The 144,179-nt window shown below is 31.3% G+C and overlaps 9 protein-coding genes across 10 annotated transcripts; 5 read left to right on the top strand and 4 right to left on the bottom strand.

The window, feature by feature from the left end:
- The first annotated feature begins 34,517 nt into the window (after nucleotides 1-34,517).
- LOC123228208 (dirigent protein 22-like) lies at nucleotides 34,518-35,521 on the top strand. Its single transcript, XM_044653514.1, has one exon. It carries the CDS (start codon nucleotides 34,596-34,598, stop codon nucleotides 35,172-35,174), a length of 579 nt encoding a protein of 192 aa, XP_044509449.1. The 5' UTR covers nucleotides 34,518-34,595; the 3' UTR covers nucleotides 35,175-35,521.
- A 4,638-nt stretch (nucleotides 35,522-40,159) lies between these two features.
- Nucleotides 40,160-42,014, top strand: LOC123226869 (60S ribosomal protein L21-1). Its single transcript, XM_044651408.1, has 2 exons — nucleotides 40,160-40,481; nucleotides 41,557-42,014. Exons 1-2 carry the CDS (start codon nucleotides 40,245-40,247, stop codon nucleotides 41,812-41,814), a joined length of 495 nt encoding a protein of 164 aa, XP_044507343.1. The 5' UTR covers nucleotides 40,160-40,244; the 3' UTR covers nucleotides 41,815-42,014.
- Nucleotides 42,015-48,154: 6,140 nt separating this feature from the next.
- Nucleotides 48,155-55,951, top strand: LOC123227960 (carbon catabolite repressor protein 4 homolog 1-like). Its single transcript, XM_044653121.1, has 12 exons — nucleotides 48,155-48,866; nucleotides 51,364-52,117; nucleotides 52,458-52,544; nucleotides 52,628-52,711; nucleotides 52,800-52,886; nucleotides 52,972-53,058; nucleotides 54,388-54,441; nucleotides 54,551-54,642; nucleotides 54,758-54,872; nucleotides 55,050-55,197; nucleotides 55,312-55,468; nucleotides 55,559-55,951. Exons 1-11 carry the CDS (start codon nucleotides 48,709-48,711, stop codon nucleotides 55,455-55,457), a joined length of 1,812 nt encoding a protein of 603 aa, XP_044509056.1. The 5' UTR covers nucleotides 48,155-48,708; the 3' UTR covers nucleotides 55,458-55,468; nucleotides 55,559-55,951.
- A 6,399-nt stretch (nucleotides 55,952-62,350) lies between these two features.
- LOC123227165 (F-box protein At3g58530) lies at nucleotides 62,351-66,700 on the bottom strand. Its single transcript, XM_044651850.1, has 12 exons — nucleotides 66,435-66,700; nucleotides 66,281-66,340; nucleotides 65,245-65,328; nucleotides 64,702-64,832; nucleotides 64,516-64,591; nucleotides 64,236-64,306; nucleotides 63,813-63,899; nucleotides 63,628-63,700; nucleotides 63,480-63,547; nucleotides 63,330-63,398; nucleotides 62,825-62,930; nucleotides 62,351-62,641 (listed from the first exon to the last, which is right to left on the bottom strand). Exons 1-12 carry the CDS (start codon nucleotides 66,597-66,599, stop codon nucleotides 62,576-62,578), a joined length of 1,056 nt encoding a protein of 351 aa, XP_044507785.1. The 5' UTR covers nucleotides 66,600-66,700; the 3' UTR covers nucleotides 62,351-62,575.
- An 8,437-nt stretch (nucleotides 66,701-75,137) lies between these two features.
- On the bottom strand, nucleotides 75,138-79,426 carry LOC123227967 (DEAD-box ATP-dependent RNA helicase 11-like). Its single transcript, XM_044653136.1, has 7 exons — nucleotides 79,297-79,426; nucleotides 78,140-78,996; nucleotides 77,954-78,037; nucleotides 76,892-77,134; nucleotides 76,398-76,565; nucleotides 76,065-76,178; nucleotides 75,138-75,848 (listed from the first exon to the last, which is right to left on the bottom strand). Exons 2-7 carry the CDS (start codon nucleotides 78,926-78,928, stop codon nucleotides 75,357-75,359), a joined length of 1,890 nt encoding a protein of 629 aa, XP_044509071.1. The 5' UTR covers nucleotides 78,929-78,996; nucleotides 79,297-79,426; the 3' UTR covers nucleotides 75,138-75,356.
- A 6,549-nt stretch (nucleotides 79,427-85,975) lies between these two features.
- LOC123227190 (serine/threonine-protein phosphatase PP2A-4 catalytic subunit) lies at nucleotides 85,976-91,757 on the top strand. 2 transcript variants are annotated; one of them, XM_044651887.1, is made up of 11 exons: nucleotides 85,976-86,213; nucleotides 87,038-87,094; nucleotides 87,424-87,507; nucleotides 88,052-88,123; nucleotides 88,997-89,068; nucleotides 89,434-89,474; nucleotides 90,026-90,092; nucleotides 90,556-90,747; nucleotides 90,870-90,959; nucleotides 91,055-91,162; nucleotides 91,375-91,757. In XM_044651887.1, the coding sequence occupies exons 1-11, from the start codon at nucleotides 86,121-86,123 to the stop codon at nucleotides 91,438-91,440; spliced, it is 942 nt and encodes a 313-aa protein (XP_044507822.1). In that variant the 5' UTR covers nucleotides 85,976-86,120; the 3' UTR covers nucleotides 91,441-91,757. The 2 variants fall into 2 exon arrangements, with proteins under 2 accessions (XP_044507822.1, XP_044507823.1); XM_044651888.1 differs by having other exon boundaries at nucleotides 86,128-86,218; nucleotides 87,045-87,094.
- A 372-nt stretch (nucleotides 91,758-92,129) lies between these two features.
- LOC123227189 (lipid phosphate phosphatase delta) lies at nucleotides 92,130-101,144 on the bottom strand. The gene is made up of 9 exons (XM_044651886.1): nucleotides 101,012-101,144; nucleotides 100,735-100,915; nucleotides 100,505-100,600; nucleotides 100,337-100,411; nucleotides 100,086-100,216; nucleotides 99,500-99,603; nucleotides 99,286-99,414; nucleotides 93,221-93,336; nucleotides 92,130-92,795 (listed from the first exon to the last, which is right to left on the bottom strand). The coding sequence occupies exons 2-9, from the start codon at nucleotides 100,897-100,899 to the stop codon at nucleotides 92,385-92,387; spliced, it is 1,227 nt and encodes a 408-aa protein (XP_044507821.1). The 5' UTR covers nucleotides 100,900-100,915; nucleotides 101,012-101,144; the 3' UTR covers nucleotides 92,130-92,384.
- An 11,975-nt stretch (nucleotides 101,145-113,119) lies between these two features.
- LOC123227169 (uricase-2-like) lies at nucleotides 113,120-119,088 on the top strand. Its single transcript, XM_044651855.1, has 8 exons — nucleotides 113,120-113,499; nucleotides 116,671-116,763; nucleotides 117,293-117,368; nucleotides 117,512-117,621; nucleotides 117,819-117,910; nucleotides 118,029-118,202; nucleotides 118,352-118,445; nucleotides 118,825-119,088. The coding sequence occupies exons 1-8, from the start codon at nucleotides 113,290-113,292 to the stop codon at nucleotides 118,906-118,908; spliced, it is 933 nt and encodes a 310-aa protein (XP_044507790.1). The 5' UTR covers nucleotides 113,120-113,289; the 3' UTR covers nucleotides 118,909-119,088.
- Nucleotides 119,089-126,504: 7,416 nt separating this feature from the next.
- On the bottom strand, nucleotides 126,505-129,690 carry LOC123227033. Its single transcript, XM_044651646.1, has 3 exons — nucleotides 129,349-129,690; nucleotides 128,356-128,706; nucleotides 126,505-127,212 (listed from the first exon to the last, which is right to left on the bottom strand). The coding sequence occupies exons 1-3, from the start codon at nucleotides 129,586-129,588 to the stop codon at nucleotides 126,673-126,675; spliced, it is 1,131 nt and encodes a 376-aa protein (XP_044507581.1). The 5' UTR covers nucleotides 129,589-129,690; the 3' UTR covers nucleotides 126,505-126,672.
- Nucleotides 129,691-144,179: the final 14,489 nt, after the last annotated feature.

Here is a 144,179-nt window from a genome sequence, read left to right as displayed (position 1 = left end):
ACATTATATCTCTAACATTGAGATATTTGTAAAACAATTTTAAATGTAGTAAGAAATTTTAATAATGCAACTTCTATTTTAAGTGGGGTTTATTATCCCACTTATCATTTATTTTTAAATGAAGTCATTAATATTATTGGGGTTTTACAAGAAGCCGAACAAGATATTATTTTACAAGAATCTATTTTTTTAATAAAAACAAAATAGTTAATTTACTATAAAACAATTCCAGAAATTTTTCTTGTTGCTTATTTTTTTTATCCTAGATTTAAATTAGATAGTGTCACAAATTATTTGACATTATATTATGAATATTTACAAATAGATTGTGAGGATAAAGTTAATATTTCATTAACTATAACTAACATTATAAATTTAATAAAAGAAATTTATGTTGAATATTCATTAATTTATGGTAACCAAGGTGGTTCTTCTTCTTTTCTACCACCTATTGCCCTATCATCAACCAAAAATATGAGTTATGGTGATCATATTATGATGTAAAGGGGTAAAAGACTAAGAGGAACATTAGACTCCACCTCGGAGCTTGATATTTATTTAACTACTATTTTTGAGTTTAGTGACAACAATATAGGTAAAAACTTTCTAGTTCTAGAATAGTGGAGTCAACTTGCATCAACTTTTCCAATATTAGCAACTATTGCTAAACAAGTCCTGACAGCATCAGTATCAACTATCATATTAGAACAAGCTTTTAGTCAAATGAGTAATATATTGGATGAGCGGCGATCAAGTTTGGCTCTCAAATCTATTGAAGCCCAAGTATGCGTGAACGATTGGACAAAAGCTAAATTACACCAACAAGATATAAAAGTGGACTTCAATGAAGAATCACTTGATTTAACTACGGATAGTTCGATGATGAGAAATAATAGTCAAGATAGCAGAGGTGAATGATAAAGTAAGGGGGTACTGTCGGCTATTGGGTATGCAAAGGTAAGAGAACTACGTAGGCTTTGATTCTTCTAGACCCCAAGAAGATACGTAGGAAGTTTAATTGAAAAATTAAGTCTAAGCCTCTCTTTTAATTTTCAATTATTGTAATTAATAATTTAAATAATAAATAAAGGTTGTGTATTATAATTGATGGTTCAATATCGGTTTTGAACTGAGGTCATGAACCAAAACTGTCGGTTCTGAACCAGTTCCGAACCGTCTTATTATGGTTTTGGTTCAGGGTTCTTATTTTTTTTAACCATGAATCGGCGGTTTCGAACCAAAATCATCAGTTCATGAATAGTGGCCAAGACTATGTGTGTGTATGTAATAAACATCCAATACATAAATAAACATCATCCAAAGAAGTATCTCAAATACACCTATCTAAATTAAAACATCAGCACATATAATTAGTACCTTTCATGCCTCTATGCTCACCGGCAAATCACCACACAGCCACCAAATGATCGATCACTTGCAAAACATAAATGGAAGGAATGCGTTAAAATCACTTAATAAGTAAGAGTCTCTAGTCCTATATTCTAATTACTTGTTCCTTTCCACGTCTAATCTCACATACCTAATTGTTTTCTCTCTTTAGTCATATAAGTACACTAGACCCACACTTTAATGACATAGAATGTAAATGCATGTAAAACATCTTTTTCAAAATCGTCGATAAAAGCAATTTTCAAAATCGATTTTTTAAACTCATTAAAAATCTCTAGATCAATCGAATTAAGTTGAGGTAATGATTTGACATATTGGTTATGTGACTCTATTTAGGAAACTATTATCATCTGTTCATCTTGGCTAGACTAAATCATGGTAACTACAAAATCAACATAAACTAGACTTCATCTTACTCTAATCACCAATCATAGCAATTAAAGCAACATCAGGCTAACTTGGTCTTCTGGCAAGATGTATTTGTGGCTGCTTTCTACTTTTATCTTCACTTGAAAACACTTCAAGTTCGTCGAGAATTGTTCTAGTCATCGAAATCATATGTGTGTGTGTATATACGAACAAACGTGCACTCAACACACATAATCGTTTGCCCTTTAAAATCCCCATACGTGATACATTATTTAGTTATCCTATGATGTACTATGTGAACCTTCATGCACAATCGTTCATTGTCTTAAGAACTCACTTCCAATGCTTAGCCACATTCTTATCAGAAGCAACATTCAATATTGACCTCAAATAACTATCCAAAGATAGAAGTAGCCTTACATCATTGCTACACTGATATAACTTACTTATGTTAAAAGACTAGTTTTGGAAAAGCCTTTGGAAACAGTGAGAAAAACTTTGCAAGTTATTCATGTATGACTTTCAATGTAGAAAATTCAAACTATTATGTTTTGTCATTGAAGTTAATTGTTAACTGAATGATTAAGACAATATTATGACAATGCAAAATCCACGTTCCACCTGAACCACCAGGTCTTGTATATCCGCGTTCCTCGGAGATCTACCGCTATAAGCACCATTTTGGCAATCCTTTCTTTAATATAGAACCACCTCGCTAGGCCACTGGCACCATTTTGGCAATCCTTTTTTTAATATAGAAATTAGAAATACACCGTAAGATGCAGCTACACCTACTACCATATATGTTTGTATTCAATTCGAAATCTAGCAGTGCGATAATAATGACAAACTCTGGATATTACTGATCAGAAATATTTAGCCGATGAGAGTTAAAATAGATAACGTGTATTATTTTAATTAAGTTGTTAATGTTGCTAAGACTCTTAAGTTAAATTACACAGGATATAGAGTTCGTTGGCAATTGAATTTCAAGGTGATACTATATGATAGAGCCGAAAAATTATGACTTTACAAACTAGCAATACATTCTTTAGAATATCACAAAACGAAGACTTTTCTCTTTTGTATTATCCCAGTACTGCAGCACCATTTAATCTTCTATTTAATGAGAAATGCACCGTTTTTGTTGATTTCTTAAAGGATCTCAGATTAACAATTCATTTCCTTTACATTTCCTTATTTTCTACAAACCCAGGCAGTAATTCTTAACCCAAAACGCAACAATTCATTATGTTTACATACCAGCAAACCTTTTATTGAAAGAGACAAAACAAGCTTCCTTACGGATAACTATAATGATTTTAACAAGTTGCGTAACTTTATTTAATTCTTTCAACCACCTCCACATCCTCCTCCACATCCCCCTCCACATCCTCCTCCACATCCCCCTCCACCAGATCGACTACGTTTACCGGAGTCGGAGTTGCTACCACCACCAGCGCAAGCGAATATGACCATCGAAATCATTGAGACTGATGCAACAACCATGCAAAGCAAAAGGAGTCCCTCAAAACTGCTTCCTGCAGGGCCACTACCATCTACAACCAACAACTCTCTCACCATTTTACTAGGTTATGTGTATACACCTTTTCTTCTACTTTTGAGCCAATATATAGATGAACATGCAAGGACCACTTGTCCTGCTACTTTTCTAACAACGTTGTCTACGTGTGGACTGTAAATTTCGATATCATGCTGCCTAAGGAGCTTTGTCGACTTCATATGAAACTTCAAAAGTATTGGCTGCGGATAATAGTCGACAAGTCAAACTGGCAGGGCAATTGGTGAGAATGATGCGGAATGACGCTGGGACGATGACATACTGACATCAGTCCACAAAAATATCTACCTTGTTGCGTATGTAAATGGCTTTCCACAAAATCAGCCTACTTAATACGAATTCATTTTAGTCATGGTGGGTAAATTAATTATGATAGAATGTGCTGGAGGATGAAAATCTTGGTGAGGATAGAAAATAGAAAATAGAAAAAGAGCATTAATGCTCTTTATGGGATTAAGTTAAATCGTGTAAATATCTTAGAGAAGATAGTGAAATTTTTTTGTGAAAATATCCCCCTCATCTCTCACACTTAATAGAGACCCCCTTCTCTTACTAATAAGAAAGCTTACTCACTCTCTCAATTAGTAGTTTTTGTTTCTTTTCTCGTATTATCAAATAATTTCAACTACATAAATCTTTCATCTTATCATTTGTAGTTATAAATTATTTCAATTATATTAATAATAAGTTATTAGCACGATCCGCTCATATATATCATAATATTAGTAATCTTTCAATTATGTCGTTATTTTGTTTGTATATAACAAATACAGATATCCTGATTATAATATTGTTCTATTTATAAAATATAAACTATAGACATTTTAATTTATGTTATTCTTCTGTTTAATTTTTCATTTATAACTGTATCAATTTGCAACCCAAAATTTGTAAAATCATGAATATGAATCTAAAATCTTAAATATCATTAGACTATTTATTTCTATCATAGTAATTATATCCGATCTGTAACTTGAAGTTTACAAAATTATGAAAATATATATAGGCCTAAAGTCCTAAGTTTCACCAAAATATTTATTATAACTATATCTTATATGTAACCTAAAGTTTGCATAAGTTATAAAAAGAATTAAATTAAAGTCTGAAATATTATTTAAGTTTTATACACTATAATACTGTGAATATTAATTATAAAATCAGAAATTTTGTGAATATGAGATAAATATGAACCTGAAGTTCTAACATAATTTTTCTTCATTATATCACTAATTTTTATTACTTTCATCAACTTGTAGTTGGTGAAAATAGCAAACCTCATAAAACTTCAATATGTTGCCCTTCGATTGGATGGAGAAAATTACATTGAATGGGTCTTGGACACGGTTCTCCATTTATAATCTATAAGTCTTAGAAAAATAATAAAAGAAGAAAATAATACCCTAGTAGGATAAATCTAAGGTTACTATTTTCCTTTGTCACCACATCCACGAAAGATTACTAGCAGAATATGTGGATATTATAAATCCACTAGGATTATGGAGAAATCTAAAAGAAAGATTTGATCATCAAAAGTCAATAACACTGCCAATGGCACAATATGAATAGACTCATTTACGCTTACAAGATTTAAATTTGTAAGTAAATATAAGTTTTCAATGTTCATAATAGTCTCCCATATAAGATTATATGGGAAAAAAATTCAAAGAAAACATATTAAGGAAAACTTTCTTCACATTTCAACATGTTAGAGAAAACTTTCTCCACATTTTATCTCTCAAATATGCTCTTGTAGCAACAATATAAGGAAAAAAACTTTAAAAAAATATTCTAAATTAATATCTTGTTTGTTGGTGGCTGAAAAACAATGAATTGTTATTCAAAAACCATCAGACACACCCCGCTGGCACTGTATCGTTCCCTGTAGTAAACACAACTACCAGTAGTTATCATGGGCACAGATGAGATCCTAAACGAAATAAGTTTCAATCCAAAAGTGGTCATAACAAAAAATCTCTCTCAACTCATTCTCTGATTTTGTAGCTTCCATATCTTTTCTCATTTTATCAAACAATCTCAAATACATAAATCTTTCATCTTGTCATTTGTAGTTATAAATTATTCCAATTATATTTATAACATACCTATATATATATATATATATATATATATATATATATATATATATATATATATATATATATATATATATATATATATATATATATATATATATATATATATATATATATATATATATATATATAAAATAAAACTATCTATATACTTTAAATATACAAATGGATAAACACATATATATCATCATATGATTAAGTAATTTTAAATTAAAAATAGAGTAATACTCATCATGTGATGATATATACAAGTGTATACATATTTGTACACTCAAAATGAGTACAGATAGCATTGTTCAATAATATATATGCATGGGTTTTACTACATTTTTAGCATTTTAGTAATGAATAAATATAAAATTTGTAAAATTATAATGTATAACTCTTAAATCTTCGAAAATGCATTTATAAAAATAATTAATTAAATAAACTCAATTAAGGGGCTTTATACCGGGAAATTAATTAAAATTGACAGTCAATTTGCCACGTAAACCTTTTTCGACAAGAATTCTTACATTTTACCTTTTTAAGCAAATCATATTTTTCATTCCAAAAATACCCCTCATCTAATTTCTTAGTGTTTACCATAACTTTTTGTCGATTAATTTTTTACATTTCAGACAATACGTAGCTTAAATTTTTCTGTAACAAATAAGATTTACATATGAAAATAAAATTAATGATGGATATATTTGGTGTTTTCTGAAAACGGTGCGTTTTCTCAAACACGGGTGCGAAAATGTGTGTGGGTTGGTTCATGAAAGGGTGATGCTGAAGGGTTACAAGAACACAAATGAGTATGTGAAGGGGTGCGGGAATTGACTAAGGGATGCGGGTGCGTGAATTTACTAAAGGGTGCGGGAATTGGTGCAAGTGCGTGAAGGGGTGCGGGAATTGACTAAAGGGTGCGGGAATGGGTACGGGAATTTACTAAAGGGTGCGAGTGCTTGAAATAGTGTGTGAAAGGGTGCAAGAATTTACTAAAGGGTGCGAAAATGGGTACGGGTGTGTGAAAAGGTGTGGGAATTGGTGCAGGTGCATGAAGGGGTGCGGGAATTTACTAAAGGGTGCGGGAATGGGTGTGGGTGCTTGACGAGGTGCAGGAATTTACTAAAGGGTGCGAGAATGGGTGCAGGTGCTTGATAAGGTGCGGGAATTTACTAAAGGGTACGGGAAATTGCACCTCTCCATGCACCCTTTTATATTATATAAAGGGGTGTGGGAAATGCGTAAAGGGTACAAGAAATTGCACCCTTCCACGCACCCCTTTATAATATAAAGGGGTGCGAGAAATGCCCGCACCCCTTCACGCACCCTTTTATATATGAAAGGGTGCAGAAAATGAATATATAATATATATATATATTATATTATATTAATAATATATATTTTTTATATTCCATCCACCCGCATCCTTTAGTAAATTCCCACACCTCTTCACACACCCGCATCCTTTCACTCACTCCCTCCCTTCTCGTACCCTTCCCGCACCCTTTAGTAAATTCCCGCACCCCTTCACGCACTCGCACCAATTCCGGCACCTATCACACATTTGTACCCTTTCATGCACTTGCACCCTTTCCCGCACCCCTTCACGCACCTGCACCCGCACCCTTTAGTAAATTTTCGCACCCTCTCAGAAATTGCTACACTCTTCGATGCACCCTTTCAGCAATTGTTGCACTCTTCCACGCACCTGTAACGCTTGCCACACCCTTTCAGCAATTGCTGCACCTTCCACACACCTTTTCAGTTACACCCTTCACTACACCCTTTCAGTAATTGTCGCACCTTCCACGTACCCACAATGCTTGTCACACCCTTCCCGTACCCCTTTCCAAATTCCCGCACCCATTTTCACACCCTTTTTCAAATTTATGCACCTCTTAACGCATACATTCCCTTCCTGCAACCCTTCACGCAACCTATTTGAGAAGAAAACGCACTGTTTTAAGAAAAACACACCATTTTGAGAAAAATGATCGATATATCCATTATTTTTAATACATAACAATCAATTATTTTATAAAAAATTAATCTGTTTTTCAATTTATAAATTTTATTCATTATAGATAATTTAATCTTAATGCTTTTCGTGAAAGGTAGGCAATTAATCGGCGAAATGCTACAATAAGGTTGAGAAATTAAACGAGAGATATTTTTTGAATAAAAAAAACAATTTGCTTAAAAAGGTAAAACGTCAAATTTGTTGTCGAAAAAGGTTTAGGCGGGAAAATGGCTGCCTATTTTAATTAATATCCCCTTTATAACTAATTGATTATCTCTTTAGTAATTATACTTATATGATCAAAACCTAAAGTTAAATACCAAAATACTCTTTTTCTTTTGACATATAAATCCTAATATTTTCTACAAACCAACATCATAATCAACCCCCCACTAAGTTTAAAGATTCTCATTTTCATACTTTTATCCAAATTATAACATTATAATTTCGAAATCAAGAAAGGAAATTCATTACATTTAGGTATTTATATAAACATTAACTATAAATTTCATCTATTTGATGGTTGTGTTTTTTCTTATTATGTGTGTTGAATTGATTTGATAAGTTTGAAGTATATTTCTAAATCATGAATGATAGAAAGAGCTAATATGATAAAATTTTGTTAGAAAAATGTTGTGGCATTAGCGAATATTTTACTATGTAGAGATTATTTGATATTTTACCATACAAGGGTAAATTGATCGTTTCCACCATACATACCAAATACACAGTATGCTAGAAATTTATGGTTAAATGGGAATTTTTCAAACAATTGTGTTTTTCAAGATTACACTTGTTAAATAATTTATTTACAAAATTATATATTACCATTTTAAGATTGATCAACATGTCCACTTTTGTTATTGTTTTGGATTGATACAAAAAGAAATGAAGGAGGACAAACAATAACATATTGGAATACGTTGAAGGTAAAGAGAAAATATATATAAACACGATGTATAAGGGATTAGTTTGGTTAACAAGTAAACGTTTCCATAGCAACCATAAGTAGAACCGTATTTGTAATACCCATCTCTGGAATTCTTACCCTCCAAAGAGAAATGGTACTTTCACTTGACTGTAGTTGCATGATAAAGAAATTTAAAAATTCAAAAATGTCCAAATAATCATAATACTGAAAATACCATTTATTAAAATAAAAAGTAGCAAAAAGGTCAAAAAAATGTCACATGATCCATGAAGTTTTGTGTGTGTGTGTGTGTGTGTGTGTAATAAACATCATCAAAAGAAGTATCTCAAATACATCAATCTAAAATAAAACATCATCACATATAATCAATCCCTTTTCATGCCTATACGCTTGCTGACATATTGCCACGTAACCGTCAAATGCCCTACAAAACATAAATGCAAAGGAGTAAGTAAAAATCACTCAGTCAATAGGAGTCTCTAGTCTTACATTCTATTCTCATGTTCCTTTTCACATATCCAATATCACATTCCTAATTGTTTTCTCTCTCTAGTAATTTAGGGCAATGTTTTTATAACCATATATGATATCAACCCAATGGAAAGGACGATCTGATTCAACTAGTGGTCAAATCAATCAATCAATGGTTAGACTGGTTAATTATTCAAAAATAATATTTTAAAAAATATTGTATAATTTATCATTAATTATATAATTTGACTTATTTTTTATTAAAATAAGCTTAGTTTAATGATATATATATTCAAATTGGATTAATAAGATCTTGTGCTCAAGTTTTCATAATGAATTTTTGAAAAAAAATTAATTTTTTATGTTGATCGAGTCAAACTTGGTTTTATACACAATCTAACCAAATAGGTCAAACGATTTAATCTAGTTTGATTGCAGAATCAGTTTTCAAGTGAATTGAAATTGGTTCAGCTAGCAATTGATAGTTCAACAGATTAAAACAATCGATCTAATCTAATTTTTAAAATCATGATCTAAGGTACTTCTTTATTCTCTAACTTTGATAACATGGAATGCTTGTTTAACCATCTGTCTAAGGATGATAGGTTGTACTAAATGATTATCTAGTAACCAGAGATCTTTGGAAACTTCTCCAAAATACAGATAAGAAATGCATATCCCTAACTGACACAATAGTCTTTAGTACTCTATGAATTCTCACTACATCCCTAACATATATCTACCTTAACTGGTATGTATATAAGTTATGTCCTTGACTGGTAGAAAATGCACTGACTTTGCTAACTAGTACATAATTATCCACAAGTGTGTTGTATCTCTTTTGTATTCCTAGGAGCCCCAACAATGAATTTTGTGGAGATGTGCTCTCATTTCCACTCTGAAGTGCTAAATGGTTGTAACATGCTAGACAGTCTCTGGTGCTCGACTTAACTTGCTAGAAGGTAAGACACTTAGCCATAAAATCGCTCAATGCTTTTAATCAACAGCATCAATATTTATTGGAGTAGCCCTGTGATGAATCGAATCTTGATGGCCTACACTACACTCAATTCCCTAACTTCGATCCACCCTTGACTGGACTTCTCTCAATATTGTCTTTTTAATGCAATTCTGGATCATTCGTCAAAACATCATCCATGTCATCCCCTCGATTGAATGCACCTCATATCAATAAATAATGCTTTTGAAGATAAACCCATTCCTTAGTGGTGGCATACAAGTCTACACCATCTTCAAAATCTTCATTATTAACACCATCCTTTATATTACCACTTTCATATTGTTCCATGTCACGTTGTGGTCGTGCCTCAAAATTAGTAGACTCCAAAAAGTCAACCTTGTTCACTAGCATGGATAAGTCCTTTATATGTTGTTCCTTAGGATACTTTTCTTAACAGTGGATTCTTCTTTCTTTATGACTCATCGTCACATTAAGAAATGTTGTTTGTCTTTTTCTTTCACTCAATAATGTCATTAGACATTGAACATCATGATCATCTCGAACCTCATAAGGCAACCTATAATTCTTCATAATTAGTTTTTACATCAATTATTAACAATTTTTTATTCTCACATTCATATCTCCTACTGTTATCAACTCCAGAAATCCACTACTTTCCATATCTAACAGTAATACTATCTCAACCAATTTCAACAATGAAATGAAAAATTCCTAAGATTACAAAAAGACAATTGGTTAAAACAACATTTCTCAGTAATGAAACTATTCCAGATATCCACTAGGCGACATGAGATTTTTCTAAATTATCATAAGAACCTGCCAATATTCTTGTATATTTCAAAATATACCAAAAAGTTTTAAAAATCACATTTTCAAATTTCCTGCCTACTTGCGGCTACCTGCATACCTTTCCCAAAATAATGCAGTCGTATGTATTCCATGATTTAGATCACAACAACTTAGCTTAGTTTTAATCAAATGTAAGTTTCACGCATTCATATTACTAAATGAAGTTTCAAAATAACAAGAAAAACAATAACATATAGATTTATAGAAATAGATTAATCACTGCATAAAGCTAATAAGGAAAACTTGAATATTTCAACTTCGAATGTTTAAGCAAAATAACAAACAATACAAAAAAAAAAAAAACTTACTTGAATGATTTCAATGCAGGATATGTTGGAATTTGAATTGGTTTTTTTTTTTTTTTTTTTTGAGAATATGGAGGAATTTTGGTGAAGGGCTAGGGTGGGGCTCTTAGGTTTAGTGAAGAGGGCAAAACGGAAATTAAGTTGGGGTCTCAGCTATGTCCGCATAATGAATAAAAACAGGGTTAAAATGTATAGCATGATTTTAAAAAAACTATTTTAGTTAATTTGTCTTATTTTTATTTAACTTATTTAAAGGTAAAGAAAATTGCTTTGTAAAATTTTGCAAATTAAATAAATGTGGATTACTGCCAAGTTAAATATAATTTTGATTAATAATAATTTAGATTTAATATTTAATTATTAAATAAACAAAATTCTTTTAATATTTATTTAAACAATACAACAATTCAATCATTAATAGTTGAATTAATTCTTTTACCAGGTCAATGCTTAGTTCGAGTTTGAAAACATTGTTATTGAGTATTCACATCTTATCACACATAATATAATTGTTAGGGTGAATGAAAATGAGAATAAGAATGTGTTTTATTTTATAGAAAAAATTCTAAAAATCCAACCAATCAAATGTAAAGAAATATTATGTATTTAATATATAACTCTAGCTAATAAATATGTGGTGGTCATATTTTGCCTTTTTAAACATGTTTCATCATATTTTTGGATCGAAAATGTATAAAATATATATTTTATATGATTTTTATATTAATCTCATATTAAATAATCGTATAATATATTGTATTTTCAAATTTTTATTTGACAAGGGACAAAAGTGATGTTCAAAACAACATTGTTTTTAAAAAAAATGATTTTGTTTTACATCAAGTAAATAAAATCTGACCCAAGCAATGGAAAGTTGTATTTCATTTTCTTCCAAAATTGAAAATCTCTATCACATTTTTTGTCAGATTTCTATTTCTTACAATAAACCCATCCCTTCATTGTTCAATTTGTTGATGTAGAGAAACAACAATTCAAACTGGTGACCCAGTAAAGGTAAAAAACTTATTAATTTGTTAGTTTTTATATATAAAAATATTGTATTGGTAGATTTTGGTTTTCATTATTTTGATGCCAAAAAACATTTTTATCCCCCCCCCCCCCCCCTTTTTTTTTTCGGCTATCATCCGTCATTAAAATCCAATCTTAATTTATTTCTATTAAAATAGACAAGTATGATTAATAATATTTTATAGCATAATCTATTATATTATGACTAAAGGACAGTTAAATATTCTATATTCAAAATACTATATTGATTTTAATTAAATAATCCATAAAAATTATTAAAATTAAGATTACTATTATCATATTTTTTAAAATATATTATTAATAATATATTATATTAAACTCGTATATAAATTATCTGTCATTTTTCTAGTATCTAAATTTTATGATTATAATTTTACAAAACCAGTTTTAATCCTTTGTTGTACCTTTTATTCCGTTCCCACATTTACTTATATAGCTACGTTAAGGATTCATGATTAGTATTCTTAATTATCTGTAAAAAATTATATATAAATAGTTAAAAAATTTATCTAAATAAAAAATTCCAGAAGAGCTTCTTCTTCTCTTTTTTCACTATCCTCTTTCCCTGTTCGGCAAGCAAAACAAGATTGAAAATAATTCATATGTTTGCCTTAGATGTAGACAGATAACAAGAAGAAAACTAACAGAATTCAATGCTATCCAACGCCAGGTTTCTGGTTCGATACTAATTGTATAGCATTAATGAATCAGAGAAACCCTGAATAATCTCAGTGAGGACCAACAATAACTCCTACCCCACATGACTTCACACAAAAGGGTTCATTTTGCCATTATTTTGAGGAGATTATGGAAGCAAAGCTTAAGAAAGTCGAGCTTTAATTAAAATGTCAGATGGTGAAAAGAGTTTTCCAATTTTGAACGGTAGAGAATAATCACAAGTCTCTTCCTGAACCAAAACCAGCGAAGTTGTTCTAAAGGAAGGAAGTTTGATAAGAACAATCTCTCTTTTCTTACAGGTCACAAAAAAGAGGAGGAAAATAGTAAGTATTGAAAGACAGATCGATCAGATATCCTTTTATTCAACGAATTGCCCGATTGTGACAGCTTTTCGAGGAAAATAGTAAGTAAATAATTCATAAATCAAAATTATTGCATGTATGCTATGTCATGGGAATATAGTTACTTGTTATAACTTAATTTATGGTTTTCAAAACCAAACAAACTCGTCAATTAAACCGACTCAATCAAGACTTGATGGCCAATCTAGTTCATGTAAAGGGTCCAATAGAGGTAAGTATTAAATCGGCTTGTACAGTGAAAGAATTGGGTTAACCACAGTTCAATAACTGTTTTTACCATAATTCAAATTTTTTTGCAAAAGTTTGGATTTGAACCAAGTTACCACCGCGACACATGATAACTACAATTGGGTCCATATCTCTCCGTATACAAATTTCCATAATCATTTTTGCCTCTTTTATTATGTTCTTGCTTGTAACCGTAAAAAATTTTAAACTCACAAGAGCCACGTACTTAAGCCACTTTTGGGCAATTTCTTAGTTGACTATGTGACTTAAATTTGTATTATTATTTTACGCTATTTTATATTATTTCCATGTTAAAAAAATAAAATAAGAATTAAAATACATTAATTAAAAAACATGAGAAAATAGAGTGTCCCAAGTACCTTGATGTTATGTTTTTTTTTAATTGAAAAAACTAAAGAACCAAAACATTTTATTATGATAAGAGAATTAAAATAACTTTAAAATATTTAAAAGAAAAATCGCAGAAAAAATACCAAAAAGCTTCTAGTAGAGGATATAAAATAGTATGAATAATTCAGTATTTGAGTTGAGTCTCCCAAATTACAAATTTTTGAGTTCATTGCCTTGGTTTAATTTCCGGGAAATTAATTAAATTACCCTAAAATTAAGGCAGTAAAACGAAATTACCCCTAGATTTTACTGTTAAACAAAAATGCCTCAAAATTTGGACGAGACGAAAATGCCCCTCAGAGACGAATGGACGTTAACCACGCGCATTCGGCCAAACACACGAAAATAGCATTTTCGAATTCCCGTTTCGTGCACTCGGCAACATCGATTCTCTCCGGCCATTTTTTGCGACGTTTCCGGCAACGAAGATGGATAAAAAGCTTAGTAAAACAACCCTTGTCATCTCTTTATGCATTTTGGTTAATGATTTGAGCGATTTGATGTGAAATTACCCAGTTTAGCATTAGGGTTCCGATTTGGTATGATTGACGAAAATGCTTGATTTCTTTGTGATTTGGATGAATATTGTTAGGGTTTTTGTGTTATATTAGGTGTAGATTTGATTTTTGTTGAAATCTAGTTTGAAAAACGAAGTTTGGAGCGTGAAATGTGGCCATACGAATTTGGCGGTCACCATGTGAATGGCGCAGTGACCACACGAATTCATGTGGTGAGAATTGTTGAAGACGGGGTTGTTTTTTGCACTTTTCAAACTTCGTGGACTACACGTAATCGTGTGGTTGGGGGTGAAACTACGCATTTTCATTGTGTGGTGGGGCATAGTATAAATTTGAAAACTTTGTGGATTCGTATAATTACGGTCAACCCCTCAAATTCGCGTGGTTGACGCGCGAATTCACGTGGTGGGGTAAATTGCGGTTTTCTAGAGTTATCTAGCATGTGTTTCTCTATGTATAGAATCAGGGGGCGGAATGTGATTATATTAAATTTTAGGGCTTTTTTGATAATTTGCATATGGGATCAAATTGAAATTTATCCATCTTAAGGTTTTTTGACGTGTAGAATTCGAATTTGATATCTGTTTTTTCGAATAAGGCCTCTATGTATAGAATTGAATAATTTATTCCCTAAAATTTATATAAATTTAATATAATTGTAATTTAATTTTCATACAGGGAGCTGTACAAAAGAGAAAAAGAGACGAAAGTAGAGATGAACTATTATTTCCTCTCGAAAAACACTTCAAGGCTCAAGTTACTACACGTGGATATAGAGATGTGGGAGCCGTGATCAAAATATTATTAATAGAGAGGCAATTACAAATGTTTCAACGTACCTATTTCGAACACTTCCTAAACTTGAAGAATAGTCGATTTAGTAGGGTCTTAATACATTCCTTCATCCTTCGAGTGGTAAATAAGGTGATATCAGGAGAGAAGTTATGGTTTCGGGTTAATGACGTGGATGTCAGATTCAGTGCATATGAGTTTGCTATTATGACAGGCCTTTAATTCAGTCATCTGATAGATATCGACCTCTACATTCCATCGAAGGCCATAGATCGGATCCTCCAGAAATATTTTCACAGGTGTAAATCAGTTACATATGTTAATCTGAGCCGTGTTTTCCAGCAAAGACCGTGGAGGGAGGATGACACTGATGCAGTAAAGTTAGCACTACTGTTTTATCTTCACATGGGGTTGTTAGGGAGTGACTTGAGAAAAACAATTCCCCATAAGATATTACAATTAGCTTATCATCTTGATGGGTTTAATGCATACACGTGGGGAGTACGAGTGTGACAGATGACATATCGCTCTATATGCAATAACATCTATGGATTTCGGCCTGAAAAAGAAAAACAAAAACCAGCTTAAGTAGTATGGCATCATGGGATTTTCACTAGCATTTCAGGTAATTATGGTATTTATTAATTCAAACAAAAAATTAATGTTTAAAATGAAATTAGTTTAATATGATTGTAAATATATACAATAACCGATTTATATTGATATTGCAGTTTTGGATTTATGAGATGCTGGACTCGTTATTTCAATGGGTAGATATGTTGTCGTTTGTAAGAGCCGCCCAGATGTTGAGATAACACACGAAAGACATTCCGGGTGGGATTCTATCTCAGTTATCTTCACTGGAGATACAGTAAGTATTAATTTATTAAGCATTAACATATACTCTAGATATAACAATAATGAATACTGAAAATAAATATTTTGTAGGATGATGTTAATTTTTCATTAGATTTATCTTGGGTTGAGAGAGATACGGAGTGGTATGAGGATATCGTTCGATATACAGAGGTGTCGGATAGTCGATCTTCTTCGGCATCAGGAGAAGCACCATCGAGTCCTCGTGACATTAGTTCTCCGATCATTGCTCTTCTTCCTGTTGATGCTTGTGTTCAGCCCCCTCCCACATGCCCAATTAGCAACCCTATCGAAGAGCTTATATCACTAGATCCTGTGCCTAGGCCCCCTACCACTGAGCACATATAATTGGATCTAGTGCCTAGGCCCCCTACCACCAAGCACATATCATCCGATCCCATGCCTATGCCCCCTACCACTAAGCAGATATCAGATGATCCTCCTATCACTGGACCAGATTTCTTCATTCATCACTTCAAAGTTGTATTGGCTCGATGGGAAAATCTTATCTTAGCTTGACTTACTGGGTTAGAAGCTAGGATAGAGGATAGGTTTAGTTGCATTGAGGGTAGGATGACTCTTATGGAGAATAGATTGAGTCATATAATGGATACGACGACTCGTACAGAGGTCGGACGCTCTCATCACCATACAGATACTGTCGACAGGTAAAAAAGTTAATACCTTACAAGATATTTCATCTATTTATATACGCAATCATCTGTAACCTTATAATAATTGTACATGATATTACAGCCTTTTCAGGACGATGGTGACAGACTATCGATAGGGGGTTTCATGTTCCCGTCTCCACCTGTTGTCGATGTGAGTGCTAACTACTTCGAGTATTTTAAGAATGTCACTTTTGAAATAAATTTTAATATGTTAAAATTATTACAGCGTCAATTGTTTGATGAGAGACCATCCCGAGAAGATATGATATTGACTATTGATATTGGCGATTATATATCATCGCATGAGGTCTTCTCGATGGCACCTTCTACGATGGTTCATGTTATATTTGAATTCTTTGGTTTCGAGCGATGGGCACGAGCATATTTTCCAGGGCACAAGTGGATGCAGATTACCTACCTGAGTTGCATTTACAACCTTGGTATCGACCAGATGTTATTAGATGCACCTCCAAGTTTGAAGACTTTTGTACACGTTTTATGATTTTATCTTTAACCCAAGGTGTGACTAGGCTGGTACAAACATCTGTAAATCATATAAATATAAACAAATTTGGTTAGTAATCAAATAAAGTTTAGTAACACGTAATTATAACATATTATAATATTGAATATGAACTTACTGGCATGATTTCTTCTTTCATAAAACCATCACTGCAATGTACCTCTGATAAACTCGATTAGCATCGTAATAGGTAAGCCTCAAACGTGTCTGACCACGGCATTAAACGACTCAACAATATTGGTAGTTATTACATTGTACCTATGCCCTGGAAAATATACTCGTGCCCATCGCTCGAAACCAACCTCGCACAGGTATGCAGCTGCCTCAGGGTGCATACGCACCAGTGACTTCAATACTTGCTAGAATTCATACTCTGTGTATGCCTTAGCTGAATTCCAATACATCCATACAACTTTGGCATTTTTCTTGTACTTGGACCACATGTTACAATAAAAGTGGTGACAACAATAACCCTGGTGCACACTAAGGAATACTTCAGCCATTGCAAAAAATATGCTGACATATCAATTTGAAATGATGGCTAAATGAGATACCTCACCAATACAATCTCTCAGCTTTGTTAAAAACCAGCACCATGTGTCATGATCTTCCCTGGGACCAATCCCAAAAGCAATTAGATATATCTTATTATTCCCATCCAATGCAACAGTAATAAATAGTTGACATAGATATCTACCCTTTAAAAAAGCAACATCAATACAAATAATCGATCGAATATATTGCTGAAATGCACAGATACTACAACTGAATGCCATGTAAAAGTATTTAAATCGATCATGCTCATCCGTTAATGTATGTGTCACCGTCCTCGGATTACAACATTCTAAATTGAGGCAATACTCCGACAGCAACATAAATGACTCTTTTGGTATCCCTCTCAATGATTGAAGCACCCAATTTCTTGTCCACCATGCTTGTGCGTATGATATATCAATTTTATATCAGTCGGCGATATCAGCAATGATCTCCTTCGATCGATAAACACGATCAACTAAAATGAATTTGGTTCTCAAAATTTGTCCCAAAGCTTGGGCACCTACTTGCCTATGATTAGGTAATATCTTATCTCTACAACATGTGTGACAGTTATCCATACGACGTAATTCAAAGCTATCACTTTGTCCTAGCCTAACTGCCCATGCACGTCATTTACATTCTTCATTGCGACAAGAGATGCACCATCTAAGCGTGTCGGATTTGTCCACAAAAAATTGATATCCCCTACGAAGCGCATCTTGACGTATCGCATCAATGACATGTTGTTTACTAGGAAATAATGTACCAACTTTTAGAGAATCAGTATCGGTCGATACTTTAGAGTTTCTAGATGTAGATGGTTGATCAGGAAAAGGTGGTAACCAATAAAATGCATCAGTACGAACATTCTCACCAGTAGGATTTGTTTTTGGAAAATAACTTGTACGTCCAATATCATTATTAACATAGGTCTTCTCTTCAACCTCTGGTTCTTCAATTGGAATATTATGTACAACTTTTCCATTAAATTCACTCCACTCTAGAAAAGTTGTTTCGTCCCCATTAAGAAATTCTTCTGTGCAATACAATGCATCAACATTAACTTTATTTATATATGCAAAATCTTCCTCTAAGAATTCTTGTTTCGGATTGATCTCGATATTTTGAATCTCTTCTACATCAATAGTTTGATTTTCTGGATAACTGCTCGGCTCACCACCTTGAAAATCTTCATCTGCTTGTTGATCCTCATAACTATCATCAGTAATTGTAGTTATAACAAAAACTGGAACACATTATTTGAAGAGGTTAGATAGACCGTTAAAAACCTCAACATCCTCATCATTCGAAATTTCTGTCGAAACACCGTCGTCGAGATGCCTCAGTTTCATGCGTAACTGAATGTTAAATATCTGTCGATCTATATTACACTTGTCGCTCACTATTTTGATTAATTCTTCGAATGATGTGTGTTCTGGAATTTTAATCAATTTTCTATTACCTCCAACATATTTTATAACATCGTCACCCTTTTCTATCCAATTTCCCCCATATCTAATTGAAGTATATCCAGCCATTTAGATTAATCCTACAATAAAATATATAATCAACATAAATAATACGACTGAAAATACTATTTACATATGTCTATTGCACAATTATACTTATTTCATAATTCAATTATATATTGTGACTACTTAAATATATCATGTTTTAGTATTACCCTTTAAAAAATAATAATTTAATTTAAAAGGGTAGTTTTGGTATTTAAGGGGATATTTGGGGCATTTTTGTTTAAATATTTTAATATAAGGGTATTTTTGCTTAAATCCAAAATTTGGGGGTAAATTTGTATATTTTGCCTAAATAAAATATATAATCAAAATAAATAATACGACTGAAAATATTATTTATAGATGTCTATTATACAATTATACCTATTTCATAATTCAATTTGATAGAATAATATTATTAAACATAGCCTACTAATTTTTATTATTTTACTTATTACACACAACTATAATTTATTATATAAAATATCACATATAATTACATTATTAATAAAATAATAACGATTGAAGTAATATCATGTTATCTTATACTACTATAATATTTAAAACATAACCTATCTAATTTTTATTATTTTACATATTACACACAACTATAATTTATTATATAAACTATCACATATAATTGCATTATTAATAAAATAATAACTATTAAAGTAATATTATATTATCTTATACTACTATAATATTTAAAACATAACCTATCTAATTTTTATTATTTTACATATTACACACAACTATAATTTATTATATAAAATATCACATATAATTGCATTATTAATAAAATAATAACGATTAAAGTAATGACAGGGATAAATACCGTGAAATGACGAACTTTTCTCTTCACGCCCGAAATCTTAAACACGAACTTATTTTCTCTCTTCAGAAATCTCTCTCAGATATGTTAAAAATGAAGAAAGATATGTGATTTATATAGAAATAGAGGAAGGGTAGTTTTGATATTATTTTGGGATATTTTTGTTTAAATGTTTTAGGCTAGGGGTATTTTTGTTTAAACCCCAATATTAGGGGTAAATTTGTTTATTACCCTTAAATAAAATAGTAATTTAAATTAGAAGGGTAGTTTTGGTATTTAAGGAGATATTTGGGGCATTTTTGTTTAAATACTTTAATTTAAGGGTATTTTTCTTTAACTCCAAAATTTAGGGTAAATTTTTATTACCCCAATAAAAAGGGCATTTATTTTAATTTCCTTTACTTTCTTCCAATCGATAAGTTAGAGAGAAGTGTTGTCTTCTTCTTTTTTATTTTTATTTTAGTTGTACTTATATTCAACAATCAATTTCAATTTACGGAATTTAATTGAAATTGCCACATGCATAAATTTAATTATTAGTTCCTTATGTGGAAAAAAAATATTCTTTGATATGATTATTATTCTTGAATATCAATAATAGTTTCATTCTATTTGTTACCAAAAAAAGAAACCCAATTCGATAACATGAGAATTGTAATGATCACATATATCTTATATAATAAGCAGGTAATAAATAGTTACCAAATTATCTTTGCATCCTTTTATTATTTTAGAAATCCAATGAAAAATTTTTTGTTGGGTAACGGGTAAAGGTCATTATCTCATTTTAATAAGAACAATATGTCATTTTTATTGCCGAATGACACTAGTCTTGTGAGTGGGAACTTAATTTTAAGTAATTTACAATATGGAAAAGGGAAATTGAAATTTTTACCACTCTTAGGATCTATTTATATAAATTTATCAAACATTTTTTTAACAAAACATTTATATCACAAAGTCTAATATAATATCTAAATATTCTTGTCTTCAACCTTAAAAATATAAGGAATTGCCAACCTTTGAATACTAAAATCAAATATTTTTCAAAAAGCTTGTAGAAAACTCATCCTAATCTAGGTCATTGTTGATCCATATCGCTTATCATATGTATTTTTTTGTTTAATAATTAAAAACCAAATAACATATATTAGACAAACTAGGTGATTTATGGGAAATGTTAATTTATATCTCAATATTGTCATTTGTTAGTTAAACCACATTTAAGATTCGTTTCAGAGGGCAATAGATTATAAGTGATGACTAGACCTGGCCATGGTTCATGAATCAAAACCGCCGGTTCACGGTTCAAAAAAATAAGGACCCTGAACCGAAACCGTAATAAGACGGTTCGAAACCGACGGGTTCCGGTTCATGACCCCGGTTCGGAACCAACGATTTCAGTTCGAAACTGACATTGAACAGTCAATTCTAATACATGATCTTGATTTATTTTTTAAATTATTAATTACAATAATTGAAAATTAAAAGAAAGGTTTGGACTTAATTTTTCAATTAAGCTTCCTACGTATCTTCTTAGGGTTTAGAAGAATCAAAGCTTACGTAGTTCTCTTACCTTTGCATATCTAATAGATGGCAGTACCCCTTTACCTTATCATTCACCTCCACTATCTTGAGTATTATTTCCCGTCATCGAACTATTCGTAGTTAAATCAAGCGATTCTTCATTGAAGTCCACTTTTATTTCTTGTTGGCGTAATTCGGCTCTTGTCCAATCGTCCACGCATACTTGGGCTTCAATAGATTCGATAGCCAAACTTGATCGCCTCTCATCCAATATATTACTCTCTTGACTAAAAGCTTATTCTACTGTAACAGTTGATATTGGTGCTGTCAGAACTTATTTAGCAATAGCTGCTAATGTTGGAAAAGTTGATGTATGTCGACTCCACCATTCTAGAACTGGAAAGTCTTTACCTATATTGTTGTCACCAAACTCAAAAATAGTAGTTAAATAAATATCAAGCTCCGAGGTGGAGCCTAATGTTCCTTTTGGTCTTTTGCCCATTTGCATCATAATACGATCACCATAACTCATATTTTAGGCTGATGATGGGGCAATAGGTGGTAGAGAGGAAAAAGAACCACCTTGGTTACCATAAATTAATGAATATTCAGCATAAATTTCTTTAATTAAATTCATAATATTAGTTATAGTTAATGGAATATTAACTTCATCTAATTGCAAACATTCATAATATAATGTCAAATAATCTGTGACACTATCTAATTAATGAATTGTTTTATAGTAACTTAACCATTTTGTTTTCATTAAAAAAAATAGCTTCTTATAGAATAATATCTTGTGTGGCTTCTTGTAAAGTCCTAATAATATTAACAGCTTCATTTAAAAACAAATGAGAAGTGGGATAATAAACGCCACTTAAAGTATATGTTGCATTATTAAAATTTCTTAATACATTTAAAATTGTTTTACAAATATCCTAATGTTGGGGATATAATGTAACTTGTGACACATGTTGTGAAATAAATGAGCATAATAAATCCCTATAATCAAAAGACTCGTTGAGTAATTCATATGTTGAATTCCAACGAGTCGGCACGTCTTTAGCAAATCTTTTTGGTCTTCTATTATATTGTTTACAAAATCTGCCCAATTCTTTCATAGTTTGGGGATGTGTCTATAAAAATGAAATTATTGTTTTTATTAGACCAATATAATTATTAAGACAATGTAAATCATCTTGTACACATAAATTTAATACATGACATGCACATCTAATATGAAAAAATCTATTATCTAAATTAGGTTTGTAAATATTAATTAAATCATTTACTAAGGCAGTATTTGAACGTACATTATCAAATGAAATTGAAAAAATTTTATAAAGTAATTTATATTCTTCTAATATTCTTTTAATTATTCTATAAATATTATTGGTCGTATGTCGTTTATCAAACACCCTAAATGCTAAAATTTTTTTTTGTAATAGAAAATTGTCATATATCCAATGACAAGTTATACCCATATAAGAGTGAACTTACCAATGGCCACTCCAAATATCACTACATATAGATACACACCCATTAAAATTTGTAAAAAATTGAATTAATTCTTTTTTTTGTTTTTTATATAAACTAAATAGTGTTCTCTTTAATGTGTTTCTTGGAATAGTTTTATGTGCAAGATTTAATGCAGTTTTACAATAATTATTAAAACCTAAATTTTCACCAAAACTAAATGTTAAATAATCTATTGCTACCATTTTTGCAAATTCTTCTTTACTTTTATTATCACTATACATAAATAACGATTTGTGTGTTGAATCATACCCAGTTATTTGTGTTTGGCCTGGGCTTTGCCCCATTTTTTTCGGATGTTTTGACTCCAAGTGCCTTTTGAACGTCCCGTATCTACCTCTTTGTTTGAATTTATAAATTTGCCTACAATAATTGCAAGCAACATCGAAATTACTATCTTCCTTTTGTATTTTCTTGAAATGAATCTTGAAAATATCGGATGTAGAAATTTTTTGATAATGTTGTTCCATCTCCATCTGTTGTTGTTGCTCCACCTCTACATATTGGCTTTCACTTTCTTATTTTGAAAAATCATCTATAAATTGATTTTCATTCACATTTGATATATATGAATATTGACCAAATCTCCTATTACCGGAAGAATTTTCACTACTCGCCATTTTTTTATAATAAATAAAATAAATTATATGATTAATTATGAAAGATAATAAATAAATAATAAATAAAATTAATTATAGAAATAAATTCTATAATTAATTATGAATTGTATAATAAAAATAGAAATTGGAATTAAGAAAGAATTTAATTGAATTTAAGAGAATTTGATTGAATTGAAAGATTGAGAGAGTATTAAGAGTTGAAAGAATGAGAATGAGAGTTTGAAGGATTGAGTGAGAGAGTGGAGAGATTGAAATTTGAGAGATTGAAATAAAAGAGGGTATATCTATAGGAAAACAAATTTTTGAAAAAAATTCAAAAATAAGGGGGTGAAATGTGATTTTAGAAATTGCAGGGGACCAACGGTCCCCTGCAAAAGCTCTGAAAATTGCAGGGGAGCCAACGGTTCCCTGCGCAGGGAACCGTTGGCTCTTTAATAAATTTAAAAAAAATTCAAATTTTTTCGGTTCAGCACAGTAAACTGCCGGTTTACATGTCGGTTCTTAAATAGGGTGTGAATAGGCGGTTTCACGATTCAAAATTAGATAAACCGAAACCAAACTGCTAAAATCTGGTTTCGATTTCGGTTCAGTCCGGTTTCGGGTTTGTCAATTCTGGTTTCGGTTTTATCTGGGTCAGTTTTGGTTGGATTCATAGGCCAAACCGGCCCGTGGCCAGGTCTGACAATGTAATGAAATATATTACTGGGAATAAGAGAGTGATCTACATTGACAAGGAGTTGTGGTGAAAATATGTCATTGTTTTATAATTGATCGAAATCAATCAAATGTGTATATATTTATCATAAACGATACATCGGTGGATGGAAAGTCATATGAGATTCGAGATGATGATGATCTTGAGAATGTAATGGTAGTAGCAAAAAGTATACAAGAATCAACAAAACTTTATGTTACCAAAAGTCGTATTGAAGAAAAAGACAATTTACAAGACGAGAAGGTTCATGAGGAAGAAAAAAAGGATTACTTGACATATAATTGGACACAGCCACAAAGTTTCCAAAAGTATTATGTGAATCATAGTGACGATGATGATGTTGAGGGTAATGATGATGATAATAATGATGATGATGATGAATTTGTAGTGTTTGATGATATTGACGACATGTACGATGTACCGATCCAAAACCCTGAGATGTCCAATGTACGAGCAGATGTTGAGAGAAGTCCAACCAATGCTCGTCATGACAAGGCTGATTGTAGCACGAGATATCATGGTTTCAGTCTCTAAAGATATGAATCCTCAAGTGTTTCCATTCGGCACATTAATAAGGATTGAAGTTGTTACGTCTTTTTATGCATCATCGTTGCCTATTGGTCAAGGAGCTGATGCATCTGACTACTAATCATGAAGGTGTGCTGCGAGAAGAGCTACTGTATATTGTCCTCCAAGACACCGTTGTAAGCATTACCATGAAATGAGTGCTTTACGGGGGAAGCCCTATGAGACTCTCAAAGGTGGGAGGCATAGGAGTTGGACATCTGTGGGGGCCACACCAGTACATGGGCGAGGCATAGGTGATTAGGGGTTGGGAGCCTGATGAGGTAAACACCTATACATAGGTGGAGGCGCTAGAAAGCTAGGGGTTGGCCACCTGTACAGGGGACACTTGAGTTGAGGCTTGGCATAAGGAGTTGTAGGCTTTGAATCCCTGGAATAGATGATCGAGAAAACCCTATGAATGGTGACTAAAAAGCAAGATGACATGTTGAATAAACATCCTTATCATCATCATATTTCGTCACCTCATCATCTCATGAGGTAGCTGGTGTCTCTTCTCCCTTAAACTCTAATGCCCATATGTACCAATCCTAGGAAGATTACAAAATAGGTAGTATAAAACATCTCTCATTAGGTCACCATTAGTTTGTCATTTATAATGTTCACTATTCTATCTTCATACGAAGCATCATTTGCACTCGAAATGTGAAGGCCTCGTGAAACCTGTAAGCCCTCTCCTGGTAATTGATTTTGAATTCCTTAAAAAAAAAAAAAGGAAAAATGCATCAATTATTACTCTGAATCTCGAATCTCAAATCCTACAAAAATATAAGTGAGGTAAACATTACATATAGGCAAACTAGCCTACTGTAAGCGAGGTCGCCTTGTGTAGGCAACCTTGCCTATCTGTTCTTCACATCACACCATCTTCAAATCATCAAATCAACCACATCACAACCAATATGAAGCATAAACCTATATATTTGTTTTTGACTAATATTTACAATAAAAAAAATTTCTAACTTTTCATATACTCAAACCCTAAATCCAAAATGAAAAAATGCAGTGATAATCAATCAACAATCCATTTATGTTTGTTCAAACAAAAAGAAATACTCACCTAGTCGGCCATTGCCATCCGAGTGCACCTATTTATGGGTGGAGACAATTATGTTGACATCAGTTTTTCTAGGTGCAATCGAGTGCATTGGCTTTAGTAGGTGGAGAGTCAGCGTCGATACAGTAGTTCAAATCATCAACGTCCGGCTAACAATACCTCCTCACGAGTCCCCAACTATGTGTACTTTGTGTGACTAAAATTGATTGAAGCAACGGCCCCTCACGCGTAAAGAAAAGAAGAAAACCTCGTTTGCCCTGTTCTATCATGTGTGAACAGTACCTGTTATATGGATTCATATGTCTGGTCAAATTCAAGGGTATTTTAGAGAGTTTACAGTTTTTGTGTTATAAATATTTTAAGATTAAAAATGATCGTATATTTAAGCTGGATCCAATTATGACGAAAATTTCAATTTCCGTATGGAAAATCTAATCATTTCCAACTTCTAGACTTACGAGGGCTTCTATTCAAGAGGTCCACCACCTAGTACCTTAATTTCTTCAAGTGGGCACTTTCAAGATGTTTTCATTTGCTGTAAATAAAATTCAAAAAAAAAAAATTAGAGCCGTGACATCCACTGCTAGAAAAACTGGATCGCAAAATTGACAAGAAGAGTCTTTATTAAGGATTTACGATGAAAAAATTTCTTCAAGAGTTCTTTCTCAGTAACGGAGGAATGTCTGTTTCCGAAAAAATAACCTCACACAGATCTTTACACGAAGTTTTTTTTAACTCAATCAAACAACCACAGTATAAAATAAAATAAATATTTCACCGAATTTTCGTAAAAAAAGATGAAAAAACCACATAACTATGTTAAACAAAGTTCACAACAAAAAAATTCTTTAACAAGTTAGATTCCTAATAACATCATCAACTATATAAAATAAATATAACAAGAACATAAATAGAGAAAATTATTTTTTTTTTGTCAGACAATCCGATCCTTGTTTGCTATGTCTCATTTGGGGAGTATTTTTTTAAACTTCCAATTCAAAACTATTGAAGAGAAAATAAACTCACCATCACCACTAAGGTTGAACAGAAAAGAAATACTTAACACACTCACAATATAGGTATAAGATTACGAGCAATGTTATGTACATAAATTCTTAATTATATAATTGGATATTTAAATAATATGTTATTATGTGATTAGATATTATTTTATCTTTTGTTTAAAATTACTTAATCATATAATGATATATTATTTATGTATTTGATTATATACTAAAAAATATCTACATATAGTTTTTATTACAAGAATAAATATGCGAGGGAAAAATCTTCCTTGGCTAATTCAGCCAAAAATCCTCTTTCTTTTCACATATAATTTTTTCTTGCTTTCTATAAGTTAGTATGTTTTGTCTAATATTTTTCTTAGAGTTGGCAGTTCATGTCATCGAATCTTGTTCATGTCATGTCAGTTTAAGTTTCATATCAGAGACCTTCAACTCTAACTCAATCCAAATTAGGATCATATCAAAAAAATTTAACCCTAAATCAACTCCTTAATATTTGAGTTGACCCAAATTGACTCAAAATTATCTATTGTTTTCACTCTTCAAAGTATTTTTACTATTTTAATTTATTTACCAAATTACCCAAACCTGCTATTAATAAAACATACAATATAACATTTTATATTATTTATAAATATCTAAAAATTATATACTAAGAACTTAAAACGCATCAATAATGTAACTAATAAAATCGCATTCTTACTACTTAAGAATAAAATAAAATATTTAAATAAAAATAAAAAATAATATAAATAATTACAATTATATAAAGATGCAACTGTATACAATATGTAAATATGTTAATTGTTGTTGATATTATCTGTCAATATTTCTATGATCTATCAATAAAACTATGCATATACACTTTTAGTACATAATTTGGGTATACAAATGATATATCATCATGTGATTAGAGGGTTTTAAATTAAAGATAAAATAACACCCAATCACATAATAACACATCATTATATACTTAAATTGTGTACTAAAAGTGTCTATACATAGCATTGGTCATAATTCATCCCTAATGAATTCTATTAAAATAATATTTCTCCAAAACATTTGAGTCAATTCGTGTCGTATCAGGCTATTATCGTGCTAACTCTAACATTACCTTATTTAATTTCGAGTCATATATGGTTGCCCGCAATAAATTTCATATCAAAAAAATTTAACTCTAACCCAATTTTTTTGGTGTCATGTCGTGTCATGTTAGGTTGACGAGTTGTATTGAAAACTATCAGCTCTAATTTTTCTCATGACTGATGTATTATTATGTTATTTCTAGTCAAAAGAATCATCCCTATCTAATGTTTAGTCCATTGTCAAACTCTTATCTATAAAGTTTTAAAATTTTAAATACTCACGTGTAAACCATTATTATTAGAAAATCAGTTAGTTTTTAAAGGTATAATTGTCATTTAATTTATAATATTAACAAAAAATAAAATTTTATCTCATTTCCTCACCTTAGTTTTTAAAACTAATAATTTTTCTTGCTTAAGTTTAAAAATTTACCTTCTCCCCTAAAGTTTTTTTTTTTTCCTACAATTTTCGATGACATTCTTCTTCTCCAACCACCTTATTATGCCCAATTCTTTTTCTCCAACACACTCTGCTAAAACCTTCTTCAAAGACAGATCTCGAAAGATTAGTTGAAGACAAATCAATTGGTTGTGTCTCAGTCAACGAAATAAATGAAATAGAGGCACGATAAGAGAGATCATCTCCGTCTCCAGTCAATCTTCCAAGATCTGTCTTTAAAGAAGGTTTCACTAGAGAGTGTCGAGAGGAACAGAGAGCACCGAAGAAAAGGAACTAGGCTGAAGAAGGGGAACGGAGACAAAAAAGGTCGTCAAAAAATGTAGAAAAAAATAAAACCCTAGGGGGGAAAGGTAAGTTTTCAAAACTAAATAAGAAAAATTATCAGTTTTCAAAACTAATGAGGTAAAATAGGATAAAATCTTATTTTTTATATTACATATTAAATGATAACTATATTCTTAAAACTAATATATTTTTTTAATAATAATTGTTGACAAGTATTTAAATTTTTTAAATTTAACGGATAAGGGTTACAATGTGATAAGACTTGGGTGGAAACAAGTCTTTTGGCTTTTTTTTTCTCCGCTCACAGGTTACTTGCCCCCTAACACTTTCTTTGTCGCATGTCGCGTGCAAGTCTTTACCACTCCATACTTCTTCCCGCTGTCACCTAAGAAGCTTTTAATTACAAATGCTTCTAGTGTTTTTTTCATTTTTCTTTTATTTCAGGTCACCCATTAATGACCCTATATCAGGCTCAACATCGGAGCAAACCAGTTTTTCAGCATACAATTAATTTGCACAAAAATTATCTTGAAGAACATAGTTAGAAAGAGTTGTATTTTGTTACAAAAAGCAGTGAGTAAATAATTATGAAATAATTTTTTTGTTGAGTCTAAAATGAAACAATATTGTCTAATATTCAATAAAATAATATTATACATACATATTTTGAATACACAAATAAATATATATTTATGTATGTCATCATATAATTGAATGTTCATTTATCATTAAATTAAAATCACTCAGTCATATTATAACATATATCAAGTATATGTTTATTTGTGTATGTGAGTAAACACAGTTTTATTATATTCAGTATAGTTCTCCAAGATCTAAGTTTGTAAATAGGGTTAGATTTAAGTCGAACCAAGCCCAAATAGGGTGAAGCTTGTTTTCAAGGGAGTTCGGCTTAGGCTCGCTTAATCTGGAGAATAACTCATTCATGTTTGGCTCACATCATAGATCAAGAGTTTGTATTCGGCTCAGGTTAATGTAGACAAACCAAACTTAGTTTGGGCTCACCGAATTTATTTGCTCAAATTTGGTTTCTTTGTGACTTGTGTAATGTCATTTAAAAAATTTTCTTAATATATTTTAACTCAAGTTTTGGTTCAGATTCGTATATGTCAAGATCAGGTTCAGGGTTGTGCTCATCATCAGTTTTCAATATATTTTAGCACGAATTCAAACTTGAATTCATATATATTAGACTCAGATTTAAATTTATTTAAATAAAACTTATATCGAATTTGAATAAACTCACTTCAAATCCAATTAAGGTGGAGGCCAAAAAGTCAACAACTAATCCATTTACATTTTTGAATCATTAAAGAGTGTACATCATTTTTTTATTGGTGTAATGTTTAGACCTTGTGTTAAAAGATCTAATTATTTTTAAAAGTAAAATCTTCTAACGTGTCATAATTGTCGCTTATAATGTAAAATTCTCACTTTTCTCCCCTATAATCCCCACATCTTTGGGTCAGCCAAAACAATTGGCTATTGAAAAAGCAGCATTCAATTGCAGGAATCAAATTCAATTTTCATAAAAGTAAAAGACAAATCTTGTTGAATTCTTCGAATTTTGAAAATCCTTTATTGATCCTAGGGTTTGTGGGTCATCTTGATGTGCCCTTTATTACTTTTTTCTATTTTTCTCTACATTCTACACGACGTGCACTTACTGATTTATAAACAAGTTCAAATTGAAAAAATGTCTTAAAAGGAGATAAAACCATAAATATTTTTAAAGAAAATAGGCGATTAAATTATATTCAATGCCCTAGAATATTTGCTTGAGGATATTCAATAATTATTTTAATAATATATTTTTTATTATTAATATTTTTTATTTGTCAAGTAATAATAATTTGATTAATATTTTTATTTTAGATATTAAAATATTACTAAAGTAATCTTGATGTTTTATTATTCTATTCTTATTTAATTATTTTTTAGGATAAATATACCTCTATTTTCAATTAATACAACAAGTAATATTGATAATATTTTAGAATAATTATACATAATGGTATTTAAATAAAATAATATATTAATTTTTTGTTATAATTAACTATATACAATTATTTATACATACTAATTTTTATAATATATAAAAATAATTTATATTTAATAATTTTTTAAATAATCTATTATTATAATAATTTTTTAAATAAAAAATTATTCAAATTAAACGCATACTAAACGTTCAGTTGATTTGTTTAGCAGTCACTTTGTTTTCTGACCACTCATGTTCTATTCAACCTAGAGTTAGGATAGGCCTCATTTGAGCAACGACTAAAATTATTCAAATTAAACGGATATAAAAACTCATTTTATATTATAATATAAACTAATAATAATAAAATATTATTTGTTCATATATAAACATATTCGAATGAAGAAAATACGTGGCAGAATTTCTGGTCAAGGTAGTATTGTTAGAACATGTGATTTCTGATTTCTGGTTCTTGTGGTGGACTGAAATTCAGTCACTATGGTCTTAGCAACTAACGTTATCAATGTCTTCCAACAAAAAAAGGCTAAATGACTATTTTCCACCAAAGATTTGATGAAACAATAATTCCCCCTCTCTAAGTTTAGAAAAAAAAAAAACTATTTTTAATCAAATTGTCAAAGTGAACGGTTAATTTTAACAATAAAAGAATATTCACAGTCTTGGTTCTAAATGTTGCATCTTTTGAGCCCATCCTCCTCACAAATCTACAACTCAAATTTGGACAACTCCTACTACTATTCCCTATCCCACTCCACTTGTATAATCACTATTACACTTGGATACATACTCTTTAAAGAGAATACGAATCAATAGAGACATGTAAACTTGAATTTTCTTTAATATGACTTACTTTAATAGAGCAGGAATCCAAACATTTTTTAATAAATGAACATGAAATAAATTTTATTGAAAAGCATGTAAAATGTGTTTGATGAATATATAGATCATGTCAAATCCGTCATACATTACGAAAAGTGCATAAAATCATCCAAATACTGATATAATACTCAAATACATAAACATAATAACATGCATATGAACAATCTCATAATCCCTCATGCAATCTATAAAAATTAATATGTGTTTCTCTTGCAACCTTGTCGCACTCATCTCTTATATGCAAAACAATCAAATGATACACATGTATTGAAAACACTCAAAAATAAGTGAAATATCCAGCATCATCACATGCACATAACTCAAAACAAATCTTAGCGTTCCACAACTTACATTTAGTGCATGTAGTTCTCGCACGTAACCTACATAATTAGGGCTTCACAATTATCCCTTCTATTGATGACATTATGTTAAAATTATTTCATCTCAACATATTATTGCACATGGCCACATCATCATGGCTCAACTCTTGATTCGAATCTCAATGACAATACAGTTTCATCATTCACTTCTTAATAACTTACAAAAAATATAATAACTTCAATTCATTCTTCAACATCACATAAATATGTCAATTGGACTAGGTTCTAAAAGAAATAAATGTGGTCCTCTTTTTCATGAACATAATTTATAAATGAACTACTCAAAAGTCATCCGAATATTGTCCCTACCTCAAGCACATACATTAAGCATCTCACTGTTCACATGAGAAATAATTGTGCAATTCATTTTTCCATGCACACATGTTATGGATGAACTACTAGATTGAAGCCCTCAACTATAAAGCCCCTATACAAACATGTGCATGAAACATCTTCTAAGTCATACAATGACCTTTATGTGTTCACATTAGATTTGCGAACTAGAGATTGTACAACAGTGACTCCAAACATGAACCACATATCACAGAACGTTGACTCCATAATGCTAAAGATCACACAATATTAGTACATAATCCATTCATACACCAAAGATCGCATACAATATATCCTTATGCCATAGATCACATAGCAGTGCCTATTATTCATTCTCCTTATATCAAAGATCACACAATATTAGTACGTTTTATGTCCATTCAAGTGAAAAATCACATATCATTGACTCTTCTTCTATAAATTTATACCGTAATTCACATAGCTAATGGCTCATTATACTATATCCTAGTCGTTTCCACATAGTTATGATTGATATTTTTGGACCTCTAAGTGTTTTGATTATATCAAAATTAAGTTTAAAGTTGTTAATCAATGTTTATTGAGCTAATTAAGTCCATATTATAAAATTTCTATGATTGAAAGATCGCCAAAATATAGATGTTTAATTTTTCAGGTACGGGACGCTTGTCCCCAATTGGACTCCATTTCCTTTGCTTGTCTCATACTCATCCTTAAAAATTTGGAGCTCTCAAAAATTTTTGTCAAATGAATAGGGACACCGATCCTCAATTAATGGACTTTTGTCCTATATTGGAAGACGACCATATAATGCCCATCCCCTTTCTAATATATTCAAAAGCAAATTTGAGATGGTCAACAACGTCGACATGGTAAAACACCAATCACTTTGCCTATCTCTTACCCATCATCTCATGTCTAAAGCTTTTTGGAATTTTATGATGGAAGAAAGAACATCCGTCCTAGAAAAAGGGACATCCATCCCTCGAGTGGAGCATTTCAAGAAATCAACCATTGGCAAAATTTTGAGGCCTTAACACATGACATCTTGTTAGAAATTGTATCCAGTCCCATAAGTTTCTTCTCACTACTGCCATCGCAGTGTCGTTCAAAGGAAAGGTACCACCACCACGTGATTTCTAGATTTGTCGACTCTCTCTAATGTCATTTTTGCAGTCCAATCACAGAGAGGAGGAGATGGCCTTCCTTTATACTTATCAGGCTGACCATCTGGAGTGTCGTCATCCTCATTTCACAATGACCGCTAGGTACATTTGTTATAGTCCTCACATTCTAGTTTTATACAATCAAACCTTGCCAATTTTCTTTAGTGTCCTATACCTTTGTTGCTTTACAAATTCACCCCTGCCTTCACACCATCTATCGTAACAAGCACGGTTTGTTTTGTCTGTCCTTTTCTACCCACCAACAAGTTGCCTTCGTTCTCATTTCAGTGAGCATTTGAGGAGTTGTGTCCACTTATTTGATTTGGATTGCTTATTTGTAATGTAATTGCGGGAATTGTATTTGTCGATTTTGTGAACATGTTGTTTTGTTGATGGGTCATGAATCGGAAGTTTTTTTCTAATTGATAGTGTGGGAATTGTTAGTTAATCAAACTTTGCATGGAACATGGTAATTTGACTAAGAAAAGTGATAACTTTATGTCATTTGATTATAATTACATTCACAGCCTAAAAGAAAAAAATCAATAATTAACTTCACAACGGGAAATATTTCAAAAAAAAAAAACATGTACAGTATATTTTTTAAATTTATACAATAAACATTCTCGAACATTTCAATTTAAAAATTTTCACATTAATTATGATATATAAATTTTCTAGAAAAATGACTGGTTAGCATATTCACCTAAATACAAAATCAACATCAATCTTTAATCCTCGTTAAAAGTCACTTTGTCTCTAAAATTATTCAAAAAAATCAAAAGTAATTAAATTTCATTACCTAAAAATTTCCCTATATATAAAAGCTACTTGCCTAATTTAATGTTTTTTAATTCCATAAATCTCCCCAGCATCTTTATCAAAACCAAACATCAGCTCCATTTATGCACTTTCATTTAATTTATTCAACTTTCCCTTCCAAAAGCCATGGCCGCCAACACCTTCTTCCGAAAACTCATGCCAATTCTCCTCGTACTCCTCTCCTCATCGCTAACCTCCGCAAAATCTAACCACTTTTCCAAAACCCTCTCTCCAAAATCCCTTGGCCTTAAGAAACAAAAGCTCAGCCATCTCCACTTCTACTTTCACGACATTGTCAGCGGCAAAAACCCCACTGCCGTTCGGATCGCTGAGGCTGCCATGACCAACAAATCCGCCACCCTCTTCGGCGCCGTGGTCATGATGGACGACCCTCTGACGATGCAACCCGAGCTCAACTCCCAGCCGGTGGGGAGAGCTCAAGGGATTTACTCTTCGGCTTCACAAAGCGAGACCGCATTCTTGATGGTCTTAAACTTTGCCTTCACTCACGGCAAGTACAACGGAAGTACTCTCAGTGTTCTGGGCCGCAACACGGTGTTTAATGCGGTGAGGGAGCTGCCGATCGTTGGCGGATCGGGGCTTTTCCGGTTTGCTTCGGGCTATGCTAAGGCCAGGACTCACACTTTTGAATTGCAGTCGGGGGATGCAGTCGTTGAGTATAATGTTTATGTGTTTCATTATTGAGTTAATTATAATTAATTAAGGGGTGTTTCAGTTTTGGTTTTTATGTAATTCCCATACTGAGCTTGTGATTCAACTTAAATTACATAACTTTGTTAATTATGGAAATTCTCATATGGGAGGAACTAATGACTATTGTGCCGATCGAATTGGACAAGCTCAATATAGAAACTGCCAGCCCTGAAACCCGATTAGGCTTGAAGCTAGGACCTGTCTAAATTGTCTTGTGTCTAGTTTTTATGCTTTTGAAAACAACAAAAGACGTGTCTTATGTTGGCTAAATTGTCGGCCTGTCCTGTCTAGTTTTTATGCAGTTTAGATTGATATTTGTATTTATGAATGGTATTTTGCATTACGATTATCTAAACCTTATTCAACTTCTACGCGTTACCTTAGCGAATTCAAGTTTTATATAATATTTTACCGTTTTAATTATGTTCATCATATCTTTAGCCTATAATATATAAAATATATATTTTATATTAAACTTATATCAAACATCTATATTATATATTATCATATTTTTTATTTTTTCTATTTAACAAAAAGAAAAAATAATATTGTTTTATAAGATACAAAATAACGTCGTTTTATATAAAATATAAAAAACAATAATTCATAATAGTAACCTAATCAAGGTAAAAAATTTATTATTTTGTCAGATTTATTATCCTTGAATAATATTGTAATAAAAGATTTTGGTATAATCTTCGTTATTTTGGTCGTAAAAAAAACATGAATTTGATGGATATTGATATGATGAATCACTTTTTATCTCTATCATTTGACATTAGATTTCAATCTCGATCCATATATCAAAAAAAAAAACATTGATTAATCCTATTCTGTAATATAATCACTAGTAACTCGAAGTTATATAAAATAAGATAGAAATTTTAGAAATATAACCTAATTTCTTTACATTTTTTAAATTTAAAGTTTAGGGTTTTTTTTAATATTTAATTTTAAAGTGTTTCTTCAATGTGATATTTATAGAACTTGAATTTGACTTGGTTATATAGGAATAAAGGTGGGATCTAAATCATCTATTATTATTAATTCTTTTCAAATAAAATAGGAAAAACAACTATTGTGGTTCATTAATTAGTTATATTATGTGCTCAAGAGATTGTACTTGAATCTTGATTATATCTTGTATTTGAAAGTATTAAAACTATAATTTGATAATCGATTATATTTTGTGTTATGTTAGATTTAATAACCAATTAAATACTTTGATTTGAAATACTATACTGATTTTACTAAGGTATTCTATGAAAAGTATTAATATTATTATTGAAATTATCGTATTTTTATAAATATAGTATTTACGCTGTATTAATATATTAAACTTATTTTTTGTCATCCATTGTATTATACTCTTACAATTTATGTTTTTTTTTTTTTCAAGTAGGCATGTTAGATGTATCACATCACCAACTTTAATTTCAGGCAGTCCTACATTGACTATATTTATATAATTTGCTCAATAAATCAAGGTACAAGTGACTTGAAACCTGGGACATAAATGTATTCCTGGTTGGGTAATAAAAGGAAAAGATATGCACATCATGAGATATGGAAGGTCAAAAGCGTTATTCCCACCCAAGGTTTGTCAAGCCCCATTAGTACCCGAGAAATATTGAAAACATAAACTTTCACTATAAATTGTTAAAATTAATAAAATCAGTTAGTTTTCAAAGTAAAATTGTTATTTAACTATAATATATTTAAAATAATAAAATCTCATTTCTCCTCTTGAGTTAGAAAATTAACAATTTCTCTAAGAATTAAATTTTGAAAAGTTACTTTTTTCCCTCCAGAGTTTCATTCTCAACCCATCTTCTCTGGCAAACAAAATCCGATCATGACTTCTCTTTCCCTATCGTCGACAGTCTCCCTCTTAATGCAAATAAAGACGAGTGACCTTCCCTCCAATCCGACATCTGTCATCTTCTCTAACGATAATGAATCATCTTCATTAAAAACGAAGACAAATGTTGGACCAAAGAGAAGGTGACTCATCTTCATTTGTGTTTGAAGGGAGACCGTCGATGGCAAAGAAAGAGAAGTCATGACCAAATTTCGGCCACCAGAGAAGATGGGTTGAAATTAAAACCCTAAGAGGGAAAAAGTAACTTTTCAAAGTTTAATTTTGAGAAAACTGCTAGTTTTTGTAAACTAAAAGAGGGAAATGAGATCAAATTTATTATTTTTAATATATTATGATTAAATGATGATTTTACCCTTAAAATTAACTGATTTTGTTAATTTTAATAATTTATTGATAGAAGTTTGGGTTTTCAATATTTAACAAAAATTAGTTTGGAGTTTCAACTAACAATGACCAAATTACCTATTTGGAACCAAAACCTTCAAGTACTTGGTGTTCGGTTTTGATTTCTATTTGGAACCGAAAAAAATAGTGTAGGTTCCAAGTGTTACATCAAAGGAACCTACAAGTTCTAGGATCAGTTTCGGTTCCTTACTATTAAGAATCAAAACCAACCCAAATAATGCATTAACTGAATCGGGTCGAATATCGACCCATACCTGACCCAGTTGTTTAAAACTAAGGAATAAAAAAAACTAAAAAACCTCACTTAACCAAATATCTTTTCTTCCCCAACCGCTACTTCCTTTGGCTCAAAATTTTTTTTCCCTTTTCTAGTCGATTGATACCTTCCTACTTTGCTTCAGTTCCAATCACTTGTTTTCCTTCAATTCCAACCGCTTGCAAGTAAATTTGTGTTTATATGGAACTATTTGTTTAATATTTGGATACATTTGGTTGAATTTTATGGGTAAGGGGAGAGAGAGAAAAGAAACTGCAGATAGCTTAGTTGGAGTACTGAATAAGCTTCCAGATGTTTGGGAAAGAATTGCTAATAACTTGTAGGAGAAAAGATAAGATGAGTTGATTAATTAATTAATAATTAGAAAGTGTATATGAAAAGGATTTAGGTTTGTTATTAGTTCTATTATTATATTTTTATTAAAGTTTTTTTAACACCCGATAAAAATTTAGGATCATGCATAGGAAATAAAGTTCTAAATTTTAGGTTTGATAGCTTAATTGTATCTCAACTTTATAAAAAAAATTTTGGTTGAATTGTATTAATTTTATTTGCTGAATTTTTTTTTTATTATATGTGTGTGTGTGTATACAGAGGTACTCGGTAGGAATTGGACCCTATTTAAAACTTGTAGGGTATAGGTGCCGATCGATTATGGGTTTTAAAAGTTTTGCAAAGTACCCGGATTTGCTCACCTCTAGTTCAACAAACCTTGGGTGGGAATAAGTTTTTTGGCCAATATAGAATTTATTTTCATTAATACCAAACATATTTAAACAACAATAAAACTATGTGTACTTATTTTGAATACACAAATAGATACATATTTACGTGTGTCATCATATAATTAAATAATTTTAAATTAAAAATAAAGCAATACTTAATCGTATGATAACATAAATGAGTATATAATAATTCATATACTCAAAATAAATACATATAGTATTGTTTTTTAAACAAAGAATTTTATTTTTTTTGTATTGAGTTATTTGGATTGCCATTATAGAAGGTTTTTTTTTTCTTGGTTTAGGCTTGAAAAAGGCCCAAAACCCAATAATATATGATAAATTGGTCTTTAACATAAAACTTGAAGCTCAAACGGGCAAACATGAAGCCGAAGCCTAAAAGTAAAAAACTTTTGAGCTGAGTTTGAACACATTGATCTCAATTTAATGGGTTTGACAGACAATAATAGTTAAATATAATCTGGCAATAAAAGGAAGACCCCCCAAAAAGCTTTTCATTTTACCAGTAAAAGCTTTTTTTCTTGTAAATCTTTGACAAACCTCATTTTTCAAGCTTTTTTTTTTTTGTAAATCTTTGACGAACCTCTTTTTTCGATGGCTCACAATGGAAGAATATTATAGATAGTGAAACTATCAAAAGTGTTCATATTGTCTATCCCCCAACACAACTTGATTTGTTGCTAAAAACCAACTTGCCCTAGTGGTTGGAGAGCAATCGATAAAACCTTACACAAATGCATAATTGAATGATGTCATTGATGACCTAACCATGTTATCATTGTCTTGATCTAGCATATGGACAACATGAAGGAACCATGAATGCCACAAGAACAAAAATTACGGTAGAATCAAAGGGTGAATTCAAGATTCCAACAAACCTAGGATCAAGGATTTGAACTAAAAACATATTCTACAAACAAGGATATCAAATCAAACCTTCATTTTGTCTTAGGCTTGAGTGAAGGATCAAATGACCTAAAAGAGAGTGAATTAGACTTTTAAAACTAATTATACTAATTTAAAGGATTAATTAGGTTTCAAATGTGAAAACTTGTCATTTTGACATAGTTTAAGTGGTAAAATGTTATTTATTTTTTAAACTATTAAAATTATGAACAACATTTTTATCTTTTCAATGTGTACATCCTAAAAATTTACTGATTCACTATGGTGCTTGATGGAAAGGTGGAAATGTTATTTTTCAGCTTCAAGGGTGAGAACTTATCATTTTGACATATTCTGAGGGGATAATATCATTCTCCGTAAAATAATTTGTATGAGAATTCAGAAGAATCATCTAATATTTAGCATTATATAACTAGGTGTAATCAATTGAAGAATCCCATCCCATGAACATGGTGATGAAGTAAGATTGATAATACTCATCAAATAATTAACATTATATAACTAGGCTTAAATATTGAATTAAACACATTTTCAAATCTAAAAACTGTTAAAATGCAGCTACAAAATTTCTAGGTCACAAATCAAACGGGCCTTTAAAATTGCCAGGTTTAGTCTTTCGAGTTCTAATGGTAGGCCAACGCAAGCCCAAATCAGCTTGATATCCAACAAAGAAAGCCTGAAAATAAACAACAGGCCCAATTCCACAACTTGAAAATCGAGAACGAAACCCTAGAAAGTTCGTCTATAAATAGCACTGAGAATGCCTAGGGTTTTAGTCACCACCCATTCACCTCTGCTTCTTCTTCAACTCGTAGAGAGAGAAAGCTCTCAGAACGTGAGGGAAAATGCCGGCCGGTCATGGTGTGAGAGCGAGAACAAGGGATCTCTTTGCCAGGGGATTCAGAAAGAAGGGTTACATCCCATTATTGACCTATCTTAGAACTTACAAGATCGGTGATTATGTTGACGTCAAGGTTAATGGCGCCGTTCACAAGGGAATGCCCCACAAGTTCTACCATGGTCGCACTGGCCGCGTTTGGAACGTCACCAAACGCGCCATCGGTGTCGAGGTCAACAAGCAGGTAAAATAGTTAACCCAATACTCATTTCTAAATTCATTTATGTTCTTCTGTTTACTTCTACATGCGTGTCATTGGCGGTTTGGCATGTGGGTATTGGTTTATTTATGGAATAATTGGGCGCTATAAAGAAGATGTTACAGTTATGTTACCGGGTTTTTTATTTTACTTTTTAATATCTGTGGGCGTGTTTATCTCTGTTGTTTAGCTTTAGATGGGTAGATATTGCTGTTATATTATGTGAGGTTTTGATTATTTTACTTTACTATTATTGGAAGAGATAGAAAGATGATGTTCCAGCAGCCTTACTGGGGTTCTAATGTTTTTGTATGTGTTTATTTTATAGGTTGAGTTGAGTAAATATTGGGGTTTTAGTATGTTGGAATTGATTGCTTGTGGGCTAGTGAGAATCTGTTTGCTTGGTGATATTGTTTTATTTTTTAGGTTGGTTTCTAGAAATATGATATTCTAGTTATGTTGCTAAGAGTTTTAATATCTAAGTATATGTTTGTGGGTGTGATTTGTCAGTACATAATGTAAGCGACTGGAAAGAGGTTATTCTTGTAATGTTACTTAGATTCTACCTATGTTGATTTTGTAATGCTTTCAAGTTAATGGTAAAGATGGTTGTCTTGGATGTATGAATGGTTGATTTGTTTGGTAAGTATGATCTAATGAATGGTTGATTTGTTTGGTTGTTATAATTTTGGATTTCTGTGTTTGTTTATGTTACTGATGAATGTGTGAATATATTGTAGTCTTTATTTGTATTTGTTATGTTTTCATTTGTTTGTAATCCATACAAAAATTTATTTGAGTGGTCTGTGGAAAGTGATCTAATAACTCTCTGTAATTCTCTACGTGATACAATATCATTCTATTCACCAAATTGTGACCACTTGGATTGTGTGATTTTTTTTAATTCTCTTGTGAGAATTATTTATATTTGTTTGATTAGTTTGGGTCTATGGTTATTTGACAAAGTAATTTGGCTTGTTGTATTTATTGTCTATATGCGGTACATAAATGTTTGATGGGAAGTTTCATACTGAACTCTGCTCCATATGCTTATGTACAGGTGGGTAACAGGATAATTAGGAAGAGGATCCATGTTCGTGTGGAGCATGTGCAGCCATCCAGGTGTACCGAGGAACTCAAGCTGAGGAAGAAGAAGAATGATGAACTCAAGGCTGAAGCAAAGGCCAGGGGTGAGGTCATCAGTACAAAGAGACAACCAGAGGGCCCTAAACCAGGTTTCATGGTGGAATGTGCAACATTGGAAACCGTCACACCCATTCCATATGATGTTGTTAACGATCTGAAGGGAGGTTACTAGGTTGTTTTCCTTGCTTTGTTCTTGCTGTTTTTGTTATTCGGTGGATAACATTTTGAGAACTAAATCAGCTTATTTGGATGCATTTTCATCCGAAATAGTCTTTTATTATTATTGTTTTTTGAAGAGGTACTGCACCACTAGAGATGTTTATTTAATCACTTTTTACATTAGAAACAAGGATGCTTTGAATTCCAAGTTAATATCTGATGGAGATGTCTTTAAAAGAAAGTTATACTATTGTGGGACTGTCAGATGTTGGATTGTGGATGATTAAAATTAACAGAGAATCCCATGAAGATTAAGAGTAGCAAATCTCGTCACATGACAAAACAAAACTGCTATTGTGTTGATATAATTATTATTAATTTATAAAGTTTAATCCCTAGCACATATTCCAGTCCCATTCTGCAAATTGGAGCATAAATTCTTGTGAATTTCGACATCCCATATTCTGTTGGATCTTGCTTCTTGATACATAATTCTTAAGAGGCCACTGCCAATGATATAAATAATCAATTATGACATATTTAAAAAACTTTTGTTAATAATCTAATCATAGGTTATCGCCTTTTTAGATTTTTTAATATTAGTTGATGGATTTAATTTTTTTTTTTTTACAATTTTTATTATGTCCCTCAAAATGTTTCAAAATTCCTAAAATCTCTACGAGGATAGGCCAAAAGACTTATCCTCACCCAAAGTACTCTTGTTTTCTTAAGTTTTTATCTCTTATCTTTGAAAATTTTATTTATTTATTTATAGGTAATTAAAATTAACAGAATCTTAATCCCTTAAAATTTTATCTCGTTTTTTTTTTAAATCCTAAAATTATCGTCTTCCCAGATTAAGATAAGATCTTCATCTTCCAGACTTCAAATGCATTGGTCGGAGGTCCAGGTGAAAGAAAAGAGCTCTCCAGAGAGAGAGGAAGAGTTGGGAGAGAAAGGTCACTGGAGTTTGAAAACTAAATCATAGAGAAAAAAATGTCGTTTTTTAAAACTTAGTGTAACACCTGGATTTAGGTATGTCAGTAAACTCCACTTTCAAAATTACTCCTAGAGTTGATTTTATAACTTGTTGTTTAAAGAAATTGCAAAAAAATTATAGAAAACTACTAAACGAACAATAATTTTCAAAGGAGGTAAAATGGTCATTTTAGAAGGATTTAAGAGACAAAGTGGGAATGTAAATTGAATGACACACTTGAAATTATATAATGGTGCTAAGGGTTTTTGGTAATTGGTTAAGGATAAAATAGTCATTTTTGGAAAATGTTAAGGGTAAATTAGTCTAAAATGCTTATAAAACCAACCAACTATTCATTTTCTTCTTCCTTAGCTGAGAATCTCCATAATTTTACTAAAGTTTTTTCTTCAAGCAAAAATTCATCAAAAGACCTAACTAAACCACCTAATTTTCAGAGCTTCTAGTTATAAAAAGTATAGATCTATTAATTCTGGTAAGTTCTAAGATAAAAAATTTAATTTTTAAGAGAGGTGAAATTTAGAGTTTTGATGGATGATTATGTTTTTGGTTGATTAAAGTTGCTAGAAAGAAGAAAAGAATGAGGATAAACTTAAATCACCTAATTAGCAAAGAAAAAGTAAAAATTTCATACTTTACATATTTGAAATAATTTGAGTTAGGTTATTTAAATAATTTTTACTTATATAAGTGTGTAAGGTATTAGAATTAAGGTGATTTATGCTTAAAAGAATAAAGAAATTCATTAGAACTTATGATGTAATTTTTGCTTGAAGAAAAAGCTTTAGTAAAATTATGGAGATTCTCGGCCAAGGAAGAAGAAAATGAATAGTTGATTGGTTTTATAAGCATTTTGGACTAATTTACCTTTAACCTTTTTCCAAAAATGACTATTTTATCCTTAACCAATTATCAAAAACCTTTAACGCTATTATATAATTTCAAGTGTGTCATTCAATTTACATTCCCACTTTGTCTCTTAAATCCTTCTAAAATGATCATTTTACCCCCTTTGAAAATTATTGCTCATTTAGTAGTTTTCTATAATTCTTTTGCAATTTCTTTAAACAACAAGTTATAAAATCAACTATAGGGATAATTTTGAAGGGGAGTTTACTGACAAAATTACCCCTAGAGTTGATTTTATAATTTGTTGTTTAAAAAAATTGTAAAAGAATTATAGAAAATTACTAAATGAGCAATAATTTTCAAAAAGGGGTAAAATGGTCATTTTATAAGGATTTAAGAGACAAAGTGGGAATGTAAATTGAATGGCACACTTGAAATTGTATAATAGTGCTAAGGGTTTTTGGTAATTGGTTAAGGATAAAATAGTCATTTTTGGAAAAGGTTAAAGGTAAATTAGTCCAAAATACTTATAAAATCAACCAACTATTTATTTTCTTCTTCCTTTGCTACAACTCTTTACTTGTAAAATATTAAATTAAACGGAGTGAGCGACTATGGCTCAGTAAGAAGATCATACTCAATACTAAAAGCGTTTTATACCAATACTAATTTCTTCCATACTCAACGTGTCTAGGTTATTTACAAACAAAATAATTGATACGGAACATGCAATAAACACATATCATAATTATCTTCTTTCACTCATTTATTCATTTCCTTACTGTACAAATATGATTCACTCGTTATAATTTATACATGTATGAGTGTCATGACTTTTCTATTTTCTGATCATAGATCTTTCTCAACTTTTTATCAGCCACATAGATTTGCATGCATGATTCTAATGCAAATGACTTTCATAAAATATTTGCTAATTTTTTCTTTTTTTTTTTGTCAAATATTTTCATTAACCAGTCTAGACTACATAGGACAGTACTCGCATATTTCTCTATTATTTTTGTTTTTTTTGCTGCCCACACAGTACAATTGACATTTTTCTTTGCTGTCCACACAGTACAGCTAATATATTTCTTTGTTGTCCACACAGTACAGCTCGCGTGTAAGGATTTTAAGCATGTTTTCTACTTCCTGTATTATATGAGTCATTATAAAACCAAAAACACTTGTTTTCCATTTTCCGAAAACATGCATAACTTAGAAAATGTTTTTCCCCTTTCTTTATTTTTCTGAAATCATGCATATGCTATGATTTCTCATGTATACATGTATAACCATAAGAGGAAATATGCCCATTCATCGTTTTCCCTTATTCTTTTCACTCCTTATCAAACATTATATTATTTTTTCATGTATTTATATATATCTCGTGCATCGAATTAATTTCAAAATATACAATATAGACTTAATATAAGGGTTATTACACACATCATGCACATAATTAAGCAAAATTAACATATATCATATAAAATTACACTTTTGTCCTGATGGCCAAAAGTTATATGTCTACCCTTAGTGCAAATTATTCCATCAATTCGTCATTTCTCATATACTCAATACACAAAATCCACTAAGCTAACCCCAAGAATATGAAATGTCTAAAATACCCTTATGGCAAAAAATTACATCATAAATCCTAATGAATTTTTTTATTCTTTTAAGCATAAATCACATTAATTCTAATACCTTACACACTTATATAAATAAAGGTTATTTAAATAACCTAACTCAAATTACTTCAAGTCTGTAAAGTATGAAATTTTTACATTTTTTTGCTAATTAGGTGATTTAAGTCTATCCTCCTTTTCTTTTTTCTAGCAACCTTAATCAACCAAAAACATAATCATCCATCAAAACTCTAAATTTCACATCTCTTAAAAATTAAATTTTTTACCTTAGAATTTATCAGAATTAATAAATCTACACTTTTTATAACTGAAGACTCTAGAAATTAGGTCGTTTAGCTAGGTCTTTTGATGAATTTTTATTAGAAGAAAAGGCTTTAGTAAAATTATGGAGATTCTCGGCCAAGGAATAAGAAAATGAATAGTTGACTGGTTTTATAAGCATTTTGGACTAATTTACCTTTAATCTTTTCCAAAAATGACTATTTTATTCTTATCCAATTACCAAAAACTCTTAGCACCATTATATAATTTCAAGTGTGTCATTCAATTTACATTCCCACTTTGTCCCTTAAATCCTCTATTTTAAAAAATTAATAATATATAGATAAAATAATAATTTTATTAACTTTAATTAAAAGAAATTAAAAATAACTCTTTTACAATCAGATTCGAATATTTTAAATATAATAATTTAACTATAAAAACGTTTAAGAATTTACAAATTAATTTTTTAAATTTTTTAAAAAGCCAAGCCACGGCGATATCACTCTTTCTAAAGTTATTTTATTCATTTCCATATATTTTTAAAATACTATTATTGCTCTAATATTTTTAAATCCTCTTATGCAATCTACATTTTAGTCTTGATAAAAGAATATTAACCAAACCTATTAAACTTACAAATCAATTGATATCAGTTAGTAAGTACGAGAACGAAAAAAAATGATACAAGAATATATGGGTTTAATACGATACATTGTAAAAAATACATTTCTAAAAATACTGTAATATCAAACATAATTTTAGCATCTTTCATAGGTCTTCCAATTAATAATTTAAAAGTAAAGTATTTAATTAATTATTAAATTTGATATAATATAATATATGATCAAAATTCAATTATCATAAAAATTTATTGTGAGAGATTAGAGATTTAGATAACAAAAATTGTATTTTTTGTTTTATATAGTTATAATATTATGATAATTAATTAAAAATATAATAAATATTTTCGTATTTTAAAAAATTCATAAAAGAGGGAAAACGTAAAAAAAATGGTAAAAAAACATATTTAATATGAGAAATGTATAAAATATAAGTTTAATATAATTTGGATTCAAAAATTTGGAATTATATATTTAAAACACTAATTAAATGTGAATAATTTACGTTTTTATTAAGTATGATTAAAATAACAAAGATAATTAAAGATTGATTGTTAAATAAATAAAAGATTAACACCTTATTCTTAATAACATTAACTTCTGTCAATTACCTATCTGGTTTTTGGAATATTATCCTAAAATAAATGCTCCTTTTGTTAAAGGCTGAAGATTATGTCTCACCCAAAGTATCCTCTTATTTCAAGTTCTCCCTTTAACTTTGAATTATTTTTTTTCTATCCATGGATAGTTAAAATTGATAAAATCTTAAACCCTTAAAATTTTATTTCTTTTTTTGCCCTCAAACCCTAAAAACTAATCATTTCTCTCATAAGTCAAGCTTTAAAAAATGATATTTTCCCCTAAGAAAACTAAAATTTGACATTTCCCTCTTAAAATTTTCTCTTCCTTCGACGATCTATCTCCTCTCAACTAGATGCCCGATCGATGTCGAATGAAGTTAGAGAGACGAAACTCTTTATTTTCCCATAAGAAGACGTCTGGGAAGATCAAAAGCTTCATTTTTTCATATGAGATCTTTGTCGGTTGATATTCTAGAATAAGGGAGAAAGACCACTGGAGCATGATGATATGTTAGGGAATCTTCGTAGCTAACGATGATATCGAATTTGGTATTGAGGATTGAAAACTAAACTCTACAAGAAAAATATCATTTTTTAAAACTTGACCTAAAGGACAAACTTTTATTTTTTAAGGTTTTGGGGAGAAAAATAGATTAAATTTTAATTTATTTTTAATATTATAGATGAAATAATGATTTTACCTTTAAATTATAGACTTAATCATCTATGGGTAAGTATTTAAGATTTTCATAATTAATGAATATAAACTAGAGAAAGCAGAATACTTTAATGGGCCGTTTGGTTTAAGTTTTAAAAATTATTTTGATAATCTATTTTTTATTATCTTATTTGGTTTATCAGTAATAAAATATTACGATAATTTTTTATTACTAATGCTAATGTGACAGGTAATATAGGTGGTAATTTGATTACTATCTCACTTTACGTATTAAAATAGTAAGGTAATCTTAATTTTATTATAATCATATTATTATTTATTAATTTTTTAAGATAAAAATAAATTTATTTTTAATTAATATGATAAATAATATAAAAAATATTTAAAAATAGTTATATTTAAGAGTATTTAAGTAAAATAATTTATTAATATTCTTTTATTACCTTTAATCAAACACAATAATTATTTATAGTTACTAAATTTTATTAAACATATTAATAATTTATATTTAATAATCTTTTAAGTATTCTATTTTTAAAATAATCTTTCTATTTTGATAACAAAATATTACTTAAACTATCCTGTCTTAAGTGGGAATAAAAACTTTATTTTCTATAAATCAGGCGCACTGCCTACGTGGCTTTTTCGATATTATCCCAAAAATAAATATAATAAAACACAGATAATCCCTCGTTGTGCAGTAACTGCTCCTGCATACGATATCTCGCAAACTCGATGAACCTTCTCCACCACCTCCGCCTCTGTGACCGCCAACTTATTTTTATTTTGTTTTAAAAATAAAATTAAAAAATAAATTCTTTTTATTTAAATATATAAATATTTTATCTTTTAATTTTAATTTTAATTTTCCATCATCATTTACTGTACTTGTACTTTTATTTCAAAACTTCTTTGTAAAACCCTAATCATCGATCCTCTTCCCTCTGTCTCTATACATTCGAAAACTTTTAATTTTTTCCCTCTCTTAACTACTCCTATTTCTTCAATATACCGTCGATTTCAGTCTTCGTGCAAGATCTGTAACCTTTGTTGACGCACGGTCTTTCTTTAGGGTTTTTATTTTTGGGGTTTCCGGTAAATGCTGGCTGGTAATCGGGTCAATTAAATGGCGGATCCGCCACGTGTCCGCCAGCCCTACACCATTGACGGCAATAATAGGAATAGAACAGCGGTAATAGCGAAGAGAGGTGTTGTTAGATTGGAAGATTTGATAGGAAGACAGAGCGGCGACGAAAGTGAAGAGTGAAAGCATGCTGAGCGTGCTACGTGTGCACCTTCCTTCGGATATTCCAATTGTTGGCTGTGAACTCACGCCGTACGTGCTTTTGCGGCGCGCGGACAAGAGCGTCATCACCGATGACGTGTCGGAATCCGCCCCTATTGATGGTCATTTCTTGAGATACAAGTGGTAAGTGCACGACGAAAGTCATTCAATTCGCCCCGTTTGATAATATGTTGTAATGAGATACAAGTGAATTTGCGTTCATGTTTGTTGGTTGGTTAATTTGGGCCTGTCTAACGGGAAGATTGAAAGTCTTTAGGGTGTTATAGAGATAACAATTGGATTGATCATTGTGACTAGCTTCTTAAAATTATATAGCTTACTGCGTTTCTGTTGCGTTATGGAGTAAAGAGCATAAGTTCACTTATTTTATTCTGCATGCGGTTCATGTTCTTTGAGAAAAGCAGTAAGGCCAAATTGAAGCATATCTTACAGAGAGGGTGACTTTTAAAATGAAAATTAAGGAAATAGTTGTGAGTTTATTTATACTAAATAGATGCATCAGGGGAACTATGCAGGTTCAGTGATTCTTGGTTACCAGAAAAGAGTAATTATTATACAATAAACAAACTTTTGTAATAAATGAATATCAAGATTGATCATCTTATGACTCTCTTCTTCTTCACCAGATCTAAACGCTATTAAGGATTGTTCATTTGCCCTTACCTTCTTAAGGTGCTACTTAATTTAGAAATTAGATATTAAGCAATTATTTGGATGTACAAATGATTATTGCCTTGGCAATTTAACGCTATGAGATGTCTACACAGGGTTGAAAGAAAATCTAATGAGAATAGACTACTGGTGACCCTAGTTACGAACTATGTCATTTAAGGAATGAAAAAAGTGAGGAATACTAATGAACTGAAGCCAATGAGGTGGTGAGAGACTAATTCTTATATGGAGAATATATAGATGGGTTGGATTTTTAATATAATCAGTTAGGGAAGAAAAAATGAGGAAATTGTTGGCCCAATTGGGGCCTCAGCATTTTGGTCCAGTGTCCCATATGTGCTGATCTTTTATGGGAATATTGATACCCTTTTTGGTATAACTTTTGTATGGAAAATAAAGTATCAATACCGGTAGGAGGTTTTTTTTCTCTCACTTGTTTTTTTGGTCAATTTGTTTCCATTCTTGTTTGCAGTGAGAAAATGTTATGATAGTCATACATGTACCCTTGAAAGTGGTAAGTTGATAACATCCCAAGTTTGGTACTTTGGTGTTTTCATATTTGTTATCCAGATTACAATATTGTGATGATTTCCAATCTAAAACCTTAGATGGAAAAGCAATGATTTATTTCTTACTTTGAAAAGGTTGAATATAGATTCCAAGAAATTTAAGATCTGAAAAAGCGTTTCAATAATTAGTGATGGCCAAATCTAGCAAATAAGTTCAGGGAAAAGGGGTTTAGAAGATTTAAGAGTGATTGGAGAGAACTATGTGGGAGGATGGAGAAAGTGCGAATCACTAGCATTTAGAGACATCAGCTTTGCTATTTTTAACAATTACTGACACACGCTTAACAAATTGTTGCTACACATCACGTAAAATTTTATGATGATAATCAGACTGCCTGAACTATTCATGCAAAACCTGCTTTAGTGGGCCTGTTCACTTGTTTTAGTAGTGCCTAGCAAAGGTGCAAATCAGGTAGCAAGTGGGATACTTAAATGGATAAAAGTGACCTCAATTTTTACGAGGAAGTAATTACATTAATCAGTTTTGAGTAATGTCTAGAATCTATTCATTTGGTGAGATGTTTTGTCACACACAGGAATGAAACATAGCTTGGTAGCTAGTATGATTAGAGGATAGGAATTCACAGATTGAAATTTTGTGAAAATTTCAGAAATTTGAAAATAATGTTGCAGTTCTTGAAGTATCCTTTAAAATTAATGTATAGAGTAGTAGTTTTCTTATATTTCTTGCAGAAAGGCTCAGAATAAGAAACCATTGGCAACATTCTTATCTTTGGGACATCATAGTGATATGAGATGAAGGATAATTAGATGATCTCCCCTTGTAATTTGTACTTTATTTTTTGTTTTATAAAATTTCTTAATTTCTCCAAAAAAATTATTTGATTTTTCCTGAAGAAGCAGATGTCATGAGGAATTTATTTGTAATATTAACCCTTGAGATCATCTTATGACACTAAATTCAGCGGGTTACTTTCTGTCCTGAGATGAAATTTTTTTTTTTTGTAACTGTAATAGGTTATGGAACTATTAGAAGCTATGATGATTGTAACCATCATCTTTGTGTAGGATGATTGATGCGTTGGTAAAGTTTTCTCTTCCATGTCTATATCATCACTTCATTTAAAGCTTACAGCTATTACCTTTCTCTTCACAATTAAAGTTATTGGTTGCAACTTGATCTTTTAATGGCTAAATTTATCCTTGAACTGGAAGCTCTGCTGTGTAGAATGACTGCATTTAGCATTATAAGATTGATTGCTTTTTATATATTAATGCCTGATCATTGTGTTGTCTCATTTTGTGATTTATTCAGCATCTGCTTATTAATCGCTGAGTTGCTTGAGATTTGTGTTACAGTTTTGGACTATGATACGTGGACTGATTCTTCTTACTATTTTCTTGGGCACTTTTTGCAGGTACCGTATACAGAGTGATAAAAAAGTTGCTGTATGTAGCGTACATCCCGCTGAGCAGGCCACACTGCAATGTGTAGCTTGTGTTAAGGCTAAAATACCTGTTGCTAAGAGTTACCACTGTTCTCCCAAGTGCTTCTCTGATGCATGGCAACACCATCGTGTTCTGCATGACCGTGCTGCAAGTTCTGTAAATGAAAATGGAAATGAAGAGGAAGAGTTATTTGGGCGCTTCAGTAGCACAGGCTCTGGAGTTATTAATGCTAGCTTGTCTAGCTCTGCATCAAGTACTAGTTTGACCAATGTTTCAACACCTTTATATCCTGCAACAATAACACAGAGGAGTGGTGGTGAAACTTGGTTTGAAGTAGGACGATCTAAGACATACACTCCAACAGCCGACGATGTCGGTCATGTTCTCAAGTTTGAGTGTGTTGTGGTAGATGCTGAGACTAAACTAGTTGTCGGACCTGGCAGCACTCTGTTGACTTCACGTGTTATTCCTGCCCCCTCTCCTAGTCCTCGTCGCTTGATCCCAGTCAATGGAGCAGATATGATGGGGCATCTGGATTCAGATGGCCATATTTCATCTTCTGGGACCTTTGCAGTACTCTCATACAACATTTTGTCTGATGCATATGCCACAAGTGAATCATATAGTTATTGCCCATCCTGGGCTCTTTCCTGGCCTTATCGCAGACAGAATTTGTTGCGGGAAATTGTGGGCTATCGTGCTGATATTGTGTGTCTTCAGGAGGTATATATAAGCACGGCATTGTTGTGTAGGAATTCAATTTTTGGGACACCATAGGGTAAATAAAGATATAAATACATGTTTCTACTTTTTTTGATATTGGATTCAGGGTCAAGGGTCTTAATAATGATTTTGGCCTCTAAGCTTGAATTGATGGGGCTGAAATTGTTTAAAGTTCTAACAAAGAGAAAGATAAAAATGAAAATAACTAGGCATAGGCTGGTTTGCTTCTCCATAATTAATTGTTGGAATCTATTTGTCAATTGGACTCTTCATTATATGTCAATGGTCATTGCAGAGCTTTTGAACTGGTCGTTATTGTTCAAGCTTTTCTTTCTGTTAGGTTCAAAATGATCACTTTGATGAATTTTTCGCCCCTGAGCTGGATAAGCATGGATATCAAGCTCTCTATAAGAGAAAAACAAATGAGGTTTGTTTAAGAACTTAATGTTGATATGGACATATCTGTTAATAATTTTCAATTTTGGTTGGTGATTCGGTTGTTCATTTCAGGTTTACAATGGAAATACCCATACTATTGATGGTTGTGCAACTTTCTTTCGCAGAGATAGATTTTCACATGTCAAAAAATATGAGGTTTGAATTCTTTTTTCCCCCTAAATGTATGCTGTATCTTTAGTGTTTTTACTTTTCACATTCTGAAGGAACCTGTACTTTTATGCAGGTTGAGTTTAATAAGGCTGCTCAGTCATTGACTGATGCTATACTTCCAACTGCTCAGAAGAAGAATGCTTTGAATCGATTGGTTAAGGTAGCTTGATAATCTTTAAGTTTTTTATATTTTCGTAGAGCTGTCTATATTTTTCAATTGTCCTCGTGTAATTCTGTGTACACAGGATAATGTTGCATTAATAGTGGTTTTGGAAGCAAAATTCAATAACCAAGGAGCTGATAATCCTGGGAAACGGCAACTTCTCTGTGTGGTAAGATTTTTTGTTGTTATTTTTATCTTGTTTTTTGCACTTGTTTTTTTTTTTCTTTTTACACATAGTAACATTTAGTATAGTTATATATGCAAACACATTTTTTTCCCATTTTCTTATGTCTGATTTGAGGTTGCATATTGGCTGCGAAATGCATGATCTGTCATAATGCTAGACATTTTCTGAATGTAAATTGAAGAGTTTGAGTTTAGCACCTTATGAATTGCAGCTCAACAAAACGATTGGTTAAATAGCTTATTGATTCTTAGAGTAGTCCATATGTACCATAATGCAATAAGGGAATTTTCCCCTTGGTGTAAGACTGGCCATGAACTGGATCTTGGCTGAGTTTGCTCTAAGCTAAGTCATGAAGCTCAGTATGCCATGCCACTTTGCTCATGACCTGGCCTAAATGTAGGCATTCACTTAGTGACTTTAGTCCACATTAGAGAATATAGGTGCTCCTATAGTAAAATTTATGTTTGTGGAAAATTTTTAAATGATTTTAGTTAACACAAAGGGGATATCTTTCAGTTCTGCCAGGCTTGGTTTTATATAGATTAGGAATGGTATTAAATTAGGCTGATTTAGAGGCTCATGTGCTTTTCATTTCTGTTCTCCTTATAGTCATGAAATAATCTCACTGAAATTGTGTTAGATGGATTGTTTTGACATGCCCAAAGTCGAATATCCTGGCTGAGGAATCTTTATTTTCCCCATGAGTGTTTATTACAGTCAACTTGAATTCTGTTTAATCTTATGCTTAAATTTAGTGTTCAACTCAGCTTGGTATTGAAGAATGTTTCAATCCCATCAGTGGTATTTATCCATGTCAAGCATATCAATTTATCAGTATGATATTTTGCTTTGAGTTTACACAGCTCAATTGTAGGACTAATGGAATCCTCTACATGTCATAAAATAAGTCTCATTGCTCTCTTTTTTCCGAATTTCTCATTGAGCATTAGTATTGCTCTACAAAGTTGTTTCTCCTTGGAGAAAGCTATTGCTGCTGTAAATTTTTTGATTGGGTTTTTCAACTTCTAATTTTATGAAAATTCTCTGTTGAGAATATTGGCTTTTTTTTTTTTTTTTTTCCCCCTCTCTTCTGTGTTTCTTTCTTTTAAATAGCCATAACTTTATGCACTATAAATGGGCATGATGGAGGTAAGGATGTTATGAAATTCATGAACATGTTCTCCACTAAAGGAATGAATGTATATAGTGTGTACATTTTACGTACTGTTGCAGATTGCTAATCATCTTCTAGAGCATCAAATTTTTGAGCTCATTTTTCTAATTAATTTTTTTTTGGGTTTTGTATTACAGGCAAATACACATGTAAATGTTCACCAAGATCTAAAGGATGTCAAGCTTTGGCAGGTGCCTGTTATTTTTGTCTTGTGTGCGGCTCTGTATTTGTTCTCCACTATTTAGACTAGATGTTCATCATATATGCATTTAGATGCTCATCATTATTGTTTCCATTTAGGTTCATACTCTTTTAAAAGGTTTGGAGAAAATAGCTGCCAGTGCGGACATTCCAATGTTGGTGTGTGGAGATTTTAATTCTGCCCCTGGAAGGTTTGTCGATTTTTCGAATATGCTAGCTTATGTAGGAGATTCATTTCATCACATATCATTATGTTTCATTATGTTTATGCTGCATAACTATCAATGCTTTTGAACTTTCTTGCAGTGCTCCCCATGCACTTCTGGCCATGGGAAAGGTCGATCCACTGCATCCGGACCTGGCAGTAGATCCTCTTACTATCTTGCGTCCTCACATGAAGTTGAATCATCAACTGCCTTTGGTAATTTATCATATTCACATGAATGAAACCATTCTTAAGAGATTGATTGATTTACATTTCCCCTTTTCCTTTGGGATTTTGGAAAGAAAAAAAAATGGAAAATGAGGGTATAAGAAAAGGCAAATGATGATTAGAAGTTTGTTGCTTCTACTGGTTGTGACATTCTAAGTGTTTCAGGTCAGTGCTTATTCCTCATTCGCAAGAATGGTTGTTGGACTTGGTATGGAGCAGCAGAGGAGAAGAATGGACCCTTCCACCAATGAACCCTTATTTACACATTTCACGAGAGATTTTATTGGCACACTAGATTACATATTTTACACTGGTGACCTCTTGTTGCCGTTCATCCCTTTCATTCACTAAATTTTTTTCTCCCAGTTCGTCCTAATTCTTTCTGATTATTCGCATAATGTACATAATTATAAACTTTTGCTTTCAGCTGACTCTTTAACGGTGGAGTCCTTGTTAGAGCTCTTGGATGAAGATAGCTTGAGAAAAGACACAGCCCTTCCTTCTCCAGAGTGGTCCTCCGATCATATAGCGCTCTTAGCTGAATTTCGCTGCAAGCCTAGACCTAGACGTTGACACTCTTGGGTGTGGGATTATTGTTTTTGGTATCTCTCATATTCACGTGTTGCAACAGACTGATATGGTTTTTCTAACGCCAAATGTTGCTTGTGATCCAGGTTTGGAGATGCAAAAAGATAATGTGGACAGAGAAGCTAATGATGGATAGAGCGACCCCTGTAGATCTTGCAAGATTTGTAAGAATTGTAGAATTGTAGATCTTGCACATCATACCCCTCAAATGATCTGCGATGTATTAAGCCACCTTTGGTCTCATAGAAAATGATTCTATAAAGTTTTTCATTCAATCTCATCGTGTCAGCTTTGTCCTCTCTTGGTAACCAATAGAAAATGTTCAAAGTAGTCAACCATCTTTGTATTTTAATTGTTCCTGGAAAGGAAAAGTGGTTAGCGGCATTGATCTAGGGTTCTATGTTCCCTTGGATTTTGGTGCAATGCATTTCCTTGTGGTTGGTAAATCGAATAAGAATTTTTATCTTTTTTCAGTTCTATATGCAGCCCAAGTGCAAGTGCCAAATCAAAAGCACAGAAGTTGAAAACTAGTTGATCGGTATGTTGTTTTTCAACAGTCAAGAGATTCAACCAAGTGAACCAACCGTAAAAAGAGCCAATGTAACCTTACCCAGGATCATAAAAGTTCTCATTTTGTTTTCTCATAGTATATTATTGTAAAACTGTAGTTTCATATATTTAAAGCATCTTAAAAAGCAACAAATTGTGCTTCGTCTATCGGTTAGAGAATATGTACCATTAGATGGCTTCACGTCATTTCCTAATGGTGCGAGCCTTGCGGGTCAGGCCGATCTGTCAGTTGATGAAGACCTCAGCATAGCCCAGAGTTTCAGGGGGAAAGGACTATTTCCCACCCATTGTTTAGTTGCATCTCAAAGCATACCCACATCAAATGAAAAACTCAAAAACCCACCTAAAGTTTAATCTGTCTGCATCCACCCACATCAGCCGTTAAATTTTCCGTTAAATAGAGGGGTAAAACCGTCATTTTACTGTTTATACTCCACTGATTTAATTCTATCACATTTTCCCCTTCCGATTTTAAAAGTTACACTTTACCCCAATCCCTAAACTTTAAAAAGTGACTTTCACCCCCTCAAATCCCTAATTTTTTTTTCATTTTCCCTCCGGCCACCGACGACGACGTGGCTGGAGGGAGAGTGACGGGGGCTCGTCCATTCTCTGGACGACGCTCGTCCTTGGAATGGACTACGATCGTCCATTCTCTGGACGACGCTTCGTCGTCCAGAATAGATGACGATTCGTCTTCCAAACTAGACGACGATTCGTTGTCGAGATCTGGACGACGAAGCATCGTCGAGATCTGGACGACAAAGCGTCGTCGAGATCTGGACGACGAAGAGTCATCCAGATCTAGACGAAGCGTCAACCGTTCTGGACGACAGTCGTCCTTCTTAGACGACGATCGTCGTCCAAAGGTGGTCGACCTCTGGACGAAATCTTCTCAGCCATCGCCGGAAAAAGTGGCTACATTTCAGGGGGGAAAAGTGAATTTTTTAAAACTTAATTCAGGGGACAAATGTTAGTTTTTCAAATTAAAGGGGGAAAAATGAGATAAAATTTTAATTATTTAATATTATTGATGAAATTACTAATTTGCCTCTTAATCTAACTGAAAAAATGTGGGTGGAAACAAACAGATTAAATTTTGGATGGGTGATTGGGTTTTTCATCTGGTGTGAGTATATGATTGAGAAACGGCTAAAACATTGGTGGGAAATAGTCCTTTGCCCAAGTTTTTTTCAGAGGTTGTGTCATAGTGGGTCTTTAACGAGTGATATGTGGGTCTTTAAAGGATTGATTTATTAATTTTATTAATAAATTTTTTTATTATTTAAATAAATAGTTAAATATTAATTACTTATATTTATTTTCAAATTAATACAACCAAGGATGATACCTTAAAAAAATTATTAATAATTCTTCAGTTATTACAGAGGAATGTCATGGTTATACAATGGAAAAAAGTCTAACATAATAAAAATAAATTCATTTATATAATATATAAGTTCCAATTCTTTCTATATAATTTTTATTCATTGTCAACATCTAAATTATTAAATTCTTCAAACATATCCTCCGTTACTTGATTTTGTATTTTGAATTTTGTAGTCACCCAATCTTTGATGTACATTATTGGCTCGATAAGTGCATGAAAGAAAGTACAAGATAAGTGTTTTGATATGTTTTTTACCATAACAGAATATTGAAAGGAGTCATCTTCCTAATTTACAATTTCAAGAAAATTAATAATATTAATAAAATTTAAAAACTCACTATAATTGAAACTTTGACCTAATTATTGTTTACATTTTCGAAGGATAGACTATATATATAACTTACCTTAAGACAAACTACTTGAACTTACCTATGATTCAAGAGTCTGTGACATCTTTCCATATTTAATTTTATAAATACTATATATTTTAAGTAAATAACTTTGAATATCATTTTTGATATTTTTGTCTTAGGATCTAAAACGGTAGTTATAATAAATAGTAATGGTGTTTTTTTTTCCAATATTTAAAATATTTCCTCTATTTTTCTTGTAATATCTTAATAAATATTAGAGCACCAACTATGACTATGTCCCAATCATACTCTAACAGAAAAAAATTAGATTTTTGAGATGTTTTAGTTGTGTATTAAACAATTGTAGTATAACTATTACATATTTTTTACACAATTTCAACATAAAATATATTGAAATTCACCTAGTTTTGACATCAATTTTTAATTTTCTACGTCTTTCTTAAGCCCATTTGTCTATGCATTTGATGTTACACTTGTATGTGTGCTAGAGATGATAAAATGTAAGTGATAACATGTCTAATTGTTCCTTTATAATCTTTTGCTAAACTCAAACCATCTTGAATTATTAAATTCATGATACGACATACACACTTAATATGAAATAATTTGCGGTCAAAGGATTATTTCCCTCCAAGTTTAGGTGCACTCTCAAAGTCACACATGTAGAGTTTAAAAAACCTAAAATCCTACTCATCTGTTTAAAATCTCAATTAGGATTAGCGATAAAACTGCTATTTAACAAAAAAATTAAAAAAACTAAAATTTTATTATATTTGCCCCCCTTAGTTTGAAAATCTCATAATTCCCCCCACCCAAAGTTTGAAAAATCAACATTTTTCCTTAGGGTTTGCAAACCGTGGCTCTCCCTCTCAGCTTAATTCTCTCTGCTAATCACATTTCAACCACTAGCAAAACCTATTTCCTCTGATAAAGACGAAGAAGAAATTATTTTTGTAGAAGTGTCTTCGTCTCAGATGAAGACGACTGTTAAAGGTCTCAGAAGAAGACAACATGATTGTTTGAGACTTGTGATGGTCGTCTTCAATAGATGAAGACAAAATCATCTTCATCTGAAACGAAGACACTCTAATAAAGATAATTTCATCTTCGTCAGAGACAATAGGTTTCATCGGTATTTGGGATATGATCGATAGGGAGAGTTAAGCTGGAAAGGAGAGCCAACACAATTGGAGATAGAGAACTTAACCTTTTTTTATGACGGTTTGCAAACCTTAAAGGGGAAATATTGATTTTTCAAACTTTAAGATAAGGGGAATTGTGAGATTTTTAAACTGAGGGAGGCAAATATAATAAAATTTTAGCTTTTTAAATTTTTTTATTAAATAATTATTTTATCCTTAATCCTAACTGAAATTTTAAATGGATGGATGAGACTTTGAGTTTTTCAAACCCTATAGGTGTAACTTTAACAATGCACCTAAGCTTAGGTAGGAAATAGTCCTTTGGCCATAATTTGACAATAAACAGTCATTTTAAATGATTTATCATTAACTCAATTACTCTATCATAATTTTTGACATTATCAAATGTAATTGGGAACATGGAGTTATGTATTTTATATACATTAAAATGTTTGTTAATGCTTGATAAATTGTGACATCAGAATGATGATATTCTAGTGTCTTAAATGAAATAACTTGTTTGCATAATTGTCTATCAAAATTAATATAATGGGCAATTGTGCAAATGTATCATATATCCTTATTACAAGCAATACTAAAATCAGAAGTAATTTAAATAACACCATTAAAATTATTTAGTTATGTCATAATTTTTAATTTCATTATTTTGTAATTTCTAATGATGTTAGATCTAAGTGTAGGCTTAGGAATTCTATTAAATGTTGGTTGAACTCTATTTTGCATAATCAATTATAAAATTTTATCTTCAATGTAACTAAAGGATTGATTAGAAGCAATAACATATCTGACTGTATAGGCACACCTTTTATTGATTTTTTAGTGAAGTTTGTCATTTCTCTAGTGCTTTAACTATTTGGATTACTTATAATAGAGCTGTCAACTGATAATGATTTGGTGAAGACAATTTGTTATTGTCCTCTCAACCGATCATAATCTTAAGCAGTTTCTAATAAGTCTAAACTAAACACTTGCACAAGATCAAATGTATCAACATTAACATATGTACTATTGTTTTCATGCTCAACATGTTAGGATTCATCAACCTCTTTTGTACACCTCTACTAGGACTGAACTTCGATATTGGTCCTTAAAAGATAATGGTATTGTTCCCCTTGAACTTGATTGGAAGGTTTAGCATACATGTATTTCCTTGTGACACCGTTTATAACCGCTTCTAAATTTATATGATTCAAAACCAACAACTAGAAATGTTCTACTCAAATTTGGAGTTATCATCCTAGATAGAGTAACCATATACATCATCCTCCTTGGAAGAGGCAACGTAACAAGTGACATTATTATGATCCTTCATGTCATATGACATCTCATTTATTGTAATTTAAGATATCATTGTTATGTAGATAGTATTTCATTTATAGTCCATATGTAGATAATCTCATCTTGCATTATGTCAAAATGGATTAAAACCATTTTCTGTTTTCCCCAACATAATTTATTTTGTTATCTTTTATTGTTGTTCATTGTCCTTGGTACCAAACAACTACAATCATATTGGACATTTTGATTAATCATTCACAAGTTATGTATAAAATATAAAATGATTTATTCTTCAAAATTAAAAAAATAAATAAATGAACTTTTTGGCAAAAATTATTTTCTCTCGATATTTCATGTATATTGTGTATTGAGTATACAAAGTGAGAAAATATCAATAACCCTATAATTCGTGAAATTTTACATTTACCCTCTACATATGTGTACTCAAGTCCATACACAAGATTTCACACATATTACGTATCTTTGTAGTGAAATTCACACAAAAAAATGTCAATACTCCACTATATAATAAAGTTTTGATAACCCCCTAATGCATGCTGAAATTTTAAAACCCTCCATATCATGTATTATAGTCTCACTTGATGCTTATTTGACATTTACCCAATGCATGCAGGTGCATAATGAATTTACTCAAGAAACTAGTAAATAATAATATAATAAAACTATGCATATTCATTGAATATATAAATATATACATATTTATATGTGTCATTATGTGATTGAGTGATTTTAAATTAAAGATAAAATAACATCTAATTACGTGATAATATATATAAGTGTATATCCATTTATATACTTAAAATAAATATATATAATATTACTCGTAATAATATAGTGTGGAATTTAAAGTTAAGATTCATCATAATAATTTTAATAATTTAGAGTTCATTTAATGATTTTATTGCTTGATTTCATTATAATTATTATTTTTAATTATTTATATGGGTATACCACTTGAATTATTGGTTAGTTTTATATCCACCCCTTCACAAGTGATCAACTTAATTAAATTTAATTAATTCCCATATATATATATATATATATATATATATATATTTATTTATTTATCAAATTTATCTTATGCAGATTTCTTATGCACTGGATAGGTTTTTGGCTTAAACTTATTTAGAGGTACGTATAATTTTATTTAAATAATAAAGTCAGACTAAATTATTTAAAAATTATAGTTTAATTTAGTTTGTAAAATGGTTTCATTTAAATTAAAAAATTATTTAAATTATTTTTTTTAATTTGGATTATGGTTTGGACAATTTTTAGACCAAATCAAACCATATATTGTATTTTTTTGAAATATATATATATATATAATTATATTTGATATAATTTTTCAATAAACAATTAAGAGTACAAACTTTTTTTTCATATTTATTTATTTTACATTTTTATCTTATGTTTTCAAAAAACTATAATTCAATTAATTAAATTAAATTTTATATATATATATATATATATATATATATATATATATATATATATATTTAAATGATTTTAAAATTTTCAAATTATGATAATCGAATCGTATATCAAAACCCTAATATTTCATATCATATACATATAATATGCCTTTTTCAAAAATAAAATAATAAAAAATTATAATTAACGCATCATCATTTTAAAAAATATCACAAACACCTTTAACATTTTAAAATTTGTCATATATACTCTTATTGCATTATCATTTTTTCTAAAAAAGTGTATTACTCTATATTATAGGATACATATCTATATATATGTTATATTGTATTAATTCAATATACCTTATAATACATATCATTTTTTACCTATATTATATCGTATCGTATATTGTATAATATTGATAATTATAATTCAAACCGTACTTTTTTAGTTTAGTTTGAAAATTTTTTAAACTGTTTTTTTAAGTTTGATTTAAAAAAGTTTTCAAATCGTATCAAATCAAAGCGTGCATGCCCTCGAACTTATCTCTTCTGGTTCTCATCTTTACTTCACACAGGCATTTTTTAATTAGCATTTTTACAGTCTAAAATTAATCACACCAACTAAATATCATACCTATGGCAGTTAAAAAAAAAAAAAAATTAGTAAAAGTGAAAGCTAGACTTGTAACTTAATTATCTGAATTATAGAATGTACGATTTTACTCATAACAAGTTTAAAAAAAAAAAAGCTCTGTGATAAAAATATTACAACCATGATATTGGAACAACAATAAATCTATCAGTTCCAACCCACAGACTCACTGTAAAATGTTAACAAGAACATCTGTTGTATCATAATGGTTCACAAAAACAAAGGCATCTTCAGAGATCAGCTGTGAACTTTGAAGCACCGAAGATATGGGAACAATTGAAGCAGTTCATCGCGGCTGCGTTTCTGCAAAAATATTTCATGCTTAGTGAAATATCGTAAAATTAACTGGTAAAGAAACACCAGTGTTTGCTTTGCACATGTATACATCTATAGGCGTTTGAAGGACCATGAGGCACTATAAATTTGATTCACTTGTGTAGTTTATCACATAATTCCTGGTTAGGACATGAGCACATTTAGTCATACCTTAATGCCGACACATCCATTTACATCAAGGGTTGTAAGCGTCTTTGAGCAAAAGCTTGAAAGGACCTCCAGGCACTTATCAGTCACCCCAACTATTCCAAATAAGCTGCAGACATAATTTTTTTAGTTTTAGAAATAACAGGATTCAATTAATATCATTAAAGCAGCAGGACACAATCAAGTTAGATACTAGGTGCTTATTAAGAACAGAGTTTCAAGAATCGGCAACTAGACTGCATATAGCTCAGGATTTGTGAAAATTTAACGACATGAGATTATACACTAGCTAGTAGCAGGATCTGATACAAGTACTTCTGTCGATATACTTGTTCACATAAATTTTGCACAATCAGGAAAGTCTAGACTGTTTTCCTACTGATACAGAAATAATTATATAGAGGAGAGAGTAAACAAAAGTAACTCCTTAATTAATATATGACTAGAAAAAAACAAGAATTATGGTGCTCTCAAAATCAAATCTAGTACTACTCTTTTCACGAATTACCTAAGAAATTCAAGAGAGGTGCAACCTTGAGCAAGAGCTATCACCCCAACGTCAGTGATTCTCACACACCTACCAAGGAAACAATTTTTTATTTTTAAATTATAATGAACTCATCCACTCTCAATTATAGTACTATAGGTTTCCGCTTACCATGTTAAATTGAGAGACACAAGATTGTTGCATTTAGCTATACAAGCAAGTCCTTTATCAGAAAGGTTCTGACAATCACAGTCTTAACAAGAATCAATCTTTAGCATGAAAAATTTTGAGTGAAACATCAGAGAGCACAAGCTTTTACCTGGGCACCACATAGATCTAAGAAACTGAGATGGGCTAGCAGTGAAATCTTCTTGTAAACTTCATCTGTGAAGCTGGAGAAAAAAATGCAGTCAGTCCTATAAAACAGAGACAACTGATGAAAATAATACAAAATAAAATAAAAAGGAAAACATGACGTAATCCTAGAAAGATATCACGGCATACCTCGAGAGGGCATAAAGATTTAAACTCTTGAGAGAGGAGCACTTGAGCAAAATTTTTTGCAAGCCACCATCAGTTAGCTTGACACACCTGGAGAGTGCCACACGATTATGAGATGCTAGCAATAGAAAGATATAGCCCTTCATTGGATGTAATTGATTTGTCCATCTCATTTGTGCTTGTGAATCAAGCAACTGTTTGTGAGAATGTTTTAAGCATATCTTGGATTTATTTAATAATTATTCCCCTTGTCTGAATAGTCTTGGTGACATTAACATGAACCATGTTGTCACAACTCTTAAAATGAGTTAAAAACACACCCCTTTAGAACTTAACTGTGAGAGTCGTATGTTATGAAATATAAAGAAGAAGACATTTAAAAATTGTTTCTCCATATGAGCAGTTCTGCCAAACATGATTGCATACCTAGTCAGGTTCAATGATTCTAACTCTTGATAACTGTCAGCAACTAATTGCAAGCTCTTGTCGGTTATATTCTGCATTGTAACAACAAAATGTTCTATTGAAAGACAATCCTTTTAGATAATCTCTATATAATTTGACAGTTTATCTATAAACAGATTATTAAATAGAAAACCCATACTATTCTAAAATTTCAACATAATCCTTCAATTAGACAATACAAAAATTTGAATCTAACCTCCTATCTATAGTCAAGATGGCAATGAAAATAGTAATCTAGTACCTTACAGCCACTTAAGTTCAAATCAACTATATACTTGCAGTTCTTCACCAGATTCTGTATGCCAATATCTGTTACTCTGAAATTCAATTTGGATTCCAAAACTCATCAGTACAATTTATAATTCAACTCCAGAATTGTATACTTCAACTATTTATAATAATGGCAGATCAGTAAATCTTAAAATACCTTACATTCCAATAAATGGAGAACACTTTCAGTTTAGGACAAGCACTAGTTATAATTTCAATGCCCTTGTCTGAGAGCTTCTGACAGCCATTCAGATTCAAAGACTCCAGGTTTTGCAAAGAGTCCAAACACTGTAAAATTAATACAATTTTTTCAATAACATTTCATCAGATGACAAAACCATGGACCATAACGCATGTCACCCTTGAAATTTATTTTGTCATGGTTCAGAAAAATTACTCAACTAGATACTATGTACAGGTTTCCATGGTAATGGTACAGCTTATAATATTGTTCCAAATAAATGCTAGCAAAAACATGGCAATAGATGCAATATTTGATGTAACATCAAGCCAACAAAAAAATGCACAGCAACTCCGCATAAAGATGCTAAACAGGATACCACCGCTTTCATTATCATTTTATCTCTTAACAGGTGAAATATCTTCTAGCAATCATGAAAGTGATCTTCAGCTGAAATTATTCAATAAATAACATGGATACAAATTTAAACCAGTCAAAGCTATAGCTATACAACATCACCTTGCCTTTAAGAAGTTCGAGGTGTCTGTCTTCAATATCTTGCGCAAACTCAAGATTTATCTGTTTCACATTCCGATACCTAGGCTGCGAAAAACACAATATTCACAAACAATCATGTAACCAACCCACTTAAAATAGGAAACTAAAAGACAAAAAAAGTAGAGAATTAAACAATTCTCCTTCCACTGATTTACTAAAAGTCAGGTTTTGGTGATTTGACGACTCACTTAGCACACACTTCAAACATCAGTGAATAATTTGTCAATTTTAAATCTTAAAACTTGGATTAGAAATACACAAACTTTAAAGAGTTGATATCTCAAAGTTGAAGCTTTTAAGCCACAAGATTTAAACTTTTAAATAAATCCTCATCAACAGAAAAAACAAACTCAAATGTCCATAACCAAGTTAACAATATAAAAAAATTCTTTTTAACTCCAAATCTTAACCGGTTGGAATACAAAACGCAAACATTTAAGAGTTTATACCTAAAAGTTGAAACTTTTAGGCCAGAAGATTAAAACTTTCAACTAAAACTTCATCATCAAACAACACAAAGTCACCAATTTTTTTTCCATCAATTGCCACATTCATTGTTTCATGAATAAAAAGTCTTATATAACATAATACACTATAGAGAGAAGCTAAAAGTGCAACTGTTAGTGGCAGTCAACATTTTAATTTCATATCTTAACATTCAAACAAAAATTAATGAACTCCATCAATTTTTTTCTTTACCTTCAATCACATCATTCATTGTTTCATAAATCAAAACCTTCTCATGAAACACAACACACCATTAAAAAAGCAGTTGAAAGTCCAAATGCCGGATCTACATTTAAACTCCAAATCTTAACATTCTGATTTTAAAAATATTCCTGAAATTTTAAGCGTTTAAATGTCAAAGTTCAATTTCTCAAGCCATAAGATCAAAACTTTCCAGTAAAACCTCATTAGCATACAACACACCCATCATTTTTTTTTTCCCAATTAACTCATAGCTCATAAATCAAAATCTCCTTATCACATAACATACCATTGAAACAGCAGCTACAAGCCTATTTCCAGCATTATTCATCTCACGCAAATCAATAACCTGAAACCAAAAACACAAATAAACAAAACCCAGATAAAAAAAACCGATATGAAATTGATAAAACTTGAAAAATAGAGAGAGATGAAAAGGGTACCAGCCAAAGAGAGGAATAGGAAAGTAAAGTATGGTGAAGAGATGGGCTAACGAGAAGAAGAGAAATTAAGTCTCTTTGAGGGAGCCTTGAGCTCACAATTCTCATTACTTTTGGGACTATTTCTCTGCTCCATGTCTCTTCTGCTTTTGCTTTCTCTTCTTCCATTTTCTAATTCGTTCACAGAGCAGGCAACAATCGGATTCGTGTTTGTACTTTGCTGAAGTAGACTCTGCACGAGTGATACTGCAGAGAGGCGATAATGAATGTCACCCGATCTTTGATTAAAGAACAATCTCCCACTTTAAGTTTAAAAAGTCTATTTTCTTACCCATCAATCGAAAGGCCTTTTTATCAGTTTTTCACAAAAATAATAAATTCTAAAATATTAACCCGTGATTGATTGACATGTGACTTCATCTTCTCTTATTTTTAATGTTTTAAATTTATTGGTTTTATACTACTAGATCTAGGTTGACGAGGTTATGTTTTATTACCAAGCTCAAAGGATTTATTCGTATTTAAAGTATCTTATTTTTTCAAATTTTTATTAAGATCTTTAAAAATCTTAAGCATCTATCTATAAATAATTAAAGTTAATGAAATCCTAATCCTTTAAAATTTTATCGTTTTTCACCCTCTTAAACCTTAAAAACTAACAATCTCTTCCCTTAAGCCAAGTTTTAAAAAGTAACAATTTTCCCTAAGGTTTTCTTTTCATTATCTAACATCACCTCCAGAGGTTCTCTAATAGCATCTCCTTTCTCTATCTTCGATTGTCACTCCCTCACTATCTCTCTCTCCAGCTAGCAGTCCTAAACCCAGTGGAAAGACGAGATCTCATCTTCGTCAGATGTCGTCTTCGTCTTTTCGATGAAGTTAGGAGCTTTTTTCTATGTCAATCGATGTCGGTTAAGCTTCCAAATAAAAGAAGCTTGACCACCAGAGCAAGAGGAGATATCGGGAGATATTTGTAGCAAACAATGACATCAGAAATCTGGAAACTAAACCTTACAAGAAAAATGTCATTTTTTAAAACTTAGCTTAGGGGGAAACTTTTAGTTATTAAGGTTTAGAGGAGAAAAGGAGATTAAATTTTAATTAATGTTTAATATTATAGATGAAATGATGATTTTACCCTTAAAACAGTCAACTTTAACCACCCATAAATGGATGTTTGAGATTTTCAAAAATAAGAAATAGAAACTTAGGAAAACAAAATACTATGGATGGGAATAAGTCCTTTGGCCTATTATCAAAGCCAAATGTCTTATTTCTACTCAAAGATGCAATTGTCTTTGTCAAAGACAAAGACAACTCGTCTTCATCTCAAACGAAGATGATTCATTGTTTTCATTTAAGAAGAAGACAAGTCGTCTTCATCTAAGACGAAGACAATTGCGTCTTCATCAAACAGGGGAGGACAACGATGAGAATGGGAGGAAGAGAGAAGCTGACCAAGAAGGAGAACATCGACAATCAAGAAGGAGCAGTTCAATGAAGATAGGAGAAAAAAACTAGAGAAAAATAATCACTTTTCAAACCTTAGATAGGATAAAATTTTAGATTTTTAAACTGAAGGGGGAAAATGATAAATTTTTAGTTTTTAACATTTTTAATACATTTAACTAAATAATGATATTACCCCTGATAATAACCCTAAAATTTAACAGATGAGTAAGTGTTTGGGTCTTTTAAAGTTTAAAGGAGGTAAACTTGAGAAAAAGTTATTCTTTGGATGGAAATAAGTTCTTTGGCCTTTTATCAAATATGAAATATTATCACAAAGATAGATTATCTTGAAAATTATTAGATATAAATTAATATTATATTTAATAAAAATAAGTAGATATAAATAATTTTTGTGTTTGAATGAAGATAATAAAAAAATATTAAGATATTATTCTATTTAAATATCCTTAGATATTAGTATTTTAAAATAATATTAAGATTACTATCTACATGATGTCCCACACTACCATTGGTATTACTGTGATATTTTATTACTGATAAATCAAATAAAGTAATAAAAGATGAATTATCAAGATAATCTTCCGTTATCACAAACCAAATACCTTAGTGAGAAGTTATATTACCTTCCCTTTTCATAATAGAAATGAGTTTGATTGACTTCATTTTTTCCTATGCATTTTATTTGTCTGAATGACTATTTTTCGGTTCTACCATTTTTGGCTAAATCACACCCAAGATGATGCAATTTGGTTGAAATCTCACACTTAGGTGCGATTCCAACCAAATCACATCACTCTAGCCCAAATGGATCAAAATCATGATGTTTCTTCCAATTGGTCAACTTACCATTGAGCTCTCTTGCTTTTCACAACATACTAAATAACACCATTACTACTCACTTTTACTTTATCACCAACAACCATCATTGCATTCTTAGATTTGATTTTGATCTAACTTAGATTAGGTTTGATGTGTAGTTGATTGGGCTTGATTTAGATTTGTCTCATTTGAATTTCGATATGCTGATTAAGTTTAATTTGAATTTAGATATGGATTTAAATCTAGATTTGAATTTGATTTGATTGAGATTTAGATTTAAATTTGACTAGGTTTTGAATTCTAGAAGAATGAGAAACTTTGATGAGTGTATTTTCTTTTTGGTGGTGAAGATTGGGATGTGGATATGATATGAGGGGAAGAAAAAATTAAAAATAATTTTAAAAAGAAAGACATAACTATTTTTCTTATTATTAAAGGATAAATTGGCAATTAAACATTATTGGAAGACAAATTGGACAACTAAATTGTGAGAACATTTTTTATTACACTAAAAAGGGATAAAATAATAATTTAAATTTACATTAAATGAAATTCACTAACAAAAGTTTGTCCTACCCATAAATGAGAAGCACTTTTTGCATGTACCCAACATTGATAAAGGCAAAAGAGCCTCTAACATTAGTATGAAAACTCACAAACAACCTATGATTGCATAATTTCAATCTACAAATGAATCTTGTAGAAGATCTATAGCTTTTTCTGTGTGTATGTGTGTGTGTACGATTATGTTTAAAAATTTTAATTATATATTCAGCAATCATTTTGTCCTTTAAAGTCATAAACAATGTTTTTAAAATCAGACTGATGATCGAATTAGTTGGTTTATTAGTTCATAGTTTAACTAGTTCAATTAGAGAATTGACCAATTCAACTTATTATTAAATTATAATGAATAGATTTTGCTTAAAAATTTATAAAAAATAAAATCAATCAAGATATCCATATCTATGGAGATTAGAACATATTTTTTTTAAGAAGTAGTAATTATTTATTTGATTTTAATAAAATAATTAAAATAAAAAAGTTTCAATCTCATGATACAAAAAAAATATAATTTTATAAATTATTGTTTATAGAAGATATTTCAATGAATATAAGATACTTTTTTCTTTTTATTTTATTTTTGACTTTTTTTTCTTTACAAACCTCTAGAAATTTATTCAATCTAATAAAAAATAATCAAATTACTCAAAAATAATTAAAATTTAAAAAATTCAAAAGTCAAATCCATCAAACCCTAAACCCATAAAATGTATAAATCACACTTTCTTACCTAAAGTTTAACTATATTTAGGGCTGGACTCGAGCCGAGCTAGCTCGAGCTCGGCTCGGTCGAGCCCAAAACGAGCTGGGATTGGCTGAGCTTAATCGAGCTCGAGCTGGCTCGGTAGATTTTTTTTATACAAAACAATGTCGTTTTGGTCAAAACGATATTGTTTTGATAACGAAAAACGAGCTGAGCTGAACTCGAGCCCAAAACAAGTCGGCCTTAGCCGAGCTCGAGTCGAACTCGAGCCGTCCATATATGAACTGAGCCAAGCTTGAGCTGGCTGCGAGCCGAGCTCGACTCAGCTCGAATCTAGCCCTAACTATATTAAAAAAAATTTAACATAGGTAAAATGGTAATTTAATCATTCAATCATTTTGAAAAAAAAAGTAAAAAAATTTAATACCTTTACATATCTTGCTTTAATGGTTTAAAAATGACATTTTGGTCTTTTAGTTTGAAAACCTATAATTCAATTCTTACAGTTCTTTGGAAATTCTAGTTTTTGGCACGAGCTCATCTTTTCCATGTAACTAACTCCTCTCCTACCAACCCATGAATGTGAAGAGGCTATAATTGGAGCTACTTGGGGTTTATAATTGGAGTACATGGGGTAATGGTAGATCTAAAAAAGATTGAAGTCATGATAAATTGGCCAAAACCCAAGATCATGAAGGAGTTGAGACTTTCCTCGGCCGAACTGGTACTATCATCAATTCATAGTAGAATATGGTATAATTGCCCATCTATTAACATATATGTTCAGAAAGAATGTCTTCCAATAGAGCAAAACTGTCAAAAAAAAACCTTCCTACAACTCAAAAATGTTATACCTAAAGCATTAGTCCTTGCCTTGCCAAACTTTTCCAATCCTTTTACAATGGAGTGTGATGCCTTGAGAACAAGCATTGGGCCAATCCTCATGCAAAACAAACAAGCAATTGTATATTTTAGCTCCATCCTTTGAGGTAAGAACCTTTCACTTTCCACTTATGAGAAAAAATTAATGACATTAGTTCTTGCAATACAAAAGTTGTGTCCTTACCTTCTTCGGAGGCATTTTATCGTGAGAACATACCAACATAACCTTAAGTACTTGTGGGAACAAAAGATAGTCACTAAGGCCTAACAAAATTGGCTTATCAAACTTCTTGGATATGATTTTATCATTGAGTATAAGCTGGGAACAACCAACTCTGCCACCAACACTTTATCTCAAAAAAAAGCAAACCTTTTAAATTTTGGCCCTTTCAACTCTTGTTCTAAAAGGCTAAAGACTATCCAAGAAAAGAATCTGAATAAACTAGAGCTTCAATGACTTTGTCATGTAGTACATCAAGATGAAGCAGTGGGACCTTGGCAACTTAGGCAAAGGATATTGTTCTTTAAAGGGAAGATCTATCTCCCCTAAAACTCCTCTCTAATTCCTCTTATCTTAGGGGAAATTCATGAGGGGTATTCATAAAGGGTATTTCAAAACATTGCATCGTGTGAATTTATTGGAGAAAATGAAAGAAGTGGTTTGACAATTCATCCAACATTGTGATGTTTATCGAAGGCACAAGACAAATTTACACAGACCAATCAAATTACTACAACCACTCCCTATTCCTACACAAGTATGGATGGACTTATCCATGAACTTTATAAATGGACTACCAATTTCATGGAGGAAGACCATGCTTTTAGTGGTTGTGGATCGCCTTTTCAAATATACTCACTTTATTCCTATGGCTCATCCTTACACAACCACTACTATTGCTTAAGTATTCTTGGATCACATTTTTAAATTATATGGAATACCCTTGTATATTGTTTGTGATGGAGGCCCAACATTTTTGAGTGCATTTTGGCAGGAGTTGTTTAAATTACAAGGAACTCATTTCAGCTTTAGTTTTGTTTATCACTCCTAAATTGATGGATAAATCAAGGTGGTGAACTACACAATTGAAATATACCTTGGTTGTTTTACAAGTGACAAGCCAAAGAAGTGGACTAATTTGCATGGACTAAGTCTTGTTATAATATAAACGTTCACTCCTTTACTTAAACTACCCCCTTTGAGGTAGTCTATGAATGGCCACCCTTTACTTTCCTTTCATATGTTTAGGAAATTGCAAAAGGACAAGTTGTAGAAGACTCGCTCCTTCAACGAGATGACATACTTTAAGAGTTATGACATTGCCTTCAAGAAGTGCAAAATCGAATAAAACAAATCTACAATCTCTCCTATGCAGAACATGAATTTGAAGTTGGTGAGTTAGTATATGTAAAGCTTCAACCACGTTGGCAAACTTTGGTGTATCAATGATCCTCTACCAAACTTGTCGCCTGTTTCTATGACCTCTTCAAGATAATCTGAAAGATTAGCAAGGTAGCATATGAGTTACAACTTTTACCAACTAGTCACATCCATTCGATCTTCCACATGTCATTACTTAAACAACATAAAGGCCCATCTTCCATGGAAATCACTTTTGATCTTCTTGATATTGGCCCCCAAATTTCCAAAGACTTTAAGTAGTCAGAAGCCTTTTTAGCAATGTGTGGTCAAGGCCAGAAGCAAGAATTGCTTGTGCAATAGAATGGTTGTGATCCATCCGAAACTTCTTGGGTTCTTTGTCAGACTTCTATTCTTGATTACATGACTTTTCCATTGCCTTGAGCATAGGGCTTTTCAAGGGGGGAGGAGTTGTTATAGTCACATTGCATGACATGATGTGGAGTTGTAAAGTGGTGCCTCATTCTCCATAACGTGGTCGTGCATTCTACTTCTCATCATCCTTTTATGTGATCATAACTCCTCCTTCGTTAGTCGTCAGTTACTTTCCTATTTTGTTTCCATTAAAGTCTATTTTACTTGGGATGTATTTTGTTGCAGTATTCTTAATATAGGATATTGCTTCTGTTGTGCTAGTTAGTTCAAATTGCTTATGTGCACCTATATAAAGGTTTCTGCAAGTGAATTAAAAAAGCATGACCATTTCCTCATGGTTAACTTTACTGCTTATTTTATGCTAAGTTTTATTTCCGTTTCTCTAACATAGCTTGCAAGCAAAGAACTCACATGCAGGGGCGAGGTCATGGCCATGGATCCACGAAAGGAGACCATATCACATGCAGGGACAAGGTCAAATCAGATTGGAGAAACCAAACTTTTTTATTTTTATTTTCTTTAACCCTTCCCTTCCCAATATGCAAATGCAAGTTGACTTGCCAAGATAATTTTTTGGATACCTAATTTAAACAGTTAAAATCTTATATTGCGGAGTAGAGGTTTTCCCATTAATGATTTTATTGAATGTTGAAAGCTGTTTAGAGAAATATTATACACTCCATAGTATTGAACTGCAAGCAAATTTTGTCACTAATAGTGAAGAAATATTTTACTTGGAAAGAAGAAAAAGAATTTTTAAAGCTTGTCTTGGAAACAGGCTTCCTTTTTGGGTTTTCATAGTTGGGTGATATGTTTGAAAATCGTTTTTATGATCAAACTGTATTGAAAAATTAAATTAATTTTAATGTTAAATTAATCAAATTATATATTCAATAATAAATTATAAAAATTGTTTTGAATATTATTTTTCTATTACCAATCAACCGATTCAACCATCAATTGAATTAGTCCATCCTATCCTTTGAGTCGACATTTGGTTCAATTCCAAAAACATCAGTTGTCATTTATCTTATACAACTTTGATTATCAATGTTTTGGCAATAGCCAATGTAATTGTTCTACCATCAACAAGGGCTTTTTTCATTTATCCTATTGTAAGATAGCTTAATTATCTATCTTTATTATTAAAAAGTCTTTAGAGATCACAATGAGTTGGGTTAGATTGAAGCTGGCATGGGCCTAAGACCGGCACAATAGTTGACTTTACAGTCAAAACGACCTGATAAAAGTATAAGATTTATAGTTCGACTCTATATACATAAGGTTAAGTCAAGCCTGCAAGCCTGACCCATTAATTTTCTTTTAAAAAATTTAAAAATTTTTTTTTTGAATTATATATATTTTCTAAATCGTTAACAATAACAAACCGTACCGAACCAGCCCACAGGCCTACTGCCTATGCTCACACATGGCTTGGAAAGCCATGGACCATGCCCAACCCACTACAATAGCTAACCAGACCCTTCCGTGTTGGACTTTGTTCTAAGGCTTCACGCCGGCCAGGCCTAATTAACACCTCTAATCTTTATTATAGTTTATCAAGGATTTTTTATAATTTTGTAAAGAGTTGCCCGATATTTGCAGATTTTCTTTTTCTAATCATACAAGGAGATAATATATTTCAACATCAACTCATGTTTCCTTTGAAGCGATTTCATAATGGGGTAAATGATAGAAACCCACGTCAAGCAATGAAAGTACATATGATTAATAACTGCACAGTTTTCCTTGTATCAAAAATGATTTGTATTTTGGTGAAACATTTCTTATAGAAATAATGCTAACATTAAACTTACAGAATAAGCATCAAGTACAATATTGAAATTGGCATGAGGCCAGAGTAATTCTATGTCACTGATGATCTCAAATATATTCCAATTAAACTGATTCAACAAAGACAAGCATGTTCAAATGAGCAGTTTCTCAAGTCTTTACGTTCCCAATCTAGAATTAAAGAAACCAACATTGTTGGGTGAATTAATAGATATAAACTCTTAAAAATATGTAAAAGGAAAGCTACACCACCATTTGCAAAACCTATAAATTCCCCAACACTTTCATCTGCAAAAGCACTTTTCAAGCTGCTGCTGTCCACAAAAGCGCTTCTTCATTTTGCCCAACTCTTCTTCAACAATCACAAAAGAATCCATAGAAACACTATGTTCAGGTCAGCTACTCCTACCTACCGATTTCCCCTATATATGTATGGAAAATACTAAGGTATCGATCTGGTTACATTACTGGTTAATAAACTATCCCATTTGATGCCCAGAAGAGCATAATGTTAATCCGACAACAATCAATCTGTTAAACTTACTGGTGCTTGTACCGTAATAGTGCTCCTATATGTACATATTCTCTACATTTCACCACTTAGAATAAATTACATTCTAGCAGGCCTCCATGGACATCGTAAACCTAATTCAATAGTTTCTATTCACCATCAAGCTAACCACCAATGGATCCTCCCAAGGTTAATAAGCAATAATAATTACAACAAACTTGTAGCTCCTCCATATAACTCAACAAAGCATATCACCTGAATTAGAACTCCAGCGAGCTCAAGAAGGAATTCAAGAAAAATGGAGACGTAATAATCCTTGAAAATTGAAGAAAAAATATAATACTAAAGAGAAAAATAGAAGATATTTCAATATAAAGGAGGATGCTAATCCCATGCACTGGTCACACCTGGAACATATCCCCCACCATAACTGCCAGGAACCCCATATCCACCACTGCTATTCATTCCACCATAGTAATCTGAAGTTGGGGCAGCCCTACTAAATGAGCTATCTCTTCTAAAGTCACGACCACCAAAACGCCCTCCAGATCGTCGATTCTTACCACCACTAACAGCAGCTCTTGATGCATAACGAGTAAGCCAAGCGGGTACTTCCTGATTTGCTTCTTGCATTAGGTCAGATAGTGACCTTGCCATTGAAATATTGTTCTCGTTAAAGAAGGCTGTTGCTAATCCTGTCTTGCCTGCTCGACCTGTCCTTCCAATTCTATGGACATAATCATCAATGTCATTGGGGAGGTCGAAGTTGACTACATGAGCTACATGTGGTATATCGAGGCCACGTGCTGCCACATCTGTTGCCACTAAAATTGGTGTCTTTCCACTCTTAAATGATCTCAATGCAAATTCTCTTTCCTGCACAAAACCCGAAAGGTCATCTGATTAACTCATACATCTGGCAAAGCAACTCACATTAAAATTTATGGTTACTATGAATAAACTGCCATCAACAAACATGCAGATGATCATCCTAACGTTATTATTGAAAATCAAATACAAGCACACAAGTCAATTCATAATCAGATTTCAAACTTTTGTTTTCTTTTTGCTGCATGGATTCTACAAACTCACCTGTTGTGTTCTGTCACCATGAATTGTAGTTGCAGGAAACCCATTCATACACAACCAATATTCCAATGAATCAGCTCCTTTCTTTGTCTCCACAAAAACTAATGTCAGAGCTTGCTGCAAACTCAAGAAAAAAAATAACATCAACATAGATGTATATAAATCAACCTATCAAATTAAATCATAATGACTACCCCCAGCTCAGTAGTTTTGAAAAATACACATACATTATACACAGAGAAAGGTCCCAGGAAAATTTTTCCAATCAGAGACGTAAACAATTAATAAGAAATTAAAACAGGCAAGTCAACAATGTCAAACATGAAATGGCTGTACCTTTCCATGAACCCCATTTTCCCTTTGTGCATGCAGAAGGTCCATCAGATGGCTTCTCTTGTCAGACTCATGAACAAATTCAACTCTTTGAACAATAAGATCAGTACTTGACCCAACCCTTCCAACAGCAAGAAAGATGTAATTTGAAAGAAAATCAGATGCCAGTCTCTGTTCACCAAGCAAATTGCAAAGGAAACTGTCAGCAGAAGCTTGGAACAACATATCTTATGCAACATTACTATAGTGAAATAGATAGAAGTAGCTGGCACAACTGCTACGTCCAACCCACACTGAAGTTTATACCTTGTAACAGAACTAAATCTAGAATGTAACTATGAACTTGACCATGACTAGGGAAGGTAGAAAAGATATTCAAAGTTTTCAAATATTGTGCATTATGATTCCACCCTGTTCGTTTTTTAACAAATCTACTTATAAAAGCAACGATACTTGAATGGGAACAAAAGGAAGCCCTACAAATTATCAAAACAGACCTGTATCTCTTTTGGAAAGGTGGCACTAAAAAGCATAGTCTGTCTCACACCTGGAGGAGGCATATCCATTTGTTCCACTATTTTTCTGATTTGAGGCTCAAAACCCATGTCCAGCATCCGATCTGCCTCATCGAGAGCCAAGTATCGAATCATCTGCAGTGACACTCTTGCTCTCTCAAGCAGGTCAACCAATCGCCCCGGAGTTGCCACTAGAATATCAACCCCTCTCTCAAGTTCTCGCAACTATCAAACAACACACATCAGTAAAATAAAGTTAATCAATAAAAATTAATAAAATAATCAACAGAACAAGGAGTACCGCTGGAGAAGAAAAAAAGTACCCACAACTTAAAGAACAATATGACATCACAGACAAAAACCAGGGGCAAATGTGATGAAAAACAGATCAAACAATCAGATAAAACATTTGTGAAGCAAATATGGGAATTTATCATATGATTATGTCAGGTTATACCATTCAGAAAACGAGCTAAGTTTCTCCTACTGTAAGTATGAACGAGAAAACAAGAGATCCCATCATAATGTCCACCACTCCCCACCCACCCCTGCAGCCCTCCAACATCAAATGAGCTAAGTTAGTTTATTCTCTCTCACAAAAGGGATCTCACCAAAATTGGAAATATCTTCATAGTATTATGAAACAGAAAAGAAATCCATCTTTCACAGTAAAGAAAGATGGGAAAGTGATTAGTCAAACAGGTATTTGAAACCTCTAAGACATTCAAGACAATACAGATACCAAACACATCTCTGTTTCCCACCAAACACAAACTTTCAAAAAGCAGTTTCTATATTCCACAATTTTGAAAGGTAATAATTATACAAACAGATAAATGTTAAACTGCAAATATTGAAAATGACAATTAGTTGAAATTTATTTCAAGAAGTGAAGAATCTTTAGAAGATAATAGACCACATAATACCACTATTGGCCATAAACAGGAGATCAGAAGGTCGGGAAGTTAACTATGCAAAGCATGTCAAGACAAAAATTAAATTCCAACAACCTAAACAATGCAACCGATATTTTATAATGTAAACCTGGTCCTTGATCGGTGCCCCTCCATAAGCAACCACCACTTTAACACCAGTTTGGTAGGAAAACTTCTTGGCTTCCTCATGTATCTGCATATAAATGACAATCAAAACAAAAAGATTACTACCTGGCTGAAAAATTACATAATCTAATCATGCTCACAACAAAAAAGATCCAGACCACAGTCCCACCTGACATGAGAGCTCCCTCGTAGGGGAAAGAATAAGAGCAAGAGGGTAAACAGTCCTTGCCCCACATGGTCGCTGTACATACTGTTCTCGCATTATCCCACTAATAATTGGAAAGCAAAAAGCAGCTGTCTTCCCCGACCCTGTTTGAGCACATGCCATTAGATCCCGCCCTGCAAGGGATATAGGAATTGCATGACGCTGAACCGGAGTTGGTCTAACATACTTGCACCTTCTAATATTAGCATTCAGCCACTCCCCTAAATCTATCTCCGCAAATGTATTAACAGGTGGTGGCACATTATCCCCGCTCGTTTCCACTGGAATATCCTCATAAGCATTAAAATTTATCCCTGTATTTTCCTGTTCACCAAACACTGACTCTGCATTGTCATAATCACCAAATGGGTTCACTTCACGCTCTCTCCGGTCCCACCCTCCACTTCTATTATTCCAACCACCACCACCACCTCCCATAGTTCTACCACCATAACTTTGAACGCCAGACCCCCCATAACCAGTTTGGCGTCCCAAATCAGGTTTTGAACCACCACCCCAGCGGGGCCCACCAGCAACTGCTGCATAACCTCCAGCTTGGAGATCATTGGACACTGATGGAGTAGGGGCTGGGGTATACACGGGGGCATCAGATGAGGGCTGCTTTTTACGGAGATGTGGTGGCACGTAAGTGGCCTTCACGGGGCGAGTTGAGCTCCCATTGTTACTAGATGAGCCAGCCACTCCATCTGAACTCTCAGAATTGGCCACAGAATCAGCCCATGAAGTTCTCATAATTCCACAAATTTCAAAGCTTCAACCAACAAATGCTCTTCTCAATAGCAAACACACAGATCAAAACCCTGAAAAAACCACAATGCAAGTAACTGAAATCCAAATATCAAACCGATATTTCCACAAATTTCTAAAAAGATCAAAATTCAAACCAGCATCAACTCCACAACAACAAAATAATTCAAACTTCTCAATCAAAATCAACAACATAAAAAATTACAACAATTACAGTAACGCTAAACGCATAGAAACCCTAGATTTTGTGCCGTCGTAAGATCTGACAAGAAGCGAAAGTATAGTTCGACAAAAAAATAGTTGAAAATTAAAATAATTAGACCTAGTTTGAAAAATCCAGATCAAATTCAAACCTCTTTCTTTCTTCCTTTCGGCTTCGTTATTTTCGCGTCGTGCTGGAACTTAAAAGACAAAATAACAATAATAATAAATAATAGAAAATAAAAATAAAAAGTTTTCATCTTACTATTTTTCTTTTTAAACATAAAAAATATAATTTAAATTTGGAGTGTCCGTACAACCTTTGGTTTGTTTGCTTTGCCCGATAAAAACATACTAACTAACTAACGGTGTTTAAATTTTGATTAATTATTATAACCGACTCTTCTCTCATTTTCTTTTCGGTGCTGAATGCCCAGTGGTTACGCGTAAATTTTTCTAATTTTTAACTATTTTTCTATTTTATAAATATTTTTTAATATCCTTTGCCCCATCTAAATTTCAGTGTGTTTTAGAAGCCCTCCTAATTTAAACCAGTAAAGCAAACAAAGTCAACACCCAAAGGGTGTTTGGTTGGAGTTTTATAAAGGTTATTATTTAATTTATTTTTTTATTTTTTATTATTTATGTTATCTTGTCAGTTTTAATTATAATAAAAAATTATGTTATTATCAATAGTGATATAATAAGTAATAGAAATAATAATTATGATTTTATTATAATTATATTTTTATTTATTAATTTTTTAAGATAAGATAAATTTTATTTTTAATTAATACAATAAATAATATAAAAATATTTTAGAATAATTATATTCAAAGGTATTTAAGTAAAATAATATATTAGTATTCTTTTATTACCTCTAATCAAATATAATAATTATTTATACCTACTATTTTTACAAATTTATACCCAATAATCTTCAAGTTAATTTATCAATTTTGATAATAAAATATTACTTAAACCAAACGTCTTCGAAAAGTAATATTATGTGTACAAATAATGTAAACACTTTTATACATAAATAATTACATATCATCATTTGATTAGACAATTTTAAATTAGAGATAAAACAACACTCAATCATATAATAATATATCATTTTTTCTGTATAAAATTATGTAAATTGTTTTTATATATGGCTTTATTGCAAAACCTAAAGCCTAACTGATTTGGAGTAAAGCAACAACATTGTCTAGCTCGAGCCTTTAAGAGATAATTTAAGTAACAAAAAAGAAGGATTTCAAGCATAAAAAGCAAGGGTTAAAATTCTCTCCGAAGATATTTTAAAATTAAATTTTTGATTTATTTAATAAAGTGGTTATGGGTAAGAGTGGATACAAATCGAACCAAGTCTGAACACCTCTTGGCTTGAGTTCGGCTCGAATAAAAAATAGTTGGGCTCAAATTCATTGAGCCAATATTAAGGGTGGTTTAAGTTCGGTTCAAATAAAAATGGTTCGGTTGGAATTCGTTTCTAGTTTGACTTAAGTTTATGGTTTAAATATATGACTCAAATTCATGATTTGAATTTACGACTCATTGATAATAATGACATCATTTAAAAATTATTTAATATAATTTGAATTGAGTCACGACCAAGTTCAAACCGAATCGAACCATTTATCTAGTTCGTGAGGTAAACTAAGTTAAACTCTTTATAGTTTGAGTTCGACTCAATTTTAAAACAAGTCAAACTTGTGAACTTGAATATCATTCATATTTGAAGTAAACGATTCAAATCGAATCAAGCTGACTTTTGAGCTCGAGCCAATTTTGTTCTAATCCAACTTCAGTTGTTGAATCAATCACTAGATCCTTTCAACATCAAAGGAATAATTCAAGTCAAATACGATTTTCTCATTATTACAAAAAAAAATTGTCTAGCTCGGTCAAATGAGCATTGCTATGTGTATTTAAAAGCATGCATTTATAGTTTTATTGTATAACTTATATAAGGAATATTATATATATAAATAAATTTTATTAATTTATCTATATAAACTGATGTAAGTAATATTGTATATATAAATAAATTTTATTAATTTCTCTGATGTAATAAAATATGATTAAGTAATTTTTAAATTAAAAATAAATAAATAAATATTATATAATCTAATTATATATTATTATTTTAATTTGTATAAATAAATTAGGAAGATTTTGATTGAAACTTATATACTTAACAGATATAATTAATGCTACAAAAATGATTTCTTTGGTCAACATTCCATGGGTTTTTCCTATAAAATCCACTTTCCATATGTCAGCTTTTAGCGAATAATAAAGTAATTTGAATGAAAATTAAAATTTTTATAAACAATTTTTTAAGACAAAAATTAAAAGTTGCTGGTGTGCAAATACTCTAATATTTGTAAACAAAGTCACGGGATATCTGCAAAATCAAGGGAAATAAATGATAATTATTAATAATAAAACTATATATATTAATTTAAAATATTTAAAAAATATATTATTAAATAATTAAATGATTTTAAAATAAAAATAAAATAATATTTAATTAAAATATAGGGAAAAAGACTATTTTCTACCCAAATTTTAGTCTAATCTTAAAAGTATACCCATGTCTAAGAAAAAACTCAAACATCCATCCATCTCTAAAACGTCGTTAAGTTTTTTGTTAAATATAGGGGTAAAACCGTTATTTTATTATTTATATTCAAGTTATATAATTTTATCGCATTTTTCCCCTCCGATTTTAAAAATTAACTTTTACCCTCATACCTAAACTTTGAAAAGTGACTTTCACCCCCAAAATCCCTAATTTTTTTTTTTCACTTTTCCTTCGACCACCAGCAACAATGTGATTGGAGAGAGAGTGACGAGCGTTGTCCAGATTTGGATGACGCTTGTCGACCTTCACTAGACGACACTTGTCATCCAGTGAGGACAATGTTTATCGTCTAGAATGGACGATGAGGCGTCATCCAAATCTAGATGACAGTCGTCCTCCTTGCACAATGATTGTCGTCCAAAGGTCAACCTCTGGACGAAAACTCCTCTTCCATCGATCGGCTGTCGTCGGAGAAAGTAACTAAATTTCAAGAAGAAAAAGTGAATTTTTTAAAACTTAATTCAGAGAAAAAATATTAGTTTTTCAAATTAAATGGGAGAAAATAAGATAAAATTTTAATTATTTAATATTATTGATAAAACACCAAAATTATCTTTTAACCCTAATAAAAAATATGTAGGTGTGTCCTAATAGATTAAACTTTAGGTGAATATTTAAGTTTTTTATCAGATATAAATATATTTATGCGATTAAGCTAAAACTTGTGTGGGAAATTGTCGTTTCCCCTAAAATATATCTCATTTATTATTAATGCGGGGCGTAACAATGTAGTCCAATTGCTAACATTTAAGTAAATGCTGCTGTAATTAATAATGTCGACCAATCCGAACTTTAAGCGCGTACTTGTGACGATTGATTTTAATTGAATGAGTTGTAAAATTAGGGACATGTTGCACCAGATTCTTTTTCCAGTGTTGCAACTTTGTCCAAGCACCCTTGCTTGACGTGGTTTTTTCCTTTGACGAAATGGGCCATTTTTTTACGTGATATGTTTGCATTTCCTATTTGTTATTTATCAAAGGGAAAAGGATTATTTCTCCCTTAAGTTTTAGTTCAATCTTAAAAGTATATCTACATTTAATAAAAAACTTAAATATTTATCAATCTATAAACCGTCATTAAGTTTTTTTGTTAAATATAGGGGTAAAATCATTATTTTATTGTTTATATTCAAGTTATATAATTTTATTACATTTTCTCTCTCCGATTTTAAAAATTAACTTTTACCCCTATACCTGAACTCTAAAAAGTGACTTTCATCCCCTCAAATCCCTAATTTCTTTTCACTTTCCCTACCACCACCGGCAACGACATGATTGGAGGAAGAGTGACGAACGTTGTCAAGATTTGGATGATGCTTGTCGACCTTCACTAGACGACGCATCGTCGTCCATTCTCTAGACGACGCTCATCCTCCATTCTAGACGACCCTCGTTGTCCAGTGAGGATGACGCTAGTTGTCCAGAATGGACGATGAAGCGTCATCTAGAATAGACGACTCCTGTCGTCCAAATCTGGACAACGTTCGTCATCTAGATCTGGACGACGATCATCCTCCTTGGACGATGATTGTCGTCCAGAGGTCGACCTCTAGACGAAAACTCCTTCGTCGTTAGTTAACCGTCGCCAAAGAAAGTGGTTGGATTTTAAAGAGAAAAAGTGAATTTTTTTAAACTTAATTCAAGAGAAAAATATTAGTTTTTCAAATTAAAGAGGGAAAAATGAGATAAAATTTTAATTATTTAATATTATTGATAAAATAACAAAATTACCCCTTTAACCTTAACAAAAAATATATAGGTGTGTCCTAACAGGTTAAACTTTGGGTGGGTGTTTGAGTTTTTTATCAGACGTAGACATACTTTTGAGATTAAACTAAAAATTAGATGGGAAATTGTCCTTTTCCTTTTATAAAAATTTAAAATTGATTAATATTGTCATTTTTATAAATCTAAAATTGATATTTAAAAAATAATGAAAATAAAACAAGGTAAAAGACTTGTTTGATAATTTTTATGGTTAAACTAATTTTAATATTCAGGGTTTTTCTTATAATGAACATGATTTGTTGCTTCTTTTAATTTTGAAAGCTCCCTTGTTTAAGAAACACTACTCATTGGGTTTCACAAATACCTGTTAACCCCTATGTATTTGGCCTTTTCTATAGTCAACACCATTGGTTTTGAAAATGCTACAAATTTAATCTTCAAATTTATCAATAGTTTTATTACACAATAAAAATTCTTATTAACTAACCTCGCAAAATGACATCCAGCGACATGACCAACCATAGAAATCTCAACCAACACTCATTGGGTTGATTAATATCATCTTAACCCCTTTTTTTGTAGTCAACACCATTGATTTTGAAAATATTATGAATTTAATCTTCAATTCATTAAAGGGGTGTTTGATTTGAGTAATATTTTATTATCAAAATAGAAAAATTACCTTGAAGATAGATTACTTAGAAGATTACTGGGTATAAATGATTACTATGTTTGATAAAATTTGGTAAGTATAAATAATTATTGTGTTTGGTTAAAGGTAATAAAATATTACTAATAAATTATTTTATTTAAATGCCCTTGAATATAATTATTTTTAAATATTTTTTATATTATTTGTCATATTAATTAAAAATAAATCTATTTTTATCTCAAAAAATTAATAAATAATAATATAATTATAATAAACTCAAGATTACCTCAGTAATCTTTAAATACCTAAAGTGAAAGTGGTAATCAGATTATTACATATATTACTTGTCACGTCAGCATTGATAATAGAAGATTACTGTAATATTTTATTACTGATAAACCAAACAAGGGAATAAAAGATAGATTATCAAGGTAATCTTAAAAAACTTCAACAAAACGCCCCCTAATAGTTTTGTTACACAGTAAAAATCATCATTAACCAAACTCACAAAGTGACGTCCAAATAAACAACCGGCTATAAGAATAGCGATCAACAACTTCTCATGCGAATAAACATCATTTGCCTAGAGGCAGTAAGCTATCAACCTACATTCCACCCTCTCACGTAAACTTGGAGAAAACAATAACTTCCCATCAAATTGAGATATGATCGTTACCATATATGTAACATAACGCATTAGGAAGTTGCATTTTGAATTTAAATTTGAATTATAGTTGATAAGACAATAATCATTACTCTTTATCCTATAAATATAAAAAATTACTCGGAGAAAAAGTAGAGAATCAAGTATGGAAGATTATAATCTCTTTAAGATATGGGAGAACGCTCTCGTAAAGATATTATAAAATTTATATGATATTTTGTCTATTTTTTGTTTTTTAATGCTCTTTGTACATGGTTTTATACAAAAAAGTCTAGAACAATCACAATTGTAAGTTACAATTACAATAAAAACAATATAAAACTTATGGAAACTTGTTGATATTGATATCATGTGAGTTAACAACAAATCGGTTATTTATTTATTTAAATCCTTGATTTCAAGAATATCCGAGATTTTCAACTCTTGATTTCAAAAATATCCAAGATTCTTAATCATCTTCCTCAAGCTAATGTGGAAGAGCAACACATCCTAACGTTGCTAAAATTGGAATAATTGTTACGGATATTCTTGTAGCCTCCCTCGAGTTAGTACGGGGACCTCTCATAAACCTATATCACACATGATGGGATGAATTTGTGTATTACCAAACATTTTGGTGAAAACATTGGCAAGTTTTCTATAGGAGGAGACATACGCCAAATTTAAGATAACTTAGTATTTAAGTCATATATAGTGTTAGTCAACTTCAAGATGTTTCACACATTCTTGGAAAATGATATTAGAAATGATGTGGATGACAGCCTTATTATCACAAAATAGATCATTGGGTCAAGGACATCAGTGAATATGTTATTGAGCAAGTTAGTGAGTTACACTATTTCTTTAGTAGTTTTCACTGTGACTCGATATTCATTTTCAATAGATGAAAAAGAACCTGCGTTTTGCTTCTTAGAGTGTCTGGTCATTTTTTTTTAAGTAGTTTGTAATGGAGAATGATTATTTAGTGGCGAGGACAAGATTGAAATTTCATTTTTTAACGTTAAAACATGAAGCATCCAACGGCTAGAAGTACTTTGGATTCTTGAATTCACCGGGCCAATACATGGTACCCGGCATTGTAACCAACCCGTAATTACGCAACAACGGATCGCTATAAATTCACAGCGCGCCTATCTCTTTGTTCTTTTACGCGCTGTCTCATTTCGAGCTGTTTCTTGACAGAGTGAAACAAAGCGCTCCAACGGAATCTTTCAATCTCACTCTAGGGTTAGGGATATCCCTAATCCGGTTAGCGTCATCCCCATTTTGGAGTCAATATGGGCGCGGATTCCTTATCCACTGACTACACCACCGACCTTGATGAGCAGATCGCGCAACTCACGCAGTGCAAGCCACTCTCTGAACAGCAGGTTTTGTACAGCTTCAAATTGAATCGATTTGTTATTTATGCAAACGAGCTCAATGACAGTTACTTGTTGTTGAAACAGGGTTTAGATATGATCTCAATTGATATAATTAGCGATTTGACTAGCGAATTCGTGGCGAGATCTCGTGCGTTGATTGTTTCGTTTGAATGGTTATTTATTAACAGATTTTGATTATGTGCATTCTGTACCGTATTTGATTTTTGATTTCAAGAATGAATTTGAAAATGAAATTAAGAAATTCATATTTTTGTTCACAAAATTTGAAAACGAACTGTTAAGAAGTGTTCTTTATCATTTTGTGAAATAGTCTCAACCTTCTTTATGTTTTTTGATTTTTCAAATTTTTTGGTGTTTTGTAGTTATATCTCTAGTGTTTTAGTTTAGTTGTTAAGGATCAAGGTTTGTGGAAACAAATTTTTTTTTGATGTGGAACGTCGCACTTCTAACGTGAAATTTTGCATTTGATAGGTAGGAAATGTATCGGGTGTGGTGCTTCTTGTTATAAGTGTGACATTCTATGTGACTAAAAAGTCATTTTCAGTGTTATTACAGGGGTTGCAACTTTTCATTGAAATAGAATGTTATGCATAAGATATCATCTTGTACCATTTACATGTCATATCTTATTGGAAGTATGACTTAAGTGTTATCAGTATGATACTCTGTGTACGAGTGTAACATTTCATATTACACCCTTGTTTTATTATATATATTTTTAATTTTATCACATTTAATTGTCGGAAATTTGTTTGCTTAATCAAAAGAAGCAGAAGACTAACTTTTTTGTTTTTTGGTTTGTGCTGTAGGTTAAAGCATTATGTGAGAAGGCTAAGGAGATATTGATGGACGAAAGCAATGTCCAGGTTTGCTACTTCTCTTACTTCTCCATGCATCTCTTCATTTTTTTCTTGATAGTTCTTTTTGTAGCAATGTATGTAACCTCACTTGCTCGGGTATTATTTCTAACCTCAGGGAAGATGAGAATTTTCTTTGGAATTTGTTACCCTACTGTTGGTTGCCTTCAGTTTGAAAATTTAATTTCTTGGATATCAAATTCTGCTTGCAGTATGATTGTTGGCTTCTTTTTATATTGGTTGACTTTTTCCTTTTATTTGCCTTTCACTTTGTACATGCCATACTGCTTATCTTAATACAGAACATTGATTGTTTGTGGATTTTTTTTGTGTGACAGCCTGTGAAAAGCCCTGTGACAATTTGTGGTGATATTCATGGGCAGTTTCATGATCTTGCTGAACTTTTTCAAATTGGAGGGAAGGTATCAGTTTTGACTATAACTATTTTGTATTCTACTTTCTGTTTCAGCTGAGGGAATATCTAAAATAATTACTTGGTCCTGTCAAAGAAATGCTTTTGCAGATTGACGTGCTCCAGAGGTATTGTAGTTGGGTAAATCAGCAGTTGTGAGGAAACTTTTTATTCATTTACTAAGCATCAGCATATATTACATTAGTTTATTCCCCTTTGAAAAAAAAAAAAGTATTAAGCTATTGCTGTTCTCCATTCACTTTTGATCATAGGAGTTGTGTTTTGTTGGATTTCTAGTGATTAATTGCTTATTGTGTTTCTTTCATTATGAAGAATCATCAATGTTAGTGTCAATTAATTGTTATTTTGATCTGACAGTTTATGCCAACTGGCTTTCAAAAACAGCAATATTAAGATTATGCTTTTATTGGTTGTTGATTTGATTTGTTAAGGGCCTTCACTATTTATTTCTATGTTTGGGATAATAAGCTCTTTCAAATTATCTTGTGAGCACTTCCTTGATCTCAGTCTGACCTTATGATTTAAATTGACAGTGTCCGGACACCAACTACTTGTTTATGGGGGATTACGTGGACCGTGGCTATTACTCTGTTGAAACTGTCACGGTAGGTCCAAATTAAACTAGATATTTGGAGTAAAATTTGAAGCTTACATAATTAAACTAGATCTTTGGAGTAAATGTAACAGCTTACATAATTAAACTAGATGCTTAGAGTAAATTTAGCAACTTACATATTGATAATGACAGTTGAAAAATCATATGAAAATTGAAGATATGGGGTAGGGAAATATAAATGGCTTTGATGCAATTGCTTGAAATCTGAAATTTTAATGTACGTGGCAAATTGACAGTATTCAAGCTTTTAGGGAATAATTTTACATGGTGGGTGAAAATGATATATCATCGTTTTTTTATAAGAGAGAATTGAAGTGCTGGAAAATTCATGTATACTGTCTTTATTTTGGATTGCTGGTCCAATCCTTTGTAATTCTCTACATCATTAATAAATTTTCTTGTTTCCTATGAAAAAATGTCCACAAGTGGTAATCTTGAAATTCCGGACTAGATCTTACTTTGACAAAAAACTTGTGTTAATTGATTACACAAGTCTTGTCCTTCTCTCTCTTTCCTGTTTAATTTGTCATGTCATATGTACTGAGATGATATTACGATAAAAGAGATGTAATTCCTAGCAATAATTGAAGTCAAAGTATGACAATGCAGTCGTGTTTATCCATGTTATCCAGTAGTAGCGAAACTTTGTATGAAGGTCAATCTTCTTTTAATAGATTATGGTTTTCTGAGGCTAAATTGTGTTTTTCTGCAAAGACTGAGATTGTACACTGGTATGAATATTTCCTAGCAGCTATTGATTATTGATGTTGGTTTGGGGGGAAGGAGTATAAATTTATTTGCTTGTTGCCATATTGATACTCATTTGATGTTATTCATGATGCTGGATTGTGTGTTTGTTCAGCTGTTAGTGGCCCTCAAAGTACGATATCCTCAGCGAATCACTATTCTTAGAGGAAACCATGAAAGTCGTCAGGTATATTACTATATTCTTATACTCCTTTTATTCTCTTTTTAGTTTCTTTTGTTTCGCCCCTAGTGGCATTTTGTTCCAAACAGCTGCAGTGAGTTTTCGGATTCTGAACATGGTTCCAGCATGATGTCTCAAATTTCTTTGTTAGTTTAGTTAACTTATGATCTCAGTAAATCTAGCTCTACTTTGCTGTTCCTTGTTTAAAGACATCTTATTTAAATTTCAATTGGTTTTTCTGTTTGCTTCAATGTAATTTAGGTTCTACCTCCTTAACGAAAGTTGGGTCTTATTTTTCTCAAATTGTTGCTTAACTCGTAGGTTGTAGACTGGGTGTTGAGCTAAATATTGCTTCATTTATTCTGTTACAGATCACTCAGGTGTATGGATTTTACGATGAATGTCTGCGGAAGTGAGTTCTCTCGTCACAACCTTGGGTTAAGATGTCATCATTGAGATAATATTTAGTCAAACTAGAGGCTTCGTAATAAATCCTGTTAGTACCAAAGTTTGGGGAAGGGGGGTGGACTGACATAAATTTTGGAGGTTGGGAGTAGGGGTACAACAGAAGAAGAAAAAAATTGAAGCTCAAAACTCCTAGGTTATGATGAATCTCCTTTTCTGTTGCATCTTGCAATTATTGATAAACAACTATTGTAAGTACAAAGTGAAGCATACTTCTGTTAATAGTTCTCCAGGATGACACTAAGGTTGATTTGTCAACTTTTATTCTGACTCCTTCTGTGGAATTCCATAGTAATGCTTTATGACTGATCAAGTTTGTTAAGAAAAGAAATTTCAGTTTTTTGTTTTGCTTTTCTTTTGTAGTTGCATGATGCTGGCTATGGGTTATATGTGCTAAGGTCCTATTGGCATTCCATGCCATTCTCAAATGAACTTACATGGCCATTTGACACTCTACTGTTTTGGAGATAATATCTTCTTTTAATGATTTCTTTGCAGGTATGGCAATGCTAACATTTGGAAGATTTTCACCGACCTTTTTGACTATTTTCCATTGACTGCCTTGGTATGTGAAAGAAAAATTTTGAATATTAATGCAACTTATCTAGTCTCTTATCACTTTAAAAAAAAAAAAAAAAGAACGAAAAAGTTGGAAGAGAAACTCGGTGCTTGATACACTTGATTGGAGTTGCTGAAATGTGGATTTTATGGGTAAACAATAGATAAGAGACGAGGATTTATATCAGTCACGGAAATTTTGATTTTGCTTCATGGTTCTATATTGAGGCTGAAGTGATTATGATGGTCAATAATACTTTATGCATTAATATTGAGTACGAATACGGGTATAAATGTTGACATGTTATCATGTAATTGGGTGATTTTGAATTAGAGATAAAATAATACTCAATCACATAATGATACGTTAGTGTTTGCAACAATTGTTATTGTATGTAGTATTACTCTATGATGATCACGGAAGGATTTTAATTATTCTACACATCTAAGTCATTGCCCCTTCTATGTAGGTGGAGTCAGAAATATTCTGTCTACATGGTGGACTATCCCCTTCAATTGAAACCCTTGATAACATTAGGAACTTTGACCGTGTTCAAGAGGTTCCTCATGAAGGACCCATGTGCGATTTGTTATGGTCTGACCCAGATGATAGATGTGGCTGGGGTATTTCACCTCGTGGTGCTGGATATACGTTTGGCCAGGTAACTTGCCTCAAAGACGAAACATCCCACCTTTATTATTAAGAATTGGCTTCCCTAATAGTTTTAGTGATTATCATTCTTATATTTAGTCCCTTTTTAAACGATTGCATTCTGTTTTGCAGGACATATCTGAACAATTCAATCATACAAACAACTTAAAGTTGATTGCTAGAGCTCATCAGTTGGTCATGGATGGATTTAACTGGGCACATGTAATTCTTTAAGACTATGAAATAATTATTAGATTATTTCTTTTCCTGCACAAAAGGATTTTGAGCGGGACTTTAACTTTGATTTCTTGAGACAGGAACAAAAGGTGGTTACTATTTTCAGTGCACCTAATTATTGTTATCGTTGTGGGAACATGGCTTCTATTTTGGAAGTTGATGATTGCAAGGGCCACACATTCATCCAGGTCTCTCTTGCTTTTTCCATCAGAATTTAGTGTATTTATCATAGACCCGTGAAAGATATTTATTGCTATCCAATGTTTGCATGAACTATAAAAGCATCCTTCCCTTTTGCGGGATTTTTAAATGTTTCTGAAACAATTAAATTTGTTGCTGAGTTCTTGTTAGCATGTTTAAATTCATTATGACTTTCTGGATGTACTTCATCTTGTTACAGTTTGAGCCAGCTCCTCGGAGGGGGGAACCAGATGTTACGCGCAGAACACCTGACTATTTCCTGTGAAGCTGCCTCACCCTACCAGTTCCATTCCACTTGCTTCATCTCCTCTCTTTCAGCCAGTCACAATCGTGGATCCTCATTGGAAAGATGCCAGCTGGGTTTGAAATCTTATATTTTATTTCTAGACTTGCTTCTCTGATGATTTTGTCCAAAAAGAATATATAGTAGGGAGGTTAGATTCTCTTTAATGTGCCTTACACTAGAAAAGCTTTCCACTGGAGAAATTGCCTAGCTAGCGAATCACCAATTGATCTGACATCTAGTGTTACAATGTACTGAATATGTAGATATCCTTATTTAATTTTGTTATCCTTGTTTTCTTTGCGTGAGTGATTGAAATGCTGCAGTTATGTATTTCTATTTTTGGGTTATATATATATATATATATATATATATATATATATATATATATATATTTTAGTAGAATATTTATATACATATACTTTCCTCATCAGTTTTACTTGGTTTGCATTTGGTTCCTCGGAAGAGTGATGGGCTTTGTTTATATATTCATTAAATTTAAAACCATTTTATGTTTAAAATTTTGCATGGATACCGATATCATTCATTCATAATGAGCTTACTGGCAGTCTAACAAACAAAATCTTCTTTCATTTTCCATTCATTTACTAGAAAAGTTGCATACCGTGGAAGGACCGAAAAAGAAAGAAAATATTGTTAGAAGATAAAGATTACTAAATAATTTCATCATGGATTCACCTACTTCACTAAATGTCACTACATATTTTAGCAACTGCAGAACCACTCAACTAGAAGAGGAAACCCAAAAAAAAGAGGAAAAAAAAAAAAAGATAAATGGATTGTTTTCTCCCTAAACAAAATAGGTGATCTACGGAATAACATATATATATTCACCGTGGAAAGCATACTAATATCATGCAACAAGCACCGGTTGAGCATAAGTTGAGCATTCTTTCAGATGAATGTTATAGCCTCAAGTGAGAGAAGACTGATGGAACAAGATCTACCACTGACCATGCAAGTCCTACGTATTGAAGGAATCTAATACCAGTATCAACATCGAAGATATCCTGCCCAGAGAAAAAGAATAACTTCTGGGCATAACTTGTCTGCTTAATATTATCAGACTTGTTTCCACTAACAGATCCGTTAAGCATGGGAATGTAGCCGCTTGATTTTATCGGGATGCCTATGGTGTGTGATATTAGAGGAAGAATCCACTTAGCAAGCGCCTTGCTGCAGAATTTCACAAGAAGAATTGTCGGTAGTCCCACAAGAATTCTTCCTATGAAAGCAGGTACTGTGAGTTCTGAGCTGAAGAGGCATGGCACTGCCTCGTGGTGGAACTGTGAGTATGTTTGCTGGACTCCAGCTACCTGGATGGTATTGTTGCTTCAGTTTATAATGCATACACTAGAAAGTGGAAAAGCATGGAAGAACTAACTTGTAACTAACCCTGACATTACTAAATAATTGAGAATAAAAACACTTTTCCATTAAAGAATGGAGAAAAAAAAACATATACCAGAATTCTTAATTTCCGAGTAAAGTAGAGAAACAGGAAGTAGTAGTTGATCAGTACTTTACTTTTAGAAAAATTACTTTTACATATTCCTAGAATTATATTAAGCACTTCTGATTTTTTTTTTTCTACAAATGCCATGACTTTTGCTGTTTTATATTCCACAAATGACAGTGACATGTAGGAGAATGATTCATCTTAGAAAAGTCTTGATGATAGGACCAAGTTCAAGTTAGCAAAAATATTATTTCGATGGCAAATGGGTGAAGAAACACTTACAATTCCGAATGCAACACCATTAAAGGCAGTATGGAACTCAAAACTTGGAGTTGGAAACTCAGGTGTTGGGTATGCAAAGAGCAACAAGAAGCTCAGGGCAGCCCAGAATGATGTAACTGCAACAGAAATAACACATGCATGAGGAAGAACACATAACAAAGTTGCAAGTTCAGCATTTCAATGTCCCTTTTTCAAGATTCAATTTGGAGAAATTTCTTCGAAATTGACCAACTTCAACCTTTTGTAAGGAAGGACAACTAGCATTTTATGTGTTTGAAGGGTAATCAAGGAGAGCTAGATGATAGAGAAGGTTTTGACGGCTTGAACCAAAACGTTACATACAGTTAGCTGGATGGTTACTGAAAAATATAATAATGATGACTGGGCATGTTTCTCAAACTAAGACAAATTCCACTGTGCAAGCATTCTTCATTAGACAATTGGTACAAGGGTTAAAGAAGAGCTGCCATCTGTTGAAATCGAGAGCATATCTAACTACTTTGGAGGAAAGGTCATATTGTCAACATGACAGCACCCTGTTTCAAAGATAATTGTCAACAGTTGAAAATTAACAACTTCTAGTGTTAGAATGTTCTGACGCTTTAATAATATTTGACACTATATTCATTATTGAAAGCTAATTCTGGTCTAGCAGAAATTAAAAATATATCTCTTAAATATATGGTGTCAAACATTTGACAAAATATCTATTACTGAGCTGCTTGCTGCTCTTTGCCTATCAAACACCTCCTCAGCTTCTTTTAGGACCCATGTTTATGTTTCCTGCAAGGAGGAAAAGCAAAGACAAGGGAAACAAGCGGAAAAGGAAAAGCATCTCCAAGCAGAAATTACAGAAGGCAACGAAAGGGAAGGCACTAAGTGGCATGCACTCAAGGGCAGGACCACAAGATGTCTAGGAGGGACATGGCAAATTATGAGAGGGCTTGATACTTATGGAGAGAACAAAGAGAAGAAAAAGAGAATCAATAGAGGCAGAGAGAAGAATTTAGAAGAAAAAAGAGGAATGAAATAGAGTGCTGGCCTCTCAAATGCTAAGCAACCGATTGTGATGGGATTGCTTATCTATTGTAGTTAACTGATTTGGTGCAATTCATGTGCTGTTGGATCACCTCAATTACGATTCTGCTGTAGTGTAACTGAACTGGTTTCAATACAAATACAGTGCAGTATTTACTCATTTCCATTAATCTGTTATCTATGTTAGTGTGTTTGGTTGAGGAGCTTTTGAATGCAGGTTGTTGTGTGGTGTTTCTCTTAGCATACTGATTGTGGTGATTGTTGGATTGAAGCACCAATGAACTCCGGTACCTAACAAATCTGGTATCAAAGCTCAACGAGAATGGAGTCGAGGGTTGATAAAATGGAAAGGGAAATCAAATCAGTAAAAGGAAGGTTGGATGGAGTATATACTAAATTAGAAAATGTAAATTCTAGAATGGAAAATCTGGAAAAGAACATTGAGACTATGAAGGATTGCCTTCGGGAGTTGAGAGATTTGATGGTGAACCGAGGAGGAGGTAGTGTTGACCAGGAAAAAGCACTGATGGAATAAAGACTATGCCAACACATTTTATCTCTGGTAAGGGAGGTCACCCCACCTCCACAAACAAGACAAGAACAGACCATCAAAGGAAGAGACTATAAGTAGGGATATGATGGATGGCAGGTACCAGGGAGAGGGTGGACAAGACACACCTCACCGATAGTTGGAATTATCGATTTTCATTGGCAAAGATCCAATAGGGGGTAGGTCTTTCGCATTGAACATTACTTCCTGATAAATAGGCTGACAAAACCAGAGTAGTTGACAACTGTTGTCATCTGTATGGAAGGTTTGACTCTGAATTGGTTACAATGGAGAAAATCCTGACAACCGTTTGTCAAATGGGTTGACCTAAAGCAGAGCCTATTACAACGTTTTTGACAATCATAGGAGGGATCTCCATATAAGGAGTTGTCGCTCTGATAAAATGAAACGGTGAATGAATTTCGGTTTTGATTATCCTATTTTGGATGTCATTATGTGAGGTATTCAATGATATATTGATGAAGCATTTTTTAAAGGGTTGAGAGATGACATTAAGGTGAAGGTGCATTTATTTGGACCATGAAGTCTAGAGAAAGCCATGAAGAAGGCACAAAAAATCGAGAAGAACTGGGTAATAGATGTTTGATAGATCCAAACTTGACAAAATTTAGCAGAGAGCCCATAGCTATAACCAGGCATGTTTCCCTTATTCCAACTATAACACCAACCCAAGCACAAGTCAGACCAACCCAACCCATCATTCCACAACTTCAAATTTTGCCACCCAAACCAAACCCAATTCAATCACTTCCCTAAACCAAAACTGAAATAACCCACATCCAAACTCATATACCACTTGGCCCAAATTGAAACCCACCCACCTATCTTAACCCCAATCACTCATCATACTTTAACCCAAATGTTGGCAAACTCGATTCAAACTAGAAAAACTACTTCACTTTGACTAGTTGATATACCAGCAGTTCCCATGCTTCCACTTCTCACCCAAAGAGAGATGAAAACCTTACACAGTTGACATACGAAGAATACCATTATAAATAAGAAAAGAGTCTATTTTTCTGGTGCAATGAGAAGTACAGGCCAAATCACCAATATAAATTCCGATCATTTTGAGTGATGATAGCATGTGAAGGTGATGAGAAGAAGGAAAGAGATTGTGGCTGTTGATGAGAAGGAATGACACAAGACAAACATGGATTGGGTGGTGATCTAGTTCACAAAAACGAATAGAGTTGACATTGTTCAACTATACAAAAGTTAAACAAGAAAACAATGCTTAGATTGCATAGAATTCTCAAGGAAATTCAAATCTGAATTTTATTGAAAATTTAATTAATTGATGAATAAATGAAAATTACAAAGACTCATGTCCTTTAAATAAGCTTTCTTTTCTTAACTAAACTAAGATAACTTAAACATACAAGGAAAACAAGTTTAATTACATATAGGAATTTTAATTAATTTCAAATTTTAGGAAACTTGGACTCTAGGAAATAAACTTTAGTAGACTTTAATTGAGTTTTCATAAACAATAGAATCTTAAAAGCTCTTTATTATATTTAATAACTTTTCCTAAACATAAATTACTCTCTTTATTACTTTATTTAAACTTTTTCCTAAACACAAATAACTCATTCTAAAAAAAAAAAAAAAAAATTCTTTTGGGTGTGATAAAATTAAGTATTTAGGTCATATTGTATTAGCGTTAGGGGTTAAGGTGGACCCAAAAAAGATCTGAGATGTGAAGGATTGACCGATACCATAGGATTTCAGAGATTGAGTTTTTTTTGGGACTTATAAGGTATTATGGAAGATTTTTATAAGGGTATGGTCAAATGGCAGAGCCACTGACAAGTTCACTTTACAAGAATGCTTTTGTTTAGGGAGATAAAGCTATGAGGGCTTTCGACGTTATTAAAGAAGCCATGACGATTGTTGCGACTCTTGCCATGTCAGAATTCACTAAAAAATTTCTGGTTGAGACGAATGCTTCAAGCTCGAGGCTAGGAGTAGTATTAGTGACAAAGGTCATTTGATTGTTTTTATTAGCAAAGTCCTTTCTATTAGAAATAAAAGAAAATTGGTGTATAAGAGGGAATTAATGGCTATAGTTACGGTGTTTCATAAATGGCGACATTATTTGTTGGGTGGGCATTTTAAGGTTAGGATGGATCAACACAGTTTGATATTTTTAATGGATCAAAGGGTTAGTGGGAGTGACCAACAAAAATGGATTGTGAAGATGTTGGATTATGACTTCAGGTATAGTATAGACCTAGGTATAAAAACAAGGCCCATTGTTCCGTAATTTGAGATTTGAGGGAGAGATGATAACAACATCCGTGACTTGAGTAATGGGAATGGAGGGTATTGCTACAAAAGTGGTTGGTGATGGAAGACTCCAAGGCATCATTCAAGACTTGTTAGGTGACCCAAAATCTCATGAGAGGTATTTATTAAGAAACGACAGCTTGTATAGAAGACTAGTGGTTCTTCCAAAAAGTTCAACATATATTCCTTAATTTTTGACCAAGTTTCATGCATCACCTTACGGGGAGCACTCAAGTTTCTTTGGGAGGGCATGAAAACAGATGTAAGGACGTATGTGGTTGACTATGAGGTTTGTTAATGTATTTAGTATGAGGCCACTCCAACCCCCTCTCTCTCTTAAGTTATTCGATCATTCATACTCAACCCTATTGTTTTCAATCATTGGTCTCTCGTCCGAATGAAAAACTCAACTCATGTTTGTATGGACCTTATAAGATTTTAGAAAGAATGGGAACAATTGCGTATAAGTTATCCCTACCTTCAATAGCTAAAATTCACCCCATTTCCATGCATCTCAATTGAAGAAACAAATAGGCCCAACCATTATTAGTCAGCCCTTACTAGAGTGCTTATCAAAGGAGGTTGAACTTGAGGTCCAACCATTGGAGCTGATAGATTACTGTTATTCTTCTCAAGGTGAATTAGAGATCCTTGTTAAGTGGCAACAATGACCAGACTATGAGAACTTTTGTAAAATGTTTAGAACTTTTAAGAACCATTTTCCTCATTTTCACATTAAAGACAAGGTGCTTTTGAACGGAAGCGTAATGTTAGGGACCATGCTTATATTTCCCGCAAGAAGGAAAAGTAGAGACAAGAGAAACAAGTGAAAAGGGAAAAGCTTTTACAAACAAGAAAATTGGAGATTATAGTTGGTGACAAAGGGAAGGCACAAGTGGCATGCACTCAAGGGTGGGACCACAAGATATTCAGGAGGGATGTGGCAAATTATGATAGGGCGTGTCAGATATGGAGAGAACAAAGAGGAAAAGAGAATCAATACAGGCAGAGAGAAGAATTTAGAAGGATGAATGAAGGAGACTGTTGGCCTCTCTAACGTTAAGCAAACTGATTGTTACAGAATCACAGTTCTATTGCAGTTGTTAACTGATTTGGTGCAATTCGTGTGTTGTGGGATTACCTTTATTATGATTCTACTGTAGTGTAACTACAGTGGTTTCAATACAAATACAGTGCAACATTTACTCATTTCCATTAATTTGTTATCTGTGTTGGTGTGTTTGGTTAAGGAACTTCGGATTGCAGGTTGTGTGATGTTTCTCTAAGCAGCCCGATTGTGGTGATTGTTGGATTGAAGCACAAGTGAACTCAAGTACCTAACAACTTCCAACTCCAAGCTTTGAGTTCCATACTACCTTAATGGTGTTTCACTCAGAATTGTAAGTGTTTCTTTACCAATTCAGCATCAAAATAATGCCTGTGTTAACTTGAATTTGCTCCTATTTTCAAGCATTATCACTTTAAGTAATGGTTTTGATAAATTAATTGAGATAGGAGTGAAACAAGTTAACCTAAATATTCATTTGATGGTAAAAGGGTGTTCATACGATTACAATTCCGAGTACAACACTATTGAAGGCAATATGAAACTCAAAACATAGAGTTGGAAACACAGGTTCTATATAGGCATACAACCAAAAAAAAAAGCTTAGAACTGGATATCATGTGAAATATCTGCCACCATGTTTTAAAAGATATCCATATTTTAACTTCTACTAAACTAGAATAAGCTTTCACTAATAGACATTGTATCAAATATTATAAAATCATCAAAACTTTAAAATACTAGAAGTCATTAAAACATATATCTGAGGTTGTGGTGGCCTATCCCCCATTTATACCTTTTCAATGTCTTGGACTACCTTAAGAGCTTACTAAATTTAATGGATTTGGATTGGTTTTTAAGTCTCCTACTTCCTATGGCAGTGAAGACTCAAACTATCAATACAATTGATATAGTTAGGATGTAATCAATGTGGCTATTTGGTGATTCTTTCCTTGTTTAAGAATTTTAAATGTTGATTTCATAGCTTTCTTAGTTGGAGTAATGGCTTTCACAACATTCCAAGAGTAGTAAAGACAACTTCTAATAATCCTAAAGGCTGGTTGATATATGAATTGTAATAACATGAATAGAACATACCATTTTGTCCAGAGACTATAAAATTGTCAATGACTTCATGCACAGTAAGCCAAAACGAAAGTATCAACAGTCCCATTGCAAGTCCACCTATGATATCAATCAGACTGTGCATGCCAAGGTAAATTCTTCCTACCAATAAAACCAGAATTCAGTTCAGAAATTGACAGTAAAGAAACTAATAATGCTGCCAATAACCAGTAGAAGTTAAACCTACCTAAACCAATAAGCCCTACAAACAAGCAAACAAGGCCAACTCCTGCAAATTTTACGAAGTCATTGTCATGTTGGTAATACGATAGGATATAGTGCAACAGATACCTGGAAAACATCACCAGTTCCACAGTAAACAATTAGTGACTAAAATAATAAAATCCATTTCTAGAACGATAAAGTAGATGGAGAATCATATAAATTTTGTGTGGATTACAAGGTTTAATATCACTCTTGTAACAAATGAACATATACTCAATGCAATAATGCATTGCCACCAACTAGAAACTTATTATTGCACGCACAAACATTCTACTGATTTATTTTAAAAAGCATTACTAAACATTCACAAGAGCCTTGGTTAGCTTAAATAAAATCAAATATATTAATTAACCAGAAATTGGTAATCAGGAAAAAAAAGTATACGCTTTCCTAGGGATACTACATTAATTTGAAAACATCATCAACAGTTTGAACCTTCTTGATTCAAGCAATTTTGAGAAAATCTCATATTGCAGAAGGTCTAGAAATGTATACCTCAAACCCCTAGGAAAACACAAACACAAGAGAAGTAAAAAGGCTATGAATACCCGGCTAAGCAAACTGTGTTAAGAATGTGAGAAGAAGGCAATCCATATTCCATTGCATTCTCTTTCTCATCTTTTGTAGCAGTTATTCTCCTCACAGGTGGGCAATTTGGTCTAGGAGCTGAAACCACATCCTATATAAACACAAAACACCACCGAAGAGCAACAAAGAACCAACTTAAACATCTAATTCTAAATATCACAATCAAAAATATAAAAACAAAAACAAAAAACTTAACCAAGAAATTAATTACCTTTATAGCATTCCCAAAATAATCACAAAAAGCCATCAGTAGTGTCATTTGTCTGGCCAATTTTCCATGTCCACTCTACAACATAAACCCAAAGCACTTTCTTTATATATATTGAAACACATCCTCAATCAACAATAAGCAACAAAAATAAGCCAAAACAAAACATACCCAGAAGAGAAAAGGCAAAAAAGCTGTATAAAAAGGCACCGAGACAACACAAGATAACACAGAGAAAAAAGCATCCAAAAATTTATGTTCGTAACTCTGCAAAACAAAACAAAACCATTAAAATCAACTAACTAAACCTTCAAAAGCCAGCCAAAAACAATGACTTTTAATTTTTTTTTTTAAAAGAGAGAGAGAAAGAGAGAATCCGGGTATTTTTTAAAGGTCTCAACCTGGATCTGAAGAATGAACGAAGTCCCATTGATGACCTGACGGGTCACCCAGAATTGCACCAGAGATCTAAACTTTTTTGTCAAATTCAAATGAGAAGCTACCCAAATCCACGAAATAATACCACATAAACTCGCTACTTGCCACCACGTTAAAACGCTCTCCATATCTGCCCCTTTCCCTCTTTTGAAACAGAGGAATCAACAGCAAAAAACCACTCTTCAAACAAGAAATGTAACCAAAAATAACATAAACAGAACAAAATAAAATAAAGACCACCTCTTGTTTTCAAAAGCACTTCTTTTTATTCCTGTTTTGGTCGCACTGGATTTTGAATTCTATTCTTTGTTTAATATTAAAGTCTTAATTGAATATGAATTATAATATTATTTTTTCATTTTTTTTAAATCAGGCAGGTTTGCTTTAGTTGAAATAATACAATTATTTAGTTTTTAATTATTTTTTATTTTGAAATTGAACAACTATCAATTTGCCCCAGTATATTTTTTCAAAGACTAAAGGTTTAAACAATCATTCTTCTTACACAGATTTTTCAGAACTTAACAAAATACCCCTTAAAATACTAAATCCACCTTATCTATGATAAGTTCATGCAGATATAAATGTATTCTCTCTTTGCCATTCTTTTTCTCCTCCCTCCCTCCCTCTTGTTCTTTCTCTCTCTTTTTTTTTTTTTTCCAATAAGTAAGTCAAATCAAAATTTCATAAGTATGATAAAAACTTGAACTCAAAATTTCTTCTTAAATATTCTAATACTTTATTAGTTTTGTTACTTTTTGATATTTTGCTCTTTCTCTTTTTTTTACTTTCTTCCCTTCTTTCATTTTTTGTTCCTTTCTTTCTCTCCCTCACCATCGAACCACCACCCTTAACCATCTCCCACCACCTCTTTATTGTTTGATATTATCATTTTACATAAAGGAAAAGAATATGTTAGGATTTATTTAAATGATAAAAGTGAGTTTATAAGAAATCATTGCCATCTCATGTCAACAAAGAAAAACAATAATTTTCACCAAATTAGGATAATATGATCAATATAATTATCTTATTTTTTTCTTTAATTATAATAAGAATAAATCTTTATAATTACATTTGGATTAGAAATACTTAGATATAATACCCTCATGTAAGTATACATTTTTCGTCCTATAAATGTAAAAGACTTATACCTAGGTAAGGGAGATTCGACATATACAGAGACACAAATAGAGAGACATGCAAATATATAGATAACATGCAAGAGAGAAACCTTCACCTCACACGTGATTTTAGATACACCACATATTTCTTGTAATCACAAACTATACATGAACACTTTCAACCTATAATGGATAGCATATGAGGTTTTCAACACTAAAGCATCTAAATCATAATATGCAACAATCATGGATCAAAGCATACTTTGTGTGTGTGAAATGTATATTTCTAATATGTTCGCACATATATTTCATTTTTTTATCTCTTTTTCTTCACACTGAAGCCATTTGGATTTATTTTGACTTTGACATTAGTTGGGTCATGAAACCAAAGCTTGCAATTGAATATCTAAATTGAAGAACGATTCATTTAATTCAATTTCTCAAATAAACAAAACATTTATACATGAAAGAGTAAATGTTTATACATACCAAAAGGATTTTCACATCAACACATTTAAATATTGAAATGGCAAAATAATTGTTACGCAAGTACCTTTTAACTACAATTCTCTTTTGATCGGTTACATTGTGAAGCATTTTTTTGTTGGTAAGGAGATGGTTGTGGTGGTGATTCAACAACAAAGATGAGAAAGAAAAAAAAGAAGAAAAGAGAAAAGAGGGGGCCAAAAGGAGATAAAAGGAAGAGGAGAAAAGATAAAAAAAGAATAAGGGAGAGGCAACATACCATTATACCCTTACAAATTTGACAAAGTTTCTAAGGAGTTAAGATTTTAGGGAATTTGAGTTTCTGGAATATTTGGGGGTCAAGTGGAAAAAAACCATAATCTCCTAGAAAACTTTTATAAGACTGGTAGGCACATCGTTTTTGACTCTTGTGCAAGTAATGGGCGTGAGTTGGATTTGGTTGGCAGAGCATGTCCGCAGGAGAATATTATTTGCATTTATTTTAAATATATAAATTGATATATATTATTATATCATTAAAAAATTTTAAATTAAAAATAAAATAATATTTAATTATATAATAATATATAAATATATATATTTAAAAAGTATATAATATTATATTTTTTTAATAGTTATAATAGATGATAATTTATAAGATTGTATTACGTATTAAGGATAACGTTACCATTGATTTAGACATTTAATTCATTTTAAAAGCTTATAATATGTTAAGATGGTTTTTTTTTTTTTAATTTTATGTTTCTTTGTAGAAAGTAATTGAATCAATTATTAATATTTATAAGTTTATTTATTAAATTTACTCTTTCATAAAATTTTGAACTTTCAAGGGTTAGTTTGGTCAAATCATCCCTTTAAGTCAAAATAAGAGAAAAAGTTGAGTATTCAAATCTAGTTTTATTACTAACCAATAGTTAATGGGATATTAATTAAAATACACATGAAATTAGTTACGTAAATCTTTTTCTGTAAAATTTTAATAGTTTTACCTTTTTAAGTAAATCGTATCTTTTATACTAAAAATATTCTTCATCCTATTTCTTAGCACTCAAAGTAATTTTTACCGAAAAATTTATTTTGAGAGTATACAAATTAATTTTTCTGTAATGATTAAGATTTGCAGATCCAAAACAGATTGATTTCTAATATAATAGTTGATATTTACGTATGTTTACAAAATGATAAACATAACTACATAGAGTGCATGTGGGTTGTGCATGGATGCAAAAGGGTGCATGTTTTTTGAAAGGGTGCACATTTTTTCGAAAGGGTATACATTTTTTTGAAAGGATACGAAAATATGTGAAAGAGTGTGCGGTTATCCGAAAGGGTGCAAATGCAAAAGAGTGTGTGAAAATACAAACAGATGCATAAAAATATATACAGGTGCATACAACGTATATATATGTGCGAAGAGGTGCGTGCACTTCTTCACACCTGTTATTTTATAATATATATATATATATATATATATATATATATATATATATATATATATACCCGTTTATATTTTTATGCACCTTTTCGAACCTAACTATGTGTAATTATGTTCATCATTTTGTTACAATTTGTAAATATCAATTTTTATATTAGAAATTAATATATTTTGGATTTGTAAATATCAATAATTACACAAAAATTAATCTGTATACTTAATATATGATATAAGAGAAAAAGAAAATTGTCTAGTAAACTATTTTGAATATGAAATAATAAGGTAAAATGTATTATTGGAATAACAATTAAATTTCCTTAAAAAGGTAAAATTACTCAGAGTTTGCCAAAAAAGGTCAAACTGGAAGTTTTGGTCCCTATTTTAATTAATTTCCATATTTAATTATAAGACAAAAGATTTATTTTCACCCAAGATATAATCTCAATTTTTTATCAGTAAAATTTTAAACCTCTAAATATCCACCATTTTATTAAAATTCTTTGTTAAGGTTAAAGATATAAATATTATTTAACTAAAAATATTAAAAAAACTAAAATTTTATCATATTTTTCTTTCTTTAGTTTAAAAATCTAGTAATTTTTTTCTACCTAAAATTTGAAAAGTCACAATTTTTCCCTTAGGGTTTTTCTTCCTTTTCTTTGATGATCACCTTAGTTTTTGCTGACAATCGATCTTCAGTATATCTTCCTCTCCTACCGATCTTCTGGCTTCAGCATCCATTTTCATCGGACAAAAATGAATTATCTTTGTCCAATGAAAAGATGCCTCAAGACGTCCGACTTTAGGTGATCGTCTTTGTCTTCCTCAAATTTTTAGATGATCATCTTCATCTTCATCTAATACATACAATCGACCAACTCAAAACACCGATCTAAGGCGAACGAAAATGAATCATTTTCATTTGCCCGAAGAGGCAAAAATGACATCTTTGTTTCTTTGTTGGACGAGGATGACATCTTCATTTCTTTGTTAGATGAAGATGATGTCTTTGTCTTTTTGTCGGACGAAGATGAATTGTCTTCATCAGACGAAAAAAGAGTGTCAATGCTAGAAGATTGAAAGTTGACTATAAATCAAAATCAAGGTGGTCATTGGAGAAAGGGAAAAAAATTTCTAAAAGGAAAATGGTCACTTTATAACCCTTAGTAAAAAAAATTGTTAGATTTTTAAACTTAAGATAGAAAATATGATAAAATTTTAATTTTTTAATATTTTTAATTAATTAATAATTTTACCCGCAATCACAACAGGGAATTTTAATAAAAAATAAATTTTTAAAATCCTACTGTTGAAAATTTGAACATACACTACACGTGGGTGGGAATAAGCGTTTTGACCTTAACTATATTAAGACTAGTCAAAAGTTGGACACTTCTAATGTTAGGCTTTGGTTAAGGCGTCACAAAGAATACTTCCGGATCATGCCAAAGCATATAAATTTGAGTGTGATTCGTCATGACATTTGTGATTTGCCCAATGTTTTGGACGGTGTATGATTCCCAGAGAATATCTTCCGTACGATGGAATGCCTTTAATTAGGGAGAAAGAGATTTTTGAAAGTATGAGATACCACCCAAGGTATAGTGAATTTACAAATGACCCCTTCAACTTTTGAAAATTCAAACACCCTCTCATAAGTAAAATTCTCTTAAAAAAACTCAGCTAAAATAAAAGATAAAATTGTTATTTAATAAAAAAAATTTAGAAATATAAAATTAATTATATTTGTCCTCTAAGTTTAAAAAACCAACAACTTTATTACTACCTAAAATTTTTAAACTTTGAAAAATAGTGTTTCCTTCCAAAACTTAGGATTTTTTTTCTCCCAACTTGAGCCACTTTAGAGAAAAGTCCGACTATCTCCCCCTAAACCACGTCGCTTGGAAATCGAGTCATCTAGATTTTTAGACATTTTTGTTTGGAAATTCAATTTTCAGTGGTCGGATAGTGAGAAGACTTCAACGACAATAGTTTAGGATGGATTTGACGATTGTCAAAGTTGAAGACAGTGGTCCAAGAGGGTTTGAGGGGAAATGTGATTTTTTAAAACAGAAGAACTTTATACAAAGATGAAATGTTAGTTTTTAAAACCTAGAAGGAAAATATAATTAATTATATAGTTTTTTAATGTTATTATTAAAAAGATATTTTGTTTTTAACTTTAACTGAGTTTTTTAATGAAATTTTGCTCATGGGTGAGTGTTTAGGTTTTCAAAAGTTTGGGGGGGGGGGGGTGTTATTAAGATTTCACTATACTTTGGGTGGAAACAAGTCTTTTGGCCTATTATTAACTAATAGAGAAGTAAGAAATTATTTTATGAATAATACTATATGTACCAATTTTAAATATATAAATAGGTATATAGTTATATGTGTTATCATATGATTATGAATTATTTCATTTTTAATTTAAAATCACATAATCATATAATAACATATATTAAGTGTGTATATATTTATCCATTCAAAATTAATAAAACTATGTGTATATATTTTTAGTATATAATTTGGATAAATAGATTACATATCATCATGTAATTTGATGATTTTGAATTAAAAATAAAATAACATTTAATCACATGATAATATATCATCTATATATTTAAATAATATATATAAAATATTTTTTATTCAAAATAAGTGTATATAATTTTATTTTTATTTTTATATTAGCAAATTAAAAACAATGATTTTTCAACATGAAAAATAAGTACATCATGGACTTTAAGCCAAGTTCTACATGGCTATAAATACTAGTAGTGTCATAATGGCTAATGTGAGTGGTGGGTGAAGGTCCTTCTCACATTATGTATCCTTGAACCAGAATTAAATAGCTTGCTCCTCAATGAGTAAATAGTATAGTAGTCGTGTTAAACTAAACATATTTCTTGGTATATCGAGATAATATATTTTATTATCATATAATTGAAAATTATTTTATCTCTATATTAAATATATATATAATATTTTTTATTTAAAATAAATTTACGTAATTTTATTATTATTTTATATTAGCAAATTAAAAACAATGATTTTTCAACATGAAAAATAAGTACATCATGGACTTTAAGCCAAGTTCTACATGGCTATACATACTAGTAGAGCCATAATGGCTAATGTAATTGGTGGTTGAAGGTCCTTCTCACATTATATATCCTTGAACCAGAATTAAAGAGCTTGCCCATCAATGAGTAAATAATATAATAGTCTTCTTAGACTAAACATATTTTTTGATATATTGAGATATTAAATATATTTTGTCATTATATAATTGAATATTATTTTATCTCTATATTAAAATTATCTAATTATATATTGATAAATTATTATTTGTGTATAAAATTATATTCATTATAAGTGTACATAATTTTGTTGTTTTTTTTCTTTTAAGTAACAATAATTCCCCTTACATATATTTAAATAACGAAAAATCTCTTTATAGTTAGAGGAATAATGTAAATTCCTTCATCATTAATTTTTGTAACTCTTTTTTTTGCATGAAGAGTGAAGCAAAAAGAGAGTTAAATTTTACATCTTAAAATAAATGAAAATTAACTAAATTATCCCAAATTTAGGGGTGCAAAGTGAAATTACCCAAATTTTTGAAATTTAAACAAAATTGCCCTTCATGAAAAATCGAAGAAGACGATGAAGTTCCATTTCTAGCCACACGAAAACGTATACCCAACCATACAATACCGCAGACTCTCTCTAGCCGATTTTGGCAACATTTTCGATGACGAAAATGGATGAAAAGGTTAGTAAAATAATCCTTGTCATGTTTTTATGCATTTTAGTGTAAGATTTAGTCGATTGGATGCAGTATTTGAGTGTTTAGACTTAGGGTTTTAAACTGCAATATTTGTTGAAATTGTTTGATTTGTTGGTGGGCTTTTGTGTTAGATTAGTTATAGAGTTGATTGTTAATGAAATGGTATTTGAAAACGAAGTTTGGGAGGTGAAATGTTACCACATGAAATTGATAGTCACCACACGAAGTTTTTGTTCAACACATGAATTCGTGTGGTGAGATTTCTTAGAGATAGAGAGGTTTTGTGTATTTTTTAAACTTTTTGGACCACACAAATTTGTGCGGTTAGGGGCTAAAGTGTGAGTTTTTAAATAATGAATCTTGTGGTTGGGCAGAATTATAATTTTGAAAAATTGGTTGACATGCAAATTCATGTGGTGGGGTGCAAAATGCGTTTTTTCAAAGTTTTCAACCATATGAATTTGCGTGGTGGGTTTTGGGGGCAAAATGAATTTTTTTCATAATATGGGTGTTTTTTGATATTTTTCATATGAGGGGTCTAATTGAAATTTTTTTCATTTTAAGTTTTTTTATGTGTAGAATTTGAATTTAAGGTCTTTTTTTTTTTTTTTTAAATAATGCATCTATATTAAAAAATGAATTATTTCTAATACAAAATTGTTGTAATTGTAATTTACTTTTTTTACAGGAGCTTGACAAAAGAGAAAAAGGGATGAGAGAAAGGATGAAATGAGATTTCCTATCGAAAAACACTTCAAGACTCAAGTCACTACACGTGGATATAGTGATGTGAAAGCTGTGATTAAAAAAATATTAACATAGTAGCAGTTACAAATGTTTCGGCATACCTGTTTCGGACACTTCCTCGACCTTAAGGATAGCCAATTTAGTGGAATATTAATACACTCCTTTATTCTAATAGTGGTAAATAAGGCGAACTCGAATAATGAGTTATGATTTTAAGTTAATGAGATTGAAATCAAGTTCAACCCGTACAATTATGACAGACCTTCGATTTAGTCGAATATTGGATATTGACATATATATTCCATCAAAGGCTACAAGTCAAATCCAACATACATATTTTCACAGGTGTAAGTTAGTCACATATGTCGATCTCAGTCACGTTTTCCAACAAAGGCTTTGGAGAGAGGACCACATTGATGCATAAAGTTGGCTCTGTTGTATTATTTTCATATAGAGCTATTAGAGAGTGATTTGAGAAAAACAATCTCCTAGAAGTATTACAATCAACCGATCATCTTGATGGGTTGAATGCATGCCCATGCATATCTATTCTACTTCTTCGCAAGATAAGAAGTAGAAGCAATATTATTTTTACAAGGGCCAAATCACCATTTCCCACCCAAGGTTTGATGCAAATCCTTCCCACTCGTTAATTATCGAAAATCTAAATACCCTCTATTAAATTAAATTTCACTGTTATTGTCAGAGGTAAAATTGTTATTTAATAAAAATATTTAAAAAAATTATAAATTGATCATGTTCCCCCCCAAGTTTAAAAACTAACAATCTCTCTCCCAAAAAAAAAAAAAACCCAAAGTTTGAAAATTGACGATTTCCCTACTAGGGTTTGCATTTTCTCTCTTACTACTTCTCCGACAATTGAAGCTAGCTAGCCTCCTCCCTCCCATTTTTAGGATGAGGATGAATCATTAGCCGACCTTCAATTGGTCGACGATTCGTTCTCTTTCGAGAGATAGGAGGGAGGAGGCTAGTCAACTCCAATCGTGGGAGAAACAACATGAGAGAAAATGCAATCCCTAGAAGGAAATAGTCAATTTTCAAACTTTAGGTTTAGAGGAAGAAAATTGTTAGTTTTTAAACTTGGGGAGGGGGGCACATGATCAATTTATAATTTCTTTAAATATTTTTATTAAATGACAATTTTATCTTTGATAGTAAAAACGAAATTTAATAGAAGAGTGAGTATTTGGATTTTTGATAGTTAACAAGTGAAAAAGATTTGCATCAAACCTTGGGTGGGAAATGGTCATTTAGCCTTTGTAAAAATAATATTGCTTCTACTACTCTTGTGAAGGAGCGCAATAGGCTTGAGATTGGGATTGTTACTGTTAAGTACCTTAGAGGAAAGCAGTTCTTTGTTAATGTGGCAACTGATTTGAAAGTATATTATTGGACTATTCAATATTTGAAACTGACATGGGCAATTGTGTTCCTAGGTCCACTCTCATTTGGCTTGAAATTAGAAATAAAAATTATATTTATTTTGGTATTATATAAAACTCCACCCCACTGTAGAACTGAATCAATTTGTCACTCAAACATTAAATTTTTCTAAGAACTCATGAATATGGTAGTTGAAACGCATATTATATCATATATTAAAAATTTAATTTTTTGTATTGTATATTATGAATTATATCGTATATTAAGATGCATATTTTAAAAAATAATAAATTCTAATTAATACAATATCATTTTGAAAAATATAACAAATATTTTTAAAAATTTAGAATTTTTCATATACACTCTTATTGTATCATCATTTTATCTAAAAGAAGTATCAAAATGTATCAGTAATATGTATCGTACGATATATTTATTGTATCGTATAAATTCAATACATCTTAAGATATATATATTTTTTCACTTGTATTGTATTTTATTGTAAGATACTACTACCCATGCTCATGAAACCATTTGCCAAGCTCAAAATCTTTTGATCTTATTGGAAGGTTTTTTTTTATTTTTCTAGTAACAAAAGATCTCAAGATCAAACCCTCTTCCTTCTTTACTCTTTGTTCCCAATAAAATTGATTTCAAACCGAGCTAGCTCAGTCTCAAAAGTTAACTCAATTCTGTTTGACTTAGCTCAAATTTAAGTCAAATTCGAGTAAGAAGATTGGCTTATTTTTAAAATAAAACTAAACTTGAGTCAAAAAGTATTCAACTCAAGTTCAATTTGAATTTATGGCTCGAATCAATGGTTTAAATTCGTGGTTCAGTTTAATTCAAATCGATAGTTTTGCTTATTTTTTAGGTAAAAACATCGTTTTATAAATGAACTACGAATCTAAGTTATAAATTCAAACTATTTATTAGAGTTAAACCAAACTGAATCATTTTTTATTTAAGTCAAGCTCGAGTCAAACTATTTTTTACTCAAACTAACTTGAACTAGAGGCATTCGGGGTTGGTTCGTAACCAACCTTAGTTTTCAAATTTTAAGGTAGATTAATTTTTTTAATCTTTGTTTTCAACTTCTAAGGTACTACAATTTCTTAAATACTTGTTTAAGTACAAGAATAATGCTTTGTGTACCTACTTTTTGGTACATAAATACATACACATAAAATATATTATTATGTGATTGTGTATTATTTTATCGTTGATTCAAAATTCTTTAAACCATTATGTATTATATTATCATGTGATTGTATATTAATTCAAAATACATACTTCAATCTTTGTATACGATTCAGCACCTTATTACAACAAATTATGTCTGATAACTTCAATATTGTTGATGACAATGGCACTGCATATTTAACCAAATTTGTTTTTGTCTTGGGCACAAATCTATAGTGTTGATCTTATGTGAGATCTCGACCACTATCAATAATTTGGAAATCTCTTCAGCAGCTTCCTCATTGCATTGATTGTGTCGAACTTTTTTTTTTTCGCTTATTATGAGTAGTGTAAGCACTTTTGAAAATATTAAATTTAAATAGATTAATAGATCTCGTGTTAATTTTGCTCTTTTTACATTAAGAAGTTTTTTAACATAAAAAATTATTTTTTATATTATTATTTTTTGTTCAATTTTCGATTATTTTTTTAAACTTTTAAAATTGGTTGACAAATAAAGATGAGAGTCATGACCTCGATGAATTACTATATGAGTTTTTTATTTTATTTTTTATTATGTTTCAATTTTCTCTTCTTTACCAAATTAAATTCAATTTAAAAAACCTTCCATTTTTATATTTTATTATTAAGTGCGGATCAATGACAGTAATTTTTAATATATGTAATTTGAGTATTTAAAATGAATTTAACAGATTTTTAAAATGGCAAGATTAATTAACTAAAATGTAATTAACCTAAGTAAGTCATAGAAGAAAATGTGAGCAGAAAAGGACCAAAAGATTATTTCCCACCCAAGTTTTAACTTAATCTAAAAACATACTTGTGACACTTGAAAAACTTAAACACTTATCCATAGGTTAATTATTATTAAAATTTTCTATTAGAAGTAAAAGTAAAATTGTCATTTAATCATTAAATCTTAAAACTCAAAAGATTTATATCATTTCTTCTCTTAGTTTAGAAAACTAAGAATTCCCCCTATTTTAAACTTTGAAAAACAGCATTTCCCCTCATAGGGTTTCTCTTTTCTTCTTCGTTAGTGACAAAGTTCCTTCTCCAGTCGAAGAGTAGCCGCACTTGCTCAATGAATTGATTCACACCCATTCACCTTCACTCTCTCTTGTTCCTTCATTGCCAGTTGAATCAAATCGATTTGTCTTCTTCATCGATTGAATTGTCTTCGTTGTCTCTCATCCAAAATCGTTGACCTTTGCTCTCTTGTTCCTTCCTCATCGGTTGAATCAAAGACAAATGGGTGCATATCGTCTAATGAGTCAATAAGAGAGAGAGTTTCATCTTTGGAGAAGATTGGTGGGAAGAGGAAGTCGGTCGAAGGAGTTTCGTCACTGGAGAAAAAGAAAAGAGAAACCCTATGGGGGATATATAGCTTTTCAAAGTTTAATCACGAAAGAAATTTTATAAATTAAGAGAAGGAAATGATATAAATTTTTTAGATTTTAAGATTTAATGATAAAATAATGATTTTATCCTTATTTTTAATAAAAAAGTTTCAATAATAATTAATTTATAAATAAATATTTAAAATTTTTAACTATCACAAATATATTTTTAAAATTAAATTAAAATTTGGATGGGAAATAATCTTATAGCTGAGTTGAAAATGACAACTTTTTTTTTGTTATTAACACAAGTCTGCTTTTTAGGAATTAGGATCTTAAAAAAAAAAAAGAAATTAAATATTTAAAAGATCTTGGCCATCGTACTTCAAATTTTTTTTTTTTTTGAAATTATAAATGATTTGTTTGTGAAATTATTTTTGTTTCTTAATGGAATAGGATAGAATATCACATTTATTAATAGAGATTTTCTCAACCCCTTAAATTTAATCAAATAACAAACTTCCTCTTAAAATTATAAATAGCACAAAACCCTTGTCACTAAGAAATTATTAATGTAATAATTAAAATTTATAATATGATGTGTTACCAAATATTTATTTAATTATCTTTCCACCAAAACATTTTAATTATTATTGTTATAACGACGTTAAGGATTTTTGTTATTTAATTACAATCATTAACCATAAATAATTACCTCAATTAATTTTAAAAACACATGGAAAAAAAAAAGGTAATTCATTTTGCGAACCACGCGCCGTAGTAGAGAGTGAAATCGAAAACAAAAATCAAGTGCAGTATGACAAACTTTCTTCTGTTTCTTTTTTGAAAACCAGGCTTATCTTTACTCTCTTCAGTAAGAAAAAAATCCAATCCTTCATTAGATCTCATCACAGTAAGCTCGGCTCCCTCTTTCTCGTTTCTTCTCCTCTGCATCTTACCGCGTACCGATCAGATTCACGGCGGCAATGGTGAAAGGTTTGGCTGTGGAAGGCTTCAATTTTGAGCACCAACACGGCAAAGCTCGCGTGAGAGTTGCGAGAGTTTGGAAAGGTAAAGACGGGCGCGACTCCATTGTGGAATGGAACGTCAGCATCAGCTTGCTCTCCAAATGCATCAACGCTTATCTCCACGGCGACAACTCCGATGTCGTCACCAGTGACACCATGAAAAATACGGTACGGTTTTTTTTTCCTGATGTTGTTGTCCCATTTTTTTTTTTTTATACTAAACGGTGCGATTTCTAAGCATACTTGCATTGTTAGAAGGCCAAAGGACTATTTTCCATCCAAATATCCTCTAATCTTAGTTCCTACCCCTTAATTTTAAAAATCTTCTTTACTCACTCATAGACAATTAAAATTAACATAATTTTAACCCAAAATTCTAAAAACTAATCATTTCTCTTTTAAACCAAGTTTTAAAAATAACACTCTTTTCAAGGTTTAGTTTTCAATCTCCAATGTTATCACCGACGACGAAAATTCTCTGATACATTACTATGCTCCGACGGTCTTTCTCCTCTCTTCTATAACTTTGATTGATGTAGATCTGGTTTGGAAAGATGAAAAGGAAAAGAGGAAGATCTTATCTTTGTTTGGAAGACTAAGAGCTTCATCTCTCGACAAAGCTCTTCGTCTTTTTTGACCAGATCTGTGTCAATCGGCATTTCAGAGGAGGGGAGAGAGACTGTCAGAGCATGGTGATTTGTAAATCTTAGGAGAGAGAATGTTATTTTTTAAAATTTATCTTAGGGGGTAAACTTTTAGTTTTTAAGGTTTGAGGGGAAAGAGAAAATAGATTAAATTTTAATTTATTTTTAATATTATAAATGAAATGATAATTTTACCCTTGAAACTGACAAACTTAACCTCTTATAGGTAAGTGTTTGAGATTTTTATAATTAAAGAGTGAAAATTGAGAGTAGAGGATACTTTGGGTGGGCATAAGTCCTTTGGCCTTGTTAAAATATTAAAAGTTTTCGTAAATTTTAATCAAGCTAGCTTTTAAGTTTTTTTAATATTTTTATACACGATTAAGTGCTAATAATTTAAGTTGGATTTAAGGGGAGTTGGCTCAGAAGGTGGGGCCTAGGCTTGAACTCAACAAATTTTGAAAGAGTCGTTCTTAACCTTGATATGATGATTTGAGCTGGAGCTAAATTTAGTTATTAATTGTAAAGTTATTAATTATTAAATTAAAAAATCATGTTCTTTAATATAAAAAATTGTATGAAATTTGTTTTTGATTTTATTTAAAAAAAGTAAACTTATTTTTAATAAGTGAGATGAATTGTAAAATTTTCTCGTTTGAATATGAGACTTTTGGAATTGTGTTGAGTTTGTTTATAAAGGGTGAAGTGAGTTATTTGGAAAGAAATACCCACCGAAAAGAAGTTAACCCAAGTAAAAAAATACAATATTGAGAAGAGAAATTTTCATAACTCACTTTACATATTATAAATAAATTTAATAATTTTCCTTTTGAAACAATTTAACTTTTCGACAATATTTTATTTTATTATAAAACATAAGTTTCAAAAAATACATTAAAAATAATTTTTGAAAGATAAAAAATGTTTTCTTAGTTGAGTTTGAGTTGAACTCAAGCCTAGCCTTTATAGCTCAGGGTTGAGCTTGCACTCAGCAATATCTTAAAACTATTGTTTGAATTCAAGCTCGAGCAATAATTGCTTATTTTGGAATTGATCGAGTCAAATTGGCAATCGAGTTCGAGCTTTACTCATCATAAATATGTTTACTATTTTTCACTCTCAGTATAATATAAGTTTCCTCCAATATTTTTTTTATATTAGGAAACATAAATTTCAAAAAATAAATTTTAAAAATAATTTTTAAAGTTGGAAAATGATTTTTTAGTTGAGCTCGAGTCTAACCCCTAATGGGTTGAGCCAACTTAAACTCTACAACATCTTAAAACCATGGCTCAAGCTTGAGCAATGACTGCTTATTTTGGGCTTGATTGAACCAAGTTGATAAATGAGTTCGACCTTGCTTGGTTGAATCTAACTGTAAATAATATATTTATTTTTGGCCAAATGACCATTACCCACCGAAGGTTTGATGAAATGAAAATTTTCCTACTCTTCAAGTTTCAAAAAATTAAATTCCTATCTATCATCCACTTCTGTTAGTGAATCCTATTTGGGTTTTTTGAAAATGATTGTTTTTTCCTACATTGAAATTACGAAATAGTTATTAACACTTAAAATATACATTTCAAATTATATATATATCCTTACCAGTTTAAAAATTTATTATTTAGACTTAAAATATTAAAACTTTAACTAATTTTAAAATATTATACTTTGTTCACTTATTTGGAGGTGTAACTATTATTTTTTATACTATTAAAGGATAAATTAAAATTTTTAAGATTTCAAAAACACTACAAATTTTTTTTCAAATTTTCAGAAAACCACCTAAAAATTATTAGCACCGTTAATATTTTAAAAATTACATTTTACCTACAAACATACGCCTCATTGAAAAGTAAAAATAGAATAAAAAAATCTGGGCAAAATGATTTTCTTGCCCTTTGACTTAATGAAATACATCAATGGAAGTAAATGACGGGTGGGAGTATGATTTTTTTGAAATTTAAAAGATGAGAATTTGTCATTTTAGCAAACTTGGGGGTGGGAAATAGTTGTTTAACCTTTATTTTTTTTATTGTTTTCTTATATCTAATAAAAATATTGTAAAAATTTTATTTTTGCAAAATAATCATTCTTTTGTAAAAATTATAAAATGGATGTACTCAGCAAAGACTATGCTAGGAAGTGTGATTGAAAATTTACTTTCTAAAAATTTAATATGGTTATAATTAGAAAATATTAGAGGTGGGCAAGTGGAGGCTTGGCCGGGCACTTGGCGACGGGGACTGGCTTGGGCCCTGTCTCCATATGCAAGACCCAGCCCAGTTGTAGGTTTGGGCCCTATCCGGAGGCCTGAAGGATCAGTTCCAAGACCGGGCCTGTGGTCGTTTTATTATTTTAATATTATTTTTTAAAATGAATAGAAATGAATATTTTGAAAAAATATTATTGTAAGGGTAATTTTAAAAAATTTTTATTTTATTTTACTCTTGCTCTTGGGCCCTAGGACCAATCCTGAGGCCTCAGGGTTGTTATCCATGGGTTCAAGCCTTGGGGACTCGGTTCGGGGTTGGGCCTGACCCCCGCCCTTGGCCTAGTCTAGCCTAGGCTTGCCCCTCCCTAGGCCCGGATTGGGTTTAGCCTGGGCCTTAAAGCCCTGGCTTTTATGCTGAGCTCTAGAAAGTATCTTATCACAAATTGAATTTTTTTATTGAAAATTTTGATTATGTAGGTGTATGCAAAAGCCAAGGAATGCTCAGAGCAATTTTCAGTGGAGGATTTTGCTGTGCTACTTGCCAAACACTTCATATCTTTTTATGAGAAGGTAAACGCTATTTTTTAGCAAAAACACTTTTTGCATTGAAAATTGAAGGATTTCTGATTGGAGGAACTTTACTACATAAGTGTATTTGACAATAATTGACAAATATATTATTGCTAAAGATTGTGGAGTGGATACATTATTTCTTTTATTGTTTAAGCTGATAATTTTTGACTATATATTATTGCTTTTGGTGGTGTCAAAAGGGCTTACTACAACAGTGTGTACCTTAAAGGGTTGTTTGGTGTTAGGCATTGGATTGGATTTATTTTCTAGTATAGGATCAGACTGGATCGAATAAAATTGGATTGATTAGATTTAATATTGTTGATGCTTCACCAGATTTTATATTTGATTATTTAAAGACATTTGTGTTTGGTTAGTGTTTGATGATGACTCCAATAGTTCTGTTGGGTAGATCTTGTGGCAATCTAATTAGCAAAGTGACTTATTTAGAGCCTTAACGAGCTTTCTTGGCACTTTTTATTTGAATTATTTGGATGATTGAACATTGCTGTTTTCTTTTCTTCAGGTTACTGGTGCCATAATAAAAATAGTGGAAAAGCCATGGGAACGCGTACATGTAGCTGGGCAACCACATGATCATGGTTAGTTCTTTTGATCTTTAGTTTAGAATATAAGATTATTATTATACCTGTTAGTGATATTTAGAGTGTTGTATGGATAGGAAACTCCGTGGGTTGTCATTTTCAATCTTCTTCTAAGTTGCTTTTGATGCTTTTGTTTGAAGGTTTCAGACTCGGATCTGAGAAGCATACTACAGAGGTTATACTACATGAAAATGGTGCTTTGAAGATTACTTCTGGTGTTCAAGGACTAGCTTTGCTGAAGACCGCCAAGGTAAACTCATTTCTCTTCAGCTGTTCATATATCCTCAATCAGCTCTGAGGTTGATGTTGTACAGAAGAGAGTATAAACTTACTTTATAATGCTGATTTGAGAGTGTAATATGACAGTTAAACTAAGACATATCTGATTTAGCATGCCTTTATTAATTTTTTGCTGATTGCTGACTTTGGAGTCTATATTATGAACAGTCTGGCTTTCAAGGGTTTATTAATGACAAATACACGGCTCTTCCTGATACTCGAGAGAGGATGCTGGCAACAGAGGTCACTGGTACATGGAGGTATAGAATTTATACAGCATCAAAATTTGATACCATTAGTACTATTTTCTTAGCTTAATTATCCCTAGTTGAAATGATGCAGAGGTGTATTTTCTTGCGTAAATTTGGATTGATGCAGGTATTGGTATCCGTCTGTGTTCAAACTCCCTGAGAATCCACTTTATTTTACTGAGAGATACCTGGATGTGAAAACGGTTTTGATGGATACATTCTTCGGTCATCCAAGAGTGGGAGTATACAGCCCCTCTGTGGAAAGCACGCTTTATGACATGGCGAAGGCTGTCCTTAGCAGGTGACCCTTAATGCTCTCGTTCTCTCGATCCCACTTACTGATTTGTGCAGTCATTCATGCATACACATGTAAACGATTTCAACACCAAACCTCTTGCTTTAGTTTTCTAAGTAGCATTATTTTGACTGTCTTGATTTTCATGGTTTTAGGTTTTCTGACATATCTTCAGTCGAACTGAAAATGCCAAATATCCATTTCTTGCCAGTTAATTTATCAAGCAGAGATAAGAACACTATTGTGAAGGTAATTTTCTGTTTTAGGTGATTTGATTCTCCTATAGAACATTAGAAAGAGCATACTCTTATCGCAAATGTTTGCAATAAGTTTCATTGCTGCATTGATGGATAACTCTTACTGAAAAAATGTGCTGGCAGAAAAATGATTAACTTATCCTCCAGATTAATAAAACTAGTAAAGTATTAGAACTTTCAGGGATAAGATCTAAGTTTGAGTCTCTGTCACACTTGTAAAACCTTAATTTACTTGGTGTAATGATTGTGGGTGTTTGGTCACCATGTCTCGGGTTTATCTATTCAACCAATATGACTAAAGTTACCAGTTATTAAAAAAAAAAAAATTAACTGTCTCATGATAAAAATAACGATTTTGTCGAATTCTGCAGTTCAACAATGATGTGTATTTACCGATAGACGAACCACATGGATCAATTGAAGCAAGCTTAAGCCGTATCCCAGCAAGGATGTAGAAGATGTTGCAGGCGTGTTTGCACTGTAAGGCTTTCTTCTAGCTTGCAACTCAGCTTCATAATTCCTAAAAAACAAAAAACAAGTATCATAAGAACTTGCGTGCGGTGCGTCATCCTATGTTATGTAAAACAAAGATGTTGTTCTGTAACAGCGTATGGAGATCGAATTTATGGCCTTTATTTTGAGTGGGTTTTTGATGTCATAATTTTTATGCCTTTTTTTTTTTAAAAAAATTATTGCTAGATTAAATTATGAATCTCAATATGGTTTTTTAAAAGTTTTTGAAAATCTAATTTGTAATTCAGAAATTTAATTGAAAATGATATATGATATAATAATGGGTTATTACTATGTCAAATTGAGAATGGATTTTGCAAGATACCATAAGAGTCAATTGAAAAGTATACATTCTGATATTGTTTTGAAAATAATCAAAAAGGGGTTGTTTGGTGGGGGTAGATAAGAGTAATACTATATGTATTTATTTTAGATATATAATTATATACACATTTATATGTGATTATATGATTACGTGTTATTTTATCTTTAATTTAAAATTATTTAATCATGTGATTGCATATATAAGTATGTATATATTTGTGTACTCAAAATAAATATATACAGTTTTATTGTTTCAGTAATATTGGATAATCTTATTATAATTTTGATTTTGTTATAATTATATTTTTTTTAAGACACTCTTTGAGAACCATTCATCTGTATGCATAAGTTAAATTTAATGCTAATTCAATACATTTTGTCGCAGCTGGATCTAGACAGATGAATAAATCACAAAAAAAAAAAAAAAAAAAATTCCTAACCCTTAAATGATAATATTGTATTTTTATTTAATTGTGAGGAAGGAAGAATAAAAAACGTATATTAGCGGATTTCTTAAAATGTTACATAACATAGTTAGGTACATGAATATTGCATTTATAAAAGTTTTTAACATAATTTGTTTATCTTAAATAATAATGTATATTATTATGTATTGTTTTTAATTTGATGCTACATTAACAATATAAATTAGAGCAATATTATCATCATCATTAGTATTTTACAATACACAATACGTATTCTTATGATATAATACAATATAGGTAAAAAATGATGTATATCATAAAGTGTATCAAATTAATACGATACAATATTGTTAAATTTTGAAAAACATGTACCCAGAGCTTGTTTGAGTCCATATAAGGGTTTTCATAACTTGCAAACCTTATTAGGAGGATAATCATACCTTAAGGGAGGCTTCATGTAAATTTTTTTTTTAATAAAATCTCTATTAAGAAATGCATTTTTGACATTTATTTGAGATAAATGCCAATGTTTGACAGTTGCAACTGCCAGGAGACTTCAAACAAAATTAAGTTGAGCAATAGGTGCAAAGTCTCCTCATAATCATTATCATACTCTTGAGTAAAACCTCTAGCCACCAATCGAGTCTTGTATCTTTCAACGGAGCCATTAGAGGCAACTTTGATCTTATAAATATATTTGTAATCTATAGGGGACTTTCCATTGGAGAAATCAATAGGCTTCTAAGTTCGACTTTTGACAAGAATGTCAAGTTCTTCTGCCATGGCTTTCTGTCATGGCTTTCTGCCACAAAGGGTTAAAGGAGGTCTCGTGAAAAGTGCAAGGTTCATGTAGGGAGTAGATGGTAGCATAACAATGATAATCACAAAGATGAGTAGGATGTTGTCTTACCCTAGTGGGACATAAATGATTTGTGAACTCAGGAGAATGATTTTGTTGTGAGGATTCCATAGATTGCCTAGACATATCAGAAGGTTGTGGAGTAAGGTTAATCAATGTACTTATTATAGAATATGGAAATGGTTCTAAACACAAATATGTAAATAAGAGAGTTGTAGGTTGAGTTATGGACTCAAAGGATGTAATTTTAGAGAACCTCCTATGTTCCTAAATGTGACAAGTCATAAGATATGCAAACGCCTAGAAACAGGATCATAACACTTATAACCTTTATGTTCCAAATTATAACTAAGAAAACAATATAATCTAGATGGAGGTTAAAGTTTCGTTCTTTCATGAGGTTAGAGATAAACAAAACATGCATAACCAAAAAACATGAAAGAGTGTATAATGCGACAGAATACCACAAAGATGCTCATAAGGATTCTGATTGCCAAGGATAGATGAAGGCAAATGGTTGATGGTATACACAACAGTGAATGTTGCTTCTCCCCAAAAATGCTCTAGAAGCAATAAGAGGAGAACAAATGGTTTCAAGGATATGTCTATATTTTCGCTCAACTAAACCATTTTAATCATGCTGACAAACTCCTCATAGACATCAAATAGGTGAGAACGATTATGTAAAACATATATTCAAGTAAACAGAGAACAATCATCCATAAATATAACAAAATATTTTGAACCTCCTATAGTTGTAATAAGTGCAAGACCCGAAATACTAAAGTTGTAATCTAAATCTGCATGCGTATTTCTTCAAAGATTAATTCTGCTATAACTATATCCAATGTTGGTGAAGGATGGTGATGTAATGGTGAAACACGAATTGATTCAAAATTTTCATGAAAAACCATAAGAAACTTATCTAATTGTTGTTTATCACAATATTAGATATAGAGCTCAACATCATCGTCATGTATCTATTTAGGCTTGGACAAACTTAATTGGTCCCACAAAGTAGATATTTTAAAAGGAAAATCATTAATTGACTCACCAATTTGTTACTTTAAATCATGAAGTTTGACTTGAATTTGATATGTGTGAGCAAGATCACTAGATGAAAATCGTTGAGTAAGAAAATCCCAAAGATCCTTGGCACCTTCAAATCGACCAAAGAAAATGTTGATGAATGTTACCGAAGTACTTGAAATCCAAGATACAATCTTGAAATTGTTGCAATTCCACTGTTCAAGTTGAGTCTCAAACTCTTCTTAGAATTTGCCATGCTTCTTTTCAGGTTTGCACTTTTCATTGATGACATATCTCCACATCAAGCAATCTTTAAAAAGTTATGCATGGATTGGGCCTAATGATTGTAGTTGGTGTAGTTTAGGATGATGAAAATAGGTTGAGATACATTAGTTTGCACTTAAGACAAGATGAAAAGAAAAGAAGAAATTTACGAACTCAAAATCAACTTCAAGAGAAGAGATATTGAAACCACAGTAAGTGGTTCTGATACTATGATAAAGTATATGAAAAAAATTGTATTTCTTGTATATGAGTATATGAATTCATATACAAAAGACTAGTATCAATAAGGTACAAAAAGGAAAATACAAAAAATTAATTTCTTGATGATTGATTGATTGTTGATTTGATTGGTAGAATTGTTTGATCTTTGGGATTAATTGATGACAACTTGATTTGTAGGATTGCTTGATTGTTGCTTGATTGATAATATAATAGATGGGTTGATTGATGATGACTTGATTGGTGGGATTGTTTGATTGGTAATATAATGGATTGTTTTAACAATATATATGTTTCGTTTTCCTTTTCTTTCTAAAATTTATCCCTAAACATGACTCATGCACAAATGTGATGTACAAGCGTACATCTTTTCTTTTGCTAGTGTGGCAACCTGCATGGGTTGTCCATGTGACAATTAACGTATGAGCATGCATTACCATGCACGACTGCATATTAGACTAAAATAAAAATTCTAATTTCAACTTCAGCCCAACTCATTTTAGATTCAAAACTAAGTTTAGGAAAAGGGTAAAAATTCCCTAGAGTATACTTAAAGGTGTTACAATGGAGTGACATGCATCTAACTCATATAAAATTTATTTATATTATGATTATGATCAAGAGATGATTGGATTTTATTAGTACGCACAATTGAGATTTTGATAAAGATGTTTGAGATTGAATTAATGACGTAATAATATTTGTTATTATTGATTAAAATTTGAGTTTATTCAATTCATTAGATACCATGCATATTGGTTATGAACACTTAATATGCATGATATATATTTAGTAGTATTTTACTCAGAAGGATAGGATTTTTGGGATGAGATGTTATAAAAAGATGAACAATATTCCAGTGGAAGATTTTGAGTTTGATGATACAACTCACATTGAAACAAGTCCACATAAAGTAGTTATGCAAGAAAGTGAGGGAGATGAGTTTAATGGAAGGTGTGAAGGTCTAATCTCTACGAACAGTATCCCTGAAAAGGTCAAAAGCAAGCCTTACGGAAAATCTTTCTTTGACTTTCACTTAGCTTATATAACAACCTTGTTTATAGTGTCTTTTATGTCCTTATATGGTTAATTGCACCTTAAAGAGTTGCACTATGTGGATTATCTCTCCCTCAATCTTGTAATTTGTGATATGTGTTATTCCCTTAATCTTTTTGCTCTCAATTTTTATCTTTTTAAAAAAAAAAATAAAAATTTCATTAAATTAACTCTCAAAACAAATAAAACATTAAAAAAAATTTAACTATCATACTTTATAAATAAATTTACAAAAAAAAAGGTATAAAAAATTAGTTTACTCCTTGGTTGAAATATATCGGTACCTCCTTTAGGCGTTACGCCCATAATTTGCAAATTGCCCCTAGTAGGTGTAGCGCCTACTACATACCCTCTTGTTTGATGAAATGTGTCGATACTTGATTTACCCAATTGGTCTCATATCTACCGAATAGAAAATTAGCAATTTTCTTGACGAAATTATGGTTTTAAGCCACAAATCACATCATAAATTGACCAAAAATATTTTATAATAAACTAATAACTAATTTCAATTTAAAAACTGTTACATTCATAAGCAAAATTCAATAATATAAATAGAAAGTCTAAATTTCCTATCCATTGAAAATCTACTGTTTTTCAATCAAACGCACAGTTTCAAGCCAAAAATCACAACCCTAGTCTAATGGAAAACATTTTTTGATCAATTAACAACTAAGTTCAACTAAAAAGATGTGACATTTATAGCAAAATTTGATAACTTACACATAAATGCAAAACTTCACTGTAATGTTAAAATAAACTATTAAATCTGTTAAGGCCAAACGACTATTTCCCACCCAAGGTATGCTGTAATGACAAGTTTCCCCCCTTTAACTATGGAAATACCAAACACCCACCCATGGCCAGTTAAAAGTAACGGGGTTAAGGGTAAAATTGTCATTTTCTCTATAATATTAAAAAATAAACTAAAATATAATTTCCTTTTGCCCCCCTAAAGTTTGAAAACAAAAATTTCCCCCCAGCCTAAGTTTAAGAAAATGGCAGTTTCACCCTAGGGTTTGGTTTTGAAATCTCCGGCGACCTCTCCGGCTCCGTTGCCGACGGCTTCTCCCTCCCGAAGAATCCTCTCCTTCCGGTGATCGGTTTCCTCCCATTTGGAGGCCCGATCGTCGCCGGAAAAGCGGTGGGAGACGAAGAACTTCGTCGGGGAAGACGAAGTTCTTCGTCTTCCCAGAAGAAGACGGTTGTCTTCCCTGGGAAGCCGATCGTCTTCCCAGACGAAGACGACGGCTTCGTCTTCGTCTGGGAAGACGAAGAACTTCGTCTTCCCCGACGAAGTTCTTCGTCTCCCACCGCTTTTCCGGCGACGATCGGGCCTCCAAATGGGAGGAAACCGATCACCGGAAGGAGAGGATTCTTCGGGAGGGAGAAGCCGTCGGCAACGGAGCCGGAGAGGTCGCCGGAGATTTCAAAACCAAACCCTAGGGTGAAACTGCCATTTTCTTAAACTTAGGCTGGGGGGAAATTTTTGTTTTCAAACTTTAGGGGGGCAAAAGGAGATAAAATTTTCAGGCGTTAGGGTTCTGTTAAATTTAACTGGCCATGGGTGGGTGTTTGGTATTTCCATAGTTAAAGGGGGGAAACTTGTCATTACAGCATACCTTGGGTGGGAAATAGTCGTTTGGCCATCTGTTAATACTAACCTTATAATCCATTGTAACCAAAATTTTGAAAAGAATTTGAATGAATTTTGGCTTTAAAATCCATGGATTGATTGGTGAGATTAAGGGTGTTCAAAATTATTTGATAACCAAACCGAACCAATTTTTGAACCGAAAATTGAATAAAAAAATAGGTTATTTAAAAAACTAGTTTGGATATTGATTAACAAATATAGAAAAATAGACTTTTGGTTCGGTTACCAATGTCTAATTTTTAAAATCAGTTAACCAAACTGAACTAGTTTTTAAAATGTTGAATAAAATATTAATAAATTATTGAATATATTTTCAAAAAAATTGAAAAAAATAATAAAATATGACAATTATTTGAATTTTGGTTCAAAAACTAGTTAACTGAAAATTTGGTTTGGTTAATTAGTATTTTCAGTTATGTTCGAAATTAGTTAATTTTTAAATTAGTTTGGTTTCAGATCATGATTTTTTTTAAATTGAAAATTTGGTTTGATTCAAAAAATTATAAACCGGTTTGGTTAACCTGTTTTAAACACCTCTAGACGAGATAGACAAATTTCAAATAAAGTCAATAATGGTCAACCATTCTTTCTATACAAGAGCAAATGCGGCATGTCTCATTTTCTTGGTTGTATTTGTATAAGCCTTCTTGACAATAACCCCCTCTAATTTGACTAATTAAATTAATTATCCATTTTTCTTAAACCCCAACATTTGTAATGGTTAAAAAAGGGAAAAAGACTGTTTTCCACCCAAATTTTAACTCAATCTCAACCCACACCCATGAGAGATGAAAAACGTAAACTTCCACCTATGATCAAATTTCTATTAATTTTTTCTATTAAAATGAAAGGTAAAATAGTCATTTTATTGTTTATACTAAAAAATTATAAAGTTTTTTAGTCCCCCCCCCCCCTTTAGGTTTTAGAAACTAACATTTTACTTTTACCTAAATTTTTCAAATTTTAAAAAGTAACATTTTCACCCCAAACCTAGGGTTTCCATATTTTTTCAAACTTAGCCGCCCCTCATAACTTTCAAAAACAATAATTTTACCCTCACTCTTCAACTTTATCTTTTGGTATCGTCTCCAGCCTCCTCTTTCTCCTAGTGTGACAAAAGTGGTGTGACGAAGAGGTAAATATCTCTTCATTGAATAGTGCATCTCTTCATTGCACCACCTAGACGATGCCTTCATTGCTCTTTGCATCGTTCAAATCTGGGCGACGAAGGGTTGTCCTTCGTCATCTTTTATAGCCGGATATAGGAGATCGATGGAAAGTGTCGATCGTTGGTGTTGGTCGGAGAAAGAAGCAAGCCCTAAAAGTGTAATCTAAACTTTTCAAACTTTGAGAATTCGTTGAGGTGTTAGTTTTTAAAACCTGGAGGGGGGAAATGATAAAAATTTTAAAATTTATAGATAAAATAATAATTTTACTCCTGTCTTTAACTAAAAATTTGGATGACAGTTTGACTATAAGTAGGAGTTTGAGTCTTTCATCTCCCATAAATGTGAATTTAAGATTGGGCTAAAATTTGAATAGGAAATAGTCCTTTTCCCTTAAAAAAACTTAAAAGACAGTTCAATCCATTTACTCACGTTAGGAACAAGTCTCTTTTTTTTCGTTTTAATATAGTTGCTTTAAAAATCAACCTCCTTAAAAGAGAATGATATATACCCAAAGCTTGAAGAATTACTGCTTGATTTGAATATCACAGAACTTCTCTCTTCAACATCTAAACAAAAAGAACTTGAAGTAATTTACACATTACAAATATATATATGTGGAGGCAATATTTTTCGGTTGTTACTCTAGTTAAAGGTCAAATGACAAGCAATTAATACGTGCATGATCAAAGCAATGATGATGATGATCTTAAACAATCAACATTTTCATCTGGCAAACAAGAATCTTTCTGAACTTCTTTAGGAGGGATGAAACAATCCATCGACAACCCGGCAACATTGAATGCAAGATCATCGATCATCCAGACCTCCTCCATGCGCGTAATGGAAAGCCCTGCCTTGAGATTATCCCCAAATCTCGTGATGATAACGCTTGACTGACCAGCGTGAGCTATCATCACACCTTCAATTGCCCTGTAATCTTCAATTCTTGTAGCCATGGAGGTTTCCCAGTAAGTTGGTTGGGTTCCAGGGGCCTGAATTCTGGTTAAATATGAGTCCTCTAAAAACACCAGTAGCCCACTTCTTTGGCTGAAGTAACCAAATATGACATGCTTGATCATTTCTGCTGTGCTATCACCTCTATCAGCAAGCTCAGATTGGTTAGCAGATAACTTCAACACAAAACAGTCCATCCCGCAAATTTGCTTCTCCCCAATGTACTGTGCCGTCGAAAATATGTTGGATACCGCTATTGGATCCATTCCCTGCATCAACCTCAAACTTCAACTCTTAACACAACCACAACTTATTCTATGTTTCACAAAAAATTAGTTTTTTCTTTAGAGAAAATGAAAATGAGTTCAACATAATTGTGTGAAAAATTTACTCACAAAAATTTATTCTTCCAGGTAAACTTTGGTATCAAATCAACAGACACATCTTGGATTTTAGGTGTGAAATATTTCAAATTAAAGAATATAATCACTAAAAGCACTTATTAAATAAGTTCTTCTGACAACTATTTTTTAAGTGACTTCTGACAACCCTATATATATATATATATATTATCTCAATGGTCACACATGCCAAGATCTAAGTTGGGTGAGGGTGATTAATATTTAATTCATTATTATTATTACTCGAAAGGATAACCAAATATGGTAGTAAGAATTTTTTATTTTATTATACAGGCAGAAAAATAATATATACATAAATTCAAACTACCAAAATAACAACCTTGTTTGAAAATTGCTGCTGACAAAGATACGTTGAAGGAGAAATAAATAAATAAGAAAAGGGGTTTCTGATCTGATGAACCTAAGGGAAATTTCAGTAGCTACCCCTAAGGTTTGGATTCTTATAAACTAAACCCTGGTTTTGGTTGAACCCCTTACATATGCAATGACCTCAAATTCCCCAGAGAATCTTCTATATAGAAGATGCATGATACAACCGACCAATCATGGGTATGTCAACCAATAACTGATTGATTTATATATATATATATATATATATATATATATATATATATATATATATATATATATATATTGTATGTATGTATGTATGTATGTATAAGATTTTCTTTTTAATTTATAATAAATCCACTTAATTTCTAACAATCAAAATCCTCAAACCCCATGAGAATACTCTGAGTATGACACTTACTTTAATCTAATTATAATGAGATCTTAATATAGAAAATATACCAACAAAATTCTTTATGTTTTGAAATTATTATCCTAAACCTTTATCACAAGACAAATATTTATATTTACCACTAAAAAACATTTCTTTATTTCAACATTATAATAAATTTTACTAGTTTCATCAAGGATTACCAAAATAAAAAATTTACCTCTACAGTAATATGCAAAAAAAAATCAAAGACGAATTATGAAACTTGCCTGAAGAGCACGTCGAAGAGGGCGGACACCGCCCTTGGCGGCATGTGCACTGAGCCATGGTGTGTGCCGCCATGCTACATTTCCGTCACTACCAGCTATAACTTTGTGACCACCCACAACAAGTTCAATGAGCCACTTATCAGGAAACATTTGCCACATTACAAAACACCCCTTTTGTGAAACTCCTCCTCCACCACCACCACCAATTGAGGCAGTGGAAGCCCCAAATTCATCCCCCATTGCCATAGTAACTTTCCCAGTTGCAAAAATGTTCTTCACTCCCCCTTCCAATTTTCGACACCCTGTTGCCGCCATAAAGTGTTGTATGATGTATTGTGCAGATGATGATACCTATAACATTTAACATATATATCTCATTAAAATAATATTGAGTAAAAATTAATTTTCTTTTAGTCAAAGGGCATTGAAGAAAGAAGGTTTTAGCCAGGTAGAAGTAGGTAAAGTCATTAATCTTAATCAAAGTCATGTGAAGGCATTTAAATTCACATCCCATCTAATTTATAATTAGTTAATCCAATCAGTCTAGCTCTAGCAACTTAATTATTTCGGCATGTACGTCTGAATAAATATAATATGTAGACATTAAAACTACCCCACAAAAATGCTGGGTTCCATTATCCTCTTTTGAACGCTTTCTTTGATTTACTTTCAAGTCAAAATAAAATAACGTAGAAAGAAAGCAAAATATGGAACATTATCCCCTAGAAAATAAATAAAATTTATAAAAAAAACCATGTTTAAGCAGGATTCCATTCTAAAACATCTAGTATATTCATATAGTGTAAACAAAATTTTTTTATATTATTTATGATGCGAAATTGGATCTTAAGAAGTGTACACAGGATTTGATGTTAAAAAAAAAAAAAAGAATTTAGCTTGTAAGTAAAAGATCCAACTAATTGAACTAGCTAGAATAAGAGCAAAACAGGTCAATCAATATTATGAAATGCAGTAAGAGTGGAGTGAAGTTACCTCATTGAGGGGGTGTTTGGGAAGAACGGGGACGGGGAAGAGAGGGCAACCGAGGACGCTCAATAGGATTTTGAGGTCAGATTTTTTGGTGAAAACTAGAAGGGATAAGTGGGTTTTGAGCCAGTTCTTCCACGAATTAGGCTTCTTGTTGGAAGAAGAGGAAGAGGAGGAGTTTGAGACGGAGAAGTCTTGATCTTCATCGTTAATGGGTTCTTCTGATAATGGTGCCAGACGACTCATCGTTTCATAAGCTTCAAAATTTGTCACTTCTGCAGAGCCAGAGAGAAAGAGAGAATGCTAACGGAAGCAGCTGAAGAAGAAAAATGTGATTAGTGCAGCTTAACAGGGAACTTCTTTGATTTGTTTCCTCCCACTTTTTTACACACTCACCTTTGAGGCGCGTGGTGCAGTTTTTATTTCCTTTTCCTTTTTATTTATTTTTTTTTTCTGTTCAAGCAATATTAAAAGGAAGAAATAAGTGCTATCCATATTGGTAATTTTGTTATGAATTTAGAGTTTTTAACTCTCTTCTATCATAATGGAGAGAGAATTTCCAAATAGAAACGAAAAAAGAGATAAGAATGAAGACAAAAAATACCTCTATAATTATTGGAGATGGGTCAGGGATAGAAATACATGTATTTCCACTCTGTTTTGTCTTATCCCTACCCTATTCTACTCTGCCCTTATCCCCATCTTGATCCTTTTATATAAATATTTTTTATTTAAAATATTAATATATCTTTATTATTTTAAATTATTTATTTTTTGTATTAATTTATATTTTTATTATGTATATTAATGTGGTTTATATATGATATTTATGATATCTGAAATAATAAGTTAATTTTAATGTTAGTTAATTTTGTTATTTAATATATTTATGTTGTGTTTAAAGAGTATAAGAAAAAGATTTTTCTCTATTAAAACGAGAAAGAAATAGAAAAAAGATTTTTCTTCACGAGTAAAAGACGAAGAATTTTTGTTATCCTTGTAACGAGAACGAAGATTGATATTTCTTATAAAGACGAAGATGAAGATGAAGATGGAGATTGAGATCTTCTCCCTGTTACTATCCTTATTCAGGGCTACACAGTTAATGGTAACAGAAGAATCTTATTTTTTATTATTAATATTATTTTATTTTAATGGTAAATAATTAAAAATTTTAATATTTTTTATTATTAATAAAGATAAGGCAAATAATATAAAAAATAATATTTTTTTTTTAAATATTAAAAAATGACAAAGATATTTTCGACTTTACCTATTATTTATGTTTCTTGATGTGGATTGAAAGCACCTTTAAATAGGTGAAAATTATTTGTATTTAATTTGATTTTAGAGTTTTTTCTTTTTAAATTATTGAAAATGACTAGTAAGTACACCAACTCTTTTTAATTACAAAGAGTATAAATTACTTTCAAAGGTTTAATCTTTCTTAATTTGAAAAGTTAACCTTGAAATCAATAACTTAATACATGCTCAATTTTGATAGACAAATATTCAAGAGTTTACTAAATTTTGTGGGTAACCAGAATAAGTTTTGAGTCTAATAACTGATTTTATAATCATTGAATCAGATAAGTTAAGAGTTTGATTTTAATATATTATCAGAAAAGACTTCAATTTATATTTTTTTATACATAAAATTTTCTTTTTTGATACTCAAACTACTCTAACGCGATAAAAGTTTTTTAAATTACTATTTGAAACATGGAAGGGCTAACAGAACATTAGAAAAACATGGGGCGTGGACAAATAATATTTAATTGGATTGGAAAAGAAGGAGCTTTTAAGGGAGGCAAGGCAGGTGAAGTTTCCACATCAAATTTCCAAGTAGTAATTATGAATTTACCGGTAGTCTGGTACATAATTTTAATTGATTTTCTCTGTGACTTGGTTTGGTTAGGTTAGGGCTATCAATGAATGTTGAGGCTTAATTATCACCACTCATTGCACTAATCCACGTGAACGTACCCGGTCAGCGTTTCTCATTATACTGATGACTTCGTTATTATTGAACACATTAATGATGTGGACTAATGTTAATAATAATTAAAAAGTTATATAATATGATTTAAGGGGATAATATTAATTTCGAGGTCAAAAAATTTATTCCGTTCCAATATTTACTCTATTCTTAAATTCTTATTTATTAAATTTTAAAAACTTAAATATTTATGTATTCATTATTAAAGTTAACAAAATTTATTAAATTTAAGTGATAATTATCATTTAATTAGTAATGTTAAAAAAATAAAATTTTATCTCATTTTTTCACTTTAATTTTAAAATCTTACAATTTTCTCCTTCTCTAAGTTTTGAAAAGTTATATTTTCATCTTGTTTCATCGCATGACGGATTTTCGATTTGTGACTAAGATCTGTCGCCCTTTCTTCTTCAATTCATCTCGTCTTGGCCCAATCTTCGATTCATTTTCATTCAGGAGGTGGGAGATAGTGCCCACAAAGAAGAAGATATGAGAGGTCGATTGGAGAGCAGATGTTGGAGAAGCAAAGGGAAAGAATGAAACCCTAAGGGTGCGTTTGGTTGGGGGAATTTATTATTACCTTGGTAATCTATCTTTTATTCCCTTGTTTAGTTTGTCAGTAATAAAATATTACAGTAATCTTTTATTACCAATGCTGACGTGACAGGTAATATAGGTGGTAATCTGATTACCACCTTCACCTTAGGTATTTAAAGATTACTGGGGTAATCTTGAGTTTATTATAGAAAAATTATTATTTATTAATTTTTTGAGATAAAAATAAATTTATTTTTAATTAATATGACAAATAATATAAAAAAGATTTAAAAATAATTATATTCAAGGGCATTTAAGTAAAATAATTTACTAGTAATCTTTTATTGCCTTTAACCAAACACAATAATTATTTATACCTATCGAATTTTATCAAACATAGTAATCATTTATACCCAGTAATCTTATAAGTAATCTATCTTCAATGTAATCTTTCTATTTTTGTAATCAAACATTACCCAAACCAAACGCCCCATAAGAGGGAAAATGTAACTATTCAAACTTTAGTTTAGGAAAATTGTTAATTTTTAGAGAAAAAATGAGATAAAATTTTAGTTTTTTTAATATTATTGGTTAAATAACATTTTTACTTTTGTAACTAATGAAAAATTTTAACAAAAGTTGGATGCTAAGTATGTATTTGAGTTCTTGAAACTTAATAGATGAGAGTTTGAGAATAGACCAAACCTTGGATGGAAACAAGTCCTTTGGCCTAATTTCAATAATACTATGCGTATCTACTTTAAGTACATAAATGAATATATACTCGATATGTGTTATTAAGTAATGAGATAATTTTGTATTAATAATAAAGTAATATTTAATTATATGATGATATATCATATGTATACTTATTTGTGTATTCAAAAGTGTATACACATAACATTGTTCTATTAATTTATATTTTAGGGATTATTAGATCTTTAATGGGTTTCTATGATATTGATGAGATTGTTATTATGTAAGATATTAATGATGTAGACTAATATTAATAATGATAATTAAAAATTTTCATGTAGGTTTGATATGATCCATATGGATAATAACATGACATATTTGGATAGAAGGTTTTAAAGTTTATTGATTTTTTGATAAAATCCAATAAACTATTAAATATTGACTAAGTTTTCACTCTAAATCTAAAGAAGTGTTTTAAAAGTCGTTATTAAATAAGGTTTAAGAGGGGAAGATCGATCACTGTATTTAAATAAATTTAAAAAAATCCACATCACATCAAGTATTTTTGTAATCTTTTATAACCAGTATAATGATTCTGTGAATTGTATTAAACTAATTTATTTTAATCATCTAAATTTATTTTACATGTGATACAAAGATAGATGCATTAGGTTATACATTTATGAATTTTCTAAATTGAATTAAGGTTTTGTTGGGTTATAATCCTATTTCAAATTTGTTGATTTTAGGGTTTGGTTCAATTAAGCCAAGACAAACACGAATTACTAAATTTTAAAAATTAGGGTTTGAAGAAAAGTCAAATTAAGGTTCTCCATTAACTTATTAGATCTTGCAATTAAACTCTAAAATTCCTAATTTTAGTTTTCATGGGTCAAGTTTCATTTTAGGAAACAATTTTTGCCTTCATGCCAATTTGCTAGTTAAATTTAGGCCTTAACCATTGCAATTCAAGGCTTTCTCCATTCAATCGCAATTTCACAACATAATTCCAAAGGCAACATCACCTAGGCCACCACTTGCTCACCTTTGCTGTCAACTAACATTACTTTCAGGCTTAATTGAGGCTTGAACCATTTTTGACAATGACCTTTCTTCTATGTCATGATTTTGATACATAATCGAGGTAACGACATCACTTAAAACACTATTAGCATGAGTCGTCTGCTAATGTCTATCCATTCCTACCAATGATTCACCAGAAGATGAATGAGAATGGAGAATCAACATCATTAGAGATGTGATTACAACTAGGGTTTTTGTAATACCCGTTTTTAGAAGTACTATTTTTTGGAGAGAAGTGCTACTTAGCTTGACTAAAATAGTATTATACACTTAATAATATTGGCATAAATAAAACTTCATATATAATTTACCAAAATGGCCTTAAATCAACAACGAAAACATTTAAAGATATCCATCATCCATAATTACTCATAAGTGTGTAGTTTAACATAAAAACATGAAAATTGTCATAAATATTAATACACAAACTCATAAAACATAAAAAGATAAAATTGCCCTCATGCTCATCCTTGCGTTGACTTGATGCACTATAACCATTATCCTCACCTGTTACATGCAAAACATGAAAGAAAAAAGAGTGAGTGATAAGTCACTTACTAAGTTGGAGAACTTAATCTTACATGTCTATAACTTTCCCTTTCAATACTTGTAATCTCATTCCACCCAAACTTGGTTATTTAGAGTACACATTTGGACTCTGAACTTTGATGATAGCTTAGTCATAGAGGGAACACCTTCGGTCTTGTAACTATTAGTACATTCTCTCAATCATCTAGGATGCATCTTTAGATCCTATACTATGATGACACTTTATATGCAAAATTGTTAGTGAAAACGTTTTTCTTTCAAAATTTTTTTTGAAAACTTTTCCTCTATGTTGATTAGTTTGAGTTGAGATAAATTAGACATATTGGCCATATGAATTGCAAAACTACATAATTTCCTTTCTTTACACTGTTGAATTGTTTTGTCGTAATTATACCCTACTGTAGACGTGTGTAGAGAGAATCTTACAAAGATCCTCTTGTAACAATCCTCATAGAAACATTCTCAAGAAAACTGCCATAAGAAACATATTTTCATAGGTGTTTTGAAAACTAAAAATATGAAATAGGTTCCACACATGATCTACAATATCCTAGGTCCTTATACATCCTACAAGATTAAGCCCCTCACATGACCTATGGTATTGCTAGCTCCCACATGTCCTATGAGATCAATTTCAAAACATATCTACACCCTAAAACTTGGAAAACATGCATAAAGATTGGTCTCATGAAAACTGTGTGGTGATATGCTTTCATGTAAAGTGTGTGCATGCACTTGAGCCTATAATGCCCACAGGTAAGCCATAAGATTATTTTGGTCATTTCATTAAATGTGTTGATGTTTAGCGGTTGTTTATGGAGGATGCATGCTTGTTCATCTGCATGCCATGTGGACAATATGGATATCGTGTCACGTTAGAGATTAAAAATTAGATGCACAAACATGCATAAAAGGACTCATGATTGTGATATCGGTTATTGACAGATTTTATATAAGGAAAAGAGAGAGTTGCAACCATTTGGAGTTATTTTTTGGTCTTTGGAGGAATTTTATGACAACTTATTACAATGCATGGGTATATATTGTCTACATGTTCATAAATTGACCCTCTAGAGGATTTTATATAAATAGTGTCCCTAGTATTTATGGAATAAATCTACTAATAAGTAGTGATGCATGTGATCCTTTGATTTGAGATCATCGGAGCATCTTGTGCAACAATTGGCCTACGTGGCTTTTTTAAGGTTATCAATATAGTATTCATTGACTTTATCAAGAAGTGTATTAGAGATATGGTGGATTAGCATATGATTCATTATTCATGGGTATAAGAGATGATATCTTATTGTGCAGTTTGGTTATGACAGCATATTAAAATTTATGGTCATAGTGGGAATGGTTAGTGTTTGATCCAATATTAGCTCATTCATTGCTTGATTAACCAAAAATCAACGTGAAGAATGATCAATGGTAGATAATATTTATGTGTCTTAGCCTATTGATTGATAAAATCAGTTGTATGATAATCATACCATTAAAAGGTAAAAATAAGTCTTTCGCTGATTCTCTATTCTTTTGCTATCCATGATATTTTGCTAAAAGTAGCTCATGGTTTGTAAATAGAGGGCTAATTAAGTGTATATCAATCATGATTTGATTTTCTATCAATATGATCGAGAACCTATGAGTCATACATAATAAAAAAGTTGATTATCAAGATTGATAATTTTTAGGCATATTGCATAAATAGTGAATCTTGTATGGTTCTTCTATATTGTGATTATTTTGATCTCTATTAATAATTCATTTGAGTACAATCTATTATGGATGGATTTATACTCGTTAGATTTAAGTGTTGGATTTTTAACCTTTATGGGTCAAACATAATGACCCAAAAGTCAAGGGGCTTAAGTGATATTTTTGAGTGTTGATTAGAGTTAAGTATTTAGTATAAATTAAAAACTTATCTCACTAATTTGAAGTAGTCATTTGTCATACAATAGAGAAGAAATTCATTCTTCTCCTTTTCTTTTCACATTCATTCTCAAATTCTAACATGAACCAACATTCATGTGTGTCCTCAATGGCTTTTCACCATCATGTAGCTTTCTTGGTGTCTTTGTGTTGATAAATACGATCCTTTCTACCTTGTGAGGAGTTATGGGAGCAAGCTAGTAAGAGTTCATCATAGGTGGAGCCTTCAAACATATGGTATGATTTTTATCTATGTTTTTATATGCATATTTTTGTTCCCTTGTATCCTATGGCTTATAAGGATTTTGAAAATTGTTATTAAGACCAATAGTCTATTGCTTTTTTTCAAATATGCCCTTATAAATCGTTTCAAGTGGTATCAAAGTCTAAGGATTACGGATCAATGCATATATTGTTGTTGGTTGTGATTTTGTTATTGTTTGAGTATGTGGTTGAATATTATTGCATGATCACACAATATTACCACATGTATATTTCTATTTTATAGTTTTGATCTTTTATGTTGACTTTTTATGAATATAAGTGTTAAAATATAAATTTATTATTTTTACGTTGAATGTCATTCAATCTTATGTTGTTGCAAGAAATTGTGTCATAATGCATTTTTATGCACAATGATTGGTTGATAATGCATTTAGGCATGTTGTGTCGCAAACAAAGGGTGTAGCCACGAAAATGCAATGGCATGGTTGAAAATCTAGAATTTTGTATAACACAAATTTTGGATTTTCAAAGTTTGGTCAACCAGATTTAATTTGGTTGGTTGGTTTAAATAACAGTGATAACTCATGGTATTGAACAAACTAGTCAATCATATCTCCCAAATTTGTTTGGTAAGATGTAATTTTTTGAGTTTCACTCATTGTATGCCTGTTTGAAATGCCACATATTGTCATATATGAATTTAAAATGTTTGTTATGTGTTGTCATACATGGTTAAAAAAATGTTTCACTTTTTCACATAATTAGAACCAATATGCAAATTTTGGAACTTTTGGGGTTGATTAAAAAAAAATTGCAAACTTGATGGTCATATGAATTCAAACATATTAATAATGGAGACATGAAACACTTTTGTACGTTGGATAATATGCTTTATTTGTTTGATAATGTTTGGTGCCCTTTACATGAGCCTAGACCTATGGTTGAACATATTTTATTCAATATTTTTTTTAGAGTTTGAATGTTTGTAATAATTTTAAGAGGGTTTTTCTGATCTAGACCTATGGTTGACCGTTCTTTCTAATTCTTCTCGATGTATTTCTTTTTTATCTTACTCCTCTCAGATGTAATTCTAAGTTTATAAAAGTTATTAATTTAACAAATTAAATTAAATTTATTTAGTAAATTATTATCATAAATTTAGATAGAGTATGATGTGATAAAGAATTTACTTGAAAATCGAAGAAATGAGCATTGGACATTCTTGAATAGTAGAAAAGATAATTATGAAGAACATGACCCCTAGGTTGACCTCGCTAGCCCTAACAAGCTCCAAATTGTTGATGAGATTTTTGATCATTAATTGAAATACATAATTTTAAGCCTTGCACAAGTTATCGTAGTAATAATTTGGATTTGATAAAATAAGAAAGAAAATAAAATAGGCATGATATTTTTATTGTGGTTTGGCCCAATTAGCTATTTGTTCATATAACAAAGTATATTCTGATGAAGAGGTATAAAGGAGGCAGCGCACTTTTGTGTTTGTTTCTGTGGATTTATAGGGATTTCCTTCTTTCTCTCTCTTTCCATGCTTCTTTATATTTACTAGACTTGAGAGGAGAAATTGCATTCAAAAAGGAATAATAGGGGATTCATAATTCAAATATGATTATTTGGATTTATTCATATTTTAATAAAACTAAAGAGGAATATTTACAATAATAGAGTTATCTCAATTGGGATAAAGAAAATTGTTTTTCTTTATTGTCACTAAGGAGAATAGGAAAATCTTTTTGGTAAATTATGGACTAATCTACTACTAAGGAGAGACCTTCTTGCCATTGCAAACTGACAAATCTATCATGCTGTCACGAGGGAGTATCTTTCATTACTAATCTTTTATGGTTAGTCGTTAGTTGTAGTTTCTTGAACAAGTTTCTTTAAAATGATACTTTTCATAAACATATCTTGGGGGTCGGAGAAAACAATATTATAAGAACATAACCCTTGACTCTAAAAATTTTTCTATCTATACATTTAATATTGCAAAAATATTAGTCTCTCTCTTTATTTGATTTCATTAATCAATGTAAAGATATATTTAGTTTGAATAATATTTTATTACAAAAAATAAAAAAATCATAAAAATATATTACTTAGAAGATTACTGGATATAAATTATTACTATACATAATAAAAATTGATAAGTATAAATAATTATTGTGTTTAGTTAGATGTAATAAAAAAATACTAAGATATTATTTTACTTAAATGTTATTGAGTATAATTATTTTAAAATATTATTCATGTTACTTGTTATATTAATTAAAAATAAAGATATTTTTGTCTTAAAAATTAATAAGTTTAGATCAAATTTTAATAAAATCAAAATTACCTTGATAATTTTTTTATAACTAAAATAGAGGTAGTAATCATATTATCTCTTATACTACCTCTCACATCACCTTTGGTAATGAAAGATTACTAAAATCTTGTATTATTTGACAAATCAAATAAATATTAATGATAAAAGATAGATTATTATGATGTGTTTGGTTTCGATAATATTTTATTGTCAAAAATAAAAGATTACTTTAAAGATATATTACTAGACATAAATTATTACTATATTTGATAAAATTTAGTAAAAGTTGATATGTATAAATAATTATTGTGTTTGATTAGAGATAATAAAAGAATACATACACCCCACTCTGGTCGAATATCGATTATATTAGATGTTTAGTTTGAAGAATATTTTATTATTAAAATTATAAATTTATTGTAAAGATAAATTACTTTGAAAATTACTGGTTATAAATTATTATTATATTTGATAAAATCTGATAAAAATATATAAGTATAAATAATTATTATGTTTCATTAGAGGTAATAAAAAATACTAATATATTATTTTATTTAAATATCTTTCAATATAATTATTTTAAGATATTTTTTATGTTATTTCTTGTATTAATTGAAAATGAGATTATTTTTGTCATAAAAATATAATAAATAAATACATATATATAATAAAATCAAGATTATTTTGATAATTACTTTTTATATTATTTATTACATCATTATTAATAAAAAAATTATCAAAATATTTTATTATTTATAAATCAAATAAAATAATATAAATAATAAAAAATAAATTATTAAAATAATCTTTTAATCTCCCTTAACCAATTGTCCTCCATTCTCAAACTTGCCTTGATTAACTATATCGGTGTTCAATTCCAACATAGATGGATCAAAGAAGATACTATTTCTTTAATAAAAGAAGGGGCCATATGGAGCCCATAATAAATTTGAAGGTCCATCCCAGTCCCAAGACAGCAGACAATGTTAGCCATTGTACAAGTCGAGGCAGTGGATCATTCATGTTTGCTCTGCCTTTACACTGACATAGCATGTACCGAAAAGGCTCAAATTTAACAAAAAAGAGAAAACAGTACAAATCATAAATAAAATTAGATATAAGCTGGACTCAACTGAGATTATACAAACCAGTGTGGCATGTCAGTGACATTCACATGCCTTGTTACTACTTTAATTGAAAAGCCCTTCTAATTATTGGTCTGATGTGAATTATTTATGGAAAAAAATTATAAATTAATTTGCCCCATTCACAGTAAGGATTTAGGGGTAATTATGTAATTTCATAATATCTAAAGATAAAATGATTTTAAAAATCATGATTGTTGGAAAAGATGGATTTTGATAAGGAAAATTAATTAAATTATCCTTTTTTTAAAGCTAATAAACAAATTTATTCATAATTTTGGAGTTTAAACAAAAATACTTATATTTTAAAAGATTTAAACAAAAATACTTCAAATATAAAAAAAAAAAACCAAAACTACCAAAAAAGTTTGTGATCAGGATTTCGAATGAGAGGAACAAAGTTCATGATATCAAGATATTTGACTTACTATAACTTCAACTGTTATTATTTTATTGATAATACAATTATATGTGATGTTTTATATAATAAATTAGAGTTGTGTATAAAAAGTAAATTGATAAAAATTATATGAGGCAATTTTATAATTATTATAGTAGTATGGGTAAAATGATATTTTACAATGAAAGGGGTTAGAGATATATTAGATAATGTTTGGGGGTAGAAAATATTTTACAATATAGGGGTAAAGTGATATTTTCACAAATTAGTATCACATTAATCAAAGTATATTAATAGTCACAATATGTAATCGAATTATGAAATAGGTGTAATTGTGTAATAAAAATAAAATCACGAAATTCAAATTTAATAATAAAATAGTGTAACAAAAATCTGTAAATAGTATTTTCAGTCATGTTATTTATATTGATTATATATTTTATTGTAGAATTAATCTAAATGACTGGATATGCTTCAATTAGATAGAGGGAATGGATAGAAAAGGATGACAATGTAATCAAATATGTTGGAGGTAACATAAAATTGATTAAAATTCCAAAACACATGATATTTGAAGGATTAATCCAAATGGTGAGCGAAAAGTGTAACGTAGATCAAAAGATATTTAACATCTAGATAAACATAAAACCAAAACATCTTGATGACAATATCCCTGTTGAAATTTAGAATGATGAATATATTGAGGTTCTTAATTGTAACATCCCTCCCTAGAAGTACTACCCACCGAAGGAGGAATGTTACGAATTAATATTCGTAGCGTCTATTTTTTTTTCTTTTTAAAAATACTTTACAATAAACGCATCATTAAAAGTGTTTAGGAAGTATTCCAAGAAAACTAAAAATCTGGAAGCGAACAAAAGATGTATATACTCATATGAAGACTCATCTGAAAGTATCTGAAAACAAGGAGTAATCATATGTAACTGTACCATAATCTAAAAAAGTCAAAAGTCGATAAAAACATGCCACTGTATGCATGTAATATAAACCAGAGATAACCTGCTCCAGCCGGATCTACCTACGCTGACCTGACCCTGCCTCGCAGCTACCTCGATCACCTGTACCTGTAATCAGGAAAGAAAAGGGAGTGAGTGATAAGAACACTCAGTAAGGGGAAAAAATTAAGTAAACTATCCTTTTTTTTTTCCTGTTCTAACTCACTTTTGGGACTCAACCCCACATCCTAACCTCTATAAGAGATTGAGGGGGTAATTTAGTTCACTCATTACTATTTGGGTCATACTTTGTCCCATCTGGTGTCTATTTAATACTTTCTGGAAGCTAACTATAGGGATTTGACACTTTTTTAAGCTCAAGCTCTTTTTCTTTCACTACACTATTTCTGACTCTGAATTAAGCTCTACTGCGAGCATGCTCTACTGCGAGCGGACCCTACTGGGGGTCTATGTCCTACTACGGACGTGTCCTACTGCGGACGTGCCCTACTGCGGGCGGTGTAGTGTAAAGTGCCCCCTCATAGTTTATAGCATACATACGGGTCTTATATTTTACTAAATTTACTTCCATTTAATTTTATTCATAACTCACCAGACATTACTCTTGGGACGACCCCTAAATCTTGAGTCCCAAATTCTTTTTCTTATTTTTCTTTCTTTTTCTTTCCTTCTTTTCTTTCCTTTCCTTTCCTTTCTTTCCTTTCTTCTTCCTTTTCTTTCTTTCTTTCTTTCTTTCTTTCTTGCCCAGAATTGCGAAACACTGTTCACAGAACAGTCATTTAACAGGGCAATCTTCTTTTTCATACAATTTAACATCCCAAACGGTTTCTAATTCATACAAGCTATATATCGTTGAAAAGAGGATTCAAAGATCTTTCCAACGACCTATAATAGCACTCATAATTCAATAGATAAGGCAGTCAAAACGTGAGCTAAACTCAGTGATAAAATTACGAAATACTGTTCACAGAACAGACATTTAGCAGGGCAGCATACTTTTTATACAATTTAACAGCCCAAATGGTTTCTAATTCATACAAAATATATATCGTTAAAAAGAGGATTCAAAGATCTTTCCAACAAGCTATAATAGCACTCATAATTCATTCAATCAGGCAGTCAAAACAGCAGATAAATTCAGTGGCAAAAACTGCCTCCCCTGTTTTTCTTTAGTAAAACAGTCCTTTCGGTTTATACAATCTTTAACAGTCCAAATGATCTCTAATTCATACAAGCTATATATCATTGGAAAGAGGATTCAAAGATCTTTCCAACAAGATATAATAGCACTCATAATTCATTCAATAAGGCAGCCAAAACATGGGACGAACGCAGTGGCAAAAACTGTAAATATTCTGTAACTTTCTGCCATGAGCAAAATCACATACATAGACATCCCAAATGGCAAAACAACATTCCTCAACATCAAAATCAACATATATAATATAAATCTAAGGAACCAAAACCCTAAAACATTTCACATATCAAGGAGGAAACCCCTTACCTTGCTTTAAGCCAAATCTTTGAAAGTTGGCTTCCTCCTCTTTGTTTTGCTTCCTTTATCACCAAGATCACTTTAAATCAATACCAAAACACTCTAACATATTCACATAACATGCATATAAACATAGATGAAAGAAGAAGGAAGGAGATCTTTGGTTACCAAAGCTTCCAAAAGCTTCCAAGTGCTTCCTTTTCTTTTCTTCTTATTTTATCTTCTAATATTCCTTCAACTTCTTCCTTTGGCTTCAAGAAAGCAAAGAAAAGAACATGAAAGGAGGCTGGCTGCTGGAGCTTTACGGGAGAAGAAGATGATAGAAAAAAAATGAGATGATATGCCTTTGTTGACTTTACTCTCCCTTTATATATAAACCTTATCTCTTTTTTTTTTTTTTTTTTTTTTTCTTTAGGTATATATATATATGTATATAAAAAAAACACACCCATACATATATATATTTAAAATGAGAAAAATCTCAAAACAGGGTCAAAAGACATAATTGCCCCTAAAATATACCTGAGGGTATTACATTAATGGTCTGTCTAACCTCTTTAAAGAAACTATAATTAATGATGATAATTATGAGATTCAACAAATAGATAAAGGTTTACAAGGTAGTGAGCTGAGTAGTTATCCAGAAGTTCAAAAGATTGGTTTATTATGAGGGATTAAAAATATCAGGATCAATCGAAACAAGAATTTTCTAAGCAAGACTTTGCATACTTAAATGATGTTACTGTTGATGTATTGTATAGTTTAGAAGAATTTGCTTGTGGCAATGAAGAAAAATTTCCACAATGAAGTGAATTTGACGGGAATGTTATACATGAAATTCCTATCGAGGAATTAAAGTTCGAAGAGAAGACACATGTTAATGAAGATATTGGAGGTACAAGTAGTTTTTCACAAAAAAATCCTGATGGTGGGAATGTTCATATTGATGCATTTCATTAGTTACCACATTTTCCTGACTAGCCATCTATATCCAGAAGCTTAGGAATGCAAAAAGATAGTGATTCCTCAAAAATTGGTATATTATTTTCCAGTAATAAAATGTCATTGAGGCGTAACTCGAGATGCTTTTGAGAAGGAATATTAGTTTAGAGTACACAAGCCAAACATAATTAGATAAGAGATCAAATATCGTAATGAACAATGTAAGTGGCGTACACATGTAATGAGGGTGAGAGAAAGTGACAGTTACTATGTCATATGGATACCCATCACACATATTCTAAAGATCAGATATTACCTCATCATAGGCAAACAGGGATCCAAGCTTTAGGGTAAATTTTAAGGATGAAATTTATATTGGTTAATCAGGTTTATCAACCAAAGGAGATTATTACAGACATCTCTGACCAATATAAAATTGATATATCATATGCACAAGCATGACAGACGAGAAATTAAATACTTCAATCATTAAGGGCACACCAAAAGAATCGTTTATGTTGTTGCTAG

Source organism: Mangifera indica, chromosome 10 (assembly GCF_011075055.1).
Source record: "Mangifera indica cultivar Alphonso chromosome 10, CATAS_Mindica_2.1, whole genome shotgun sequence".
NCBI lineage: Eukaryota > Viridiplantae > Streptophyta > Magnoliopsida > Sapindales > Anacardiaceae > Mangifera > Mangifera indica.
The sequence above is the reverse complement of the archived record's forward strand: the minus strand, read 5'-3'. Positions and strand labels throughout refer to the sequence as shown.

Excerpts from the sequence above, each read along its gene's own strand:
- LOC123228208 (XM_044653514.1), top strand. The coding sequence starts at position 34,596 with ATGGCCGCCAACACCTTCTTCCGAAAACTCATGCCAATTCTCCTCGTA.
- LOC123226869 (XM_044651408.1), top strand. The coding sequence starts at position 40,245 with ATGCCGGCCGGTCATGGTGTGAGAGCGAGAACAAGGGATCTCTTTGCC. Across the intron at positions 40,482-41,556 it reads GTGTCGAGGTCAACAAGCAG|GTGGGTAACAGGATAATTAG; the intron begins GTAAAATAGTTA and ends GCTTATGTACAG.
- LOC123227960 (XM_044653121.1), top strand. The coding sequence starts at position 48,709 with ATGCTGAGCGTGCTACGTGTGCACCTTCCTTCGGATATTCCAATTGTT. Across the intron at positions 52,545-52,627 it reads ATAAGAGAAAAACAAATGAG|GTTTACAATGGAAATACCCA; the intron begins GTTTGTTTAAGA and ends TGTTCATTTCAG. Across the intron at positions 52,712-52,799 it reads CACATGTCAAAAAATATGAG|GTTGAGTTTAATAAGGCTGC; the intron begins GTTTGAATTCTT and ends ACTTTTATGCAG.
- LOC123227165 (XM_044651850.1), bottom strand. The coding sequence starts at position 66,599 with ATGGAAGAAGAGAAAGCAAAAGCAGAAGAGACATGGAGCAGAGAAATA. Across the intron at positions 63,701-63,812 it reads AATCTTTATGCCCTCTCGAG|CTTCACAGATGAAGTTTACA; the intron begins GTATGCCGTGAT and ends TTTTTTCTCCAG. Across the intron at positions 63,399-63,479 it reads GTGTCTCTCAATTTAACATG|GTGTGTGAGAATCACTGACG; the intron begins GTAAGCGGAAAC and ends TTTCCTTGGTAG.
- LOC123227967 (XM_044653136.1), bottom strand. The coding sequence starts at position 78,928 with ATGAGAACTTCATGGGCTGATTCTGTGGCCAATTCTGAGAGTTCAGAT. Across the intron at positions 77,135-77,953 it reads GGGCACCGATCAAGGACCAG|TTGCGAGAACTTGAGAGAGG; the intron begins GTTTACATTATA and ends GTTGTTTGATAG. Across the intron at positions 75,849-76,064 it reads ATGGTGACAGAACACAACAG|GAAAGAGAATTTGCATTGAG; the intron begins GTGAGTTTGTAG and ends GGTTTTGTGCAG.
- LOC123227190 (XM_044651887.1), top strand. The coding sequence starts at position 86,121 with ATGGGCGCGGATTCCTTATCCACTGACTACACCACCGACCTTGATGAG. Across the intron at positions 86,214-87,037 it reads AGCCACTCTCTGAACAGCAG|GTTAAAGCATTATGTGAGAA; the intron begins GTTTTGTACAGC and ends TTTGTGCTGTAG. Across the intron at positions 87,095-87,423 it reads TGGACGAAAGCAATGTCCAG|CCTGTGAAAAGCCCTGTGAC; the intron begins GTTTGCTACTTC and ends TTTGTGTGACAG.
- LOC123227189 (XM_044651886.1), bottom strand. The coding sequence starts at position 100,899 with ATGGAGAGCGTTTTAACGTGGTGGCAAGTAGCGAGTTTATGTGGTATT. Across the intron at positions 100,412-100,504 it reads TTTTGCCTTTTCTCTTCTGG|AGTGGACATGGAAAATTGGC; the intron begins GTATGTTTTGTT and ends TTTATGTTGTAG. Across the intron at positions 99,604-100,085 it reads AACACAGTTTGCTTAGCCGG|GTATCTGTTGCACTATATCC; the intron begins GTATTCATAGCC and ends GATGTTTTCCAG.
- LOC123227169 (XM_044651855.1), top strand. The coding sequence starts at position 113,290 with ATGGTGAAAGGTTTGGCTGTGGAAGGCTTCAATTTTGAGCACCAACAC. Across the intron at positions 117,369-117,511 it reads TGGGCAACCACATGATCATG|GTTTCAGACTCGGATCTGAG; the intron begins GTTAGTTCTTTT and ends TTTTGTTTGAAG. Across the intron at positions 118,446-118,824 it reads ATAAGAACACTATTGTGAAG|TTCAACAATGATGTGTATTT; the intron begins GTAATTTTCTGT and ends CGAATTCTGCAG.
- LOC123227033 (XM_044651646.1), bottom strand. The coding sequence starts at position 129,588 with ATGAGTCGTCTGGCACCATTATCAGAAGAACCCATTAACGATGAAGAT. Across the intron at positions 128,707-129,348 it reads CCAAACACCCCCTCAATGAG|GTATCATCATCTGCACAATA; the intron begins GTAACTTCACTC and ends TAAATGTTATAG. Across the intron at positions 127,213-128,355 it reads CTCTTCGACGTGCTCTTCAG|GGAATGGATCCAATAGCGGT; the intron begins GCAAGTTTCATA and ends AGGTTGATGCAG.